Genomic DNA, 144,179 nt, shown 5'->3' with positions numbered 1-144,179 from the left:
ATGAATGTATTCCCAGTCATGTGAAATCCATAGATTAGGGCCTAATTGATTTCCTCATATGAACTGCATGTTGCCTTTATATTTTTGTTCAGTATAATATGAAAAAACGTCCAGAATTCAATTGTGATTTTATATAGAAGTAAAATATCTGAATGAGCTGACAGGTTTGCTGTGAATGCCATCTCAGCGGACACAGCGTGGACTAAATCGTACTAATAAATACCCACAGGTGTAAAGATATACAGGTATGTTACCCATAGACCTGCTGGTTGTCTGTCTGTAGTGTTGTGGTACTAGTTTAGTTCCAGTATTACGTCTGTCTCGTTTAGATGACAGGTAGGATTCCCTTCTTAGATCAAAACCAACACATCTTTCTGAATCTTTAAACTAAATTTAGATATCGTACATTTCAATGTTTATGGCAATAAACACTATTTAACATATCCAACATAGAACACCATGTACATGGAATCATCGTCATTTTATCAGGACGCTCTTACCCAGAGCGCCTTGCTTCAAGGGCACATCGACAGGTGGTTTTACCCAGTTGGCTCGGGGATTCGATCCAACTGACTACGTGGCGCACTACTTTTGACCAGAACTCATTGGGGGTGTTTTTCCTAACTAGTAAATCACTCAAGTGTTTTTCCTAACTAGTAAATCACTCAAGTGTTTTTCCTAACTAGTAAATCACTCAAGTGTTTTTCCTAACTAGTAAATCACTCAAGTGTTTTTCCTAACTAGTAAATCACTCAAGTGTTTTTCCTAACTAGTAAATCACTCAAGTGTTTTTCCTAACTAGTAAATCACTCAAGTGTTTTTCCTAACTAGTAAATCACTCAAGTGTTTTTCCTAACTAGTAAATCACTCAAGTGTTTTTCCTAACTAGTAAATCACTCAAGTGTTTTTCCTAACTAGTAAATCACTCAAGTGTTTTTCCTAACTAGTAAATCACTCAAGTGCACTTTTGTTTAAATAAATGGTACCTGCATGTCACACATCCAGGAGCTCTTCCTCTATTTGGTACTATTAGCGTATTTAACCTTTTAATCTTCACTGTGTTTTGAAAGAAATGATCACTTAAATGCCAGGATTCGATCTGATCCCTCTATGCACATTTTAAAGCCAATGTTCCTGTGTTCGTAGAGACCACGGAAATTACCTTTAAATGGTGCACGATCCATATCGGCGATCGGCTTGAATCTTGTTTTATGTATCGTTACGTCTAAATGATGAATTAGAATACTGAATGTTTGTCTAATGTCCGATATATTACTCTCTAGTACGCTGGTGTACTAGCAACGCCAACGATGAATTATATCAACTCAGACTAAACATGTATAATATGAGGCTACGTCCCAAATTGCACCCTTTAGCCTATATAGTGCACTACCTTAGACCAGAGCCCTATTCCCTATATAATGCACTACTTTAGACCAGAGCCCTATTCCCTATATAGTGCACTACTTTAGACCAGAGCCCTATGCCCTATATAGGGCACTACTTTAGACCAGAGCCCTATTCCCTGTATAGTGCACTACCTTAGACCAGAGCCCTATTCCCTATATAATGCACTACTTTAGACCAGAGCCCTATTCCCTATATAGTGCACTACTTTAGACCAGAGCCATATGCCCTATATAGGGCACTACTTTAGACCAGAGCCCTATTCCCTGTATAGTGCACTACTTAAGACCAGATTCATATGGACCCTATGCCCTATATAGTGCACTACTTTAGACCAGAGCCATATGGACCCTATGCCCTATATAGTGCCCTACTTTAGACCAGAGCCCTATGGACCCTATTCCCTATATAGTGCACTACTTTAGACCAGAGCCCTATGGACAACTATTCCCTATATAGTGCACTACTTTAGACAGGAGCCCTATGGACCCTGGTGAAAAGAGGTGCACTATGAAGGGAAGAGGGTGCCATTTGGGACGTATCCTCCGATTCTATTTTTTATTAAAGATGGTGTTTGATATTTAATTTTGTACTGTCACAAAAAACTAAAGACTCAAGTAATAAATGTGTAACTTGTGTACAACAGAATGTCTTATTATTTCTCCTCAGTCTAACTGCACTGCGAAATAAATATAGGAATCATGAAAATAAAAGATTTTCAATTGGGACGTTGTTGACCTAATATCTACTAAAGTAAAACTGTTTTTGAAGAAGTGAAAACAGAGAAGAGGAGATTGATTCAAATTCAACACAGGACTTTGACAAAGTGAACAGAAAAGAGGAAAGAAGAAGGAACTCACCACTGAGGTATTTGGGCTTCTAGTGGTTCAGTTGGCAAGATCTTGGTGTTCCTTTCCATTTAAAGCCATCAGGATGTTCAGTGACCTTGAACAATGGTTCTGGAATGATACTCCCTAACGTTAGGACAGAGCACAACTCTGTTTTCTCTAGTGAACACTCATGTTACCTTTTAATATCCCACTGTCTTGTCAGGCTAACTGATACCTTTTAATAACCCACTGTCTAGTCAGGCCAACTGATACCTTTTAATAACCCACTGTCTAGTCAGGCTAACTGATACCTTTTAATAACCCACTGTCTAGTCAGGCTAACTGATACCTTTTAATAACCCACTGTCTAGTCCTCTAGTCAGGCTAACTGATACCTTTTAATAACCCACTGTCTAGTCAGGCTAACTGATACCTTTTAATAACCCACTGTCTAGTCAGGCTAACTGATACCTTTTAATAACCCACTGTCTAGTCAGGCTAACTGATACCTTTTAATAACCCACTGTCTAGTCATCTAGTCAGGCCAACTGATACCTTTTAATATCCCACTGTCTAGTCCTCTAGTCAGGCTAACTGATACCTTTTAATAACCCACTGTCTAGTCAGGCCAACTGATACCTTTTAATAACCCACTGTCTAGTCCTCTAGTCAGGCCAACTGATACCTTTTAATAACCCACTGTCTAGTCCTCTAGTCAGGCTAACTGATACCTTTTAATAACCCACTGTCTAGTCCTCTAGTCAGGCCAACTGATACCTTTTAATAACCCACTGTCTAGTCCTCTAGTCAGGCTAACTGATACCTTTTAATAACCCACTGTCTAGTCATCTAGTCAGGCTAACTGATACCTTTTAATAACCCACTGTCTAGTCATCTAGTCAGGCTAACTGATACCTTTTAATAACCCACTGTCTAGTCCTCTAGTCAGGCTAACTGATACCTTTTAATAACCCACTGTCTAGTCAGGCCAACTGATACCTTTTAATAACCCACTGTCTAGTCATCTAGTCAGGCTAACTGATACCTTTTAATAACCCACTGTCTAGTCAGGCCAACTGATACCTTTTAATAACCCACTGTCTAGTCCTCTAGTCAGGCTAACTGATACCTTTTAATAACCCACTGTCTAGTCCTCTAGTCAGGCTAACTGATACCTTTTAATAACCCACTGTCTAGTCCTCTAGTCAGGCCAACTGATACCTTTTAATAACCCACTGTCTAGTCAGGCTAACTGATACCTTTTAATAACCCACTGTCTAGTCCTCTAGTCAGGCTAACTGATACCTTTTAATAACCCACTGTCTAGTCATCTAGTCAGGCTAACTGATACCTTTTAATAACCCACTGTCTAGTCAGGCTAACTGATACCTTTTAATAACCCACTGTCTAGTCCTCTAGTCAGGCCAACTGATACCTTTTAATAACCCACTGTCTAGTCCTCTAGTCAGGCTAACTGATACCTTTTAATAACCCACTGTCTAGTCATCTAGTCAGGCTAACTGATACCTTTTAATAACCCACTGTCTAGTCAGGCCAACTGATACCTTTTAATAACCCACTGTCTAGTCCTCTAGTCAGGCTAACTGATACCTTTTAATAACCCACTGTCTAGTCAGGCCAACTGATACCTTTTAATAACCCACTGTCTAGGGCATTATCAGTTTTATTCAACAGGTTACCAACATATTTAAATAATGATTTACATATTTAATTAAACCTTGATTTTGATTAATTCATAAGATATAGTTCTGACACAAATCTAGGGTTGATACCCAAGCCGTTTGGTTGTTCGTTCTATCAGTTCGATGACCAGTCGTTCAGTCATTTTGTTCTGCATCTATGGATGAGAACCAGTCATTCAGTCATTTTGTTCTGCATCTATGGATGAGGACCAGTCGTTCAGTCATTTTGTTCTGCATCTATGGATGAGAACCAGTCATTCAGTTATTTTGTTCTGCATCTATGGATGAGAACCAGTCGTTCAGTCATTTTGTTCTGCATCTATGGATGAGAACCAGTCGTTCAGTCATTTTGTTCTGCATCTATGGATGAGAACCAGTCGTTCGTTCTAAATGTTCCATACTGGCTGGCAATGTTGTTAACCCTTGTTTGCTAGCCAACTACCGCTAACTTACAGTCACGTCAAACAGCCAGGATAACAACAAAGTAGCTGCCTTTGCGTTTTTTTACGTTGTTTTCTAGTGATTATTTATTAGGACACATCCATAACAATGAGCTACGATTTCGCCTGACAGAAAATGTGCTCCCTCGTCAGGACATTGTTGTTCAGAGGAACTGAAGCTGGACTGTAAACTAGAGGCACTTTGTTTTGTTTGACCTGTTTTGTATTGATAGTTCTTTGTATCCATGAACATTATGCTGATTCATGAGAAAAGCTGCCAGCCTGTGTCTCGTCCCGACAACCGACGCGTTCATTACTATGGGACAGCTGGAGATCGAATTTGAATATTGAAACAATGTCGGAGAGACAGACAGCAAGGTTTAAACAAATCTCAGCTGTTGAAAACTAATTGTTAGTCTAAAAGAAATGTGAGATAATGTCTAGATGCTTTTTATAGTGGAGATGAGGTTTATACATTGCCTGGCTGGGCTGATGAGAAAGTCGATTACAGTCAGATGGAACAGAGTAAATAGGCATTTTAACATCATAGATTTAGCCGGTGGTAACTTGTGGAATAGACACCAGCTGGAATGCGGTTTTAACCAATCAGCATTCAGGATTCTAACCACCCATTGTATAATTAAGAACAAAATAAAACAAAGCACATGGAATGAGTGGAAATGTATTGTATTAATTGAACATCTACAGTATAGTATACGTTGAGAAAATAATCACCAATACAAAAAAACAAAACATATTTCTGTCATTGTACTGTATACTGTACTGGACACACAACACGCCCTGACAATTCCCTACATAGTGCACTACTTTTGACCACAACCCATAGTATAGTGCCCTATAAAGGGAATGGGGTGCCAGTTGGGATGCACACTTTAATAATTCTACCTTTACGCTGGCTGGCTGCAGTTTAACATAAACAGATTCGGTCTGATGGCATAATGTTCAGTTTCCTCTTTTTAAAACTGGTTGAAGGGCACCTTTTACCCTGTAGGAACCTGCAACGTACCACAGGTTAGATCATTTGCACACTAAATTACAATCATTGCCTCCAACCAAATTCAAATGAATTTTACATTTCTAAAACTTCAACTTATTCCAGAAGAAATAGTGAATCATGCAAGAGTGCCAATATATTTGACCCCGACTGTAATACGTCATTAAAACCAGGATGGTTTGATGTCAGTGCCAACCGTATCAATGTGTTTGATAGCACGTCATCAGCTGACTTAGTACCGTGGATGTCATAATAAATTAATGGAGGTTTAAGGTCAAGGAAAGGAAGGAGACGTGGCCATGAAGTTAGGGCCTCTGTACACTACACTACTAAAACTAGGTCCAGGATAGATAGTTGTGATCTGATGTTGATAGATCTCACCAGACATATTTTACTATAAATCCAACAGTTACAAATTCTCCTCTCCTCCCTCTTTCTCTCTCTCTCCTTTCTCTCTGTCTCTCTCTTTCTCCTCTCTCTCTTTCCTTTCTCTCTCTGTCTCACTCTTTCTCCTCCCTCCTTTCTCTCTCTCTTTCTCTCTCTTTGTGTCTCTCGCTCTCTCCTCTCTCTCTCTCCTTTCCCTTTATCTCTCGCTCGCTCTCTCTCCTTTCTCTCTCTCTCTCTCTCTTTCCTTTCTCTCTCTCTTTCCTTTCTCTCTCTCTCCTTTCTCTCTCTCTCTCTTTCCTTTCTCTCTCTCGCTCTCTCTTTTCTCTCTCGCTCTCTCTCTCATTTCCCCTTCTCTCTCGCTCTCTCTCTCCTTTCTCTTTCTCTCTCCTTTCCCTTTCTCACTCACTCTCTCCTTTCCTTCCTCTCTATTTATCCTCTACTCTCTCTTTATCTCCCTCCTCCCTCCCTCTCTCTCATCTCTCTCTTTTTCCTCCCTTTCTCACTCACTCTCTCCTTTCCTCTCTCTCTTTTTCTGTCTCTCTCTCTCTCTCTCCTGTCCCTTTCTCTCTCTCTCTCATTTCCTCACTTTCTCCTTTCCTCCCTCCTCTCTCGCTCCATTCCTCTCTCTCTCTCCTTTCCTCTCTCGCTCTCTCTCTCCCCCCTCTCGCTCTCTTTATCTATCTCCTCCCTCTCTCTCCTTTCCTTCCTCTCTATTTATCCTCTACTCTCTCTTTATCTCTCTCCTCCCTCCCTCTCTCTCATCTCTCTTTTTCCTGCCTTTATCTCTCTCCTCTCTCTCTTTTTCCTCCCTTATTCTCTCTTTCCTCCCACTATCGCTCTCCTCCCTCTCTTTATTTCTCCTCTCCTCTTTCTCTCTTTTTATCTGTCTCTCGCTCTATATGTCTTTATCTTGAGGATCGGGGAGGAGGTTCAGATGGTATTCCCTTATCGCAGAGCAATGGAACATTTATTTTTCCACATTTCTGCGAATAGCAATGGCATTGAAATAACATCATTCCCCTTGTGCTCCCTTTAAAAAAATACAGTAGTTATGTAATTTAATGGTACATGAAATAGAATGGCATTGTGTATTTTGTGTAACTTGCGTAACTTGAGATATATAAATGCCTGCCCAGCCATGAAGCAGGGAGTGTGACATGTACGTCACTGAAAACAAACGCAAAAAGCAAAACTTGGTATAGCAGTTTTAAGGCTGCGTCTCAAACAGCACCCTATTCCCTACATAGTGCACTACTTTCAACCAGAGCCCATGGCACTCTGGTCAAAAGCAGTGCACTGTTGGGCATAGGGTGCAATTTGGGACGTAAACCTAGCTCTCTTACAAGTCTAGCAAAACAGTAATTCTCACAAATTAAAAATACTAACACAACTTCTATATATAAAATTCCACCACCTCAAAAGATAAGAGTGTATTGAAGGGAGGCACCGTTACAGTATCTTTGATGGATTCACCACAGAGGTCTGACTGGAGGACATATCTGGACTATTGGACTTCAGACAGGGCAGACAGACCTTGGAGAAGGAATCACAGTTCTAAGAGGTCTGACTGGAGGACATATCTGCCTGCTGGCAGGACTATTGGACTTCAGACAGGGCAAACAGACCTTGGAGAAGGAATCATTCTGCCACAAATATAAACCCAACTAATTCCTCCCCAAAATCTTCACATTTTGACTTAGTCCAAATATCACCTCCCCAAAACCTTCATGTTTAACTTGGTCCAAATATCACCTCCCCAAAACCTTCATGTTTAACTTGGTCCAAATATCACCTCCCCAAAACCTTCATGTTTAACTTGGTCCAAATATCACCTCCCCAAAACCTTCATGTTTAACTTGGTCCAAATATCACCTCCCCAAAACCTTCATGTTTAACTTGGTCAAAATAAATCCTTCACATATAAGTTGGTCCAAATATCACCTCCCCAAAACCTTAATTAACTTAAATTGTCTTAGTTTCAAAGATATGATACACCCACCGGACAAAGACCTATTTTCAAATCAACATAACATTTTGGTTGATATTTGATTTGATATATGATGACGTTTATAAAATATTTATTCAACTCTTGCTCTTTGGGTATATTCTATTCTTCCATGGTGCTTTGCGCGGTGCAGGTTTGGTTGTCTCCTGTGATTGGTCACTTGGCGTGGAAGAGGAGGGTCTTGACCATGCCGGCCAGGACCTTGGGGAGCTGGGAGGAGATGACCTCTGACATCATTTCAGGGAACTCAACCTTCATGGCGTCAGCCTGGATGTAGGTACTAAGACAGTACAGGTTCACTTTCTTCACAATCTGGTGGAGGGGGGAGAGATGGGGGAGGAGGGAGAGAAAGGGGAGGGGGGATAGATGGGGGAGGAGGGAGAGATGGGGGAGGAGGGAGAGATAGGGGAGGAGGGAAAGATGGGGAGAGATGGGGGAGGAGGGAGAGATGGGGGAGGGGGGATAGATGGGGAGGAGGGAGAGATGGGGGAGGAGGGAGAGATGGGGAGGAGGGAGAGATGGGGAGGAGGGAGAGATGGGGAGGAGGGAAAGATGGGGGAGAGATGGGGGAGGAGGGAGAGATTGGGAGGAGGGAAAGATGGGGGAGAGATGGGGGAGGAGGGAGAGATGGGGAGGAGGGAAAGATGGGGGAGAGATGGGGAGGAGGGAGAGATGGGGGAGGGGGGAGAGATGGGGAGGAGGGAAAGATGGGGGAGAGATGGGGGAGGAGGGAGAGATGGGGAGGAGGGAGAGATGGGGGAGAGATGGTGGTGGGGGGATAGATGGAGGAGGAGGGAGAGATGGGGAGGGGGGATAGATGGGGGAGAGATGGTGGTGGGGGGATAGATGGGGGAGGAGGGAGAGAAGGGAAAGGGATGGTGGAGGGGGGAGAGATGGGGAGGAGGGAGAGATGGGGAAGGGGGATAGATGGGGGAGGAGGGAGAGAAGGGAGAGATGGGGAGGAGGGAGATATAGGGGAGGGGGGATAGATGGGGAGGAGGGAGAGATGGAGGAGGAGGGAGAGATGGGGGAGGAGGGAGAGATGGAGAAGGGAGAGATGGAAGAGGAGGGAGAGATGGGGAGGAGGGAGAGATGGGGAGGAGGGAGGGAGGGAGGGGGGAGAGATGGGGGAGGAGGGAGAGATGGGTGAGAGATGGGGGAGGAGGGAGAGATGGGGGAGGAGGGGGAGATGGGGGAGAGATGGGGAGGAGGGAGAGATGGGTGAGAGGAGGGAGAGATGGGGGAGGAGGGGAGAGATGGAGGAGGAGGGAGAGATGGGGAGGAGGGAGAGATGGGGGAGGAGGGAGAGATGGGGGAGGGGGAGAGATGTGGGAGGGGGAGAGATGTGGGAGGAGGGAGAGATGGGGAGGAGGGAGAGATTGGGGGAGGGAGATGGGGGAGGGGGAGAGATGTGGAAGGAGGGAGAGATGGGGGAGGAGGGAGGGAGGGGGTACAGATGAGGGAGAGATGGGGGAGGAGGGAGAGAGGGGGGAGAGATGGGGGAGGGGGAGAGATGGGGGAGGGGAGAGATGGGGGAGGAGCAAGCATGTCAGCGTTTTGTCCTCATTGTCTGGTCATCGAAAACAAGTTCATGAAACTTTTATCCAATGATTTACGAGTGGATGTAATAGGTTACTAATGATTTACGAGTGGATGTAATAGGTTACTAATGATTTACGAGTGGATGTAATAGGTTACTAATGATTTACGAGTGGATGTAATAGGTTACTAATGATTTACGAGTGGATGTAATAGGTTACTAATGATTTACGAGTGGATGTAATAGGTTACTAATGATTTACGAGTGGGTGTAATAGGTTACTATCCCACTATCGTAACCTCAATTAGAAAGCCTGTAGCAAGACATATGGGCAAATTATGAAAATTGATTAAAGCGTCAATCGATAAAAAGTGATAAGGATGTAAAGCAGATGGCTTTATAAAGGAAAAACACCTGAAAGTAACCTAAAGAGACCTTCATATTGAAGCCTATATCATATTGGTTCATTATACTACATTATACCTTGATCTAAAGGAACAGGGGAATGTTAAACTTCTACATCATACCTTGATCTAAAGGAACAGGGGAATGTTAAACTTCTACATCATACCTTGATCTAAAGGAACAGGTCCCGTGATGTTAGCCAAATTTATACGCTTTGGTTGACCGGATTCGTTTACACTTTAAGGATATCTGTACAAGGTGCGTCTCCGACTACCTCCGGAGACGGTCAGGAAGATGTCATCAAAATCAGATCACAATGTGTCTTTTGGTTTGTCTACACTGCCTTAAAAATGTGGACACAATCACAATGTGGACAAGATCAGGACAATGGACTCATGTTAGACGCAGGTATACACAGGGCTTATGATAGAGAAGTGACTTCCTGTCCTGTCCAGTACCTCATGCATGGCATCCATGAGCTTGGTGAGATGATAGAAACGTTGAGAGGAGGCCACCATGCCTCTCTCCTTCAGATGGATAGCCTTGGTCAGCTCCCGAATGTAGTTCTGTCTCATCTCCTCAAACTGGGCCTGGCTCTTTAAACCCTCCAATGGAACTACGGAGAGAGAGAGAGACAAGGGACAATGGGTCATCAACCCGGAAACAAAATGTCTTCATCCAAATGGCACCCTATTCCCTGTATAGAGCACTACTTTTAATCAGGGTCCATAGGCATCCGGTCCAAAGTAGTGCACTATATAGGGTGCCATTTGGGATGTATCCTATATTTTAGACATGGAAGGTCAGACTGCTCTGAACTCTAATTCACAGAGATGTTACTGTAGGTCCAATGCAGCTGTTTTTATCTGAACATCAAGTCATTTCTGGGTAACAATTAAGTTCCCTACCGTGATTGTTTTCAATCTTAAAATGAACTAATTTACCACACGGCGATGTCAACATGGTGGGCCAATAATTAATCCCATCAAAACAGGCAAGAATTTCAGGCAGTCTTTTCAAACAGCTCCTACCCTACAAGGGCATTATTATCATGTTCACAATTTCACAGTATTATTCCAACATCATAGTGTTAAAATATACATAAAACACAGATAAATCACGTTTGACTGGACTGGGCCTTTAATAGTCTCGCATCATTTCAATATAAATGGACCATTAGACTAAGAATTACATTATATTTCTTGAGGTAATTTTATTTTCCACATGAGTGTGCAAATATGCAGTGTAAATATGCAGTGTAAATATGCAGTGTAATTATGCAGTGTAAATATGCAGTGTAATTATGCAGTGTAAATATGCAGTGTAAATATCCAGTGTAAATATACAGTGTGAAATATCCAGTGTAAATATGCAGTGTAAATATACCGTGTGAAATATCCAGTGTAAATATACAGTGTGAAATATCCAGTGTAAATATGCAGTGTAATTATGCCGTGTAATTATGCAGTGTAAATATACAGTGTGAAATATCCAGTGTAAATATGCAGTGTAAATATGCAGTGTAAATACCCAGTGTAAATATACAGTGTGAAATATCCAGTGTAAATATGCAGTGTAATTATCCAGTGTAAATATGCAGTGTAATTATGCAGTTTAAATATCCAGTGTAAATATACAGTGTGAAATATCCAGTGTAAATATACAGTGTGAAATATCCAGTGTAAATATGCAGTGTAATTATGCAGTGTAAATATACAGTGTGAAATATCCAGTGTAAATATGCAGTGTAAATATGCAGTGTAAATATCCAGTGTAAATATGCAGTGTAAATATGCAGTGTAAATATCCAGTGTAAATATGCAGCCACAAAGACCTACTATGTGTTCTCCTGAAGTACCAGGGAGAAAGTGAGAGAGACAGTGACATACATAGTGACAATTTGTTTTAGTTTTTTTAGGCTTACAACATCACTGTCCGTGTACCATGTGTTTAACTTCATCTTTATCTTAATCTTGATTTTACTTTAATTTAATAACTTTGTGGATATATCAACTACTCTCATAAAATGTGTTTTTACGTTTTATAGAATTAAAGTGGATGTCCCTTTGGATTTCTTGAGGCCTGACCATGAACTTGTTTTCCATGGCTTCAGCCTCTGTTCATGTAAAGGTCAATGTAAAACTGTTACTTAATAACAGCTGCTTAACAAATCCTGCCTTGTCCCAGTTCACCTTTTTCCCAGTTCAACAACACATTATGAAACACTGTATATTTCTACATCTGGTGGCAATACATGTGTCCCAGATGGTACTCTGTTCCCTATATAGTATGTTACTTCTGACCAGAGCCATATGGGCCATGTGGGACAGGGCACCATTTAGGACAGAGACAATAGTGTAACCAAGACATTACCAACTGCTTCAGATGTCTTCTGTTTGTTCTTATTTGATCCTAACAGAAGTCTGTGGGCCAGAAAAGGTAGCGTAGGGTTCATCAGTCAATTTAATGTTTTAAAGAGGAAGTGGTACTGTGTTGTGTTTACCAGTGTTGAGAATCATGATGGCTTTCATACAGAGGAACTCCTCTTTGGTGACTTGGAGGCTGGTAAACTCCTGAGGAATGAACTGCATGGCCAGACACAGATCATATATGGGAGATCTCCTCATACGATCCCTGGGAGACAATTACAATATTAATATTCAGATATATCATAGTGGGATTTTATTGTTTTAACTAAATAGTTGGATACGTGAAAATAAAAATGTTTTATTCAATGCAGATTTTAAATATAGAACATTAACACAACTTACTGGCTAAGGATAAGATCAGGAGCGAAGTATAAGTATTCACTGGTGACATTCTGGAAAGATCTCCAGCCCAGAGAGAACACCATTAGGTTCATCCAGGAGTATTGGATGAGTGTCATCTGGTCGTTGATGTGGAGGCTACGGAACCCTGTCAACAAACCAGAGAAAATAATATGTGAATGTTTTCAAGAAAGCTTGTTTTACTTGCAATGACCGTGATATGTGGTTGTTGTTGACCTGCCTTACTTGTGTTGTTGTTGACCTGCCTTACCTGTGTTGTTTTTGACCTGCCTTACCTGTGTTGTTTTTGACCTGCCTTACTTGTGTTGTTTTTGACCTGCCTTACCTGTGTTGTTTTTGACCTGCCTTACCTGTGTTGTTTTTGACCTGCCTTACTTGTGTTGTTTTTGACCTGCCTTACCTGTGTTGTTTTTGACCTGCCTTACTTGTGTTGTTTTTGACCTGCCTTACTTGTGTTGTTTTTGACCTGCTTACCTGTGTTGTTTTTGACCTGCCTTACTTGTGTTGTTTTTGACCTGCCTTACCTGTGTTGTTTTTGACCTGCCTTACTTGTGTTGTTTTTGACCTGCCTTACCTGTGTTGTTTTTGACCTGCTTTACTTGTGTTGTTTTTGACCTGCCTTACTTGTGTTGTTTTTGACCTGCCTTACCTGTGTTGTTTTTGACCTGCCTTACTTGTGTTGTTTTTGACCTGCCTTACCTGTGTTGTTTTTGACCTGCCTTACTTGTGTTGTTTTTGACCTGCCTTACCTGTGTTGTTGTTGACCTGCCTTACCTGTGTTGTTTTTGACCTGCCTTACCTGTGTTGTTGTTGACCTGCCTTACTTGTGTTGTTTTTGACCTGCCTTACCTGTGTTGTTGTTGACCTGCCTTACCTATGTTGTTTTTGACCTGCCTTACTTGTGTTGTTTTTGACCTGCCTTACCTGTGTTGTTGTTGTTGACCTGCCTTACCTGTGTTGTTTTTGACCTGCCTTACTTGTGTTGTTTTTGACCTGCCTTACCTGTGTTGTTTTTGACCTGCCTTACCTGTGTTGTTTTTGACCTGCCTTACTTGTGTTGTTTTTGACCTGCCTTACCTGTGTTGTTTTTGACCTGCCTTACTTGTGTTGTTTTTGACCTGCCTTACCTGTGTTGTTTTTGACCTGCCTTACTTGTGTTGTTTTTGACCTGCCTTACCTGTGTTGTTGTTGACCTGCCTTACCTGTGTTGTTTTTGACCTGCCTTACCTGTGTTGTTGTTGACCTGCCTTACTTGTGTTGTTTTTGACCTGCCTTACCTGTGTTGTTTTTGACCTGCCTTACCTGTGATGTTTTTGACCTGCCTTACCTGTGTTGTTTTTGACCTGCCTTACCTGTGTTGTTTTTGACCTGCCTTACCTGTGTTGTTTTTGACCTGCCTTACTTGTGATGTTTTTGACCTGCCTTACTTGAATGTAAGTCACTCCGGATAAGAGTGATGACCAAATGACCAAAACATCAATGGAAAAAGTAGGAAGAATAACCTTTATATATCTACTGTCATTTGAGTTTAAATGGTTCATTACCTCTATTCATATATAAAGTATCTACTGTCATTTAAGTTTACATTTTTTATTACATAATCATCAAATCAAACTTTATTTGTCACATGCGCCGAACACAACAAGTGTAGACCTTACCGTGAAATGCTTACTGACAAGCCCTTAACCAACAGTGCAGTTCAAGAAAAGTTAAGAGAGTATTTACCAAATAGACTGAAGTAAAAAATAAGAATAAAAAGTAACAAAATAAGATTAACAATAACGAGGCTCTATACAGGGGGTACCAGTACCGAGTCAATGAGCGGGGGTACAGGTTAGTTGAGGTAATTTGTACATGTAGGTCGGGATGAAGTGACTATGCATAGATAAAAAAACAACGAGTAGCAGAAGTGTACAAAAGGGGTAGAAGCTGTTGAGGAGCCTTTTGGTCCTAGACTTGACGCTTCGGCACCACTTGTGTGCGGTAGCAGAGAAAACAGTCTATAGTCTATATCTTGGGTGACTGGAGTCTCTGACAATTTTAGGGCCTTCCTTTGACACCGCCTGGTATATAGGTCCTGGATGGCAGGAAGCTTGGCCCCAGTGATGTACTGGGCTGTACGCACTACCCTCTGTAGCGCCAAATGGTCAGATGCCGAGCAGTTGCCACACCAGGCAGTGATGCAACCGGTCAGGATGCTCTCGATGGTGCAGCTCTAAAACCTTTTGAGGATCTGGGGACCTATGCCAAACATTTTCAGTCTCCTGAGGGGGAAAAGGCCCTCTTCACGACTGTCTTGGTATGTTTGGACCATGACAGTTTGTTGGTCATGTGGACATTAAAGGAATTTGAAACTCTTGACCCGCTCCACTACAGCCCCTTCGATCTTAATGGTGGCCTGTTCGGCCCGCCTTTTCCTGTAGTCCACGATCGGCTCCTTAGTCTTGCTCATACTGAGAGAGAGGTTGTTGTCCCTGCACCACACTGCCAGTTCTCGGACCTCCTCCCTATATGCCGTCTCATCGTTGTCGGTGACCACTGTTGTGTTGTTGGCAAAATTAACGATGGTGTTGGAGTCGTGTTTGGTCACTGGGGATGGTCTGGTGGTGTAGATATGTAGGTATTACAGACTCGGTCAGGAAGAGGTTGAAAAGGTCAAGACACTTGACAGTTGGTCCGCGCATGCTTTGAGTACACGTCCTGGTAATCCGCCTGGCCCAGCTGCTTTTTGAATGTTGACCTGTTTAAAGGTTTTGTTCACATCGGCTACCAAGAGCGTTATCACACAGTCATCCAGAACAGCTGGTGCTCTCGTGCATGCTTCAGTGTTGCTTGCCTCGAAGCGAGCATGAAAGGCATTTAGCTCATCTGGTAGGCTCGTGTCACTGGGCACGAGCCTATACAGTATGTATACAGTATCTAAAAGTCATTCATACGTATCTGCTGTCATTTGAGTTTAAATGGATCAATATCTTTATTCATACTTACAATATCTACTGTCATATTAGTTTAAATGGTTAATTACCTTAATTCATACTTATCTGCTGTCATTTCAGTTGAGATGGTTTATTATGTAAATAACAACGTTATCATCTTATCACGTTATTAACAAGAACAAGTTGTTCTGCTCCATTTGAAGTACATCAAGTGATGCGTATCAGAGTGTGAATGTAGTAACCTAGTGACTTAGTCACCCTAGTAACAGTCATACACAGTTGTAGACATATCACTACTGATAGACATAATGGTAGATATATCACTACTGGTCAACATAATGGTAGCTATATCACTACTGGTCAACCATAATGGTAGATATATCACTACTGGTCAACATAATGGTAGCTATATCACTACTGGTCAACATAATGGTACATATATCACTACTGGTCAACATAATGGTAGCTATATCACTACTGGTCAACATAATGGTACATATATCACTACTGGTCAACATAATGGTAGCTATATCACTACTGGTCAACATAATGGTAGCTATATCACTACTGGTCAACATAATGGTTCATATATCACTACTGGTCAACCATAATGGTAGAAATATCACTACTGGTCAATATAATGGTAGATATATCAATACTGGTCAACATAATGGTAGATATATCACTGCTGGTCAACCATAATGGTAGATATATCACTACAGGTCAACATAATGGTAGATATATCACTACTGGTCAACCATAGTGGTCAATATATCACTACTGGTCAACCATAATGGTATATATATCACTACTTGTCAACCATAGTGGTCAATATATCTACTGGTCAACCATAGTGGTAGCTATATCTCTGGTCAACCATAATGGTAGATATATCACTACTTGTCAACCATAATGATAGCTATATCTCTGGTCAACATAATGGTAGCTATATCTCTGGTCAACCATAATGGTAGATATATCACTATATCACTACTGGTCAACCATAATGGTAGCTATATCACTGGTCAACATAATGGTACCTATATCTCTGGTCAACCATAATGGTAGATATAGCACTATATCACTACTGGTCAACCATAATGGTAGATATATCATGGGTCAACCATAGTGGTAGCTATATCTCTGGTCAACCATAGTGGTAGATATATCTCTGGTCAACCATAGTGGTAGATATATCTCTGGTCAACCATAGTGGTGGATATATCTCTGGTCAACCATAATTGCTTTGCAGCTTTTGATCTGGCTTGTATTTAATGGTGTGTGTTTCATAATAACAAATGTCAAATTAACTCTCCTTATAAGACTGGCCTTCCCTTACTGTCAAATCATTACCTATCCTTAAAAGAATGGCCTTCCCTTACTGTCAAATCATTACCTCTCCTTATGGGAACTAGCCTTCCCTCCCTGTCAAATCATTACCTCTCCTTATGGGAACTAGCCTTCCCTTACTGTCAAATCATTACCTCTCCTTACAAGACTGGCCTTCCCTTACTGTCAAATCATTACCTCTTCTTATGGGAACTAGCCTTCCCTCCCTGTCAAATCATTACCTCTCCTTATAAGACTGGCCTTCCCTTCCTGTCAAATCATTACCTCTCCTTATGGGAACTAGCCTTCCCTTCCTGTCAAATCATTACCTCTCCTTATGGGAACTAGCCTTCCCTTCCTGTCAAATCGTTACCTCTCCTTATACGACTGGCCTTCCCTTCCTGTCAAATCATTACCTCTCCTTATGGGAACTAGCCTTCCCTTACTGTCAAATCATTACCTCTCCTTATGGGAACTAGCCTTCCCTCCCTGTCAAATCATTACCTCTCCTTATGGGAACTAGCCTTCCCTTACTGTCAAATCATTACCTCTCCTTATGGGAACTAGCCTTCCCTTACTGTCAAATCATTACCTCTCCTTATGGGAACTAGCCTTCCCTTACTGTCAAATCATTACCTCTCCTTATGGGAACTAGCCTTCCCTTCCTGTCAAATCATTACCTCTCCTTATGGGAACTAGCCTTCCCTTCCTGTCAAATCATTACCTCTCCTTATACGACTGGCCTTCCTTTCCTGTCAAATCATTACCTCTCCTTATGGGAACTAGCCTTCCCTTACTGTCAAATCATTACCTCTCCTTATGGGAACTAGCCTTCCCTCCCTGTCAAATCATTACCTCTCCTTATGGGAACTAGCCTTCCCTTACTGTCAAATCATTACCTCTCCTTATGGGAACTAGCCTTCCCTTACTGTCAAATCATTACCTCTCCTTATGGGAACTAGCCTTCCCTTCCTGTCAAATCATTACCTCTCCTTATGGGAACTAGCCTTCTCTTCCTGTCAAATCATTACCTCTCCTTATGGGAACTAGCCTTCCCTTCCTGTCAAATCATTACCTCTCCTTATGGGAACTAGCCTTCCCTTCCTGTCAAATCATTACCTCTCCTTATGGGAACTAGCCTTCTCTTCCTGTCAAATCATTACCTCTCCCTATGGGAACTAGCCTTCCCTTCCTGTCAAATCATTACCTCTCCTTATGGGAACTAGCCTTCCCTTACTGTCAAATCATTACCTCTCCTTATGGGAACTAGCCTTCCCTCCCTGTCAAATCATTACCTCTCCTTATGGGAACTAGCCTTCCCTTACTGTCAAATCATTACCTCTCCTTATGGGAACTAGCCTTCCCTTACTGTCAAATCATTACCTCTCCTTATGGGAACTAGCCTTCCCTTACTGTCAAATCATTACCTCTCCTTATGGGAACTAGCCTTCCCTTCCTGTCAAATCATTACCTCTCCTTATGGGAACTAGCCTTCCCTTCCTGTCAAATCATTACCTCTCCTTATACGACTGGCCTTCCCTTCCTGTCAAATCATTACCTCTCCTTATGGGAACTAGCCTTCCCTTACTGTCAAATCATTACCTCTCCTTATGGGAACTAGCCTTCCCTCCCTGTCAAATCATTACCTCTCCTTATGGGAACTAGCCTTCCCTTCCTGTCAAATCATTACCTCTCCTTATGGGAACTAGCCTTCTCTTCCTGTCAAATCATTACCTCTCCTTATGGGAACTAGCCTTCCCTTCCTGTCAAATCATTACCTCTCCTTATGGGAACTAGCCTTCCCTTCCTGTCAAATCATTACCTCTCCTTATGGGAACTAGCCTTCTCTTCCTGTCAAATCATTACCTCTCCTTATGGGAACTAGCCTTCCCTTCCTGTCAAATCATTACCTCTCCTTATGGGAACTAGCCTTCCCTTACTGTCAAAACATTACCTCTCCTTATGGGAACTAGCCTTCCCTCCCTGTCAAATCATTACCTCTCCTTATGGGAACTAGCCTTCCCTTCCTGTCAAATCATTACCTCTCCTTATGGGAACTAGCCTTCCCTTACTGTCAAAACATTACCTCTCCTTATGGGAACTAGCCTTCCCTTACTGTCAAATCATTACCTCTCCTTATGGGAACTAGCCTTCCCTTACTGTCAAATCATTACCTCTCCTTATGGGAACTAGCCTTCTCTTCCTGTCAAATCATTACCTCTCCTTATGGGAACTAGCCTTCCCTCCCTGTCAAATCATTACCTCTCCTTATGGGAACTAGCCTTCCCTTACTGTCAAAACATTACCTCTCCTTATGGGAACTAGCCTTCCCTTCCTGTCAAATCATTACCTCTCCTTATGGGAACTAGCCTTCCCTCCCTGTCAAATCATTACCTCTCCTTATGGGAACTAGCCTTCCCTTACTGTCAAATCATTACCTCTCCTTATAAGACTGGCCTTCCCTTACTGTCAAATCATTACCTCTCCTTACAAGACTGGCCTTCCCTTACTGTCAAATCATTACCTCTCCTTATGGGAACTAGCCTTCCCTTACTGTCAAATCATTACCTCTCCTTATGGGAACTAGCCTTCCCTTACTGTCAAATCATTACCTCTCCTTATGGGAACTAGCCTTCCCTTACTGTCAAATCATTACCTCTCCTTATGGGAACTAGCCTTCCCTTACTGTCAAATCAATACCTCTCCTTATGGGAACTAGCCTTCCCTTACTGTCAAATCATTACCTCTCCTTATGGGAACTAGCCTTCCCTTACTGTCAAATCATTACCTCTCCTTATGGGAACTAGCCTTCCCTTCCTGTCAAATCATTACCTCTCCTTATGGGAACTAGCCTTCCCTTACTGTCAAATCATTACCTCTCCTTATGGGAACTAGCCTTCCCTCCCTGTCAAAACATTACCTCTCCTTATGGGAACTAGCCTTCCCTTCCTGTCAAATCATTACCTCTCCTTATGGGAACTAGCCTTCCCTTTCTGTCAAATCAATACCTCTCCTTATGGGAACTAGCCTTCCCTTCCTGTCAAATCATTACCTCTCCTTATGGGAACTAGCCTTCCCTTCCTGTCAAATCATTACCTCTCCTTATGGGAACTAGCCTTCCCTTCCTGTCAAATCATTACCTCTCCTTATGGGAACTAGCCTTCCCTTCCTGTCAAATCATTACCTCTCCTTATGGGAACTAGCCTTCCCTTCCTGTCAAATCATTACCTCTCCTTATGGGAACTAGCCTTCCCTTACTGTCAAATCATTACCTCTCCTTATGGGAACTAGCCTTCCCTTCCTGTCAAATCATTACCTCTCCTTATGGGAACTAGCCTTCCCTTCCTGTCAAATCATTACCTCTCCTTATGGGAACTAGCCTTCCCTTCCTGTCAAATCATTACCTCTCCTTATGGGAACTAGCCTTCCCTTCCTGTCAAATCATTACCTCTCCTTATACGACTGGCCTTCCTTTCCTGTCAAATCATTACCTCTCCTTATGGGAACTAGCCTTCCCTTACTGTCAAATCATTACCTCTCCTTATGGGAACTAGCCTTCCCTCCCTGTCAAATCATTACCTCTCCTTATGGGAACTAGCCTTCCCTTACTGTCAAATCATTACCTCTCCTTATGGGAACTAGCCTTCCCTTACTGTCAAATCATTACCTCTCCTTATGGGAACTAGCCTTCCCTTCCTGTCAAATCATTACCTCTCCTTATGGGAACTAGCCTTCTCTTCCTGTCAAATCATTACCTCTCCTTATGGGAACTAGCCTTCCCTTCCTGTCAAATCATTACCTCTCCTTATGGGAACTAGCCTTCCCTTCCTGTCAAATCATTACCTCTCCTTATGGGAACTAGCCTTCTCTTCCTGTCAAATCATTACCTCTCCTTATGGGAACTAGCCTTCCCTTCCTGTCAAATCATTACCTCTCCTTATGGGAACTAGCCTTCCCTTACTGTCAAATCATTACCTCTCCTTATGGGAACTAGCCTTCCCTCCCTGTCAAATCATTACCTCTCCTTATGGGAACTAGCCTTCCCTTACTGTCAAATCATTACCTCTCCTTATGGGAACTAGCCTTCCCTTACTGTCAAATCATTACCTCTCCTTATGGGAACTAGCCTTCCCTTACTGTCAAATCATTACCTCTCCTTATGGGAACTAGCCTTCCCTTCCTGTCAAATCATTACCTCTCCTTATGGGAACTAGCCTTCCCTTCCTGTCAAATCATTACCTCTCCTTATACGACTGGCCTTCCCTTCCTGTCAAATCATTACCTCTCCTTATGGGAACTAGCCTTCCCTTACTGTCAAATCATTACCTCTCCTTATGGGAACTAGCCTTCCCTCCCTGTCAAATCATTACCTCTCCTTATGGGAACTAGCCTTCCCTTCCTGTCAAATCATTACCTCTCCTTATGGGAACTAGCCTTCTCTTCCTGTCAAATCATTACCTCTCCTTATGGGAACTAGCCTTCCCTTCCTGTCAAATCATTACCTCTCCTTATGGGAACTAGCCTTCCCTTCCTGTCAAATCATTACCTCTCCTTATGGGAACTAGCCTTCTCTTCCTGTCAAATCATTACCTCTCCTTATGGGAACTAGCCTTCCCTTCCTGTCAAATCATTACCTCTCCTTATGGGAACTAGCCTTCCCTTACTGTCAAAACATTACCTCTCCTTATGGGAACTAGCCTTCCCTCCCTGTCAAATCATTACCTCTCCTTATGGGAACTAGCCTTCCCTTCCTGTCAAATCATTACCTCTCCTTATGGGAACTAGCCTTCCCTTACTGTCAAAACATTACCTCTCCTTATGGGAACTAGCCTTCCCTTACTGTCAAATCATTACCTCTCCTTATGGGAACTAGCCTTCCCTTACTGTCAAATCATTACCTCTCCTTATGGGAACTAGCCTTCTCTTCCTGTCAAATCATTACCTCTCCTTATGGGAACTAGCCTTCCCTCCCTGTCAAATCATTACCTCTCCTTATGGGAACTAGCCTTCCCTTACTGTCAAAACATTACCTCTCCTTATGGGAACTAGCCTTCCCTTCCTGTCAAATCATTACCTCTCCTTATGGGAACTAGCCTTCCCTCCCTGTCAAATCATTACCTCTCCTTATGGGCCTTCCCTTACTGTCAACATAGCCTTCCCTTACTGTCAAATCATTACCTCTCCTTATAAGACTGGCCTTCCCTTACTGTCAAATCATTACCTCTCCTTACAAGACTGGCCTTCCCTTACTGTCAAATCATTACCTCTCCTTATGGGAACTAGCCTTCCCTTACTGTCAAATCATTACCTCTCCTTATGGGAACTAGCCTTCCCTTACTGTCAAATCATTACCTCTCCTTATGGGAACTAGCCTTCCCTTACTGTCAAATCATTACCTCTCCTTATGGGAACTAGCCTTCCCTCCCTGTCAAATCATTACCTCTCCTTATGGGAACTAGCCTTCCCTTACTGTCAAATCATTACCTCTCCTTATGGGAACTAGCCTTCCCTTACTGTCAAATCATTACCTCTCCTTATGGGAACTAGCCTTCCCTTACTGTCAAATCATTACCTCTCCTTATGGGAACTAGCCTTCCCTTCCTGTCAAATCATTACCTCTCCTTATGGGAACTAGCCTTCCCTTACTGTCAAATCATTACCTCTCCTTATGGGAACTAGCCTTCCCTCCCTGTCAAATCATTACCTCTCCTTATGGGAACTAGCCTTCCCTCACTGTCAAATCATTACCTCTCCTTATGGGAACTAGCCTTCCCTTACTGTCAAATCATTACCTCTCCTTATGGGAACTAGCCTTCCCTTACTGTCAAATCAATACCTCTCCTTATGGGAACTAGCCTTCCCTTACTGTCAAATCATTACCTCTCCTTATGGGAACTAGCCTTCCCTTACTGTCAAATCATTACCTCTCCTTATGGGAACTAGCCTTCCCTTCCTGTCAAATCATTACCTCTCCTTATGGGAACTAGCCTTCCCTTCCTGTCAAATCATTACCTCTCCTTATGGGAACTAGCCTTCCCTTCCTGTCAAATCATTACCTCTCCTTATGGGAACTAGCCTTCCCTTACTGTCAAATCATTACCTCTCCTTATGGGAACTAGCCTTCCCTTCCTGTCAAATCATTACCTCTCCTTATGGGAACTAGCCTTCCCTTCCTGTCAAATCATTACCTCTCCTTATGGGAACTAGCCTTCCCTTCCTGTCAAATCATTACCTCTCCTTATGGGAACTAGCCTTCCCTTACTGTCAAATCATTACCTCTCCTTATGGGAACTAGCCTTCCCTTCCTGTCAAATCATTACCTCTCCTTATGGGAACTAGCCTTCCCTTCCTGTCAAATCATTACCTCTCCTTATAAGACTGGCCTTCCCTTCCTGTCAAATCATTACCTCTCCTTATGGGAACTAGCCTTCCCTTACTGTCAAATCATTACCTCTCCGTATGGGAACTAGCCTTCCCTTCCTGTCAAATCATTACCTCTCCTTATGGGAACTAGCCTTCCCTTCCTGTCAAATCATTACCTCTCCTTATGGGAACTAGCCTTCCCTTCCTGTCAAATCATTACCTCTCCTTATGGGAACTAGCCTTCCCTTCCTGTCAAATCATTACCTCTCCTTATGGGAACTAGCCTTCCCTCCCTGTCAAATCATTACCTCTCCTTATGGGAACTAGCCTTCCCTTACTGTCAAATCATTACCTCTCCTTATGGGAACTAGCCTTCCCTTACTGTCAAATCAATACCTCTCCTTATGGGAACTAGCCTTCCCTTACTGTCAAATCATTACCTCTCCTTATGGGAACTAGCCTTCCCTTACTGTCAAATCATTACCTCTCCTTATGGGAACTAGCCTTCCCTTCCTGTCAAATCATTACCTCTCCTTATGGGAACTAGCCTTCCCTTACTGTCAAATCATTACCTCTCCTTATGGGAACTAGCCTTCCCTCCCTGTCAAAACATTACCTCTCCTTATGGGAACTAGCCTTCCCTTCCTGTCAAATCATTACCTCTCCTTATGGGAACTAGCCTTCCCTTCCTGTCAAATCAATACCTCTCCTTATGGGAACTAGCCTTCCCTTCCTGTCAAATCATTACCTCTCCTTATGGGAACTAGCCTTCCCTTCCTGTCAAATCATTACCTCTCCTTATGGGAACTAGCCTTCCCTTCCTGTCAAATCATTACCTCTCCTTATGGGAACTAGCCTTCCCTTCCTGTCAAATCATTACCTCTCCTTATGGGAACTAGCCTTCCCTTCCTGTCAAATCATTACCTCTCCTTATGGGAACTAGCCTTCCCTTCCTGTCAAATCATTACCTCTCCTTATGGGAACTAGCCTTCCCTTCCTGTCAAATCATTACCTCTCCTTATAAGACTGGCCTTCCCTTCCTGTCAAATCATTACCTCTCCTTATGGGAACTAGCCTTCCCTTCCTGTCAAATCATTACCTCTCCTTATGGGAACTAGCCTTCCCTTCCTGTCAAATCATTACCTCTCCTTATGGGAACTAGCCTTCCCTTCCTGTCAAATCATTACCTCTCCTTATGGGAACTAGCCTTCCCTTACTGTCAAATCATTACCTCTCCTTATGGGAACTAGCCTTCCCTTACTGTCAAATCAATACCTCTCCTTATAAGACTGGCCTTCCCTTCCTGTCAAATCATTACCTCTCCTTATGGGAACTAGCCTTCCCTTACTGTCAAATCATTACCTCTCCTTATGGGAACTAGCCTTCCCTCCCTGTCAAATCATTACCTCTCCTTATGGGAACTAGCCTTCCCTTCCTGTCAAATCATTACCTCTCCTTATGGGAACTAGCCTTCTCTTCCTGTCAAATCATTACCTCTCCTTATGGGAACTAGCCTTCCCTTCCTGTCAAATCATTACCTCTCCTTATGGGAACTAGCCTTCCCTTCCTGTCAAATCATTACCTCTCCTTATGGGAACTAGCCTTCTCTTCCTGTCAAATCAATACCTCTCCTTATGGGAACTAGCCTTCCCTTCCTGTCAAATCATTACCTCTCCTTATGGGAACTAGCCTTCCCTTCCTGTCAAATCATTACCTCTCCTTATGGGAACTAGCCTTCCCTTCCTGTCAAATCATTACCTCTCCTTATGGGAACTAGCCTTCCCTTCCTGTCAAATCATTACCTCTCCTTATGGGAACTAGCCTTCCCTTCCTGTCAAATCATTACCTCTCCTTATGGGAACTAGCCTTCCCTTCCTGTCAAATCATTACCTCTCCTTATGGGAACTAGCCTTCCCTTCCTGTCAAATCATTACCTCTCCTTATAAGACTGGCCTTCCCTTCCTGTCAAATCATTACCTCTCCTTATGGGAACTAGCCTTCCCTTCCTGTCAAATCATTACCTCTCCTTATGGGAACTAGCCTTCCCTTCCTGTCAAATCATTACCTCTCCTTATGGGAACTAGCCTTCCCTTCCTGTCAAATCATTACCTCTCCTTATGGGAACTAGCCTTCCCTTACTGTCAAATCATTACCTCTCCTTATGGGAACTAGCCTTCCCTTACTGTCAAATCAATACCTCTCCTTATAAGACTGGCCTTCCCTTCCTGTCAAATCATTACCTCTCCTTATGGGAACTAGCCTTCCCTTACTGTCAAATCATTACCTCTCCTTATGGGAACTAGCCTTCCCTCCCTGTCAAATCATTACCTCTCCTTATGGGAACTAGCCTTCCCTTCCTGTCAAATCATTACCTCTCCTTATGGGAACTAGCCTTCTCTTCCTGTCAAATCATTACCTCTCCTTATGGGAACTAGCCTTCCCTTCCTGTCAAATCATTACCTCTCCTTATGGGAACTAGCCTTCCCTTCCTGTCAAATCATTACCTCTCCTTATGGGAACTAGCCTTCTCTTCCTGTCAAATCATTACCTCTCCTTATGGGAACTAGCCTTCCCTTCCTGTCAAATCATTACCTCTCCTTATGGGAACTAGCCTTCCCTTACTGTCAAAACATTACCTCTCCTTATGGGAACTAGCCTTCCCTCCCTGTCAAATCATTACCTCTCCTTATGGGAACTAGCCTTCCCTTCCTGTCAAATCATTACCTCTCCTTATGGGAACTAGCCTTCCCTTACTGTCAAAACATTACCTCTCCTTATGGGAACTAGCCTTCCCTTACTGTCAAATCATTACCTCTCCTTATGGGAACTAGCCTTCCCTTACTGTCAAATCATTACCTCTCCTTATGGGAACTAGCCTTCTCTTCCTGTCAAATCATTACCTCTCCTTATGGGAACTAGCCTTCCCTCCCTGTCAAATCATTACCTCTCCTTATGGGAACTAGCCTTCCCTTACTGTCAAAACATTACCTCTCCTTATGGGAACTAGCCTTCCCTTCCTGTCAAATCATTACCTCTCCTTATGGGAACTAGCCTTCCCTTACTGTCAAATCATTACCTCTCCTTATGGGAACTAGCCTTCTCTTCCTGTCAAATCATTACCTCTCCTTATGGGAACTAGCCTTCCCTCCCTGTCAAATCATTACCTCTCCTTATGGGAACTAGCCTTCCCTTACTGTCAAAACATTACCTCTCCTTATGGGAACTAGCCTTCCCTTCCTGTCAAATCATTACCTCTCCTTATGGGAACTAGCCTTCCCTCCCTGTCAAATCATTACCTCTCCTTATGGGAACTAGCCTTCCCTTACTGTCAAATCATTACCTCTCCTTATAAGACTGGCCTTCCCTTACTGTCAAATCATTACCTCTCCTTACAAGACTGGCCTTCCCTTACTGTCAAATCATTACCTCTCCTTACAAGACTGGCCTTCCCTTACTGTCAAATCATTACCTCTCCTTATGGGAACTAGCCTTCCCTTACTGTCAAATCATTACCTCTCCTTATGGGAACTAGCCTTCCCTTACTGTCAAATCATTACCTCTCCTTATGGGAACTAGCCTTCCCTCCCTGTCAAATCATTACCTCTCCTTATGGGAACTAGCCTTCCCTTACTGTCAAATCATTACCTCTCCTTATGGGAACTAGCCTTCCCTTACTGTCAAATCAATACCTCTCCTTATGGGAACTAGCCTTCCCTTACTGTCAAATCATTACCTCTCCTTATGGGAACTAGCCTTCCCTTACTGTCAAATCATTACCTCTCCTTATGGGAACTAGCCTTCCCTTCCTGTCAAATCATTACCTCTCCTTATGGGAACTAGCCTTCCCTTACTGTCAAATCATTACCTCTCCTTATGGGAACTAGCCTTCCCTCCCTGTCAAAACATTACCTCTCCTTATGGGAACTAGCCTTCCCTTCCTGTCAAATCATTACCTCTCCTTATGGGAACTAGCCTTCCCTTTCTGTCAAATCAATACCTCTCCTTATGGGAACTAGCCTTCCCTTCCTGTCAAATCATTACCTCTCCTTATGGGAACTAGCCTTCCCTTCCTGTCAAATCATTACCTCTCCTTATGGGAACTAGCCTTCCCTTCCTGTCAAATCATTACCTCTCCTTATGGGAACTAGCCTTCCCTTCCTGTCAAATCATTACCTCTCCTTATGGGAACTAGCCTTCCCTTCCTGTCAAATCATTACCTCTCCTTATGGGAACTAGCCTTCCCTTCCTGTCAAATCATTACCTCTCCTTATGGGAACTAGCCTTCCCTTCCTGTCAAATCATTACCTCTCCTTATGGGAACTAGCCTTCCCTTACTGTCAAATCATTACCTCTCCTTATGGGAACTAGCCTTCCCTTCCTGTCAAATCATTACCTCTCCTTATGGGAACTAGCCTTCCCTTCCTGTCAAATCATTACCTCTCCTTATAAGACTGGCCTTCCCTTCCTGTCAAATCATTACCTCTCCTTATGGGAACTAGCCTTCCCTTACTGTCAAATCATTACCTCTCCGTATGGGAACTAGCCTTCCCTTCCTGTCAAATCATTACCTCTCCTTATGGGAACTAGCCTTCCCTTCCTGTCAAATCATTACCTCTCCTTATGGGAACTAGCCTTCCCTTCCTGTCAAATCATTACCTCTCCTTATGGGAACTAGCCTTCCCTTCCTGTCAAATCATTACCTCTCCTTATGGGAACTAGCCTTCCCTTCCTGTCAAATCATTACCTCTCCTTATGGGAACTAGCCTTCCCTTACTGTCAAATCATTACCTCTCCTTATGGGAACTAGCCTTCCCTCCCTGTCAAAACATTACCTCTCCTTATGGGAACTAGCCTTCCCTTCCTGTCAAATCATTACCTCTCCTTATGGGAACTAGCCTTCCCTTTCTGTCAAATCAATACCTCTCCTTATGGGAACTAGCCTTCCCTCCCTGTCAAATCATTACCTCTCCTTATGGGAACTAGCCTTCCCTTACTGTCAAATCATTACCTCTCCTTATGGGAACTAGCCTTCCCTTACTGTCAAATCAATACCTCTCCTTATGGGAACTAGCCTTCCCTTACTGTCAAATCATTACCTCTCCTTATGGGAACTAGCCTTCCCTTACTGTCAAATCATTACCTCTCCTTATGGGAACTAGCCTTCCCTTCCTGTCAAATCATTACCTCTCCTTATGGGAACTAGCCTTCCCTTACTGTCAAATCATTACCTCTCCTTATGGGAACTAGCCTTCCCTCCCTGTCAAAACATTACCTCTCCTTATGGGAACTAGCCTTCCCTTCCTGTCAAATCATTACCTCTCCTTATGGGAACTAGCCTTCCCTTCCTGTCAAATCAATACCTCTCCTTATGGGAACTAGCCTTCCCTTCCTGTCAAATCATTACCTCTCCTTATGGGAACTAGCCTTCCCTTCCTGTCAAATCATTACCTCTCCTTATGGGAACTAGCCTTCCCTTCCTGTCAAATCATTACCTCTCCTTATGGGAACTAGCCTTCCCTTCCTGTCAAATCATTACCTCTCCTTATGGGAACTAGCCTTCCCTTCCTGTCAAATCATTACCTCTCCTTATGGGAACTAGCCTTCCCTTCCTGTCAAATCATTACCTCTCCTTATGGGAACTAGCCTTCCCTTCCTGTCAAATCATTACCTCTCCTTATAAGACTGGCCTTCCCTTCCTGTCAAATCATTACCTCTCCTTATGGGAACTAGCCTTCCCTTCCTGTCAAATCATTACCTCTCCTTATGGGAACTAGCCTTCCCTTCCTGTCAAATCATTACCTCTCCTTATGGGAACTAGCCTTCCCTTCCTGTCAAATCATTACCTCTCCTTATGGGAACTAGCCTTCCCTTACTGTCAAATCATTACCTCTCCTTATGGGAACTAGCCTTCCCTTACTGTCAAATCAATACCTCTCCTTATAAGACTGGCCTTCCCTTACTGTCAAATCATTACCTCTCCTTATGGGAACTAGCCTTCCCTTACTGTCAAATCATTACCTCTCCTTATGGGAACTAGCCTTCCCTTCCTGTCAAATCATTACCTCTCCTTATGGGAACTAGCCTTCCCTTACTGTCAAATCATTACCTCTCCTTATGGGAACTAGCCTTCCCTTCCTGTCAAATCATTACCTCTCCTTATGGGAACTGGCCTTCCCTTCCTGTCAAATCATTACCTCTCCTTATAAGACTGGCCTTCCCTTCCTGTCAAATCATTACCTCTCCTTATGGGAACTGGCCTTCCCTTCCTGTCAAATCATTACCTCTCCTTATAAGACTGGCCTTCCCTTCCTGTCAAATCATTACCTCTCCTTATGGGAACTGGCCTTCCCTTCCTGTCAAATCATTACCTCTCCTTATGGGAACTGGCCTTCCCTTCCTGTCAAATCATTACCTCTCCTTATAAGACTGGCCTTCCCTTCCTGTCAAATCATTACCTCTCCTTTTAAGACTGGCCTTCCCTTCCTGTCAAATCATTACCTCTCCTTATGGGAACTGGCCTTCCCTTCCTGTCAAATCATTACCTCTCCTTATGGGAACTGGCCTTCCCTTACTGTCAAATCATTACCTCTCCTTATGGGAACTGGCCTTCCCTTCCTGTCAAATCATTACCTCTCCTTATGGGAACTGGCCTTCCCTTACTGTCAAATCATTACCTCTCCTTATGGGAACTAGCCTTCCCTTCCTGTCAAATCATTACCTCTCCTTATGGGAACTAGCCTTCCCTTCCTGTCAAATCATTACCTCTCCTTATGGGAACTAGCCTTCCCTTCCTGTCAAATCATTACCTCTCCTTATGGGAACTAGCCTCCCCTTACTGTCAAATCATTACCTCTCCTTATGGGAACTAGCCTTCCCTCCCTGTCAAATCATTACCTCTCCTTATGGGAACTAGCCTTCCCTCCCTGTCAAATCATTACCTCTCCTTATGGGAACTAGCCTTCCCTTCCTGTCAAATCATTACCTCTCCTTATGGGAACTAGCCTTCCCTTACTGTCAAATCATTACCTCTCCTTATGGGAACTAGCCTTCCCTTCCTGTCAAATCATTACCTCTCCTTATGGGAACTAGCCTTCCCTTCCTGTCAAATCATTACCTCTCCTTATGGGAACTAGCCTTCCCTTCCTGTCAAATCATTACCTCTCCTTATGGGAACTAGCCTTCCCTTCCTGTCAAATCATTACCTCTCCTTATGGGAACTAGCCTTCCCTTCCTGTCAAATCATTACCTCTCCTTATGGGAACTAGCCTTCCCTTCCTGTCAAATCATTACCTCTCCTTATGGGAACTAGCCTTCCCTTCCTGTCAAATCATTACCTCTCCTTATAAGACTGGCCTTCCCTTCCTGTCAAATCATTACCTCTCCTTATGGGAACTAGCCTTCCCTTTCTTTGTCTTCAATCTTCTACTTATATTGATCACTTCATAGAAAGCAGGTATCCTGAAATCCAGACCTGTTTGGTGCTAACATGCCACTCCTTGTACTTTCAGGCTACAAACAAGGTTTGTGACATGTTACTTGTGTTCTTCTTACATAGGTATTGTGTCCACAAAGATTATTCTACATGACATGACATACAGTATGGATTCCACATGACATGACATACAGTATGGATTCCACATGACATGACATACAGTATGGATTACACATGACATGACATACAGTATGGATTCTACATGACATGACATACAGTATGGATTCTATATGACATGACATACAGTATGGATTCCACATGACATGACATACAGTATGGATTCTACATGACATGACATACAGTATGGATTCTACATGACATGACATACAGTATGGATTCCACGTGACATGACATACAGTATGGATTCCACGTGACATGACATACAGTATGGATTCCACGTGACATGACATACAGTATGGATTCCACATGACATGACATGCAGTATGGATTCTACATGACATACAGTATGGATTCTATATGACATGACATACAGTATGGATTCTATATGACATGACATACAGTATGGATTCTACATGACATGACATACAGTATGGATTCTACATGACATGACATACAGTATGGATTCTATATGACATTACATACAGTATGGATTCCACATGACATGACATACAGTATGGATTCTACATGACATGACATACAGTATGGATTCTATATGACATGACATACAGTATGGATTCCACGTGACATAACATACAGTAAGGATTCCACGTGACATGACATACAGTATCGATTCTACATGACATGACATACAGTATGGATTCTACATGACATGACATACAGTATGGATTCTACATGACATGACATACAGTATGGATTCTACATGACATGACATACAGTATGGATTCCACATTACATGACATACAGTATGGATTCCACGTGACATGACAAACAGTATGGATTCCACATGACATGACATACAGTATGGATTCTACATGACATGACATACAGTATGGATTCCACGTGACATGACATACAGTATGGATTCCACATGACATGACATACAGTATGGATTCTATATGACATGACATACAGTAAGGATTCCACATGACATGACATACAGTATGGATTCTATATGACATGACATACAGTATGGATTCTATATGACATGACATACAGTATGGATTCTATATGACATGACATAGGGTATGGATTCTATATGATATGACATACAGTGTGGATTCTATATGACATGACATAGGGTATGGATTCTATATGACATGACATAGGGTATGGATTCTATATGACATGAAAAACAGTATGGATTCTACATGAAATGACATACAGTATGGATACTATATGACATGACATAGGGTTTGGATTCTATATGACATGACATAGGGTATGGATTATATATGTAATTCTATGATTCTACCTACAAGTTAGTGTTTTGACTGATATTATCCAAAGCTGTGATGATATCACTACCAGTAGTTATAAAGGGTGTTTAGGAGGTTACCAGTAGTGATAAAGGGTGTTTATGAGGTTACCAGTAGATATAAAGGGTGTTTAGGGGGTTACCAGTAGTTATAAAGGGTGTTTAGGAGGTTACCAGTAGTGATGAAGGGTGTTTAGGAGGTCACCAGTAGTGATAAAGGGTGTTTAGTTATAAAGGGTGTTTAGGAGGTTACCAGTAGTGATAAAGGGTGTTTATGAGGTTACCAGTAGATATAAAGGGTGTTTAGGGGGTTACCAGTAGTGATAAAGGGTGTTTAGGAGGTTACCAGTAGTGATAAAGGGTGTTTAGGAGGTCACCAGTAGTGATAAAGGGTGTTTAGTTATAAAGGGTGTTTAGGAGGTTACCAGTAGTGATAAAGGGTGTTTAGGAGGTTACCAGTAGTGATAAAGGGTGTTTAGGAGGTTACCAGTAGTGATACAGGGTGTTTAGGTGGTTACCAGTTGTGATAAAGGGTGTTTAGGAGGTTACCAGTAGTGATAAAGGGTGTTTAGGAGGTTACCAGTAGTGATAAATTATGTTTTGGAGGTAACCAATAATTATAAAGGGTGTTTAGGAGGTTACCAGTAGTGATAAAGGGTGTTTAAGAGATTACCAGCAGTGATAACAGGTGTTTAGGAGGTTACCAGTAGTGATAAAGGGTGTTTAGGAGGTTACCAGTAGTGATAAATTATGTTTTGGAGGTTACCAATAATTATAAAGGGTGTTTAGGAGGTTACCAGTAATTATAAATGGTGTTTAGGAGGGTACCAGTGGTTATAAATGGGTGTTTAGGAGGGTACCAGTAGTTATAAAGGGGTGTTTAGGAGTTTAGCAGTCGTTATAAAGGGTGTTTAGGAGGTTACCAGTAGTTATAAAGGTTGTTTAGGAGGTTAGCAGTAGTGATAAAGGATGTTTAGGAGGTTACCAGTAGATATAAAGGGTGTTTAGGGGATTACCAGTAGTGATAAAGGGTGTTTAGGAGATTACCAGTAGTGATAAAGGAGGTTTAGTGATAAAGGGTGTTTAGGAGGTTACCAGTAGTTATAAAGGGTGTTTAGGAGGTCACCAGAAGCGTTAAAGGGTGTTTAGGAGGTTACCAGTAATTATAAAGGGTGTGAAAAGAGAAGAAAGGATTGGTCGTACTTTCCACATGGTCTCCCTGGCTGTATCTCTGCCTGCCAGTGTTAGGGAGTGAGACCTTCGCTGACCTTCGGTGTGGTGACCATGGAGACCATGGTGAGTGTGTTGGCCCTGAGGAGGCCTAGCCCATAGGGCTCTGGTCAAAAGTAGTGCACTATATAGGGCATAGTGTGCCATAGGGCTCTGGTCTAAACTAGTGCACTATATAGAGAATAGGGTGCCATAGGGCTCCGGTCTAAAGTAGTGCACTATATAGGGCATAATGTGCCATAGGGCTCTGGTCTATAGTAGTGCACTATCTAGAGAATAGGGAGCCATAGGGCTCCGGTCTAAACTAGTGCACTATATAGGGCATAGTGTGTTATTTGGGAAGCAAACATAGACTTATATCATAAGTCAACCCTGAATACAGTTATTCTGTTACCTGGCAGACCTGACCAAGGCGACTGCATGCTACTACTGCTGTCTGTAATGTGGTACAGGTTGACTCCAGTAAAGGAACTCATATGGACCAATCCTAACTTGGATCCGCATCGGGGAAAACCTTCCATTTTACATCAGTTTAATGAAGTGTGAATGGGTTAAACGTGTGCAGACGTCAAGATAGGAAATCAAACCAGTTGACATTCTTCCTGCTGTTACTTGATCACCAGATGAATCACAGTCTGTCTCTCAGGACATTCTCAGACATTGATAAACCACACACACACATCATTACACTGTTTTATTACCTGGCAGAGACTTGGACCACCGGACGATCCACAACAGCTGTCTATCGCACAGTCTGTTGAGACTGTTGAGGAGGAGGTGTGGCATGTCAGGCTGGGAGTTGTCATAGCCAGAGTACACCACCTGGTAGACGGACAGAGGAGTACATGATTGATCCCTGAATGTCAATCCATTGTCAGCAGCAGGACAATACAAAGCAAAAGGTGCCTATGATGAATATGAAACCTAACTTGTCCTTCAGTCATATTTTCCCTTAGTCTCTTATTGACTTCAATGCATGACTAAGTTACAATTAGATTTAGGTGGAGGTTAGGATTCCCCCCCTAAATCAGAAACTCCGACCCCACCTCAGGCTCAATGCTCTCCAGAATGCTGATGATCTGAGGGGAGAGCTGCAGCTCGTTGAGGCCAGGCATGCAGGGTAGAGAGGCCAGGGTCTGACCATCCCCCAGGGCTGACAAGGGCCCCTGGAACATCAAGGCTGGGGCCAGACCATCTCCCAGGGCTGATAAGGGCCCCTGGAACATCAAGGCTGGACCTGCCTTCAGGGCCCCAAAACGCTTCAGCTTCCGCCCTGTGACAATAATTACCACAAGGGTCAGTTAAAACATGTGAAGAGCACAAGGGACACTTGTTATTCACATACTGTATATAGACATTGGCACGGGGCTGAATGAAATGAAGACGGGGTTCAACATCTATGAAATGCTTCGTTATCAGATGTGTCGGCTGACATAAGATATTCTGTCTGAGGCCAAAGTTAAAAGATATAATTATTTTTTTTAAAGAATATTGTTTTCAGGTTTAGTTTGTCTGGATAAAAAAAAAAAGGTTACTAAATAATTACTGTATTTATTTTTCTGTAAGTTGTAATTTTGGATGACTGGTACGGCCTTGAACGGTTGACTGATTAACAACCCGTAATATAACACACTGACTCCTCCTCAATAACCCATGACACATAAAATGTGTCAAATGAAAGGTCAGACAAAGGCTTTTACAAGAGCACTTTAGTTTTTGAATAAACTGTTTTTACCATACAGATGTAGGATCTTAATTTGAGCCAAATTTGCTACAGCAGGAAGATAATCCTGCAGCAACAGGGAATGTGAATTATTATGTAAATTTATAATTAATTTACATTTTTGTAGGAGTTAATACATTTTCCGTTAGGGAAAATCAAGCCTGAAAATTTCAAAGTGGAAATTACAAACTTCAGAAGCCTTTTTAAACTACAAATACACTACAAGTTTAAAATGTCATGCATTGCGGGAAAGTTCTCCTGCAACAGGGTGATCAAATTAAGATCCTACATCTGGAGTTCATTAAACATCCAAAAGGTAATATCCTAAGAGAAAGAACATTTCAGATAGTAATGACAGGGTGTGATGATTTTGTTTGGTCTCTGTGTGTTATCTGAAAGGCCATTTCAACATTCTCCTTGACTGGAAATTATGATTTCAAAGTGTGTGACTCCTGCTTGAGATGAGAGAGTGTTTATTTGTAACCCCTTTAATGTGATGTTCTCTAGATAATTGGTGAGGAGGGCATTCATTTAGTAGAAGAAGAAGACAGAGAGACATGACCACAAAGGTACCTCCGAGCATCATCCCAGCTTGGTAGCACTTCCTCAGGCGACACGCAGGACAATTCTTTCTCCGTATTTTATCCACGATGCAGTCATTTCGACCAGCACAGAGATAGTTATGATGTCCTGTTGAATAGAAGAACAGAATACAGCTAATGTGGTTTAAAGTGTGTTTTTAGAATTACTTTTCAAAGGCAATCATCTCAGAGAGAGGCTCTGTGTAATATTGTCTAATGGAGATGGGTTCTCTAAGGCTCTCAGTAATATTGTCTAATGGAGATGGGTTCTCTAAGGCTCTCAGTATTATTGTCTAATGGAGATGGGTTCTCTAAGGCTCTCAGTAATATTGTCTAATGGAGATGGGTTCTCTAAGGCTCTGTGTAATATTGTCTAATGGAGATGGGTTCTCTAAGGCTCTCAGTAATATTGTCTAATTGAGATGGGTTCTCTAAGGCTCTCAGTATTATTGTCTAATGGAGATGGGTTCTCTAAGGCTCTCAGTAATATTGTCCAATGAAGATGGGTTCTCTAAGGCTCTCAGTAATATTGTCTAATGAAGATGGGTTCTCTAAGGCTCTCAGTAATATTGTCTAATGGGGATGGGTTCTCTAAGGCTCTCAGTAATATTGTCTAATGGAGATGGGTTCTCTAAGGCTCTCAGTATTATTGTCTAATGGAGATGGGTTCTCTAAGGCTCTCAGTAATATTGTCTAATGGGGATGGGTTCTCTAAGGCTCTCAGTAATATTGTCTAATGGAGATGGGTTCTCTAAGGCTCTCAGTAATATTGTCTAATGGAGATGGGTTCTCTAAGGCTCTCAGTAATATTGTCTAATGAAGATGGGTTCTACTCGGCTCTCTGTAATAGTGTTTAATGGAGATGGATTCTACTCGGCTCTCTGAAATAGTGTCTATTGGAGATGGGTATTGTACTCTGAAGATTGAGAAGAGTTTTTGAGAGCGAGAGAGAGGGGGGTGAAAGGCAGGGAGAGAGATAAAGAATGAGAAATGGGGGGAGTGAAAGGCAGAAAGAGAGATAAAGAACGAGAAATGGGAGGGAGTGAAAGGCAGAGAGAGAGATAAAGAACGAGAAATGGGAGGGAGTGAAAGGCAGAGAGAGCAATTTAGTGTCTGAAAGAGATCGAAAAAGAACACAAAAAAAGAGCAGAGAGACATGACCATGGTCAGACTGAATGAAAATGACCATGGTCAGACTGAGAGACATGACCATGGTCAGACTGATATACATGACCGTGGTCAGACTGAATGAAAATGACCATGGTCAGACTGAGAGACATGACCGTGGTCAGACTGAGAGACATGACCATGGTCAGACTGAGAGACATGACCATGGTCAGACTGAATGAAAATGACCATGGTCAGACTGATATACATGACCGTGGTCAGACTGAGAGACATGACCATGGTCAGACTGATATACATGACCATGGTCAGACTGAGAGACATGACCATGGTCAGACTGAGAGACATGACCGTGGTCAGACTGAGAGACATGACCGTGGTCAGACTGATATACATGACCATGGTCAGACTGAGAGACATGACCATGGTCAGACTGAGAGACATGACCATGGTCAGACTGAGAGACATGACCATGGTCAGACTGAGAGACATGACCATGGTCAGACTGAGAGACATGACCGTGGTCAGACTGAGAGACATGACCGTGGTCAGACTGAGAGACATGACCATGGTCAGACTGAGAGACATGACCATGGTCAGACTGAGAGACATGACCGTGGTCAGACTGAGAGACATGACCGTGGTCAGACTGAGAGACATGACCATGGTCAGACTGAGAGACATGACCATGGTCAGACTGAGAGACATGACCGTGGTCAGACTGAATGAAAATGACCATGGTCAGACTGAGAGACATGACCATGGTCAGACTGAGAGACATGACCATGGTCAGACTGAGAGACATGACCGTGGTCAGACTGAATGAAAATGACCATGGTCAGACTGAGAGACATGACCATGGTCAGACTGAGAGACATGACCGTGGTCAGACTGAATGAAAATGACCATGGTCAGACTGAGAGACATGACCATGGTCAGACTGAGAGACATGACCATGGTCAGACTGAGAGACATGACCGTGGTCAGACTGAGAGACATGACCGTGGTCAGACTGAGAGACATGACCGTGGTCAGACTGAGAGACATGACCATGGTCAGACTGAGAGACATGACCGTGGTCAGACTGAATGAAAATGACCATGGTCAGACTGAATGAAAATGACCATGGTCAGACTGAATGAAAATGACCATGGTCAGACTGAGAGACATGACCGTGGTCAGACTGAGAGACATGACCGTGGTCAGACTGAGAGACATGACCATGGTCAGACTGAGAGACATGACCATGGTCAGACTGAATGAAAATGACCATGGTCAGACTGAATGAAAATGACCATGGTCAGACTGAATGAAAATGACCAGGGTCAGATCGAGTGAAATGACTATCGTCAGATTTAGTGACATGACCATGGGCAGAGAGTTCTATTCCCACGATCAAACTGATTGACATAACCATTTTCAGACAGAGTGATATTACCATGGTAAGACTGAGTGACATGACCATTGGCAGAGAGAGAGATCATGACCAGGGTCAGAGTGAGAGATCCATGACCAGGGTCAGAGTGAGAGATCATGACCGGGGTCAGAGTGAGAGATCCATGACCAGGGTCAGAGTGAGAGATCCATGACCAGGGTCAGAGTGAGAGATCATGACCGGGGTCAGAGTGAGAGATCCATGACCAGGGTCAGAGTGAGAGATCCATGACCAGGGTTAGAGTGAGAGATCCATGACCAGGGTTAGAGTGAGAGATCCATGACCATGGTCAGAGTGAGAGATCCATGACCATGGTCAGACTTAAAGTGACATGACCATGGTTAGACTACGTGGCAGGACCATGTTCAGACTGAATGACATGATAATGGTCAGACTGATTGACATGATAATGGTCAGATTGAGTAACATGACCATGAACAGACTGATTGAAATGGCAATGGACAGTCTGAGTAAAATGACTATGGTCAGACTGAGTAATATGACCATGGTCAGAATGAGAGACATGACCATGGTCAGACTGAGAGACATGATCATAGTCAGATAGAGAGACAGACTGAGGGTGAAATGACCATGGTCAGACTGAGAGACATGACCATGGTCAGACTGAGAGACATGACCATGGTCAGACTGAGACTGACATGACCATGTTCAGACTGAGAGTAACATGACCATGGTCAGACTGAGAGACATGACCATGGTCAGACTGAGAGACATGACCATGGTCAGACTGAGAGACATGACCATGGTCAGACTGAGACTGACATGACCATGGTCAGACTGGGACTGACATGACCATGGTCAGACTTAGTGACATGACCTGGTCTGACTGAGGGACATGACCATGGTCAGACAGAGAAGCATGACCTTGTTCAGACAGAGTGACGAGACCATTGTCAGAGTGAGAGTGATATGACCACATTCAGACTGAGTGACATGACCATGATCAGACTGAGAAACATGAACATGTACAGATTGAGTGATAAGACCATGGTCAGACTGAGGGTGACATGACCATGGTCATTTTGAGAGTGACATGCCCATGGTCAGATTTATAGACATCACAATGGCCAGACTGATTATCATGACCATAGTCAGACTGAGTGAAATGACCATGGTCACCTTAAGTAACATGGCCATGGTCAGACTGAGGGTGACATGCCCATGGTCAGATTTATAGACATGACCATGGTTAGACTGACTAACATGAACATGGACATATTGAGTGAGATGACCATGATCAGACTGAGAGACAATGCCATGGTCGGTCTGAGAGACATGACCATGGTCAGACTAAGTGATATGACCATGATCAGACTGAGTGTGACATGACCATGGTCAGACTGAGAGTGACATGACCATGGTCAGACTGAGAGTGACATGACCGTGGTCAGACTGAGAGTAACATGGCCAAGGTCAGACTAAGTGAGATGATCATGGTCAGCCTTAGTGGCATTACCTGGTCTGACTGAGAGACATGACCAAGATCAGACTGACAGTGACATGACCATTCTCAGACCTAGCGTAAAATTACCTTTGTCAGACTGAGTAACATGACCATGGTCAGACTGAGAATGAAATGACCGTGGTCAGACTGAGGGTGACATGACCATGGTCATATTGAGTGGCATAACTATGGTCACATTGAGTGACATGACAATGGTTAGACTGAGAGTGACATGCCCATGGTCAGATTTATAGATATGACAATGGTCAGACTGATAATCACGACCATAGTTAGACTGAATGACAAAACCATGGTCAGACTGAGTGAAATGACCATGGTCAGACTGAGTGACATGTCCAAGGTCAGACTGAGTGACATTACCATGGTCAGACTTAGTGACATGTCCAAGGTCAGACTGAGAGACATGACCATGGTCAGACTGAGTGACATGTCCAAGGTCAGACTGAGAGACATGACCATGGTCAGACTAAGTGACATAACTATGGTCACATTGAGTGACATGACAATGGTTAGACTGAGAGTGACATGCCCATGGTCAGATTTATAGACTTGACAATGGTCAGACTGATAATCACGACCATAGTTAGACTGAATGACAAAACCATGGTCAGACTGAGTGAAATGACCATGGTCAGACTGAGTGACATGTCCAAGGTCAGACTGAGTGACATGACCATGGTCAGACTGAGTGAAATGACAATGGTCAGACTTAGTGAATTGACCATGGTCAGACTGAGTGACATGTCCAAGGTCAGACTGCGAGTGATATGTTCAAGGTCAGACTGAGTGACATTACCATGGTCAGACTTAGTGACATTACCATGGTCAGACTGAGTGACATGTCCAAGGTCAGACTGAGAGACATGACCATGGTCAGACTGAGTGACATGTCCAAGGTCAGACTGAGAGACATGACCATGGTCAGACTAAGTGACATGTCCAAGGTCAGACTGAGAGACATGACCATGGTCAGACTGAGTGACATGACCATGGTCAGACTGAGAGCGACATGACAACAGTCAGACTGAGTGACATGCCCATGGTCAGATTTATAGACATGACCATGGTCAGACTGAGGGTGACATGCCCATGGTCAGATTTATAGACATGACCATGGTCAGACTGAGTGAAATGACCAATGTCAGACTGAGTGAAATGACAATGGTCAGACTTAGTGATTTGACCATGGTCAGACTTAGTGACATGATCTGGTCAGACTGAGGGACATGACTATGGTCAGACGGAGATTCCAAGATGGCATAGCAGTCAGACGTCTTTGTCTTTGTCCTGTCGTGTCCCTTGTATATATTTTTTTATATATTTTTCTTCACATATCTTTTTTCAATATTTTCCTAAACCTCAACTTCTAAATCCTCTCCTGCAACCCGCCTCACCCAATGTGGCGTGGATCTGCTTTTTTCTAATGTATTTCTATTTACTTCGGATCTGGAATCTCTCAATTGAAGCAAGTCAGCTAACTAGCTACCAGCTATCAGTCAGCAAACCACTGCTAGCGGTCATCAGCTAACCTTTAGCTCGGAAAGATCTCATCAGTTCGTACAACATGACTCAAACCAGAGGATAACAGACCTATTTCTCTCCATATCCCCAGATTCCTACCGCAAACTCTGAACCCTTTCACCTGGATCTTCGCAACTAGCTAACCACAATCCCGGGTGACTACTCCTGGCTAGCGTTTCCATCCCGGAGCAAGCACCAATTAGCCTGAAGCTAGCCCGGCTAGGGCTCCTGGGATACCACCGAAGCCCACTCCCAGGCTACAATATCCGGACCCCTTCTACTGCCGGTACGGGACACGGAACTCCATACCGATCCTCTATGACTGGAATACCGACATAATCTGCCCGAGGATTCCAACAGGCGCGACGTCTGCTGAAGGCCCATTCTGCTAAACGCGGCCTGCTAGCTATCTAGAGCTACTTGGAACCCTACGAATCCACGACTGGTCTATCGACGTCACCGCACAAGGTGGAAAAATCAGACTTACCTCCATTGCGACGTCCCCCAAAGGCCCTTTTGCTAACTTGCTAGCCCCGGTCTGCTAACTGCTAGCTTGCTACCCCCGGTCTGCTAACTGCTAGCTTGCTAGCCCGGTCTGCTAATTGCTAGCTTGCTAGCCCCGGTCTGCTAACTGCTTGCTTGCTAGCCCCGGTCTGCTAACTTCTTGCTTGCTAACCCAGGTCAGCTAACTGCTAGCTTGCTAGCCCCGGTCTGTTAAAACGACTTATGGAGGTGGTCCCTGCACAGGGACAGCTCAGCGGAAATTTCAGAGCACCACCTATAGTACTCGAGTATAGTACTCAATAAATCTCAAACTTTCATAAAAATACACATGCAAGGTACTGAATTAAAGCTACACTCAGATTTGTAAAATGCTTTTCGGCGAAAGAATGAGAAGCTATTATCTGATAGCATGCACCCCCCCAAAATACCAGCACGACACGTAAACAACAGATTTTGCGGTAGCCGGCGCTACCCAAAACGCAGAAATAAAATAGAAAACATTCATTACCTTGGACGAGCTTCTTTGTTGGCACTCCTATATGTCCCATAAACATCACAATTGGGTCTTTTTCCCGATTAAATCCGTCATTGTATACCCAAAATGTCATTTGCTGGAGGCCAGTCTGATGCTGCGAAAAGTCCATTTACAAGACGCAACGTCACTTTTTAAAATTACAAAAGTCGCCTATAAACTTTTAGAAATCACTTCAAACGACTTTTCTAAACCAACTTTAGGTATTAATAAACGTTAATGATGTATCAAATTGATCACGGGGCGATCTGTATACGATAGCAGCAAGTCTGGAAATCATCGTCCATTTTTTCAGTTTCACAACATACTGTGGTGCGCCTCAAGAAAGGAGGGGTCTATTCGTGTTGTAACCAAGGATAAATGATTCAGATATTGATAGTAATGGCGACATCGTGTGGAAGCTGTAGGCGTTTACAGGGGATTCGCATATATTTTCTGTCGTCTTAAACAATACATTGAATGGCGGACAAATATTTTTTTTGTGTTTTTGGTAAACAGTTTTACCAGGGATTTTTACTCCTAAACACGTTCTGTTATAGCCACAGACCCGATTTAACCAGTTTTAGAGACTTCAGAGTGTTTTCTATACACACATACTTATCATATGCATATACTATATTCCTGGCATGAGTAGCAGGACTTTGAAATGTTGCGCAATTTTTTACAAAAAGCTGCGAAAATTCGCATCATCCATAACAGGTTTTAACTGATAGCTTGTTAGCCCCAACCTGCTCTCCTCTCTGAATCGCCGTGTCCCTAGCCAGCCCAACCACTCACTGGACCCATATGTTCACTTGGCTACGCATGCCTCTCTCTAATATCAATATGCCTTGTCCATTACCGTCCTGGTTAGTGATAACTGTCTTATTTCACTGTAGAAGCTCTAGCCCTGCTCAATATGCCTTAATCAACCATGTTCCACCTCCTACATATGCGATAACATCACCTGGTTTAAACATCTCTATAGACTATATCTGTCTCATCATTACTCAATGCCTAGGTTTACCTCCAATGTACTCACATCCTACCTTACCTTTGTCTGTACATTATGCCTTGAATCTATACTATTGTGCCCAGAAACCTGCTCCTTTTTCTCTCTGTTCCGAACGTGCTAGACGGCCAGTTCGTATAGGCTTTAGCCGTACCCTTATCCTACTCCTCCTCTGTTCCTCTGGTGATCTAGAGGTTAATCCAGGTCCTGCAGTGCCTAGCTCCACTCCCATTCCCCAGGTGCTCTCATTTGCTGACTTCTGTAACAGTAAAAGCCTTGGTTTCATGTATGTTAACATTAGAAGCCTCCTCCCTAAGTTTGTTTTACTCACTGCTTTAGCACACTCTGCCAAACCGGATGTCTTAGCTGTGTCTGAGTCCTGGCTTAGGAAGGCCACCAAGAACCCTAAAATCTCCATCCCTAACTATAACATTTTCCGCCAAGCTAGAACTCCTAAAGGGGGCGGTGTTGCAATCTACTGCAAAGATAGCCTGCAGAGTTCTGTCTTTACTATCCAGGTCTGTACCCAAACAATTTGAGCTCCTACTAAAAATGCATATTTCCAGAAACAAGTCTCTCACCGTTGCCACTTGCTATACACAGGCAGTTAGGAAAGCTAAGGCTAGCTTTTTCAAACAGAAATTTGCATCCTGTAGTACAAACTCAAAAAAGTTCTGGGATACTCTAAAGTCCATGGAGAATAAGAGCACCTCCTCCCAACTGCTCTAAGGTTAGGAAACACTATTACCACCGTTAAATCCACTACAATTGAACATTTCAATAAGCATTTCTCTACGGCTGGCCATGCTTTCCACCTGGCTACACCTACCCTGGTCAACTGCCTGGCACCCTCCACAGCAACCCGCCCAAGCCCCCACCATTTCCCCTTTACCCAAATCCAGATAGCTGATGTTCTGAAAGAGCTGCAAAATCTGGACCCCTACAAATCAGCCGGGCTAGACAATCTGGGCCCTCTCTTTCTAAAATGATCTGCCGAAATTGTTGCAACCCCTAATACTAGCCTTTTCAACCTCTCTTTCGTATAGTCTGAGATTCCCAAAGATTGGAAAGCTGCCGCGGTCATCCCTCTCTTCAACAAAGGGGGCAAAACTCTAGACCCAAACTGCTACAGACCTATATCTATCCTACACTGTCTTTCTAAGGTCTTTGAAAGCCAAGTTAACAAACAGATTACCGACCATTTCAAATCCCAACGTACCTTCTTCGCTATGCAATCTGGTTTCCGAGCTGGTCATGGGTGCACCTCAGCCACGCTCAAGGTCCTAAACGATATCATAACCGCCATCGATAAGAGACATTACTGTGCAGCCATATTCATGGACCTGTCCAAGGCATTTTACTCTGTCAATCACCACATTCTTATTGGCAGACTCAACAGCCTTGGTTTCTCAAATGATTGCCTCGCCTGGTTTACCAACTACTTCTCTGATAGAGTTCAGTGTGTCAAATCGGAGGGCCTGTTGTCCGGACCTCTGGCAGTCTCTATGGGGATGCCACAGGGTTCAACTCTCGGGCCGACTCTCTTCTCTGTAGACATCAATGATATTGCTCTTGCTGCTGGTGATTCTCTGATCCACATCTACTTTGGACACTGTGTTAACTAACCTCCAGACGAGCTTCAATGCCATACAACTCTCCTTCCGTGGCCTCCAACGGCTCTTAAATGCAAGTAAAACTAAATGCATGCTATTCAATCGATCACTGCCCGCACCTGCTCGTCCGTCCAGCATCACTACTCTGGACGGCTCTGACTTAGAATACGTGGACAACTACAAATACCTAGGTGTCTGTAAACTCTCCTTCTAGACTCACATTAAGCATCTCCAATCCAAAATTAAGTCTAGAATCGGCTTCTATATCGCAACAAAGCATCCTTCACTCATGCTGCCAAACATACCCTCGTAAAACTGACCATCCTACCGATCCTCGACTTTGGCGATGTCATCTATAAAACAGCCTCCAACACTCTACTCAAAAAATTGGATGAAGTCTATCATAGTGCTTTCCCGTTTTATCACCTATACACTACCCACCACTGCAACCTGTACGCTCTCGTTGGCTGGCCCTCGCTTCATACTCGTTACCAAACCCACTGGCTACAGGTCATCTACAAGTCTTTGCTAGGTAAAGCCCTGCCTTATCTCAGCTCACTGGTCACCATAGCAGCACCCACTCGTAGCACGCGCTCTAGCAGGTATATCTCACTGGTCACCCCCAAAGCCAATTCCTAATTTGGTCACTGCACCTGTACATAGCCCATCTGTAAACAGCCCATCTATCTACCTCATCCCCATACTGTTTTTATTTATTTATCTTGCTCCTTTGCACCCCAGTATCTCTACTTGAACATTCATCTTCTGCACATCTACCATTCCAGTGTTTAATTGCTATATTGTAATTACTTCGCCACTATAGCCTATTTATTGCCTTAACTCCCTTATCTTACCTCATTTGCACTCACTACATTTTGACTTTTTGTTTTATTTTCTCTACTGTATTATTGACTGTATGTTTTGTTTATTCCATGTGTAACTCTGTGTTGTTGTATGTGTCAAATTGCTATGCTTTATCTTGGCCAGGTCGCAGTTGCAAATGAGAACTTGTTCTCAACTAGCCTACCTAGTTAAATAAAGGTGAGATACATTTAGTACTTTTTAAATACATGACCTTGTTCAGCCAGAGTGGCATGAGTTAGAATGACATGACCGTGGTCAGACTGAGAGACATGACCATGGTCAGACTGAGAAACATGACCATGGTCAGAGTTAGAATGGCATGACCATGGTCAGAGTTAGAATGACATGACCATGGTCAGAGTTAGAATGACATGACCATGGTCAGAGTTAGAATGACATGACCGTGGTCAGAGTTAGAATGACATGACCGTGGTCAGAGTTAGAATGACATGACCGTGGTCAGACTGAGAGACATGACCGTGGTCAAACTGAGTGACATGACCGTGGTCAGACTGAGAGACATGACCATGGTCAGACTGAGAGAAATGATCATAGTCAGACTGAGAGACATGACCATGGTCAGACTGAGGGACATGACCATGGTCAGACTGAGAGACATGACCATGGTCAGACTGAGAGACATGACCATGGTCAGATTTATAGACATGACCATGGTTAGACTGAGAGATATGAACATGGTCAGATTTATAGACATGACCATGGTCAGACTGAGAAACATGACCATGGTTAGACTGAGAGATATGAACATGGTCAGACTGAATGTCAAAACCATGGCCAGACTGAGAGTGACATGACCATGGCCAGACTGAGAGTGACATGACCATGATCAGACTGAGAGAGACATGACCATGGCCAGACTGAGAGAGACATGACCATGGCCAGACTGAGAGTGACATGACCATGGCCAGACTGAGAGTGACATGACCATGATCAGACTGAGAGAGACATGACCATGGCCAGACTGAGAGTGACATGACCATGATCAGACTGAGAGAGACATGACCATGGCCAGACTGAGAGAGACATGACCATGGCCAGACTGAGAGAGACATGACCATGGCCAGACTGAGAGTGACATGACCATGGCCAGACTGAGAGTGACATGACCATGGTCAGACTGAGAGAGACATGACCATGGTCAGACTGAGAGACATGACCATGGTCAGACTGAGAGAGACATGACCATGGCCAGACTGAGAGAGACATGACCATGGCCAGACTGAGAGTGACATGACCATGGCCAGACTGAGAGTGACATGACCATGATCAGACTGAGAGAGACATGACCATGGTCAGACTGAGAGAGACATGACCATGGTCAGACTGAGAGAGACATGACCATGGTCAGACTGAGAGAGACATGACCATGGTCAGACTGAGAGACATGACCATGGTCAGATTGAGAAATATGTTCATGTTTTTCAGACAGAGAGACATGACCATGGCCAGACTGAGAGAGACATGACCATGGTCAGACAGAGTGACATGACCATAGTTAGACTGATTGAAACGACCATGGTCAGACAGAGTTATATGACCATGATCAGACAGAGAAACATAACCTTGTTCAGACAGAGTCTCAGTCAACTTACCTGGTAAAATAACGGATACATAAGAATAAAAAAATAAAAAATGGTCAATAATATCAAAGGCTGCACTGAAATCTAACAGTACAGCTCCACAATCTTCTTATTATCGATTTCTGTCAACCAATCATCAGTGATTTGTGTCAGTGCAGTACATGTTGAGTCCTCTTCTCTATAAGCATGCTGAAAGTCTGCTGTTCATTTGTTTACAGAGCTTGTCATTATTTTTGCCACCTCTCCCACACTAACCTTACAAAATTTAAACTTTCCATGCTTTTCTTTCATTATTAGTTTTTTTATGCATGAATACAATTGCTCACTGTTCGTTGTTGGCGTTCCCTGCCTAAGTTTGCCCACATTGCCAATTAAATAATCATTAAAATAATTGGCAACATCAAATGGTTTTGTGATGAATAAGCCATCTGATTGGATGAAAGATGGAGTTGAATTTGTCTTTCTGCCCATAATTTCATTTAAAGTACTTTACATCAATGATCTTCCTTTATAATAAAGTTTCTTCTTCTTTGTGTTGAGTTTAGTCACATCATTTCTCAATTTGCAGTAAGTCAGCCAGTCAGATGTGCAGCCAGACTTATTAGCCACTCCTTTTACCCCATCTCTTTCAACCATACAGTTTTTCAATTCATCAACCCATTCCAACAGTCAGTTTCTTAACAGCTGCATGTTTAGCAATAATCGGAAGAAGCATTTTCATAAATTCATCAAGTGCAGCGTGTCACGACTTCCGCCGATGTCGGTCCCTCTCCTTGTTCGGGCGGTGTTCGGCGGTCGACGTCACCGATCTTCTAGCCATCACTGATCCATTTTTCATTTTCCATTGGTTTTGTCTTGTCTTCCTTCACACCTGGTTCCAATCCCATCAATTACATGTTGTGTATTTAACCCTCTGTTTCCCATCGTGTCCTTGTCAGAGATTGTTTCTTTTGTATGTTTGTGTATTATGTGTTGGTGTGCGACGGGTTCTGGAACACACTTTTATTTATTATGTCATTTTGGTTTTGGAGTCATATTAAGTCTGTCCCTGCAACCTACACACACACACATTACATAGCGTCTGGATGCTCCTCATTATAATCACATCAGACCAACTAATATTTTTTAACTTCATCCACATGAGCCACAGCAAAATCTTTTGTATGATCTCTTATACACTATTTTAGTCCCAGCTGTTGAAACTTTGTCTTTCCTGGATAAAGCCACTATATTGTTATCAGTGCATCCAATGGGTTCAGATACAGGTTTAGAACAACGTTCTACAGTATTAGTAAAAAATGTGATCGATACATGTAGATGATCTTGTTCCTGTAGTGTTTGTAAACACCCTGGTAGGTTGATTGATAACCTGAACCAGATTACAGGCACTGGTTACAGTGAGAAGCTTCCTGTTGAGCGGACAGCTTGATGAAAACCAGTCAATATTCAGGTCCCCAAGAAAGTAGACATCTCTGTTTACATCACATACAATATTAAGCATTTCACATATATTATTTAGATACAGACAGTTAGCACTTGGTATATAGCAACACCCCACAATAAAAGGCTTTAGATGTGCCAGGAGAACCTGCAACCACAACACTTCAATAACACTTGACTTAAGATCTTCTCTAAACATTACAGGGATATGGCTCTGAATATATACAGCAACACCTCCCCTATAAACATTACAGGGATATGACTCTGAATATACAGCAACACCTCCCCTATAAACATTACAGGGATATGACTGAATATATACAACACCTCCCCTATAAACATTACAGGGATATGACTCTGAATACAGCAACACCTCCCCTATAAACATTACATGGATATGGCTCTGACTATATACAGCAACACCTCCCCTATAAACATTACAGGGATATGGCTCTGACTATATACAACAACACCTCCCCTATAAACATTACAGGGATATGGCTCTGAATATATATACAACACCTCCCCTATAAACATTACAGGGATATGACTCTGATTATATACAACACCTCCCCTATAAACATTACAGGGATATGGCTCTGACTATATACAACAACACCTCCCCTATAAACATTACAGGGATATGGCTCTGAATATATATACAACACCTCCCCTATAAACATTACAGGGATATGACTCTGAATATATACAACAACACCTCCCCTATAAACATTACAGGGATATGACTCTGAATATATACAACAACACCTCCCCTATAAACATTACAGGGATATGACTCTGAATACATACAACACCTCCCCTATAAACATTACAGGGTCTGAATATATACACAACACCTCCCCTATAAACATTACAGGGATATGGCTCTGAATATATACAACACCTCCCCTATAAACATTACAGGGATATGGCTCTGAATATATACAACACCTCCCCTATAAACATTACAGGGATATGGCTCTGAATATATACAACACCTCCCCTATAAACATTACAGGGATATGGCTCTGAATATACAGCAACACATCCCCTATAAACATTACAGGGATATGGCTCTGACTATATACAACACCTCCCCTATAAACATTACAGGGATATGGCTCTGAATACATACAACACCTCCCCTATAAACATTACAGGGTCTGAATATATACACAACACCTCCCCTATAAACATTACAGGGATATGGCTCTGAATATATACAACACCTCCCCTATAAACATTACAGGGATATGGCTCTGACTATATACAACACCTCCCCTATAAACATTACAGGGATATGGCTCTGAATATATACACAACACCTCCCCTATAAACATTACAGGGATATGGCTCTGAATATATACAGCAACACCTCCCCTATAAACATTACAGGGATATGACTCTGAATATATATACAACACCTCCCCTATAAACATTACAGGGATATGGCTCTGAATATATACAACAACACCTCCCCTATAAACATTACAGGGATATGACTCTGAATATACAGCAACACCTCCCCTATAAACATTACAGGGATATGGCTCTGAATATATACAACAACACCTCCCCTATAAACATTACAGGGATATGACTCTGAATAGATACAACACCTCCCCTATAAACATTACAGGGATATGGCTCTGAATAGATACAACACCTCCCCTATAAACATTACAGGGATATGACTCTGAATATATACAACACCTCCCCTATAAACATTACAGGGTCTGAATATATACACAACACCTCCCCTATAAACATTACAGGGATATGGCTCTCCTGATCCCCAGGATCGTGCTTTTGGTTGGTGTCCTGTGGCTGGAGCCGAACGCACAGGGGAGGGGGTACTGTCACGTATGCTCTCTCCGGTGCTCTAGGTCGCCATGCTCCCCCATCTCAGCAGGACTGACAGGCTTCCCGCGCCTCAGCAGAGGTGACCGGTCCCCTCCTGATCCCCGTGATCGTCTTTTTTGGTCGGCGTCCTGTGGCTGGAGCCGCAGGTCTGAGAGGGGGTACTGTCACGTGTGCTCCCTCTCTGGCCTCTCCCTCTCTCGTTATGGCACACACCTGTCACCATTGTAACGCTCACCTGCGCGTCATCAGACTCACCTGTACTCCATCACCTCCTTGATTACCTTCCTTTACATATGTCACTCCCCTTTGGTTCCTTCCCCAGGCGTTATGGTTTCTGTTCCAGTGTCAGTTCTGTGCGTTGTTTTGTGTTTCTTGTTTTTGTATTATGTTGTGTTTATTTATTAAAACACTCACCCCCTGAACTTGCTTCCCGACTATCAGCGCACATCGTTACAATATTAACATGGGCTAATTCCAGCCCTTTCCTGGGTAGCTTATCAGAGATAGACATAATACTGAAAAGAGCTAAATAAAAAAAATATACATTCAGCAGTCCATTAATCAATTGGTGTGTTGTGCTGTGGGGTTGAAGCTATGAACCCACAGGCTTGGCTCTCTCATCCCTTCCAGGCTTCTGGGAGGGAGGGTGGACAATGAGCCTGTCGTAGCGGATGTAAGCAATGTTCCCACGAGCTCTGGCAGCTTTCATGGCTGGGATCAGTTCTTTCCTCTTCTGGCGCACAGCTTCAGGATAGTCCTCGTTGAGGAAGATATACATTCCTCTCAAGTTCTTGGCTTTTTCCAGAAACGCAACCTTGTCCTTGAATCTCAGGAACTTGACGACCATCGGCCTGGGCCTGTCACCTGGGCCTGTCACCTGGGCCCGGTGGTGGGTTTTCCAGTCCTGTGGGCGTGCTCCACCTCAATCTTCCTGTGGTCCATATTCAATTACTCAGAGATCATTTCCCTAACTTTGTCCTCAGACTTCATACAGGTCTCACGTGGAGATTCTGCAATCCTGTCCACAACCATATTTCACCTTGATTTTCCCTCGAGTCTGATTTATCTGTCATTGTAATCATGGGTTCACACACAGAACTGATGTCCTCTATCAATGGCTTACAGATTGCTGTCAACTTGCCGTTCAACTCTTTAAACTCATTGAGCTGACACTGGGAGAACTGCAAACTGTTATTTTATCAGACTGAGAGACATGACCATGGTTAAACTGAGAGACATGACCATGGTCAGACTGAGTGACATGACCATGGTCAGACTGAGAGACATGACCGTGGTCAGACTGAGAAACATGATCATAGTCAGACTGAGTGACATGACCATGGTTAAACTGAGAGACATGACCATGGTCAGACTGAGAGACATGACCATGGTCAGACTGAGAAACATGACCGTGGTCAGACTGAGAGACATGACCATGGTTAAACTGAGAGACATGACCATAGTCAGACTGAGTGACATGACCATGGTCAGACTGAGAGACATGACCGTGGTCAGACTGAGAGACATGAACATGGTCAGACTGAGAGACATGACCGTGGTTAAACTGAGAGACATGACCGTGGTCAGACTGAGAGACATGACCATGGTCAGACTGAGAGACATGACCATGGTTAAACTGAGAGACATGACCATGGTCAGACTGAGAGACATGACCGTGGTCAGACTGAGAGACATGACCATGGTCAGACTGAGAGACATGACCATGGTCAGACTGAGAGACATGACCATGGTCAGACTGATACACATGACCATGGTCAGACTGAGAGACATGACCGTGGTCAGACTGAGAGACATGACCATGGTCAGACTGAGAGACATGACCGTGGTCAGACTGAGAGACATGACCATGGTCAGACTGAGAGACATGACCGTGGTCAGACTGAGTGACATGACCATGGTTAAACTGAGAGACATGACCATGGTCAGACTGAGAGACATGACCGTGGTCAGACTGAGAGACATGAACATGGTCAGACTGAGAGACATGACCATGGTTAAACTGAGAGACATGACCATGGTCAGACTGAGAGACATGACCATGGTCAGACTGAGAGACATGAACATGGTCAGACTGAGAGACATGACCATGGTTAAACTGAGAGACATGACCATGGTCAGACTGAGAGACATGACCATGGTCAGACTGAGAGACATGACCATGGTCAGACTGAGAGACATGACCATGGTCAGACTGAGAGACATGACCGTGGTCAGACTGAGAGACATGACCGTGGTCAGACTGAGAGACATGACCATGGTCAGACTGAGAGACATGACCGTGGTCAATGGTCAGACTGAGAGACATGACCGTGGTCAGACTGAGAGACATGAACATGGTCAGACTGAGAGACATGACCATGGTCAGACTGAGAGACATGAACATGGTCAGACTGAGAGACATGACCATGGTTAAACTGAGAGACATGACCATGGTCAGACTGAGAGACATGACCGTGGTCAGACTGAGAGACATGACCATGGTTAGACTGAGAAACATGACCATGGTCAGACTGATACACATGACCGTGGTCAGACTGAGAGACATGACCGTGGTCAGACTGAGAGACATGACCATGGTCAGACTGAGAGACATGACCGTGGTCAGACTGAGTGACATGACCATGGTTAAACTGAGAGACATGACCATGGTCAGACTGAGAGACATGACCATGGTCAGACTGAGAGACATGAACATGGTCAGACTGAGAGACATGACCGTGGTCAGACTGAGAGACATGAACATGGTCAGACTGAGAGACATGACCGTGGTTAAACTGAGAGACATGACCGTGGTCAGACTGAGAGACATGACCATGGTCAGACTGAGAGACATGACCATGGTTAAACTGAGAGACATGATCATGGTCAGACTGAGAGACATGACCATGGTCAGACTGATACACATGACCGTGGTCAGACTGAGAGACATGACCGTGGTCAGACTGAGAGACATGACCGTGGTCAGACTGAGAGACATGACCGTGGTCAGACTGAGAGACATGACCGTGGTCAGACTGAGAGACATGACCATGGTCAGACTGAGAGACATGACCGTGGTCAATGGTCAGACTGAGAGACATGACCGTGGTCAGACTGAGAGACATGAACATGGTCAGACTGAGAGACATGACCATGGTCAGACTGAGAGAAATGAACATGGTCAGACTGAGAGACATGACCATGGTTAAACTGAGAGACATGACCATGGTCAGACTGAGAGACATGACCGTGGTCAGACTGAGAGACATGACCATGGTTAGACTGAGAGACATGACCATGGTCAGACTGAGAGACATGACCATAGTCAGACTGATATACATGACCGTGGTCAGACTGAGAGACATGACCATGGTCAGACTGAGAGACATGAACATGGTCAGACTGAGAGACATGACCGTGGTTAAACTGAGAGACATGACCGTGGTCAGACTGAGAGACATGACCGTGGTCAGACTGAGAGACATGAACATGGTCAAACTGAGAGACATGACCGTGGTTAAACTGAGAGACATGACCGTGGTCAGACTGAGAGACATGACCGTGGTCAGACTGAGAGACATGAACATGGTCAGACTGAGAGACATGACCGTGGTTAAACTGAGAGACATGACCGTGGTCAGACTGAGAGACATGACCATGGTCAGACTGAGAGACATGACCATGGTTAAACTGAGAGACATGACCATGGTCAGACTGAGAGACATGACCATAGTCAGACTGAGTGACATGACCATGGTCAGACTGAGAAACATGACCATGGTCAGACTGAGAAACATGACCATGGTCAGACTTAGTGACATGACCATGGTCAGACTGAGTGACATGGCCATAGTCAGACTGAGAGACATGACCGTGGTTAAACTGAGAGACATGACCATGGTCAGACTGAGAGACATGACCATGGTCAGACTGAGAAACAGGACTGTGGTTAAACTGAGAGACATGACCATGGTTAAACTGAGAGACATGACCGTGGTTAAACTGAGAGACATGACCATGGTCAGACGGAGAGACATGACCGTGGTCAGCCTGAGAGACATGACCGTGGTCAGACTGAGAGACATGACCATAGTCAGACTGAGTGACATGACCATGGTCAGACTGAGAGACATGACCGTGGTCAGACTGAGAGACATGACCATAGTCAGACTGATATACATGACCATGGTCAGACTGAGAGACATGACCATGGTCAGACTGAGAAACATGACCGTGGTTAAACTGAGAGACATGACCGTGGTCAGACTGAGAGACATGACCGTGGTCAGACTGAGAGACATGACCGTGGTCAGACTGAGAGACATGACCATGGTCAGACTGAGAGACATGACCATGGTTAAACTGAGAGACATGACCGTGGTCAGACTGAGAGACATGATCGTGGTCAGACTGAGAGACATGATCGTGGTCAGACTGAGAGGCTCCAATAAATCTCTAAGATTACGAGACCAAAACAAGTCAGAAAAGAAGAACATTGTGAACACTGGTTATTGTGATACTGTGTGATACTGTCTGTGCTTTGCTTTAGTTTTGTGCCATTCGTTTATAAAAAGGCACAAATGGTGCTCAATAAAAACTGTAAAGTCCTGTCGTGTCTGGTGTCAATGATTAGGGCTCAAAAGGCCACAATAACCCTCAATATTTATTGTTTTTTTAACCACACACATTTATATTTTCTTCCTGAAACATCATCATTAACCTTTCCTCTCAACCATATGCTACTCCCATGTACCATGGCAGTGTTCAACTGGTGGTCATTCTTTAAACGTCCTTTCCTCTCAACCATATGCTACTCCCATGTACCATGGCAGTGTTCAACCGGTGGTCATTCTTTAAACGTCCAAGTCAAATCTCCATACCATATACTGTTACAATCCTCTGATATGGTGTTGCTTACCTTCGACCGCTCGTTTAAAGAACACTTTGCAGCTTCCACATGTGAGGACCCCATAGTGACACCCTGAGGCCTCATCTCCACAGATCATACATAGTCTCTGGGGTGGAACACTGCAGAACCAGGGAATGAGCCATTGGTTATTTACACTGACAACATTGGCACCCTGATATCACAGCAATTGGCTGATTGAGGAATAATAAAACAAACTCATCAAATCAAATCAGATTAATTTTGGCAACAAACAAACAAAAGTGAATGCATGAATATGAAACCACATTTAAATTATCTGAAAGATGCCAAACTGCTGAGACTTTTACAAAGGTTATGGTCAGCTATACTTTAAATAATGCGTCAATCTTACCCGCCATATCCTGTATAGGTTGGGGACCTCTGGAGCAGGGCTGAGGTGTGAATTCCATCCGGGGAGGAGTAGCCATGGTGTGGGTACTGGTCCTCGGAGACCCCGCTGGACTGGCACCAAAACGAGGAATGAGTAGGAGAGGTCTGAATGGACCATCTGGGCATTTCACTCTTATAAATCATCAAATGCTGCTGTGGACCCTGTCCGTTACTGTTCATTACATCAAAACTCAGCATGCCCTTACCGGGATGAGTAGGAAAGGGAACACCACGTGAGTCTGCACGGACCTGGGGAACCGTCGACATCTGGTCGTTCTGATTCAAGTCGACTAGAAAGTTCGGTGAACAGTCCAATAGTACTTGTTGGTGCTGTTGTCCAGGCGCGGAGGTGGGGAAAGACGCTGCGGAATCATCCAGAAAACCTAACTGTTGTTGTTTCCTCTCGCTGTCATAACAGCTCTCGAGGGTAGGGATGTTGGCCGTTAGGTCAAAATCGGGACACGGTGTTTCCATGATTAGTGACGGCTCCTTCTCATCTTTGATGATCCTACAGACCCCGGTGGCTGTGGTTGAACTGGGTGTCGATATCATGTTCGTAGCCGCTCTCTGCAAACTTTCATGAGTTACTGTTGGGATCGGCTGCGGTAACGTGGAATCTTTCACTCCCTCTATACCACGCACCTCTGTCCAGCGCACAGGGTCAGAGCGGTCATAAAACGCTTTATTGATAAGTGATGCGTTATCTCTGACCGTACAGTCTTTGAACATGGCACTGTTGTTGCTTGAGCCAGGAGGCGCAGCGCACAAAGTGCCAACGTTTCCAAAACTACGCACTACGGAGGACATGCAGACTTGAGACTGTGGCTCCTTAGAGAATTTCCGAAGCTGACCAAATCCTACATCTTTATACTTCTCAATCAAATAACTTACTCTTTTACTGGAGTCTGTGACGTCTGAGCTCAATGTGTTCGCTGTGTCCATCCTGTGTGTTGTGTGTTCATTTTCCATTCTGTTGTCAAAGCTACAGAAATCACGAAGACGACAGTCAGTCAGAGTCCCTGTCGGTCGGCGAGGAGACTAGAGTGGGTGGTGTCTCTTGGTGCAAAGAAAGAACTTCCCAAAATGCTTTTCCGCGTTGTGACAGGCTGTGCCTTTAGTGTTCGATCCTTTCAGATTTGCTGTGTAGCTACCACTGGCTTGCTGTATATATAGAGGAATACAATGGTACAACCCATACGTCTGTGGCTCAATCAATGTTTAAAAGGGGTTTGAAGTCCAAAACACGCCGGTAATGCGGAAGGACTCATTAGGTTAATGACTGGCATGACAATGGTCATAGAAGCTGACAAGACATTACGAACACATTTGAGACCAGACTACACTGGATGGTTAGCAGCTACAGATGATGTGCAATAATGATGAAGTCTCCATTTCCTATTTCAATAAGCAAGTGGTTGGCCAGGGTAAGAGGGTAGCATGAGAGAGAGAGAGAGAGAGAGAGAGCTCAGCCAAGGATAACAGGGTAGCATGAGTTCATTGAATGGCGAAATGATGCCTTGTGGCACTTCACAGAATATCCATGGTTCATAATTAAAACACATAGTTACACATCTCTATTCCTGTGTTAAAACTGACCATGCTTAAGGTCAAATAGGCGCAGCTCTTGCCCTTCAAGTAAAGAAGAATAGGATCAAATTACCTTTTGATGCTGAGTTGTAATAATATCAAACTCGTAACACATTACTTTAATCAACTTTCTTTGGGGAATTTGTATTTGTATAAAACAGCAAACTAGACTTGTGTAAGAACCCATGTTCTTTGTTTAGGTTTAGCTCCTGTAATTTACGAGGGCTGGTGTTTGACTGTATCTAGGAGACAGGCTGAGAGCAAGGGGGGGGGGGGACCCTCCACATGTTCCACTCAGAGACATCACCTAATCTGAGTTTTTAATGTTACCAGGGAGGACAGAGACATCATCTAATCTGAGTTTTTAATATTATCAGGGAGGACAGAGACATCATCTAATCTGAGTTTTTAATATTACCAGGGATAACAGAGACATCATCTAATCTGAGTTTTTAATATTATCAGGGAGGACAGAGACATCATCTAATCTGAGTTTTTAATATTATCAGGGAGGACAGAGACATCTAATCTGAGTTTTTAATATGATCAGGGAGGACAGAGACATCATCTAATCTGAGTGTTTAATATTACCAGGGAGGACAGAGACATCATCTAATCTGAGTTTTTAATATTACCAGGGAGGACAGAGACATCATCTAATCTGAGTGTTTAATATTACCAGGGAGGACAGAGACATCATCTAATCTGAGTGTTTAATATTACCAGGGAGGACAGAGACATCATCTAATCTGAGTTTTTAATATTACCAGGGAGGACAGAGACATCATCTAATCTGAGTTTTTAGTATTACCAGGGAGGACAGAGACATCATCTAATCTGAGTTTTTAATATTACCAGGGATAACAGAGACATCATCTAATCTGAGTTTTTAATGTTACCAGGGAGGACAGAGACATCATCTAATCTGAGTTTTTAATATTATCAGGGAGGACAGAGACATCATCTAATCTGAGTTTTTAATATTACCAGGGATAACAGAGACATCATCTAATCTGAGTTTTTAATATTATCAGGGAGGACAGAGACATCATCTAATCTGAGTTTTTAATATTATCAGGGAGGACAGAGACATCTAATCTGAGTTTTTAATATGATCAGGGAGGACAGAGACATCATCTAATCTGAGTGTTTAATATTACCAGGGAGGACAGAGACATCATCTAATCTGAGTTTTTAATATTACCAGGGAGGACAGAGACATCATCTAATCTGAGTGTTTAATATTACCAGGGAGGACAGAGACATCATCTAATCTGAGTGTTTAATATTACCAGGGAGGACAGAGACATCATCTAATCTGAGTTTTTAATATTACCAGGGAGGACAGAGACATCATCTAATCTGAGTTTTTAGTATTACCAGGGAGGACAGAGACATCTAATCTGAGTTTTTAATATTACCAGGGAGGACAGAGACATCATCTAATCTGAGTGTTTAATATTACCAGGGAGGACAGAGACATCTAATCTGAGTTTTTAATATTATCAGGGAGGACAGAGACATCTAATCTGAGTTTTTAATATTACCAGGGAGGACAGAGACATCATCTAATCTGAGTGTTTAATATTACCAGGGAGGACAGAGACATCATCTAATCTGAGTTTTTAATATTACCAGGGAGGACAGAGACATCATCTAATCTGAGTGTTTAATATTACCAGGGAGGACAGAGACATCATCTAATCTGAGTTTTTAATATTACCAGGGAGGACAGAGACATCATCTAATCTGAGTGTTTAATATTACCAGGGAGGACAGAGACATCATCTAATCTGAGTGTTTAATATTACCAGGGAGGACAGAGACATCATCTAATCTGAGTTTTTAATATTACCAGGGAGGACAGAGACATCATCTAATCTGAGTTTTTAGTATTACCAGGGAGGACAGAGACATCATCTAATCTGAGTGTTTAATATTACCAGGGAGGACAGAGACATCATCTGATCTGACGTTTTAATATTACCAGGGAGGACAGAGACATCTAATCTGAGTTTTTAATATGATCAGGGAGGACAGAGACATCATCTAATCTGACGTTTTAATATTACCAGGGAGGACAGAGACATCTAATCTGAGTTTTTAATATTACCAGGGAGGACAGAGACATCATCTAATCTGAGTTTTTAATATTACCAGGGAGGACAGAGACATCATCTAATCTGAGTTTTTAGTATTACCAGGGAGGACAGAGACATCATCTAATCTGAGTTTTTAATATTATCAGGGAGGACAGAGACATCATCTAATCTGAGTTTTTAATATTACCAGGGAGGACAGAGACATCATCTAATCTGAGTTTTTAATATTACCAGGGAGGACAGAGACATCATCTAATCTGAGTTTTTAATATTACCAGGGATTGGTAATATTACCAGGGAGGACAGAGACATCATCTAATCTGAGTTTTTAATATTACCAGGGAGGACAGAGACATCATCTAATCTGAGGTTTTAATATTATCAGGGAGGACAGAGACATCATCTAATCTGAGTTTTTAATATTACCAGGGAGTACAGAGACATCATCTAATCTGAGTTTTTAATATTATCAGGGAGGACAGAGACATCATCTAATCTGAGGTTTTAATATTACCAGGGAGGACAGGGATTGGTAATATTACCAGGGAGTATTATTCAGGTAAAAAGTGAAGTCATTCGTATTTCAGATCAATTTATATGACTCTCCACTAGCCTACTGTACAAAAAAACAACATCTCAAAAAGGATATCTTGACTTTTTATGATGATATATTATAATATCTCTTTAAGCAACATCTGCTGTTCAGGGTTGGAGAAGATTGCTTTGAAAGATGTATAGCGCTGTTGCCTTTGTATGGCGTGAAACCCCCTGTTGGCTTTGCCATGTCAATGGCTCTACCTGTGTCGCTGTGAGCCGGTGGGTCTGACTCTCTTTGTATCCATGCTGATTGTGGTTCTGATGGCGTCACAGGGTTGCAACTTTCTCTGGTGACAGGAGGGTCATGACCCCCAACATTCTGAAATTGCATTTTCGTCTCCCCCAGTTTTATCATCGCACTGTGATAGAAAAAGAGCTTTAGCACCTTGCGGACACCACATAGCAGGCTGTGTGAAGGCAAAGCTTCTGAAAGGCTAGCTGGACCGGCACGGGAGAGGAACGGAGCAGCTGCTGTCAGTGTGTATGTGTTGCACTCTTTCTCCGAGTTGTAAAAGCAAGCAGAGCAGAAACTGGCTACTCTTTAGTTGACTGATGTAGCTGGCAAGGTAACTGCTGTTTGACCTATTAGAAAAATTAAGTCAAAAGAAAATGGTAAAACGCTTCATTGTGAAGCTAAATACACTTAATGTACTGTGAAATATTTTTGTAAAATCTATTTTAATGTTATTTTATATTATATAAATTACTGCCTTCATTTTTTCTGGACCCCAGGAAGAGTAGCTGCTGCCTTGGCAGGAACTAATGGGGATCCATAATAAATCCCAGGAAGAGTAGCTGCTGCCTTGGCAGGAACTAACTCTTCCTGGGGTTTATTATAGATCCCAATTAGTTCCTGCCAAGGCAGCAGCTACTCTTCCTGGGGTCTATTATGGATCCCATTTGTTCCTGTCAAGGCAGCAGCTACTCTTCCTGGGGTTTATTATGGATCCCCATTTGTTCCTGCCAAGGCAGCAGCTACTCTTCCTGGGGTCTAGCAACATTAAGGCAGCATATTTAAAAATATTACGACATTACATTTCATAACACTTTTCACAACACATTCAATGTGTTCCCTCAGGCCACTACACTACTATCACATATTTTCAGTACAACATCCATGTGTACGTGTGCGTAGAGTGCTTGTCTTATCACGTGTGTATGTGTGTGTGTGTGTGTGTGTGTGTGTGTGTGTGTGTGTGTGTGTGTGTGTGTGTGTGTGTGTGTGTGTGTGAGTGTGTGTGTGTGTGTGTGTGTGTGTGTGTGTGTGTGTGTGTGTGTGTGTGTGTGTGTGTGTGTGTGTGTGTGTGTGTGTCTGTGTGTGTGTGTGTGTGTCTGTGTGTGTGTGTGTGTGTGTGTGTGTGTGTGTGTGTGTGTGTGTGTGTGTGTGTGTGTGTGTGTGTGTGTGTCTGTGTGTGTGTCTCTTCACAGTCCCCGTTGTTCCATAAGGTGTATTTTTTTTAAAATCCGTTTATTACATCTGATTCTGCTGCTTCCATCAGTTACCTGATGTGGAACACAGTTCCATGGAGTCATGGTTCTATGCAGTACTGTGTGTTTCCTTTTACACCTGTAGATGGACTGGAGCTGACTAGGGAAACCTCTGGGCCCTAACCATGACATAATCAAGTCATTACGAAACTCACTCTCTTTGCTTTAATGTGATCTTCCTGAACATTATCATGCTGTTATTATGTCTTTGGTTTTCAAAAAAAATTGTGGTTTTTCAACGACAGCAGATACTGGAAGTGGGCTGTAATGACTCGGAGGAAGGCATATAATTTAAGTTTGAATATTGTTGCTGGCGTTTGTGATGCGCCCACGAGCCTTGAGCCTATCTCCTGCGTCATGTTACACAAATACTATCAGAACGGATAGTCACAGCAACTTACTGTTTATTAAAATGTTCTCGGATCAGAGTTGTTCTCATTATGGGATGTATTATCCCCCCCCCCCCCCCCCCCCCCCCCCACCTTAGTAAAGAATGTTTTTTCTCTCTGATAGGCGAATCCCGAGCTTTCAACGGTCGAGGTGACCAAAGACGTTATTTTCTTCTCGTCTCGTAGCATGTTTTGGCACGATATCTGGTTTCCTTAGCAACCGGACTTCCATTTGATAACCATTCATGTGCTAGGGAGAACGGTGGTCCCAGGTTCACACCCCCACAATAAAGCTCCACATGTCATATCATAGATCAGTCCCAAATGGCACCCTCTTACCTGTGTAGTGCACTACTTTAGACCAGGGCCCATAGCACCCTCTTCCCTGTATAGTGCACTACTTTAGACCAGGGCCCATAGCACCCTCTTCCCTGTATAGTGCACTACTTTAGACCAGGACCCATAGCACCCTCTTCCCTGTATAGTGCACTACTTTAGACCAGGGCCCATAGCACCCTCTTCCCTACATAGTGCACTACTTTAGACCAGGGCCCATAGCACCCTCTTCCCTGTATAGTGTACTACTTTAGATCAGGGCTCATTGGGTGCCATTTGGGACATATCCTATAATATCTTTGCTTTAGATATAAAGTTATTTGGAATTGACAAAAAACACACTGACCGTACGTAAGAACAGTGTAACCCGGAAGTCTATAAATATCACTGGATCTTTCTGTGAGAGTCTGTGGGAGTTTGAATTAACAGGCGTGTGTGTTCTTCCTTTTAAAATAGAAGACAAAGTACCGTAGAGAAATTAGATATGGATCCACTTGTGCTTTATTGTGGTTGATTGAGTAATGATGGTTTATTTATGAATCATCTTTAGAACCAAAAGGCATTCTAAAAGGTCAAACCATGATCACATGATTTCTTGATGACCTCATCCCTTTGTTACAATGCACATTTCCCGATGTGATATAGTATTCTGTTCTACTGTATTCTACTGTATTTTATTCTGTTCTACTGTATTCTACTGTGTTCTAGTCTATCCCATGTCTGTCTGTCCGTTGCATCTGTCACCAGCCAGCCACACCCTCCTCTGTCTGCACTAAACACTACCTAGCGTCCTCTCTGTCTGCACTAAACACTACCTAGCGTCCTCTCTGTCTGCACTAAACACTACCTAGCGTCCTCTCTGTCTGCACTAAACACTACCTAGCGTCCTCTCTGTCTGCACTAAACACTACCTAGCATCCTTTCTGTCTGCACTAAACACTACCTAGCGTCCTCTCTGTCTGCACTAAACACTACCTAGCATCCTTTCTGTCTGCACTAAACACTACCTAGCGTCCTCTCTGTCTGCACTAAACACTACCTAGCGTCCTCTCTGTCTGCACTAAACACTACCTAGCGTCCTCTCTGTCTGCACTAAACACTACCTAGCATCCTTTCTGTCTGCACTAAACACTACCTAGCGTCCTCTCTGTCTGCACTAAACACTACCTAGCATCCTTTCTGTCTGCACTAAACACTACCTAGCGTCCTTTCTGTCTGCACTAAACACTACCTAGCGTCCTTTCTGTCTGCACTAAACACTACCTAGCCCTATGGAATGTTATTGCTCAGACAAGGCAAAGGTCATCCCGGACAGACATAGGTCAAAGTCATCCCATCCATGGGTCAGTCTGTCAGCCACACCTGCCATCCACACTGGTTGCATACTAAATGGCACTCTATCCACAGCACTACTTTAGACCAGGGCTTCACTGTAGGATAACGGTCTCTGCTGCTGCCTGACAGAGCTGAGGAAATAGAGCCTTGTGGGTGACCTCTAGTCTTGATGACCTCATCGCTCGTGGTTGTGTTTCAGGGCTGGGGTCAATTTGAATTGACAGCTGTCAATTCTGGAAGTGACTTTAATTTAATATTGAAAAAAAATGCAAAAACTTTTGAAATAAATAGCTTCTACTTCTTAGTTTATTGAGAAGTATTTGAAAATAGATGCCATTTAAAAAATTATATATTTTGAAAATATTTTTAGTTTCTTCCAGAATTGACTGTCCCATCCCTGCTGTGTGTGTGTGTGTGTGTGTGTGTGTGTGTGTGTGTGTGTGTGTGTGTGTGTGTGGGGGGGGGGGGGGGTATGGAGGGGGAGTATGGGGTGAGCTGTTAACCACCTGAGAGGTCAAGGTGATCTCTGAGGCTTGTGTTACAGCTAAGTATAATGGGCTGTGGGAACAGAACAGTATATCTGGGGCTGAAGATGAATGGAAGACTGTAGATGGACTTGGGAACAGAACAGTATATCTGGGACAGAAGATGAATGGAAGACTGTAGATGGACTTGGGAACAGAACAGAACAGTATATCTGGGACAGAAGATGAATGGAAGACTGTAGATGGACTTGGGAACAGAACAGTATATCTGGGACAGAAGATGAATGGAAGACTGTAGATGGACTTGGGAACAGAACAGTATATCTGGGAAAGAAGATGAATGGAAGACTGTAGATGGACTTGGGAACAGAACAGAACAGAACAGTATATCTGGGACAGAAGATGAATGGAAGACTGTAGATGGACTTGGGAACAGAACAGAACAGTATATATGGGACAGAAGATGAATGGAAGACTGTAGATGGACTTGGGAACATAACAGTATATCTGGGACAGAAGATGAATGGAAGACTGTAGATGGACTTGGGAACAGAACAGAACAGTACATCTGGGACAGAAGATGAATGGAAGACTGTAGATGGACTTGGAAACAGAACAGAACAGTATATATGGGACAGAAGATGAATGGAAGACTGTAGATGGACTTGGGAACATAACAGTATATCTGAGGCAGAAGATGAATGGAAGACTGTAGATGGACTTGGGAACAGAACAGAACAGTATATCTGGGACAGAAGATGAATGGAAGACTGTAGATGGACTTGGGAACAGAACAGTATATCTGGGACAGAAGATGAATGGAAGACTGTAGATGGACTTGGGAACAGAACAGAACAGTATATCTGGGACAGAAGATGAATGGAAGACTGTAGATGGACTCGAGAACAGAACAGTATATCTGGGACAGAAGATGAATGGAAGACTGTAGATGGACTTGGGAACAGAACAGTATATCTGGGACAGAAGATGAATGGAAGACTGTAGATGGACTTGGGAACAGAACAGAACAGTATATCTGGGACAGAAGATGAATGGAAGACTGTAGATGGACTTGGGAACAGAACAGTATATCTGGGACAGAAGATGAATGGAAGACTGTAGATGGACTTGGGAACAGAACAGAACAGTATATATGGGACAGAAGATGAATGGAAGACTGTAGATGGACTTGGGAACAGAACAGAACAGTATATCTGGGACAGAAGATGAACGGAAGACTGTAGATGGACTTGGGAACAGAACAGAACAGTATATCTGGGACAGAAGATGAATGGAAGACTGTAGATGGACTTGGGAACAGAACAGTATATCTGGGACAGAAGATGAATGGAAGACTGTAGATGGACTTGGGAACAGAACAGAACAGTATATCTGGGACAGAAGATGAACGGAAGACTGTAGATGGACTTGGGAACAGAACAGTATATCTGGGGCTGAAGATGAACGGAAGACTGTAGACGAACTTAATACAGTTCTATTAGAATTGTTTTGTCTTCTACCCTGTTTCTGATGATGTACTAACATGTGTTACAGAACAGCAAGTGTGTGAGGTAAAAAGGAGAAGTAGGAAGGAGTAAAATATGCCCTCACTAAGGTAACCATACAGAGACATGCCTCACGGAGATGAACGGCGTTCACATTACGCCATGTCTGACATTTCTTTTCCCTAGAAAGTGAATTAACTTTGAAGAAACTACTATGATTCAGCTTTAGTTTCTTCCCACTGTTCAGGATGAATGGATGAGCTGACAAACTGAGGTTGAGCTCGATAACAGTCACAGCAGTGCCACCGTGTGGCCAACATAGATGGCTTCATTTTGAAGACAATTAACTACATTATAGTAAAGACAGACGTCGAGACAATTCTATTTAATTTAAAAGGTTTATTCTTGTTGGAAATTTAAACAATGATAATAGTGTTTGTTGTTGGTGTTTGTTGGACTCATTTCGCTACGAATGAAGTGTTGGAAATGACAAAGGGCAATGATTATTATCAACAGCTGAATATGTCCTAGTCCTCCTCATCCCAGGTGTTGGCAGACTGAACATGTCCTAGTCCTCCTCATCCCAGGTGTTGGCAGACTGAACATGTCCTAGTCCTCCTCATCCCAGGTGTTGGCAGACTGAACATGTCCTAGTCCTCCTCATCCCAGGTGTTGGCAGACTGAATATGTCCTAGTCCTCCTCATCCCAGGTGTTGGCAGACTGAACATGTCCTAGTCCTCCTCATCCCAGGTGTTGGCAGACTGAATATGTCCTAGTTCTCCTCATCCCAGGTGTTGGCAGACTGAACATGTCCCAGTTCTCCTCATCCCAGGTGTTGGCAGACTGAATATGTCCTAGTCCTCCTCATCCCAGGTGTTGGCAGACTGAACATGTCCTAGTTCTCCTCATCCCAGGTGTTGGCAGACTGAACATGTCCTAGTCCTCCTCATCCCAGGTGTTGGCAGACTGAACATGTCCTAGTCCTCCTCATCCCTGGTGTTGGCAGACTGAATATGTCCTAGTCCTCCTCATCCCAGGTGTTGGCAGACTGAACATGTCCTAGTTCTCCTCATCCCAGGTGTTGGCAGACTGAACATGTCCTAGTCCTCCTCATCCCAGGTGTTGGCAGACTGAACATGTCCTAGTCCTCCTCATCCCAGGTGTTGGCAGACTGAACATGTCCTAGTCCTCCTCATCCCTGGTGTTGGCAGACTGAACATGTCCTAGTCCTCCTCATCCCTGGTGTTGGCAGACTGAACATGTCCTAGTCCTCCTCATCTCAGGTGTTGGCAGACTGAACATGTCCTAGTCCTCCTCATCCCTGGTGTTGGCAGACTGAATATGTCCTAGTCCTCCTCATCCCTGGTGTTGGCAGACTGAACATGTCCTAGTCCTCCTCATCCCTGGTGTTGGCAGACTGAACATGTCCTAGTCCTCCTCATCCCTGGTGTTGGCAGACTGAACATGTCCTAGTCCTTCTCATCCCTGGTGTTGGCAGACTGAACATGTCCTAGTCCTCCTCATCCCTGGTGTTGGAAGGAACCTCTACATAGACGTTATACACTCCCAGTCTGTGTATAACTGCACAACATTAAATAATGGCATTTGTATCTGATGAATTTCAACAATGATTTCAATGTTTGTGATTAGATTCATGCTTCCAGTATCTCTACCCAGCAGATATAATCTCTGACTGGTATCTCTACCCAACATGTTTACTCTCTAACTGGTATCTCTACCCAGCAGGTATCTCTACCCAGCAGATATCATCTCTGACTGGTATCTCTACCCAGCAGATATCATCTCTGACTGGTATCTCTACCCAGCAGATATCATCTCTGACTGGTATCTCTACCCAACAGGTATACTCTCTGACTGGTATCTATACCCAGCAGGTATCCTCTCTGACTGGTATCTCTACCCAAAAGGTATCTCTACCCATCAGGTATACTCTCTGACTGGTATCTCTACCCAGCAGGTATCCTCAGACTATGGTTTGCAACTGCACATGGGGACAAAGATCATACTTTTTGGAGAAATGTCCTCTGGTCTGATGAAACAAAAATTGAACTGTTTGGCCATAATGACCATCGCTATGTTTGGAGGAAAAAGGGGGAGGCTTACAAGCCAAAGAACACCATCCCAACCGTGAAGCACAGGGGGCAACATCTCAAGACATCAGTCAGGAAGTTAAAGCTTGGTCGCAAATGGGTCTTCCAAATGGACAATGACCCCAAGCATACTTCCAAAGTTGTGGCAAAATGTCAAGGTATTGGTCAAGGTATTGGAAAGCGTAGAAAATATGTGGGCAGAACTGAAAAAGCGTGTTCGAGCAAGGAGGCCTACAAACCTGACTCAGTTACACCAGCTCTGTCAGGAGGAATGGGCCAAAATTCACCCAACTTATTGTGGGAAGCTTGTGGAAGTCAACCCGAAACATTTGACCCAAGTTAAACAATTTAAAGGCAATACTACCAAATACTAATTGAGTGTATGTAAACTTCTGACCCACTGGGAATGTGATGAAAGAAATAAAAGCTGAAATTAATCATTCTCTCTACTATTATTCTGACATTTCACCTTCTTAAAATAAAGTGGTGATCCTAACTGACCAAAAACAGGGAATTTTTACTGGGATTAAATGTCAGGAATTGTGAAAAACTGAGTTTAAATGTATTTGGCTAAGGTGTATGTAAACTTCCGACTGTATCTAATCAAGATATTATTTAGTATTTCTATTTTTTTTATACCTATGTTCCATTTTGACATCAGAGTATTTTGTGCTCATGTTTCAACTGTTCTGCCTGCGGCTGGGGAACCCTGCCCTGTTCACCGGACGTGTTACCTGTCCCAGACCTGCTGTTTTCAACTCTCTAGAGATACGCGGCAGGGTAGCCTAGTGGTTAGAGCGGTGGACTAGTAACCGTGAAGGTTGCAAGTTCAAACCCCCAAGCTGACAAGATAAAAATCTGTCGTTCTGCCCCTGAACAGGCAGTTAACCCACTGTTCCTAGGCCGTCATTGAAAATAAGAATTTGTTCTTAACTGACTTGCCTAGTTAAAGAAAAGGTCAATTAAAAAAGCCAGAAGAGGACTGTCCACCTCTCATAGCCTGGTCAGCTGATGTCAGAAGGACTGTATAAATACATTTGATGTGTGTAGATCGTTGCCAAAAAAATGACATTTTATTCCTACTTGGTGAATACTTTCTGAAAAAGTCAGATCAGCCCTCCTTTTTCTGCTCCACTACAACCCTGTCGATGTTAATGGGGACCTGTTTGTCCCCACTTTTCCTGTAGTCCACAATCATCTCCTTTGTCTTGCTCACATTGAGGGAGAGGTTGTTGTCCTGACCTCCTCCCTAAAGACTGTCTCATCGTTGTCGGTGATCAGGCCTACCACTGTTGTGTCGTCAGCAAACGTAATGATGGTGTTGAAGTTGTGCCTGGTCGTGCAGTTGTGGGTGAACAGGGAGTACAGGAGGGGACTAAGCAGCGTGGCAAATGTGTTGTTGCCTATCCTCACCACCTGGGGGCAGCCTGTCAGAAAGTCCAGGATCCAGTTGCAGAGGGAGGTGTTTAGTTCCAGGGTCCTTAGCTTAGTGATGAGCTTTGAGGGCACTGTGGTGTTAAACACTGGGCTGTAGTCAATGAACAGCATTCTCACATAGGTGTTCCTTTTGTCTGGGTGGGAAAGGGCAGTGTGGAGTGCGATTGAGATTGCGTCATCTGTGGATGTGTTGGGACGGTATGCGAATTGGAGTGAGTCTAGGGTTTCCGGCATGATGACGTTGATGTGAGCCATGGCCAGCCTTTCAAAGCACTTCATGGCTACCGATGTGAGTGCTATGGGGCGGTAATAATTTAGGCAGGTTACCTTCGCTCTCTTAGGCACAAGAACTATGGTGGTCTGTTTCAAACATGTAGGTATTACAGACTCGGTCAGGAAGAGGTTAAAGATGTCAGTGAGGACACATGCCAGTTGATCCACGCATGCTTTGAGTACACATCCTGGTAATCCGTCTGGCCCCGCAGCTTAGTGAATGTTGATCTGTTTAAAGGTCTTGCTCACATTGGCTATGGAGAGCGTGATCAAGCAGTCATCCGGAACAGCTGGTTCTCCCATGCATGCTTCAGTGTTGCTTGCCTCAAAGCGGGCATAAAATGCATTTAGCTCACGGCTGGGTTTCCCTTTGTAGTCCGTAATATTTTTTAAGCCTTGCCACGAGCGTCAGAGTTGGTGTAGTAGGATTCAATCTTAGTCATGTATTGATGCTTTTGCTTGTTTGATGGTTCGTCTGAGGGCATAGCGGGATTTCTGATAAGCGGCCGGATTAGTGTCTCGCTCCTTGAAAGCGGCAGCTCTAGCCTTTAACTCTGTGAGGATTTTGCCTGTAATCCATGGCTTCTGGTTGGGAAATGTGCGTACGGTCACTGTGGGGACAACGACGTCGATACACTTATTGATGAAGCCAATGACTGAGGTGGTATATTCCTCAATGCCATTCGATGAATCCCGGAACATATTCCGATCTGTGCTAGCAAAACAGTCGTGTGGCATAGCGTCCGAATCATCTGACCACTATCTGGTACTTCCCACTGTAGTTTTTGCTTGTAAGCAGGAATCAGGATGATAGATTTATGGTCAGATATGCCAAATGGAGGGAGAGCTTTGTATGTGTCTCTGTGTGCGGAGTAAAGGTGGTCTAGAGTTTTACTTCCTCAGGTTGCACATTTAACATGCTGATAGAAATGAAGTAAAACAGAATAAGTTTCCCTGCATTGAAGTCCCCGGCCACTAGGAGCGCCTCTCGTGGAAGGATCAGAATTTGTTGGTAACATTTGTAAGATGTTTAATATTCATAAATGTGTGTAAGTTACTTCTCATCAGAATGGTATTTTTCTGTAATACTGTGGCGAGGTTGCCGTTAGCTGTTCTATGTCAAAACTAAGTTGCATGGGCCACTGAGAGGGGAGAGGTCAAAGTGTCATCATGTGTAAACATATCTTTTACTCCCTACCTTTTTCTTGTGTGGAAAGAAGGGTGGCAGTGTCTGGAATCATTCTATGCTCCCTCTAATGTTGTTTCTATCTTAACCTATAGCCTCATTCTCCTCTCCGTGAGTTTGTCCAGGAGGTTGTATTTTGAGTTGGTTGTATCTAAATGACAATTTGATATATGCCTGTTGATATGGAGGATTTGGTTTATGGTTCTGGGGTTTGGGAAAGGAGACAAAGCTGAACGATGAATTATGTCTATGCTGTCTGACTATGTGTGTCTTTGCTATTAAAGGAACTCAGTTGCATTGTAAGGGGACTCTCAGAGGATTCACTGGGAGCTATTAAAGGAACTCAGTTGCATTGTAAGGGGGCTCTCAGAGGATTCACTGGGAGCTATTAAAGGAACTCAGTTGCATTGTAAGGGGACTCTCAGAGGATTCACTGGGAGCTATTAAAGGAACTCAGTTGCATTGTAAGGGGGCTCTCAGAGAATTCACTGAGAGACACTGAATTTATCTGAGAGTCACAGGATTGTGATAGAGCTCATATAATTAAAGATGGACTTTTATAACTAACTCTGACGTGTGTGCGTGGTTTGCTCCCATGATTTGGTAAATAGAGGAAATTTCCACGACACGCCGCCTCTGGATGAGCATTTTCCTGTTTGCTTATGGCCCTATACAGCTCGTTGAGTGCAGTCTTAGTGCCAGCATCGGTTTGTGTTGGTAAATAGATGGCTACGAATAATATAGTTGTGAACTCTCTTGGTAGATAGTGTGGTCTACAGCTTATCATGAGGTATTCTACCTCAGGCGAGCAATACTCAAGACTTCTTTAATATTAGACATTGCGCACCAGCAGCTATTGAGAAATAGACACACTCCCCATCCCTCATCTTACCAGACTTAGCTGAGCTGTCCTGCCAATGCACTGAGAAGCCAGCCAGCTCTATATTATCTGTGTTGTCATTCAGCCACGTCTCGGGGAAACATAAGATAACATAAGATAATAAAAATGTTAATGTCCCGTTGGTAGGATAGTCCTAATCGTAGATCTTCCAGTTTGTTTTCCAATAATGTGCAGGGAAGTGGTGGTTTACCTAGTCGTCTGTGAAGTCACCGTCCTCCCCCTCCTCCCCATCTTCCTCTGTCTTTTCTTCCCCTCGGATGACAGGGATTTGGGCCTTGTCTCGACAAAGCAGTACATCCTTCGTGCCGGACTCATCCCTGTTCTGATGCCCAGAATCTCTTTACGGTCATAAGAGACGGTAGCAGCAACATTATGTACAAAATAAGTTACAAACAATGTGAACAAACCTACAAAATAGCCCAGTTGGAGCCGTAAAACATCCCCTCCGGTGACATTATATTTATACAGTTGTCTTATGTTTTTTAACCATATGTGTGACCTTTGTTTCAAGGGTAGATTTGTTTCAGACTACCAAGAAACACTGTGTGGTACAAATAGCACACAGTGCAAAGCATCAATACATGACTAAGATTGAATCCTACTAAACCAACTCTGACGCTCGTCCTATAAACAGCACACAGTGCACACCGTAATGAGATACAAGTTTCAAGTTTCAAGTATACATACCATATAATGACTACCAAAATGACTACCATAATGACTACCATAATGACTACCAAAATGACTACCAAAATGACTACCATAATGACTACCATAATGACTACCATAATGACTACCAAAATGACTACCATAATGACTACCACAATGACTACCAAAATGACTACGATAATGACTGCCATAATGACTACCAAAACAACTATGATAATGACTACCCAAATGACTACGATAATGACTACCAAAACGACTATGATAATGACTACCATAATGACTACCAAAATGACTACCATAATGACTACCAAAATGACTACGATAATGACTACCAAAACGACTGTGATAATGACTACCATAATGACTACCAAAATGACTACCATAATGACTACGATAATGACTACCATAATGTACTGTGACGTATGTTTGTAACTGTCTTCCTTGTCCCTCCCTTAAAATGTCCCGCCCAAGAAAGGCCGTATCACATCCCTTCCTGAATCACACCTCTTGCATCTTCATCACCTTTAACCTCTGAGTCCACCGGTCCCTTACGTACTAGGTTTGCACTCCGACGCCCCCCAGCTTAATGGTCATTATAGCTGATTTTACTGGTGTTTCTTCATGTTCTATAGGACTCCCAGGCTTTATCCCAGGCTTTATCCCAGGCTTTATCCCAGGCTTTATCCCTTAAACAGATGTGTTACGGCAGCTCCTTTAACTTTCACTCCACGGTGTTCATTACATACCATTGTGAATTCAGTGAGAAAGTAATCCCTTGTATTTTAGTTAGAATCTTTGCCAGTTTCTGGATATCAAGTCATCGATGAAATAATATATATATATATATATATATATATATATATATATATATATATATATATACATTTGTACATTGTTTTAAATTAATCTATGTGGGTGGTACTTTATCCAATCCCAGGAGATGATGGATCACTGAAACAGGAAGAGCACCTGCATTTAGAGTCCTGTCAGGACGTGTCACCAAGAGACAATCCAGCAAAATCCCATTATGAGTTTCTGGATTACTCACCTAAAATAATTCATTAATTTGACCATTGCATTGAATAAACAGCGGGGATAATATTGTTTCTGGAGTCTACTGGATACCTCTTATACACTGAGTATACCAAACATTAAGAACACCTTCCTAATAATGAGGTGAAACCCCCTCCCCCCCTCCCCCTTCTTTGCCCTCAATTAGTGAGGGTATGGACTCTACAAGGTGTAGAAAGTGTTCCACAGGGATGCTGGCCCATGTTGACTCCAATACTTCTCACAGTTGTGTCAAGTTGGTTGGATGTCCTTTGGGTGGTTGTCCATTCTTTGGGTGGTTGTCCATTCTTTGGGTGGTTGTCCATACACACGGGAAACTGTTGAGTGTGAAAAACCCAGCAGCGTTGCAGTTCTTGACACAAACCGGTGCGCCTGGCACCTACTACCATACCCCCGTTCAAAGGCACTTAAATATTTTTGTCTTGCCCCATTCACCCTCTGAATGGCACACACACACAATCCATGTCTCAATTGTCTCGAGGCTTAAAGATCCTTCTTTAACCTGTCTCCTCCCCTTCATCTACACTGATGGAAGTGGATTTAACAAGTGACATCAATAAGGGATGATAACTTTCATGTTTTATATGTTCAGCGTATGTGGCTGGTGTTCGGCAGGTGTCCTCTCTCCCAGTCTCCTCCTGATCAGCTCACTCATCATTGATCCTAGACGATGTAGAATACATATACCTATATCTGACCCTGATGCCTCTGCTGCTCGGCAGGTATCTTCTCTCCCAGTCTCCGGATCAGCTCAGCTAACTCCTCCGTATTGTGGTTCTTCTGCTCCAGGAGTTCGTAGCGTAAACTAGAGATGTCATTTTTAATCTCCTTCAGCTCTCCTGGGAGACAGAGATGGGGGAAGAGGTAAAAAATGAGGGGTACAGACTGCATTCATACATTTTTTGGGGGGGGATATTGAATTTGTCCCTCATTCAGTCAGCTGACAGATGATCTGCAATGAATTTATAGAATGGATTTATCCCTTGGGAGAACTCAAACTGCAGCCCTTAGGCCCTCTGTTGCTTTATAAAACAGGCCATTTGGATGCTGATGGTCTACATCCAGCATCGTGCCTAAGAACAGCCCTCTGCCGTGCTATATTGGCCACAACCCCTAAGTCCTAATTGCTTAAGCAGCCTAATACACAGTAAAACAACTGAATATGTAATAACACATGTGCATCCACTTCCCTCTCCTCAGCCAATCAGCAGGTGCCCACTCGCCCCACCCTCTGTGCAATGAGCTGATCATGTAACCTCTGATTGGCTAAAAACATCTAGCTGGTTCTGCACTGGCTAGCCAGGCCCAATGCATGCTCTCCCATCACTATGGAACACGAGTCACTTCGATAATCTTTACCCATTTCGTATGTACATTCCTTCGGGAAAGTGTTCAGACCCCTTGACTTTTTCCACATTTTGTTACGTTACAGACTTATTCTAAAATGGATTAAATAAAAATAAATCCTCAGCAATCTACACACAATACACCATAATGGTTAGGGTTTCCTTTGGTAGAAGGAAGAGTGGACCAAAGCACAGCGTAGAAAGTGTTCATGATACTTTATTCAAAAACACGCAAACAAAAATAACAAACGCGAAAACGAAAGCACACAGTTCTGTCAGGTACAGACACTAAACAGAAAACAAGATGCCACAAAACCCAAAAGGAAAATGACACCTTATATGTGATCCCCAATCAGAGACAACGATAGACAGCTGCCTCTGATTGGGAACCACACACACACACACACACACACACACACACACACACACACACACACACACACACGGCCAAAAACAAAGAAATAGATAACATAGACTTTCCCACCCGAGTCACACCCTGACCTAACCAAACATAGAGAATAAAAAGGATCTCTAAGATCAGGGCTTGACAATAATGATGAAGTGACAGCAGGCTTTTAATAATTTTAGCAAATGTATTAAATATAAAACTGAAACAGTATTCAGACCCTTTACTATGAGACTCAACATTGAGCTCAGGTGCATCCTGTTTCCACTGATCATCCTTGAGATGTTTCTACAACATGATTGGAGTCCACCTGTGGTAAATTCAATAGATTGGACATGATTTGGAAAGGATGTCACCTGTCTATATAAGATCCCACAGTTGACAGTGCATGTCAGAGCAAAAACCAACCCATGAGGTCGAAAGAATTGTCTAGACAGCTCCGAGACAGGATTGTGTCAAGGCACAGATCTAGGGAAGGGTACCAAAACATTTCTGCAGCATTGAAGGTCCCCAAGAACACAGAGGCCTCCATCATTCTTAAATAGAAGAAGTTTGGAACCACTGAGACTCTTCCTAGAGCTGGTCAATCAGCCAAACTGAGCAACCAGGGAGAAGGGCCTTCGTCAGATGACCAAGAACCAGATCGTCACTCTGACAGAGCTCTAGAGTTGCTCTGTGGAGATGGGAGAACCTTCCAGAAGGACAATCAGTCCTGCAGCACTCGATAAATCAGGCCTTTGCAGTAGAGTAGCCAGACAGAAGCCACACCTCAGTAAAAGGCACATGACTCAGTAAAAAGCACACAGCCCGCTTGGTTTGCCAAAAGGCACCAAAAGACTTTCAGACCATGAGAAACAAGATTCTCTGGTCTGATGAAATCAAGATTGAACTCTTTAGCCTGAATGCCAAGTGTCCCATCTGGAGGAAACCTGGCACCATCCCTACAGTGAAACATGGTGGTGGCAGCATCATGCTGTGGGGATGTTTTTCAGCAGCAGGGACTGGGAGACTAGTCAGGATCAAGGGAAAGATGAACGGAGCAAAGTACAGAGGGATCCTTGATGAAAACCTGCTCCAGAGCGCTTAGGACCTCAGACTGGGGCAAAGATGTACCCTCCAACAGGACAACGACCCTAAGCACACAGCCAAGATAACGCAGGAGTGGCAAGTCTTTGAATGTCCTTGAGTGGCCCAGCCAGAGCCTGGACTTGAACCTGATCGAACATCTCTGGAGAGACCTGAAAATAGCTGTGCAGCGACGCTCCCCATACAACCTAACAGAGCTTGAGAGGATCTGCAGAGAAGAATGGAAAACTCAGCAAATACAGGTGTGCTAAGCTTGTAGTGTCATACCCAATTAGACTCGAGGCAGTAGTCGCTACCAAAGGTGCTTCAACAAAGTACTGGGTAAAGGGTCTGAATACTTATGTAAATGTGATATTTCTGTTTTTAATTTTTAATAAATTAGCAAACATTTCTACAAACATTTCTATGCTTTGTCATTATGGCGTATTGTATGTAGATTGATTGTAACGTTCTGTATTTATTTTCTTAATCATCCTTGTGTTCTGGAACGTAGCCCTGTTTCTTTGTGTTCTTGAACGTAGCCCTGTTTCTTTGTGTTCTGGAACGTAGCCCTGTTTCTTTGTGTTCTAGAACGTAGCCCTGTTTCTTTGTGTTCTGGAACATAGCCCTGTTTCTTTGTGTTCTAGAACGTAGCCCTGTTTCTTTGTGTTCTGGAATGTTGCCCTGTTTCTTTGTGTTCTTGAACGTAGCCCTGTTTCTTTGTGTTCTGGAACGTAGCCCTGTTTCTTTGTGTTCTTGAACGTAGCCCTGTTTCTTTGTGTTCTTGAACGTAGCCCTGTTTCTTTGTGTTCTGGAACGTAGCCCTGTTTCTTTGTGTTCTAGAACGTAGCCCTGTTTCTTTGTGTTCTGGAATGTTGCCCTGTTTCTTTGTGTTCTGGAATGTAGCCCTGTTTCTTTGTGTTCTTGAACGTAGCCCTGTTCCTTTGTGTTCTGGAACGTAGCCCTGTTTCTTTGTGTTCTGGAACGTAGCCCTGTTTCTTTGTGTTCTGGAACGTAGCCCTGTTTCTTTGTGTTCTGGAACGTAGCCCTGTTTCTTTGTGTTCTTGAACGTAGCCCTGTTTCTTTGTGTTCTGGAACGTAGCCCTGTTTCTTTGTGTTCTGGAACGAAACCCTGTTTCTTTGTGTTCTGGAACGTAGCCCTGTTTCTTTGTGTTCTAGAACGTAGCCCTGTTTCTTTGTGTTCTGGAACGTAGCCCTGTTTCTTTGTGTTCTGGAACGTAGCCCTGTCTCTCAATGATTTCACCTGTGTTAGTTACTCACCTGGTCTCATCAGCTCCTTATTTAGTTCAGTTCATTCTGTTTGTGTCTTGGTATTGGTATTGTTCGTTTTGACTCTACTAAGCCTGTTCCTAGCTTGTTTTTGAGAACCAGTTATAGCCTTCAGTACTAGTTTTGATTCACCTGCCTGTTTGCCTACCTGTGTATGACCATTGCCTGCCTGTGACCACGATTCCTGCCTTCTGCTAAGGTGAAATAAACACCTGCCACGCTCAGCACGTTGATCTACACCTTTTTCTCCCTGAGTATTCATGACATTGATGAGGGGAAAAAACTTTTGAATCCATTTTAGAATAAGGCTTTCATTTAACAAAATGTGGATAAGGGCTCTGAATACTCCTCGAAGGCACTGTGTATATCTTGTATTCTAATCAATGCCGAAATTGCTCGTCCTAATATTTATATATTTCTTAATTCCATTCTTTTACTTTTAGATTTGTGTGTATTGTTGTGAATTGTTAGATACCGGTTCACTATTGGAGCTACGAACACAAGCATTTCACTACACCCGCAATAACATCTGCTAAATATGTGTACATGACCAATACATTTTGATTTGATGAATCGGACCTAGTCCCGTTGCCTGCCAGGGCAGATCAGAGATCAGTCTATTTATCAATCCAATCAAGTGTATCTATCCCTTTTTACATCTGCAGATGTCACAAACTGCTAGAGAGAAACTCAGCCTAAAACCCCCAAACAGCAAGCAATGTCTCCTGCCAGATCAGAGATCAGTCTATTTATCAATCCAATCAAGTGTATCTATCCCTTTTTACATCTGCAGATGTCACAAACTGCTGGAGAGAAACTCAGCCTAAAACCCTAAACAGCAAGCTGAACTCCTGCCAGATCAGAGATCAGTCGATTTATCACCGTCTCGACTTTAGCTATTGTAATTACTCTATTTGCTTCCTGTTGCCTTTATTCATGTTCATTTCCCTGTATTTATTAATATTATTATTAATATTATTATTAATATTTACTCATGACTCCTTTTTCTTAATTACAGACCATTTCCATGATCATGACTCCTTGCAACAACAAATAAGCCCTGTGTGTTTTAACTATTTGTGAGATTGCCTTAAATCTCTCTGACCGGGTGTTCAGTGGGTCACAAAACAGTCAAATAGGAGGGGACACAATACCTTCATTCACTTCCTCACTGTCTTTATTGATCTGTGCTTTCATCACATATCTCTTGATGAGGCGTTTCATTATCTTCTGTGAAATAGGGAAAAAAAGAGGAAAACATGATAGTTGTATAGAAATGAGTAAAGTATGCAATGCCTTGTGGTGATAACCTATGGAACTAAGAAATGTGACATGAAAATACTATCTATCTATATCTATAGGTCTACTTACCTGGTGCCGACCTGGACAAGCCAGACCTCCAACAGTTGAATTATTATGATGATCCAACTGGAGTTTAAGACACAATCAAACAATACTTCATTAAGTGTAAATTCAACAATTTATCAAGAAAATAAAAAGTAAAGCTGCACTTTTACAACAGGACACTAGAGGGCTCAGTACACACAAAAGAGTTTCCAATATTGACAATTATATTTAGTCCAGTACAACTTCTAATACGGGTCTAGGAAACCACAGTATAGAGCCAGGACATACATCTATCATAACATCATCTATAGGCTGGATGATTCTGAAAGTTTATCTATGGAGAGAACTTCGTCCACAGGCGTAATTGCTATGAGAGAGAGAGAGAGAGAGAGAGAGCAAGAGAGAGAGAGAGCAAGCGAGAGCGAGAGAGAGAGAGAGAGAGCAAGCGAGAGCGAGAGAGAGAGAGCAAGAGAAAGGGCTAGGAACAAGGTTATAAAGGATAATCTAAACCATATATCAATAATGGCCAGACTAATTCCCCCCAGTACGGTACTACCTACTTACTGTGTGTGTGTGAGAGAGAGCGCGCATGATTGTGAGGTTCACCTTATTGAGCTCTGTATCCTCATTTTGACAGCTCTTGTGTCTGTTGAGAGCCTTCAGCATGAGGTCTCTTAGCCCCAGGACCAGGGCGATGATTGACTTGGGACTAGGAACCAGGTTAAAGGGGACAGGTAATGTCCCACCTTCCTCAAAGTAGGAGAACCATAGCTTAGCCCGGGCAAATTTCCACTCTACATCAGCGTCATCCTGGGGAGAGGAGAGGGGAGGAGATGGGGGGAGGTGGGGAGGAGAAGGGAGGGGAGAGGAGTTGGGAAGAAGAAAGAAGGGGAGGAGTGGAGGAGGGGAGGAGGGAGGGGAGGAAGGGTAGGCAGGGAGGTAGGGAGGAAGAGGGGTAGGGAGGAGAAGAGAGGGGAGGAGGGATAGGGAGGAAAAAAGGTAGGGGAGACGAGGGGGAGGGGAGGGGAGAGGAGGGGAGGGGAGGGGAGGGGAAGGTAAGGGTTAATGCAGAGAACCTACAGTTATGATTATAGCTACTGTTCCCTGAAGGAGGGAAACGAGGTACAACACAGCAAGGGAGACATATAAATCACACACCAAGCCACAACCTCAGCGGACACAAGATGAAATGGCCCACGGCAGACTACCCAGAGTTCCAACCCGACAGGAAAAACTGCGGTACCCGGTGTTTGCTAGCTGCCTAATGACCCTCTCTTGCCCCAGTCGTAAGCACCCTGCGGGTTACACTGGGAACAGAAACCGGCCTGACACGGCACACACCTTTTAAAAACCGCACCTCCAGGGGATGATCAATTCCCACGACACACTGAAATAGCTCCCATATACACATTCAGAGAATGAACCCCGCTTGAAAAACACCTTTAGGAACATTAAAATGTTCACCAGAGAAAAGGAACAATTCCTTAATTTTGGCACCAAAGCTTGAACACCTGCCTCTTATACAAGCTTCTCGTGGAGGGTGCCCTTGCGGACTGTTTAGAGGTAAACCTCTTGCCATCATATCGGATCTTTTAGGGCCCACTGATTCCAAATCTCCGGCCAAAGTTGCGAGAGTTGCGTTGCCACGGGTCCCTGCCTAAAAAGGCGAATGATCTCCACGAACCAAGGTCGTTTGGGCCAACGGGGAGCCACAAGGATCAATGACAACTCGTCTCTGACGCACCGTCTCCAGCGTGGAATGAATCAAGTCTGAGGCCACAGGTTCACGAGAGCATCCGTTCCCAACAGAGATTACATATGGAGAAAAACAGCCCACAATGCTCATTTTCTCAAGATCTGTCGGACATTTCCTATATCTGGGAAACCCCCCTGGGGTGCAGCCGACTCCTCCCCTGGAGATACGTCACCCGGAGCAAGGAAAAGTGTGTACTGCTCCACAGCAGTAGGGAGTGAGCCAAGGACAAGAGGAGGTGAGACCATACCCCTCCCTGTCTGTTGATATGGAAGCCATCAACCCCAATCGATCTAGTCACTGGCGAAAAACGCAATCCAGACGAAATTGGGCCAAGCAAAGCCGAAAAAAACGAGTCTCCCTCTGTGGAGACAAGAATTCTCGACTGAGTCTAACTTGAGACCCAGAAACAGAATGCGCTGAGATGGAGTCAAACAGCTGCAGACACTGAACATGGGAAACCAACAGAGAGGTGTGCAACGCCACCAGCTCCCTCGACTCCGCTACCACTTGCCAATCGTCCAGGGAGTCCAATATCCGCATAGGTGCCAAACCCGGCTCCACAACTTTGGTGAAAGTACGAGGGAAAGCCTGAAAGGGAGGACCAAAAATTTGTTAGCTATAGCCTCGAACTTCAGCAACTTCTTGTGAGGGGGATATTTGTTCACATTAAAGTATGCATCCTTCAGGTTGATGGAGGTGAACCAATCACCCGGGTGCACTGACTGTAACAACAGGCTGTTCATGAGCATTATGAATTTGTAGATCCTGAGGTGTACAGGGCAGGGCACACAGGTCTAAAAATGGAATCAAAGTCTTGCCCCTTTTGAGAACTTAGAAATATCGGCTGAACCAGCTGTACTTGGCCTCTCACATAGGAACCAATCTGATCACCTGCTTCTGGAGAAGGGCAGAAATCTCCCTCATAACAAGAACAGTCAACCTAATGACGCTGTAAAAACATGGGGGACATACAAGCAATGCCTGTACCCCAACGTCATTGTGTGCAAAATCCAGAGCGACAAAAACAATGTGTCTTAACACCGTGGGGTAGAAACAATGTATCTTAACACCGTGGGGTAGAAACAATGTATCTTAACACCGTGGGGTAGAAACAATGTGTCATAACACCGTGGGGTAGAAACAATGTATCCAACACCGTGGGGTAGAAACAATGTGTCTAACACCGTGGGGTAGAAACAATGTGTCTTAACACCTTGGGGTAGAAACAATGTATCTTAACACTGTGGGGTAGAAACAATGTATCTTACCACCGTGGGGTAGAAACAATGTATCTTAACACCGTGGGGTAGAAACAATGTATCTTAACACCGTGGGGTAGAAACAATGTATCTTAACACCGTGGGGTAGAAACAATGTGTCTAACACCGTGGGGTAGAAACAATGTGTCTTAACACCGTGGGGTAGAAACAATGTATCTTAACACTGTGGGGTAGAAACAATGTATCTTACCACCGTGGGGTAGAAACAACGTATCTTAACACCGTGGGGTAGAAACAATGTGTTTACGTCTACCCTGCCACTTTGGGGTACTGTTGTCACAGCGAATTAATTCAAACATCAGGTTTATCCCCTGTGGGGCTTCCAGTGAGGCACAGGGTTCATTGGCCCTGTCAAGCGTGATTCTAATGTTCTTCAGTAGAGGGCGCTAGCACAAACTCCACACAGCTGTGTTGCAGTGAGTTGACCAACTGAAAGGGAACTGAGTATTTAGAAACAATCAACTCTAAAACAACAACAGTCAGTTTTATAACATAATTCCAAGCTTCTGGCTTTTATAAAAAACTGTTTTCCTTTACATCCATAATAATTGTCCAGAGGTAAATACTAAAAGCATTGAGTGGGAGAGCCATAGCAACCTAATTGATATGGATGGCAGCCAATGTGTCCCAAATGACACATTCTTCCCTATATAGTACACTACATTTGAGCCGGGCCCATATGGCTCTGGTCTAAAGTAGGACAGGGTGCCATTTGGTACATGACCAATACTAGATCCGAACATCCTAATGCGACCCAACGGTGGAGAAGCTGCGGCCTCTAAACTGGATGAGAGAGGATTTCATTTTCTCTTCCAACCCTGTAAGTAGCTGCAATTACCATCGCAACAGACAATAATTCACTGAATTCATTTTTTACTCAGAAGACAGTATGAAACTAAATCATTCTACAATGACCTTATCTATGTAGCTCAAAGCATTTGTAATTACCCAGAAATACTTGGTGTGCATCCCAAATGCTACCCTATTCCCTATGTAGTGCACTACTTTAGACCAGAGCCCAATGAACCCTGGTGAAATGTAGTGCACTATAAAGAGAATAGGGTGCCATTTGGAACGTGGCCTTGTCATGCCTCTTGTTAACCCACAGCCTCCACAGTATCAGACACCTTAAAGTAGATTAGACGGAAGCTGCAGTGCTGCATTGGGGCGCTTACATGTTATCTGATGGGAGAGGAATTAACACAGCCAAGCGTGCAGATGTAGCCTACAACAATACATCTACAAAATGGTGGCTTCACAAGGGAGCCATATTGATTAAAGGAGCATACAGAAGATGTTAAATAACTGTGTCTATTTGTATACCATAGACGTTAGTACACCCCCTAGACAGGACACTAGTCTATCTCCTGTTTCTATAGTGAGGCAGCTTGAAATACCAGGACACCCCCTAGACAGGACACTAGTCTATCTCCTGTTTCTATAGTGAGGCAGCTTGAAGTACCAGGACACTAGTCTATCTCCTGTTTCTATAGTGAGGCAGCATGATCTACAAGTACACCCCCTAGACAGGACACTAGTCTATCTCCTGTTTCTATAGTGAGGCAGCTTGATCTACAAGTACACCCCCTAGACAGGACACTAGTCTATCTCCTGTTTCTATAGTGAGGCAGCTTGAAGTACCAGGACACCCCCTAGACAGGACACTAGTCTATCTCCTGTTTCTATAGTGAGGCAGCATGATCTACAAGTACACCCCCTAGACAGGACACTAGTCTATCTCCTGTTTCTATAGTGAGGCAGCTTGAAGTACCAGGACACCCCCTAGACAGGACACTAGTCTATCTCCTGTTTCTATAGTGAGGCAGCTTGAAGTACCAGGACACCCCCTAGACAGGACACTAGTCTATCTCCTGTTTCTATAGTGAGGCAGCTTGAAGTACCAGGACACCCCCTAGACAGGACACTAGTCTATCTCCTGTTTCTATAGTGAGGCAGCTTGAAGTACCAGGACACCCCCTAGACAGGACACTAGTCTATCTCCTGTTTCTATAGTGAGGCAGCATGATCTACAAGTACACCCCCTAGACAGGACACTAGTCTATCTCCTGTTTCTATAGTGAGGCAGCTTGATCTACAAGTACACCCCCTAGACAGGACACTAGTCTATCTCCTGTTTCTATAGTGAGGCAGCTTGAAGTACCAGGACACCCCCTAGACAGGACACTAGTCTATCTCCTGTTTCTATAGTGAGGCAGCTTGAAGTACCAGGACAACCCCTAGACAGGACACTAGTCTATCTCCTGTTTCTATAGTGAGGCAGCTTGAAGTACCAGGACACCCCCTAGACAGGACACTAGTCTATCTCCTGTTTCTATAGTGAGGCAGCATGATCTACAAGTACACCCCCTAGACAGGACACTAGTCTGTCTCCTGTTTCTATAGTGAGCCAGCTTGATCTACAAGTACACCCCCTAGACAGGACACTAGTCTATCTCCTGTTTCTATAGTGAGGCAGCATGATCTACAAGTACACCCCCTAGACAGGACACTAGTCTGTCTCCTGTTTCTATAGTGAGGCAGCTTGATCTACAAGTACACCCCCTAGACAGGACACTAGTCTATCTCCTGTTTCTATAGTGAGGCAGCTTGAAGTACCAGGACACCCCCTAGACAGGACGTTAGTCTATCGCAGGGCCTTACAGTAAATGGTATACTAACTATATCCTGTAAATTCCTCATACAAGAGCAGTATAACATGTTAACAAGTATCAAGACCAGAGCCTTATTATCTCTAAGGGACAATCAATTAATAATTCATTCATTAGTTACCTCTATTTCCTGGAAGGAGTTATTGATCATGGCAATGAGCATGTTGAGCAGGACGATCACCATGGTGACGTTATAAACCCCATAAAGGATATAGCCAATATTCTCGATAAATTTATGGCCATTGTTGATTTTCACTGACTTGACTTCGGACAGGCCAAATATGGCCCAGAATAACGTCTTGAAACTTTCCTCAATCCTGGAAGGAGCGAAAAGAGAAAGAGATCGGAGATCAATGTATTATACCTGGATCAGAACGTGTTATACCTGGATCAGAATGTATTATAACAGGATCAGAATGGGTTATACCTGGATCAGAATGGGTTATACCTGGATCAGAATGGGTTATACCTGGATCAGAATGTATTATAACAGGATCAGAATGTATTATAACAGGATCAGAATGGGTTATACCTGGATCAGAATGTATTATACCTGGATCAGAATGGGTTATACCTGGATCAGAATGTATTATACCTGGATCAGAATGGTTTATACCTGGATCAGAATGGGTTATACCTGGATCAGAATGGGTTATACCTGGATCAGAATGTATTATACCTGGATCAGAATGTATTATACCTGGATCAGAATGTATTATACCTGGATCATAATGTATTATACCTGGATCAGAATGGGTTATACCTGGATCAGAATGTATTATACCTGGATCAGAATGGGTTATACCTGGATCAGAATGGGTTATACCTGGATCAGAATGTATTATACCTGGATCAGAATGGGTTATACCTGGATCAGAATGTATTATAACAGGATCAGAATGTATTATACCAGGATCAGAATGTATTATACCTGGATCAGAATGTATTATACCTGGATCAGAATGGGTTATGCCTGGATCAGAATGTATTATACCTGGATCAGAACGTATTATACCTGGATCAGAATGGGTTATACCTGGATCAGAATGTATTATACCTGGATCAGAATGGGTTATACCAGGATCAGAATGGGTTATACCTGGATCAGAATGTATTATACCTGGATCAGAATGGGTTATACCTGGATCAGAATGGGTTATACCTGGATCAGAATGTATTATACCTGGATCAGAATGTATTATACCTGGATCAGAATGGGTTATACCTGGATCAGAATGGGTTATACCTGGATCAGAATGTATTATAACAGGATCAGAATGTATTATACCTGGATCAAAATGTATTATACCTGGATCAGAATGTATTATACCTGGATAAGAATGGGTTATACCTGGATCAGAATGTATTATACCTGGATCAGAATGTATTATACCTGGATCAGAATGTATTATACCTGGATCAGAATGGGTTATACCTGGATCAGAATGTATTATACCTGGATCAGAATGTATTATACCTGGATCAGAACGTATTATACCTGGATCAGAATGGGTTATACCTGGATCAGAATGTATTATACCTGGATCAGAATGTATTATACCTGGATCAGAATGTATTATACCTGGATCAGAATGTGTTATACCTGTATCAGAATGGGTTATACCTGGATCAGAATGTATTATACCTGGATCAGAATGTATTATACCTGGATCAGAATGTATTATACCTGGATCAGAATGTGTTATACCTGTATCAGAATGGGTTATACCTGGATCAGAATGTATTATAACCGGATCAGAATGTATTATACCTGGATCATAATGTATTATACCTGGATCAGAATGGGTTATACCTGGATCATAATGGGTTATACCTGGATCAGAATGGGTTATACCTGGATCAGAATGGGTTATACCTGGATCAGAATGTATTATACCTGGATCAGAATGGGTTATACCTGGATCAGAATGTATTATACCTGGATCAGAATGGGTTATACCTGGATCAGAATGGGTTATACCTGGATCAGAATGGATTATACCTGGATCAGAATGTATTATACCTGGATCAGAATGGGTTATACCTGGATCAGAATGTATTATAACAGGATCAGAATGTATTATACCAGGATCAGAATGTATTATACCTGGATCAGAATGTATTACACCTGGATCAGAATGGGTTATACCTGGATCAGAATGTATTATACCTGGATCAGAATGTATTATACCTGGATCAGAATGGGTTATACCAGGATCAGAATGGGTTATACCTGGATCAGAATGTATTATACCTGGATCAGAATGTATTATACCTGGATCAGAATGTATTATACCTGGATCAGATTGTATTATACCTGGATCAGAATGTATTATACCTGGATCAGAATGTATTATACCTGGATCAGAATGGGTTATACCTGGATCAGAATGTATTATACCTGGATCAGAATGTATTACACCTGGATCAGAACGTATTATACCTGGATCAGAATGGGTTATACATGGATCAGAATGTATTATACCTGGATCAGAATGTAGTATACCTGGATCAGAATGTATTATACCTGGATCAGAATGTGTTATACCTGGATAAGAATGGGTTATACCTGGATCAGAATGTATTATACCTGGATCAGAATGTAGTATACCTGGATCAGAATGGGTTATACCTGGATCAGAATGTATTATACCTGGATCAGAGTGGGTTATACCTGGATCAGAATGTATTATACCTGGATCAGAACGTATTATACCTGGATCAGAATGGGTTATACCTGGATCAGAATGTATTATACCTGGATCAGAATGTATTATACCTGGATCAGAATGTATTATACCTGGATCAGAATGTGTTATACCAGGATCAGAATGTATTATACCTGGATCAGAATGGGTTAGACCTGGATCAGAATGGGTTATACCTGGATCAGAATGTATTATACCTGGATCAGAATGTATTATACCTGGATCAGAATGGGTTATACCTGGATCAGAATGTATTATACCTGGATCAGAATGGGTTATACCTGGATCAGAATGTATTATACATGGATCAGAATGGGTTATACCTGGATCAGAATGGGTTATACCTGGATCAGAATGGATTATACCTGGATCAGAATGGGTTATACCTGGATCAGAATGGGTTATACCTGGATCAGAATGTATTATACCTGGATCAGAATGGATTATACCTGGATCAGAATGTATTATACCTGGATCAGAATGTATTACACCTGGATCAGAATGGGTTATACCTGGATCAGAATGTATTATACCTGGATCAGAATGTATTATACCTGGATCAGAATGGGTTATACCAGGATCAGAATGGGTTATACCTGGATCAGAATGTATTATACCTGGATCAGAATGTATTATACCTGGATCAGAATGGGTTATACCTGGATCAGAATGTATTATACCTGGATCAGAATGTATTATACCTGGATCAGATTGTATTATACCTGGATCAGAATGTATTATACCTGGATCAGAATGTATTATACCTGGATCAGAATGGGTTATACCTGGATCAGAATGTATTATACCTGGATCAGAATGTATTACACCTGGATCAGAACGTATTATACCTGGATCAGAATGGGTTATACCTGGATCAGAATGTATTATACCTGGATCAGAATGTAGTATACCTGGATCAGAATGTATTATACCTGGATCAGAATGTGTTATACCAGGATCAGAATGTATTATACCTGGATCAGAATGGGTTATACCTGGATCAGAATGGGTTATACCTGGATCAGAATGTATTATACCTGGATCAGAATGTATTATACCTGGATCAGAATGGGTTATACCTGGATCAGAATGTATTATACCTGGATCAGAATGGGTTATACCTGGATCAGAATGTATTATACCTGGATCAGAATGGGTTATACCTGGATCAGAATGGGTTATACCTGGATCATAATGGGTTATACCTGGATCAGAATGGGTTATACCTGGATCAGAATGGGTTATACCTGGATCAGAATGTATTATACCTGGATCAGAATGGGTTATACCTGGATCAGAATGTATTATACCTGGATCAGAATGTATTATACCTGGATCAGAATGGGTTATACCTGGATCAGAATGTATTATACCTGGATCAGAATGTATTATACCTGGATCAGAATGTATTATACCTGGATCAGAATGGGTTATACCAGGATCAGAATGGGTTATACCTGGATCAGAATGTATTATACCTGGATCAGAATGGGTTATACCAGGATCAGAATGGGTTATACCTGGATCAGAATGTATTATACCTGGATCAGAATGGGTTATACCTGGATCAGAATGGGTTATACCTGGATCAGAATGTATTATACCTGGATCAGAATGTATTATACCTGGATCAGAATGGGTTATACCTGGATCAGAATGGGTTATACCTGGATCAGAATGTATTATAACAGGATCAGAATGTATTATACCTGGATCAAAATGTATTATAACAGGATCAGAATGGGTTATACCTGGATCAGAATGTATTATAACAGGATCAGAATGTATTATAACTGGATCAGAATGGGTTATACCAGGATCAGAATGTATTATACCTGGATCAGAATGGGTTATACCTGGATCAGAATGTATTATACCTGGATCAGAATGTATTATAACAGGATCAGAATGTATTATACCTGTATCAGAATGTATTATACCTGGATCAGAATGTATTATACCTGGATCAGAATGTATTATACCTGGATCAGAATGGGTTATACCTGGATCAGAATGTATTATACCTGGATCAGAATGTATTATACCTGGATCAGAATGGGTTATACCTGGATAAGAATGTATTATACCTGGATCAGAATGTATTATACCTGGATCAGAATGGGTTATACCTGGATCAGAACATATTATACCTGGATTAGAATGGGTTATACCTGGATCAGAATGTATTATACCTGTATCAGAATGTATTATAACTGGATCAGAATGTATTATACCTGGATCAGAATGTATTATACCTGGATGAGAATGTATTATACCTGGATCAGAATGGGTTATACCTGGATCAGAATGGGTTATACCTGGATCAGAATGTATTATACCTGGATCAGAATGTATTATACCTGGATCAGAATGGGTTATACCTGGATCAGAATGGGTTATACCTGGATCAGAATGTATTATACCAGGATCAGAATGTATTATACCAGGATCAGAATGGGTTATACCTGGATCAGAATGTATTATACCTGGATCAGAATGGGTTATACCTGGATCAGAATGGGTTATACCTGGATCAGAATGGGTTATACCTGGATCAGAATGGGTTATACCTGGATCAGAATGTATTATACCTGGATCAGAATGGGTTATACCTGGATCAGAATGGGTTAAACCTGGATCAGAATGTATTATACCTGGATCAGAATGGGTTATACCTGGATCAGAATGGGTTATACCTGGATCAGAATGTATTATACCTGGATCAGAATGTATTATACCTGGATCAGAATGGGTTATACCAGGATCAGAATGGGTTATACCTGGATCAGAATGGGTCATACCTGGATCAGAATGGGTTATACCTGGATCAGAATGGGTTATACCAGGATCAGAATGGGTTATACCTGGATCAGAATGTATTATACCTGGATCAGAATGGGTTATACCTGGATCAGAATGGGTTATACCTGGATCAGAATGTATTATACCTGGATCAGAATGTATTATACCTGGATCAGAATGGGTTATACCTGGATCAGAATGTATTATACCTGGATCAGAATGTATTATACCTGGATCAGAATGGGTTATACCTGGATCAGAATGTATTATACCAGGATCAGAATGTATTATACCAGGATCAGAATGGGTTATACCTGGATCAGAATGTATTATACCTGGATCAGAATGGGTTATACCTGGATCAGAATGGTTTATACCTGGATCAGAATGGGTCATACCTGGATCAGAATGGGTTATACCTGGATCAGAATGGGTCATACCTGGATCAGAATGGGTCATACCTGGATCAGAATGGGTTATACCTGGATCAGAATGTATTATACCTGGATCAGAATGGGTTATACCTGGATCAGAATGGGTTATACCTGGATCAGAATGTATTATACCTGGATCAGAATGTATTATACCTGGATCAGAATGGGTTATACCAGGATCAGAATGGGTTATACCTGGATCAGAATGTATTATACCTGGATCAGAATGGGTTATACCTGGATCAGAATGGGTTATACCTGGATCAGAATGTATTATACCTGGATCAGAATGGGTTATACCTGGATCAGAATGTATTATACCTGGATCAGAATGGGTTATACCTGGATCAGAATGTATTATACCTGGATCAGAATGTATTATACCTGGATCAGAATGGGTTATACCAGGATCAGAATGTATTATACCTGGATCAGAATGGGTTATACCAGGATCAGAATGTATTATGCCTGGATCAGAATGGGTTATACCTGGATCAGAATGTGTTATACCTGGATCAGAATGTGTTATACCTGGATCAGAATGTATTATACCTGGATCAGAATGGGTTATACCTGGATCAGAATGGGTTATACCTGGATCAGAATGTAATATAAGCTGGATGCATAAGTGAACTGTTAACAAAATATATTATTATGTATCAAACAAAGCAGAATACTTCCAGACTTGGAATCCATCTGTACACAAATACACGGTATATATTGATTAGATAAGTATTCAATCCCCTGAATCAAAACAAATTAGAATTGCTTTTAACAGCTGGGAGTTTCTCTGGGTAAGTCTCCAAGAGATTTCCACTCCTGGATTGTGCAACATTTGCCCATTATTCTTTAAAAAAATATTCAAGCTCTGTCAAATTGGTTGTTGATCATTGATAGACAACCATTTTCAGGTCTTGCCATAGATTTTCAAGTAGGTTTAAGTCAAAATTGTAACTAGGCCACTCATGAACATTCACTGTCGACATGGTAGGCAGTGTAGATTTGGCCTTGTGTTTTTGGTTATTGTCCTGCTGAAAGGTGAATTAATCTCAAAGTGTCTAGTGGAAAGCAGACTGAACCAGGTTTTCCTCTAGGATTTTGCCTGTCCTTAGCTCCATTGCATTTCTTTTTTATCCTGAAAAAGTCCCCAGTCCTTAAATATTACAAGCATACCTATAACATGATGCAACCACCACTATGCTTGAAAATATGGAGAGCGTGTGTTGTATTGGATTTGCCCCAAACATAACACTTTGTATTCAGTTAATTCTTTTACCACATTTTGCAGTAATACTTTAGTGCCTTATTGCAAACAGAATGCATGTTTTGGATAACTTTATTCTGTAAAGGTTTCCTTCTTTTCACTCTGTCATTTAGGTTAGTATTGTGAAGTAACTACAATGTTGTTGATCCATCCTCAGTGTTCTCCTCTCACAGCCATTAAACTCTATAACTGTTCTAAAGTCACCATTGGCCTCATGGTGAAATCCCTGAGCGGTTTCCTTCCTCTCCGGCAACTGAGTTAGGAGGTATGCCTGTATTTTTGTTTTGACTGGGTGTATTGATACACCATTCAAAGTGTAATTAATAACTTCACCACGATCAAGGGGATATGTAATATCTGCTTTTTATTTACCCATCCATCTGCCCTTTTTAATTCCACTTTGGCATTACGGGGTACTGTGTGTAGGTTAGACAAAAATATAAATGTAATACATTTTTCAGGCTGTTAACATAACAAAATGTGGAAAAAGTCCAGGAGTGTGAATACTTTCTGAAGGCACTGTACAGTATGTATCCCATTTCAGTGCCGTATATTTATCCCAATTCAGTGCCATATATTTATCCCATTTCAGTGCCGTATATTTATCCCATTTCAGTGCTGTATATTTATCCCATTTCAGTGCCGTATATTTATCCCATTTCAGTGCCGTATATTTATCCCAATTCAGTGCCATATATTTATCCCATTTCAGTGCTGTATATTTATTCCATTTCAGTGCCGTATATGTATCCCATTTCAGTGCCGTATATGTATCCCATTTCAGTGCTGTATATTTATCCCATTTCAGTGCCGTATATGTATCCCATTTCAGTGCCGTATATTTATCCCATTTCAGTGCCGTATATTTATCCCATTTCAGTGCCGTATATGTATCCCATTTCAGTGCTGTATATTTATCCCATTTCAGTGCCGTATATGTATCCCATTTCAGTGCCGTATATTTATCCCATTTCAGTGCCGTATATGTATCCCATTTCAGTGCCGTATATGTATCCCATTTCAGTGCCGTATATTTATCCCATTTCAGTGCTGTATATTTATCCCATTTCAGTGCTGTATATTTATCCCATTTCAGTGCCGTATATTTATCCCATTTCAGTGCCGTATATTTATCCCAATTCAGTGCCGTATATGTATCCCATTTCAGTGCCATATATTTATCCCATTTCAGTGCCGTATATTTATCCCATTTCAGTGCCGTATATGTATCCCATTTCAGTGCCGTATATGTATCCCATTTCAGTGCCGTATATTTATCCCATTTCAGTGCTGTATATTTATCCCATTTCAGTGCTGTATATTTATCCCATTTCAGTGCCGTATATTTATCCCATGTCAGTGCCGTATATTTATCCCAATTCAGTGCCGTATATGTATCCCATTTCAGTGCCATATATTTATCCCATTTCAGTGCTGTATATTTATCCCATTTCAGTGCCGTATATGTATCCCATTTCAGTGCCGTATATGTATCCCATTTCAGTACCGTATATTTATCCCATTTCAGTGCCGTATATGTATCCCATTTCAGTGCCGTATATTTATCCCATTTCAGTGCCGTATATGTATCCCATTTCAGTGCTGTATATGTATCCCATTTCAGTGCCGTATATTTATCCCATTTCAGTGCCGTATATGTATCCCATTTCAGTGCCGTATATTTATCCCATTTCAGTGCCGTATATTTATCCCAATTCAGTGCCGTATATGTATCCCATTTCAGTGCCGTATATGTATCCCATTTCAGTGCCGTATATTTATCCCATTTCAGTGCCGTATATGTATCCGATTTCAGTGCTGTATATGTATCCCATTTCAGTGCCGTATATTTATCCCATTTCAGTGCCGTATATTTATCCCATTTCAGTGCCGTATATGTATCCGATTTCAGTGCTGTATATGTATCCAATTTCAGTGCCGTATATTTATCCCATTTCAGTGCCGTATAGTTATCCCATTTCAGTGCCGTATATTTATCCCATTTCAGTGCCGTATATTTATCCGATTTCAGTGCTGTATATTTATCCCATTTCAGTGCCGTATATTTATCCCATTTCAGTGCCCTATATTTATCCCATTTCAGTGCCGTATATTTATCCCATTTCAGTGCTGTATATTTATCCCATTTCAGTGCCGTATATTTATCCCATTTCAGTGCCGTATATTTATCCCATTTCAGTGCTGTATATTTATCCCATTTCAGTGGCGTATATTTATCCCATTTCAGTGCCGTATAATTATCCCATTTCAGTGCTGTATATTTATCCCATTTCAGTGCTATATATTTATCCCATTTCAGTGCCGTATATGTATCCCATTTCAGTGCTGTATATTTATCCCATTTCAGTGCCGTATATGTATCCCATTTCAGTGCTGTATATTTATCCCATTTCAGTGCCGTATATGTATCCCATTTCAGTGCCATATATTTATCCCATTTCAGTGCCGTATATTTATCCCATTTCAGTGCCGTATATGTATCCCATTTCAGTGCCATATATTTATCCCATTTCAGTGCCGTATATTTATCCCATTTCAGTGCCATATACAGTGCCTTGCGAAAGTATTCGCCCCCCTTGAACTTTGCGACCTTTTGCCACATTTCAGGCTTCAAACATAAAGATATAAAACTGTATTTTTTTGTGAAGAATCAACAACAAGTGGGACACAATCATGAAGTGGAACGACATTTATAGGATATTTCAAACTTTTTTAACAAATGAAAAACTGAAAAATTGGGCGTGCAATCTTATTTAGCCCCCTTAAGTTAATACTTTGTAGCGCCACCTTTTGCTGCGATTACAGCCGTAAGTCGCTTGGGGTATGTCTCTATCAGTTTTGCACATCGAGAGACTGACATTTTTTCCCATTCCTCCTTGCAAAACAGCTTGAGCTCAGTGAGGTTGGATGGAGAGCATTTGTGAACAGCAGTTTTCAGTTCTTTCCACAGATTCTCGATTGGATTCAGGTCTGGACTTTGACTTGGCCATTCTAACACCTGGATATGTTTATTTTTGAACCATTCCATTGTAGATTTTGCTTTATGTTTTGGATCATTGTCTTGTTGGAAGACAAATCTCCGTCCCAGTCTCAGGTCTTTTGCAGACTCCATCAGGTTTTCTTCCAGAATGGTCCTGTATTTGGCTCCATCCATCTTCCCATCAATTTTAACCATCTTCCCTGTCCCGGCTGAAGAAAAGCAGGCCCAAACCATGATGCTGCCACCACCATGTTTGACAGTGGGGATGGTGTGTTCAGCTGTGTTGCTTTTACGCCAAACATAACATTTTGCATTGTTGCCAAAAAGTTCAATTTTGGTTTCATCTGACCAGAGCACCTTCTTCCACATGTTTGGTGTGTCTCCCAGGTGGCTTGTGGCAAACTTTAAACAACACTTTTTATGGATATCTTTAAGAAATGGCTTTCTTCTTGCCACTCTTCCATAAAGGCCAGATTTGTGCAATATACGACTGATTGTTGTCCTATGGACAGAGTCTCCCACCTCAGCTGTAGATCTCTGCAGTTCATCCAGAGTGATCATGGGCCTCTTGGCTGCATCTCTGATCAGTCTTCTCCTTGTATGAGCTGAAAGTTTAGAGGGACGGCCAGGTCTTGGTAGATTTGCAGTGGTCTGATACTCCTTCCATTTCAATATTATCGCTTGCACAATGCTCCTTGGGATGTTTAAAGCTTGGGAAATATTTTTGTATCCAAATCCGGCTTTAAACTTCTTCACAAAAGTATCTCGGACCTGCCTGGTGTGTTCCTTGATCTTCATGATGCTCTCTGCGCTTTTAACGGACCTCTGAGACTATCACAGTGCAGGTGCATTTATACGGAGACTTGATTACACACAGGTGGATTGTATTTATCATCATTAGTCATTTAGGTCAACATTGGATCATTCAGAGATCCTCACTGAACTTCTGGAGAGAGTTTGCTGCACTGAAAGTAAAGGGGCTGAATAATTTTGCACGCCCAATTTTTCAGTTTTTGATTTGTTAAAAGAGTTTGAAATATCCAATAAATGTCGTTCCACTTCATGATTGTGTCCCACTTGTTGTTGATTCTTCACAAAAAAATACAGTTTTATATCTTTATGTTTGAAGCCTGAAATGTGGCAAAAGGTCGCAAAGTTCAAGGGGGCCGAATACTTTCGCAAGGCACTGTATTTATCCCATTTCAGTGCCATATATTTATCCCATTTCAGTGCTGTATATGTATCCCATTTCAGTGCCATATATGTATCCCATTTCAGTGCCGTATATGTATCCCATTTCAGTGCCGTATATGTATCCCATTTCAGTGCCATATATGTATCCCATTTCAGTGCGATATATAGTGCATTCAGAAAGTACTCACACCCATTCATTTTCCACATTTTCTTATTTTAGAGCCTCATTCTAAAATATATAATGTGTTTTTTCATCAATCTACACATAATGACAAAGCAAAAACAGTTTTTTCGAAATGTTTCAAATGTATAATAATGTGCCCCTGGCTATCTGTAAATGATGTCTGAGTGTTGGAGTGGGCCCCTGGCTATCTGTAAATGATGTCTGAGTGTTGGAGTGTTCCCCTGGCTATCTGTAAATTATGCCTGAGTGTTGGAGTGGGCCCCTGGCTATCTGTAAATGATGTCTGAGTGTTGGAGTGTTCCCCTGGCTATCTGTAAATGATGTCTGAGTGTTGGAGTGTTCCCCTGGCTATCTGTAAATGATGTCTGAGTGTTGGAGTGTTCCCCTGGCTATCTGTAAATGATGTCTGAGTGTTGGAGTGTTCCCCTGGCTATCTGTAAATGATGTCTGAGTGTTGGAGTGTTCCCCTGGCTGTCAAAAAAAGTAGTAAAAAAGGAAGTTGTGCTGTCTGGTTTGCTAAATATAAGAAATGTGATATATAGCATTTACTTTTACTTTGTACTTTTACTCAAGAATGACAATTGAGTACTTTTTCCACCACTGTACATAAGTACATGTACAATCTGATACTTTTAGACTTTTACTCAAGAATGACAATTGAGTACTTTTTCCACCACTGTACATAAGTACATGTAAAATCTGATACTTTTAGACTTTTACTCAAGTAATATTTTCCTGGGTGACTTTCCCTTTTACTGGAGTCATTTCATATTAAGGTATCTTTATTTTTTCTCAAGTATGACTATTGTGTATTTTTTCCACCTCTGTGTCATACCCAAGAAGACTTGAGGCTGTAGTCACTGCCAAAGGTGCTTCAACAAAGTACTGAGTAAAGGGTCTGAATACTATAGTAAATGTGATATGAGTTTTAATAAATTAACTAAATGTTCTAAAAACCTGTTTTTGCTTCGTCATTATGGGGTATTGTGACGTTATTATAGAGTATTGTGATGTCATTATGGGGTATTGTGACGTCATTATGGGGTATTGTGATGCCATTATGGGGTATTGTGATGTCATTATGGGGTATTGTGATGTTATTATGGGTTATTGTGATGTCATTATGAGGTATTGTGATGTCATTAAGGGGTATTGTGATGTCATTATGAGGTATTGTGTGTAGATTGATGAGGGGAAACAACTATTTAATCCATTTTAGAATAAGGCTGTAACGTAATAAAATGTGGTAAAAGTCAATGGCTCTGAATACATTCCGACGGCACTGTGTATATCCATTTCCTCCATAATTACATAACTCACGTGGTGAAGGCGTCGTTCTGCTTGGCTCCCAGGTAGTATGAGTAGAGATTGAACATTCCAAACATGAAGGCCACAAAAACCATGATGAAGATCACCATGAACTTGAAGATATCTTTCACCGTGCGTCCCAGAGATATCTGCAGGGGCCCGAAACTCTCATTGGCTGGGAGGATGTAGGCGATGCGAGAGAAGCTCAGTACCACAGCGATGGAATACAGACCCTCTGAGATGATCTGGGGGTCCGAGGGAACCCAGTTATTACGGGCTAGAGAGAGAGAGAGAGAGAGAAAGAGAGATACAGAGATTGCTGTATCATTCAGAACTTTTTCCATGGAGATGAGAAGTATGGCTCAATCGCATGTTCAGGTAGACTGTTCCCACTGTGTCCATCACAGTGAAGGGAGGGAGGTTCCCACACTGTTGTACTAAAATAGCCCTGTAGCAGAGGAGGATCACAGAGGTCAAAGACAGAACACTGACAATCACAGAGGGGCCATAATACTGTAATCACTCTAACATATGTGACACCAGGAAATAGATATTTAACATACAGTTGAAGTTGGAAGTTTACACACACTTAGGTTAGAGTCATTAAAACTCGTTATTTAACCATTCCACAAATTTCTTGTTAACAAAGTATAGTTTCGGCAAGTCGGTTAGGACATCTACTTTGTGCATGACACAAGTCATTTTTCCAACAATTGTTTACAGCCAGATTATTTCACTTATAATTCACTGTATCACAATTCCAGTGGGTTAGACGTTTACATACGCTAAGTTGACTGTGCCTTTAAACAGCTTGCTAAATTCCAGAAAATTGTCATGGCTTTAGAAGCTTCTGATAGGCTAATTAACATAATTGGAGTCAATTGGAGGTGTACCTGTGGATGTATTTCAAGGCCAAACCTTCAAACTTAGTGCCTCATTGCTTGACATCAGCGGAAAATCAAAAGAAATCAGCCAAAACCTCAGTAAAAAAATTGCAGACCTCCACAAGTCTGGATCATCCTTGGGAGCAATTTCCAAAATCCTGAAAATACCACGTTCATTTGTACAAACAATAGTACACAAGTATAAACACCATGGGACCACGCAGCAGTCATACCGATCAGGAAGGAGATGTGTTCTGTCTCCTAGAGATGAACGTACTTTGGTGCGAAAAGTGTAAATCAATCCCAGAACAACAGCAAAGGACCCTGTGAAGATGCTGGAGGAAACAGGTACAAAAGTATACATATCCACAGTAAAACGAGTCCTATATCGACGTAACCTGAAAGGCCACTCAGCAAGGAAGAAGCCACTGCTCCAAAACCGCCATAAAAAAGCCAGACTACGGTTTGCAAATGCACATGGGGACAAAGATCGTATTTTTTGGAGAAATGTCCTCTGGTCTGATGAAACAAAAATAGAACTGTTTGGCCATAATCACCATCGTTATGTTTGGAGGAAAAAGGGGGAGGCTTGCAAGCCGAAGAACACCGACCCAACCATGAAGCACGAGGGTGGCAACATCATGGTGTGGGAGTACTTTGCTGCAGGAGGGACTGGTGCACTTCACAAAATAGATGGCATCATGAGGGAGGAAAATTATGCGGATATACTGAAGCAACATCTCAAGACATCAGTTAAAGCTTGGTCGCAAATGGTTCTTCCAAATGGACAATGACTGTAAGCACACTTTCAAAGTTGTGGCAAAATGTGACGAAAGAAATAAAAGCTGAAATAAATCATTCTCTCTACTATTATTCTGACATTTCACATTGTTAAAATAAAGTGGTGATCCTAACTGACCTAATTGTTACCAGGATTAAATGTCAGGAATTGTGAAAAACTGAGTTTAAATTTATTTGGCTAAGGTGTATGTAAATTTCTCAACTTCAACTGTATACACTATGTCTACTTGGATGGGGTCTCGGCAAACGGAGCATGAGCAGTAGTGTGCAGCATTTTCCTTTTCATTGGTCATGAAGTGACCGATAACTCTGGCACCTGATATGTTCTGCAGCTTTTGTCTGGGCAAAGGTGCCTTTTGAATTTATTCTACTGTTATGAATAACATGCACTGTGATATGTTTAGCTTGGGTGCCGGTTTCTTTCTGTTTGGCTTGACAATGAACAATGGAGTTGGCAAGAGCACAATTTGATCAGGGGCCAGGCTAGCTAACAACCAATGGATCAGGGACCAGGCTAGCTGGCAACAAACGGATCAGGGAACAGGCTAGCTGGCAACAAACGGATCAGAGACCAGGCTAGCTGGCCACAAACGGATCAGGGATCAGACTAGCTGACAACAAATGGATCAGGGACCAGGCTAGCTGGCCACAAACAGATCAGGGACCAGGCAAGCTGGCAAGAAATGGATCAGGGACCAGGCTAGCTGGCCACAAACAGATCAGGGACCAGACTAGCTGGCCACAAACAGATCAGGGACCAGGCTAGCTGGCAACAAACGGATCAGGGATCAGGCTAGCTGGCAACAAACGGATCAGGGACCAGGCCAGCTGGCAACAAACAGATCAGGGACCAGGCCAGCTGGCAACAAACAGATCAGGGAACAGGCTATGAAATATTACTAATATAAAGCAATCTTGACCAGCCCCCCTAGCAGACCCAGACTGTAGTACTCTGTCTCTGGGGCCAGCTGGAGAACTCTGTCTCTGGGGCCAGCTGGAAAACTCTGTCTCCTGGGGCCAGCTGGAAAACTCTGTCTCTGGGGCCAGCTGGAAAACTCTGTCTCTGGGGCCAGCTGGAAAACTCTGTCTCTGGGGTCAGCTGGATAACTGTCTCTGGGGTCAGGGTAATGTTGGACAGGTTTCTGTCTGCACTCACCCAGTCTATAGTACTCTATCTCTGGGACCAGGGTGATGTTGGACAGGTCGGTATAGTGCTTGTTGACGTAGCTCTGTGCTGCATACGCATGCCAGAACGCCATAAATCTAGTGATGAAGGATGTCACGAAAAGGCTCAGCATTCCAAAGTCTAGAAGATTCCATGTCTCCGAAAGATATTCCCGAGCCCCCTGGGACCAAATCTCCTTACACTCAGCCCAGACCATTCCTGGAAGAAGAGAGAGAAAACAACCACATGTCAGAAATTACATATTCTGCCTCACAAATGGCACCCTATGTATAGTGCACTACTTTGGAGCAGGACCCATAGAGCTCTCCCTCTCCCATAGGGATCTGGTCCAAAGTAATGCATTATGTATGGAAGAGGCTACCATGTGGGAGGAAGATATTGACTTAAATTTTTCCTCTAATACGAACAGACTAATGTGGTGCCAGTATATAAGGACAGACTAATGTGGTGCAAGTATATAAGGACAGACTAATGTGGTGCCAGTATATAAGATCAGATTAATGTGGTGCCAGTATATATGAACAGACTAATGTGGTGCCAGTATATAAGAACAGACTAATGTGGTGCCAGTATATAAAATCAGATTAATGTGGTGCCAGTATATATGAACAGACTAATGTGGTGCCAGTATATAAGAACAGACTAATGTGGTGCCAGTATATATGAACAGACTATTGTGGCGCCAGTATATAAGAACAGACTAATGTGGTGCCAGTATATATGAACAGACTAATGTGGTGCCAGTATATAAGAACAGACTAATGTGGTGCCAGTATATATGAACAGACTATTGTGGTGCCAGTATATAAGGACAGACTAATGTGGTGCCAGTATATATGAACAGACTAATGTGGTGCCAGTATATAAGAACAGACTAATGTGGTGCCAGTATATATGAACAGACTATTGTGGCGCCAGTATATAAGAACAGATTATTGTGGTGCCAGTATATAAGAACAGACTAATGTGGTGCCAGTATATAAGAACAGACTAATGTGGTGCCAGTATATTAAATCAGATTAATGTGGTGCCAGTATGTAAGAACAGATTCATGTGGTGCCAGTATATAAGAACAGACTAATGTGGTGCCAGTATATAAGAACAGATTAATGTGGTGCCAGTATATAAGAACAGACTAATGTGGTGCCAGTATATAAGAACAGACTAATGTGGTGCCAGTATATAAGAACAGACTAATGTGGTGCCAGTATATGAAATCAGATTAATGTGGTGCCAGTATATAAGAACAGACTAATGTGGTGCCAGTATATAAGATCAGATTAATGTGGTGCCAGTATATAAGGACAGACTAATGTGGTGCCAGTATATAAGAACAGACTAATGTGGTGCCAGTATAAGAACAGACTAATGTGGTGCCAGTATATAAGAACAGACTAATGTGGTGCCAGTATATAAGAACAGACTAATGTGGTGCCAGTATATAAGAACAGACTAATGTGGTTCCAGTATATAAGAACAGACTAATGTGGTGCCAGTATATAAGAACAGACTAATGTGGTGCCAGTATATAAGAACAGACTAATGTGGTGCCAGTATATAAGAACAGACTAATGAGGTGCCAGTATATAAGAACAGACTAATGTAGTGCCAGTATATAAGAACAGATTAATGTGGTGCCAGTATATAAGAACAGATTAATGTGGTGCCAGTATATAAGAACAGACTAATGTAGTGCCAGTATATAAGAACAGATTAATGTGGTGCCAGTATATAAGAACAGATTAATGTGGTGCCAGTATATAAGAACAGACTAATGTGGTGCCAGTATATAAGAACAGATTAATGTGGTGCCAGTATATAAGAACAGATTAATGTGGTGCCAGTATATAAGAACAGATTAATGTGGTGCCAGTATATAAGAACAGACTAATGTAGTGCCAGTATATAAGAACAGATTAATGTGGTGCCAGTATATAAGAACATATTAATGTAGTGCCAGTATATAAGAACAGATTAATGTGGTGCCAGCATATAAGAACAGATTAATGTGGTGCCAGGATATAAGAACAGACTAATGTGGTGCCAGTATATAAGAAAAGACTAATGTGGTGCCAGTATATAAGAACAGACTAATGTGGTGCCAGTATATAAGAACAGATTAATGTGGTGCCAGTATATAAGAACAGATTAATGTGGTGCCAGTATATAAGAACATATTAATGAGGTGCCAGTATATAAGAACAGACTAATGTGGTGCCAGTATATAAGAACAGATTAATGTGGTGCCAGTATATAAGAACAGACTAATGTGGTGCCAGTATATAAGAACAGACTAATGTAGTGCCAGTATATAAGAACAGATTAATGTGGTGCCAGTATATAAGAACAGACTAATGTAGTGCCAGTATATAAGAACAGATTAATGTGGTGCCAGCATATAAGAACAGATTAATGTGGTGCCAGTATATAAGAACAGACTAATGTGGTGCCAGTATATAAGAAAAGACTAATGTGGTGCCAGTATATAAGAACAGACTAATGTGGTGCCAGTATATAAGAATAGATTAATGTGGTGCCAGTATATAAGAACAGATTAATGTGGTGCCAGTATATAAGAACATATTAATGAGGTGCCAGTATATAAGAACAGACTAATGTGGTGCCAGTATATAAGAACAGACTAATGTGGTGCCAGTATATAAGAACAGACTAATGTGGTGCCAGTATATAAGAACATATTAATGTGGTGCCAGTATATAAGAACAGACTAATGTGGTGCCAGTATATAAGAACAGATCAATGTGGTGCCAGTATATAAGAACAGATTAATGTGGTGACAGTATATAAGAACATATTAATGAGGTGCCAGTATATAAGAACAGATTAATGTGGTGCCAGTATATAAGAACATATTAATGTGGTGCCAGTATATAAGAACAGACTAATGTGGTGCCAGTATATAAGAACAGATTAATGTGGTGCCAGTATTAAAGAACAGATTAATGTGGTGCCAGTATATAAGAACAGACTAATGTGGTGCCAGTATATAAGAACAGATCAATGTGGTGCCAGTATATAAGAACAGATTAATGTGGTGCCAGTATATAAGAACATATTAATGAGGTGCCAGTATATAAGAACAGACTAATGTGGTGCCAGTATATAAGAACAGACTAATGTGGTGCCAGTATATAAGAACAGACTAATGGGTTGCAAGTATATAAGAACAGATTAATGTGGTGCCAGTATATAAGAACAGACTAATGTGGTGCCAGTATATAAGAACAGACTAATGTGGTGCCAGTATATAAGAACATATTAATGTGGTGCCAGTATATAAGAACAGATTAATGTGGTGCCAGTATATATGAACAGACGAATGTGGTGCTAGTATATAAGAACATATTAATGTGGTGCCAGTATATAAGAACAGACTAATGTGGTGCCAGTATATAAGAACAGATTAATGTGGTGCCAGTATATAAGAACAGATTAATGTGGTGCCAGTATATAAGAACATATTAATGTGGTGCCAGTATATAAGAACAGACTAATGTGGTGCCAGTATATAAGAACAGATTAATGTGGTGCCAGTATATAAGAACAGACTAATGTGGTGCCAGTATATAAGAACAGACTAATGTGGTGCCAGTATATAAGAACATATTAATGAGGTGCCAGTATATAAAAACAGATTAATGTGGTGCCAGTATATAAGAACAGACTAATGTGGTGCCAGTATATAAAAACAGATTAATGTGGTGCCAGTATATAAGAACAGACTAATGTGGTGCCAGTATATAAGAACATATTAATGTGGTGCCAGTATATAAGATCAGATTAATGTGGTGCCAGTATATAAGAACATATTAATGTGGTGCCAGTATATAAGAACATATTAATGAGGTGCCAGTATATATGAACAGACTAATGTGGTGCCAGTATATAAGAACATATTGATGTGGTGCCAGTATATAAGAACAGATTAATGTGGTGCCAGTATATAAGAACAGACTAATGTGGTGCCAGTATATAAGAACAGACTAATGAGGTGCCAGTATATAAGAACAGACTAATGTGGTGCCAGTATATAAGAACAGATTAATGTGGTGCCAGTATATAAGAACAGATTAATGTGGTGCCAGTATATAAGAACATATTAATGAGGTGCCAGTATATAAGAACAGACTAATGTGGTGCCAGTATATAAGAACAGACTAATGTGGTGCCAGTATATAAGAACAGACTAATGTGGTGCCAGTATATAAGAACATATTAATGTGGTGCCAGTATATAAGAACAGACTAATGTGGTGCCAGTATATAAGAACAGACTAATGTGGTGCCAGTATATAAGAACATATTAATGTGGTGCCAGTATATAAGAACAGATTAATGTGGTGCCAGTATATATGAACAGACTAATGTGGTGCTAGTATATAAGAACATATTAATGTGGTGCCAGCATATAAGAACAGACTAATGTGGTGCCAGTATATAAGAACAGATTAATGTGGTGCCAGTATATAAGAACAGATTAATGTGGTGCCAGTATATAAGAACATATTAATGTGGTGCCAGTATATAAGAACAGACTAATGTGGTGCCAGTATATAAGAACAGATTAATGTGGTGCCAGTATATAAGAACAGACTAATGTGGTGCCAGTATATAAGAACAGACTAATGTGGTGCCAGTATATAAGAACAGACTAATGTGGTGCCAGTATATAAGAACATATTAATGTGGTGCCAGTATATAAGAACAGACTAATGTGGTGCCAGTATATAAGAACAGACTAATGTGGTGCCAGTATATAAGAACATATTAATGTGGTGCCAGTATATAAGAACAGATTAATGTGGTGCCAGTATATAAGAACAGACTAATGTGGTGCCAGTATATAAGAACAGACTAATGAGGTGCCAGTATATAAGAACAGACTAATGTGGTGCCAGTATATAAGAACAGATTAATGTGGTGCCAGTATATAAGAACAGACTAATGTGGTGCCAGTATATAAGAACAGATTAATGTGGTGCCAGTATATAAGAACAGACTAATGTAGTGCCAGTATATAATAACAGATTAATGTGGTGCCAGTATATAAGAACAGACTAATGTAGTGCCAGTATATAATAACATATTAATGTGGTGCCAGTATATAAGAACAGATTAATGTGGTCCCAGTATATAAGAACAGATGAATGTGGTGCCAGTATATAAGAACAGATGAATGTGGTGCCAGTATATAAGAACAGATTAATGTGGTGCCAGTATATAAGAACAGATTAATGTGGTGCCAGTATATAAGAACAGACTAATGTGGTGCCAGTATATAAGAACAGATTAATGTGGTGCCAGTATATAAGAACATATTAATGTGGTGCCAGTATATAAGAACAGACTAATGTGGTGCCAGTATATAAGAACAGACTAATGTGGTGCCAGTATATAAGAACAGATTAATGTGGTGCCAGTATATAAGAACAGATTAATGTGGTGCCAGTATATAAGAACAGACTAATGTGGTGCCAGTATATAAGAACAGATTAATGTGGTGCCAGTATATAAGAACATATTAATGTGGTGCCAGTATATAAGAACATATTAATGTGGTGCCAGTATATAAGAACAGACTAATGAGGTGCCAGTATATAAGAACAGACTAATGTGGTGCCAGTATATAAGAACAGATTAATGTGGTGCCAGTATATAAGAACAGATTAATGTGGTGCCAGTATATAAAATCAGATTAATGTGGTGCCAGTATATAAGAACAGACTAATGTGGTGCCAGTATATAAGAACAGATTAATGTGGTGCCAGTATATAAGAACATATTGTGGTGCCAGTATATAAGAACAGACTAATGTGGTGCCAGTATATAAGAACAGACTAATGTGGTGCCAGTATATAAGAACAGATTAATGTGGTGCCAGTATATAAGAACAGATTCATGTGGTGCCAGTATATAAGAACAGACTAATGTGGTGCCAGTATATAAGAACAGATTAATGTGGTGCCAGTATATAAGAACATATTAATGTGGTGCCAGTATATAAGAACATATTAATGTGGTGCCAGTATATAAGAACAGATTAATGTGGTGCCAGTATATAAGAACAGACTAATGTGGTGCCAGTATATAAGAACAGATTAATGTGGTGCCAGTATATAAGAACAGACTAATGTGGTGCCAGTATATAAGAACAGATTAATGTGGTGCCAGTATATAAGAACATATTAATGTGGTGCCAGTATATAAGAACATATTAATGTGGTGCCAGTATATAAGAACAGACTAATGAGGTGCCAGTATATAAGAACATACGAATGTGGTGCCAGTATTTAAGAACAGATTAATGTGGTGCCAGTATATAATAACATATTAATGTGGTGCCAGTATATAAGAACAGACTAATGTGGTGCCAGTATATAAGGACAGACTAATGTGGTGCCAGTATATAAGAACATATTAATGTGGTGCCAGTATATAAGAACATATTAATGTGGTGCCAGTATATAAGAACAGACTAATGTGGTGCCAGTATATAAGAACAGATTAATGTGGTGCCAGTATATAAGAACATATTAATGTGGTGCCAGTATATAAGAACATATTAATGTGGTGCCAGTATATAAGAACAGATTAATGTGGTGCCAGTATATAAGAACAGACTAATGTGGTGCCAGTATATAAGAACAGACTAATGTGGTGCCAGTATATAAGAACATATTAATGTGGTGCCAGTATATAAGAACAGACTAATATGGTGCCAGTATATAAGAACATATTAATGTGGTGCCAGTATATAAGAACAGATTAATGTGGTGCCAGTATATAAGGACAGACTAATGTGGTGCCAGTATATAAGAACATATTAATGTGGTGCCAGTATATAAGAACATATTAATGTGGTGCCAGTATATAAGAACAGACTAATGTGGTGCCAGTATATAAGAACAGATTAATGTGGTGCCAGTATATAAGAACAGACTAATGTGGTGCCAGTTTATAAGAACAGATTAATGTGGTGCCAGTATATAAGAACATATTAATGTGGTGCCAGTATATAAGAACAGACTAATGTGGTGCCAGTATATAAGAACAGACTAATGTGGTGCCAGTATATAAGAACAGATTAATGTGGTGCCAGTATATAAGAACAGATTAATGTGGTGCCAGTATATAAGAACAGACTAATGTGGTGCCAGTATATAAGAACAGATTAATGTGGTGCCAGTATATAAGAACATATTAATGTGGTGCCAGTATATAAGAACATATTAATGTGGTGCCAGTATATAAGAACAGACTAATGAGGTGCCAGTATATAAGAACAGACAAATGTGGTGCCAGTATATAAGAACAGATTAATGTGGTGCCAGTATATAAGAACAGATTCATGTGGTGCCAGTATATAAGAACAGACTAATGTGGTGCCAGTATATAAGAACAGATTAATGTGGTGCCAGTATATAAGAACATATTAATGTGGTGCCAGTATATAAGAACATATTAATGTGGTGCCAGTATATAAGAACAGATTAATGTGGTTTCAGTATATAAGAACAGACTAATGTGGTGCCAGTATATAAGAACAGATTAATGTGGTGCCAGTATATAAGAACAGACTAATGTGGTGCCAGTATATAAGAACAGATTAATGTGGTGCCAGTATATAAGAACATATTAATGTGGTGCCAGTATATAAGAACATTTTAATGTGGTGCCCGTATATAATAACAGATTAATGTGGTGCCAGTATATAAGAACATATTAATGTGGTGCCAGTATATAAGAACATATTAATGTGGTGCCAGTATATAAGAACAGATTAATGTGGTGCCAGTATATAAGAACATACTAATGTGGTGCCAGTATATAAGAACATATTAATGTGGTGCCAGTATATAAGAACAGATTAATGTGGTGCCAGTATATAAGAACAGACTAATGTGGTGCCAGTATATAAGAACAGACTAATGAGGTGCCAGTATATAAGAACAGACTAATGTGGTGCCAGTATATAAGAACAGATTAATGTGGTGCCAGTATATAAGAACAGATTAATGTGGTGCCAGTATATAAGAACATATTAATGAGGTGCCAGTATATAAGAACAGACTAATGTGGTGCCAGTATATAAGAACAGACTAATGTGGTGCCAGTATATAAGAACAGACTAATGTGGTGCCAGTATATAAGAACATATTAATGTGGTGCCAGTATATAAGAACAGACTAATGTGGTGCCAGTATATAAGAACAGACTAATGTGGTGCCAGTATATAAGAACATATTAATGTGGTGCCAGTATATAAGAACAGATTAATGTGGTGCCAGTATATAAGAACAGATTAATGTGGTGCCAGTATATAAGAACAGACTAATGTGGTGCCAGTATATAAGAACAGACTAATGAGGTGCCAGTATATAAGAACAGACTAATGTGGTGCCAGTATATAAGAACAGATTAATGTGGTGCCAGTATATAAGAACAGACTAATGTGGTGCCAGTATATAAGAACAGATTAATGTGGTGCCAGTATATAAGAACAGACTAATGTAGTGCCAGTATATAATAACAGATTAATGTGGTGCCAGTATATAAGAACAGACTAATGTGGTGCCAGTATATAAGAACAGATTAATGTGGTGCCAGTATATAAGAACAGACTAATGTGGTGCCAGTATATAAGAACAGATTAATGTGGTGCCAGTATATAAGAACAGACTAATGTGGTGCCAGTATATAAGAACAGATTAATGTGGTGCCAGTATATAAGAACAGACTAATGTAGTGCCAGTATATAATAACAGATTAATGTGGTGCCAGTATATAAGAACAGACTAATGTAGTGCCAGTATATAATAACATATTAATGTGGTGCCAGTATATAAGAACAGATTAATGTGGTCCCAGTATATAAGAACAGATGAATGTGGTGCCAGTATATAAGAACAGATGAATGTGGTGCCAGTATATAAGAACAGATTAATGTGGTGCCAGTATATAAGAACAGATTAATGTGGTGCCAGTATATAAGAACAGACTAATGTGGTGCCAGTATATAAGAACAGATTAATGTGGTGCCAGTATATAAGAACATATTAATGTGGTGCCAGTATATAAGAACAGACTAATGTGGTGCCAGTATATAAGAACAGACTAATGTGGTGCCAGTATATAAGAACAGACTAATGTGGTGCCAGTATATAAGAACATATTAATGTGGTGCCAGTATATAAGAACAGACTAATGTGGTGCCAGTATATAAGAACAGACTAATGTGGTGCCAGTATATAAGAACATATTAATGTGGTGCCAGTATATAAGAACAGATTAATGTGGTGCCAGTATATATGAACAGACTAATGTGGTGCTAGTATATAAGAACATATTAATGTGGTGCCAGCATATAAGAACAGACTAATGTGGTGCCAGTATATAAGAACAGATTAATGTGGTGCCAGTATATAAGAACAGATTAATGTGGTGCCAGTATATAAGAACATATTAATGTGGTGCCAGTATATAAGAACAGACTAATGTGGTGCCAGTATATAAGAACAGATTAATGTGGTGCCAGTATATAAGAACAGACTAATGTGGTGCCAGTATATAAGAACAGACTAATGTGGTGCCAGTATATAAGAACAGACTAATGTGGTGGCAGTATATAAGAACATATTAATGTGGTGCCAGTATATAAGAACAGACTAATGTGGTGCCAGTATATAAGAACAGACTAATGTGGTGCCAGTATATAAGAACATATTAATGTGGTGCCAGTATATAAGAACAGATTAATGTGGTGCCAGTATATAAGAACAGACTAATGTGGTGCCAGTATATAAGAACAGACTAATGAGGTGCCAGTATATAAGAACAGACTAATGTGGTGCCAGTATATAAGAACATATTAATGTGGTGCCAGTATATAAGAACAGACTAATGTGGTGCCAGTATATAAGAACAGATTAATGTGGTGCCAGTATATAAGAACAGACTAATGTAGTGCCAGTATATAATAACAGATTAATGTGGTGCCAGTATATAAGAACAGACTAATGTAGTGCCAGTATATAATAACATATTAATGTGGTGCCAGTATATAAGAACAGATTAATGTGGTCCCAGTATATAAGAACAGATGAATGTGGTGCCAGTATATAAGAACAGATGAATGTGGTGCCAGTATATAAGAACAGATTAATGTGGTGCCAGTATATAAGAACAGATTAATGTGGTGCCAGTATATAAGAACAGACTAATGTGGTGCCAGTATATAAGAACAGATTAATGTGGTGCCAGTATATAAGAACATATTAATGTGGTGCCAGTATATAAGAACAGACTAATGTGGTGCCAGTATATAAGAACAGACTAATGTGGTGCCAGTATATAAGAACAGATTAATGTGGTGCCAGTATATAAGAACAGATTAATGTGGTGCCAGTATATAAGAACAGACTAATGTGGTGCCAGTATATAAGAACAGATTAATGTGGTGCCAGTATATAAGAACATATTAATGTGGTGCCAGTATATAAGAACATATTAATGTGGTGCCAGTATATAAGAACAGACTAATGAGGTGCCAGTATATAAGAACAGACTAATGTGGTGCCAGTATATAAGAACAGATTAATGTGGTGCCAGTATATAAGAACAGATTAATGTGGTGCCAGTATATAAAATCAGATTAATGTGGTGCCAGTATATAAGAACAGACTAATGTGGTGCCAGTATATAAGAACAGATTAATGTGGTGCCAGTATATAAGAACATATTGTGGTGCCAGTATATAAGAACAGACTAATGTGGTGCCAGTATATAAGAACAGACTAATGTGGTGCCAGTATATAAGAACAGATTAATGTGGTGCCAGTATATAAGAACAGATTCATGTGGTGCCAGTATATAAGAACAGACTAATGTGGTGCCAGTATATAAGAACAGATTAATGTGGTGCCAGTATATAAGAACATATTAATGTGGTGCCAGTATATAAGAACATATTAATGTGGTGCCAGTATATAAGAACAGATTAATGTGGTGCCAGTATATAAGAACAGACTAATGTGGTGCCAGTATATAAGAACAGATTAATGTGGTGCCAGTATATAAGAACAGACTAATGTGGTGCCAGTATATAAGAACAGATTAATGTGGTGCCAGTATATAAGAACATATTAATGTGGTGCCAGTATATAAGAACATATTAATGTGGTGCCAGTATATAAGAACAGACTAATGAGGTGCCAGTATATAAGAACATACGAATGTGGTGCCAGTATTTAAGAACAGATTAATGTGGTGCCAGTATATAATAACATATTAATGTGGTGCCAGTATATAAGAACAGACTAATGTGGTGCCAGTATATAAGGACAGACTAATGTGGTGCCAGTATATAAGAACATATTAATGTGGTGCCAGTATATAAGAACATATTAATGTGGTGCCAGTATATAAGAACAGACTAATGTGGTGCCAGTATATAAGAACAGATTAATGTGGTGCCAGTATATAAGAACATATTAATGTGGTGCCAGTATATAAGAACATATTAATGTGGTGCCAGTATATAAGAACAGATTAATGTGGTGCCAGTATATAAGAACAGACTAATGTGGTGCCAGTATATAAGAACAGACTAATGTGGTGCCAGTATATAAGAACATATTAATGTGGTGCCAGTATATAAGAACAGACTAATATGGTGCCAGTATATAAGAACATATTAATGTGGTGCCAGTATATAAGAACAGATTAATGTGGTGCCAGTATATAAGGACAGACTAATGTGGTGCCAGTATATAAGAACATATTAATGTGGTGCCAGTATATAAGAACATATTAATGTGGTGCCAGTATATAAGAACAGACTAATGTGGTGCCAGTATATAAGAACAGATTAATGTGGTGCCAGTATATAAGAACAGACTAATGTGGTGCCAGTTTATAAGAACAGATTAATGTGGTGCCAGTATATAAGAACATATTAATGTGGTGCCAGTATATAAGAACAGACTAATGTGGTGCCAGTATATAAGAACAGACTAATGTGGTGCCAGTATATAAGAACAGATTAATGTGGTGCCAGTATATAAGAACAGATTAATGTGGTGCCAGTATATAAGAACAGACTAATGTGGTGCCAGTATATAAGAACAGATTAATGTGGTGCCAGTATATAAGAACATATTAATGTGGTGCCAGTATATAAGAACATATTAATGTGGTGCCAGTATATAAGAACAGACTAATGAGGTGCCAGTATATAAGAACAGACAAATGTGGTGCCAGTATATAAGAACAGATTAATGTGGTGCCAGTATATAAGAACAGATTCATGTGGTGCCAGTATATAAGAACAGACTAATGTGGTGCCAGTATATAAGAACAGATTAATGTGGTGCCAGTATATAAGAACATATTAATGTGGTGCCAGTATATAAGAACATATTAATGTGGTGCCAGTATATAAGAACAGATTAATGTGGTTTCAGTATATAAGAACAGACTAATGTGGTGCCAGTATATAAGAACAGATTAATGTGGTGCCAGTATATAAGAACAGACTAATGTGGTGCCAGTATATAAGAACAGATTAATGTGGTGCCAGTATATAAGAACATATTAATGTGGTGCCAGTATATAAGAACATTTTAATGTGGTGCCCGTATATAATAACAGATTAATGTGGTGCCAGTATATAAGAACATATTAATGTGGTGCCAGTATATAAGAACATATTAATGTGGTGCCAGTATATAAGAACAGATTAATGTGGTGCCAGTATATAAGAACATACTAATGTGGTGCCAGTATATAAGAACATATTAATGTGGTGCCAGTATATAATAACAGATTAATGTGGTGCCAGTATATAAGAACATGTTAATGTGGTGCCAGTATATAAGAACATATTAATGTGGTGCCAGTATATAAGGACAGACTAATGTAGTGCCAGTATATAAGAACATATTAATGTGGTGCCAGTATATAAGAACAGATTAATGTGGTGCCAGTATATAAGAACAGACTAATGTGGTGCCAGTATATAAGAACAGACTAATGTGGTGCCAGTATATAAGAACAGATTAATGTGGTGCCAGTATATAAGAACAGACTAATGAGATGCCAGTATATAAGAACAGACTAATGTGGTGCCAGTATATAAGAACATATTAATGTGGTGCCAGTATATAAGGACAGACTAATGTGGTGCCAGTATATAAGAACAGACTAATGTGGTGCCAGTATATAAGAACATATTAATGTGGTGACAGTATATAAGAACAGACTAATGTGGTGCCAGTATATAAGAACATATTAATGTGGTGCCAGTATATAAGAACAGACTAATGTGGTGCCAGTATATAAGAACAGACTAATGTGGTGCCAGTATATAAGAACAGACTAATGTGGTGCCAGTATATAAGAACAGACTAATGTGGTGCCAGTATATAAGAACAGACTAATGTGGTGCCAGTATATAAGAACAGACTAATGTGGTGCCAGTATGTAAGAACAGATTAATGTGGTGCCAGTATATAAGAACAGACTAATGTGGTGCCAGTATATAAGAACATATTAATGTGGTGCCAGTATATAAGAACAGACTAATGTGGTGCCAGTATATAAGAACAGACTAATGTGGTGCCAGTATATAAGAACAGACTAATGTGGTGCCAGTATATAAGAACAGACTAATGTGGTGCCAGTATATAAGAAGAGACTAATGTGGTGCCAGTATATAAGAACAGACTAATGTGGTGCCAGTATATAAGAACAGACTAATGTGGTGCCAGTATATAAGAACAGACTAATGTGGTGCCAGTATATAAGAACAGACTAATGTGGTGCCAGTATATAAGAACAGACTAATGTGGTGCCAGTATATAAGAACAGATTAATGTGGTGCCAGTATATAAGAACAGACTAATGTGGTGCCAGTATATAAGAACAGACTAATGTGGTGCCAGTATATACGAACAGACTAATGTAGTGCCAGTATATAAGAACAGACTAATGGGGTGCCAGTATATAAGAACAGATTAATGTGGTGCCAGTATATAAGAACAGACTAATGTGGTGCCAGTATATAAGAACAGACTAATGTAGTGCCAGTATATAAGAACAGACTAATGGGGTGCCAGTATATAAGAACAGATTAATGTGGTGCCAGTATATAAGAACAGACTAATGTGGTGCCAGTATATAAGAACAGACTAATGTAGTGCCAGTATGTATATCCCACATTTGGTATATTATATCCACTCTGCCCACAAATGAAATGTAATAGCTGTCATAAAACACTCAAGATTAGCAGCATGGGTTGGAATGAGCTGGAGAGAAGAAAGAACAGCAGCATGGGTTGGAATGAGCAGGAGAGAAGAGAGAACAGCAGCATGGGTTGGAATGAGCTGGAGAGAAGAAAGAACAGCAGCATGGGTTGGAATGAGCAGGAGAGAAGAAAGAACAGCAGCATGGGTTGGAATGAGCAGGAGAGAAGAGAGAACAGCAGCATGGATTGGAATGAGCAGGAGAGAAGAAGAGAGAACAGCAGCATGGGTTGGAATGAGCAGGAGAGAAGAAGAGAGAACAGCAGCACGGGTTGGAATGAGCAGGAGAGAGAACAGCAGCATGGGTTGGAATGAGCTGGAGAGAAGAAGAGAGAACAGCAGCATGGGTTGGAAGGAGCTGGAGAGAAGAAGAGAGAACAGCAGCATGGATTGGAATGGGCTTTAGAGAAGAAGAGAGAACAGCAGCATGGGTTGGAATGAGCAGGAGAGAAGAAGAGAGAACAGCAGCACGGGTTGGAATGAGCAGGAGAGAGAACAGCAGCATGGGTTGGAATGAGCTGGAGAGAAGAAGAGAGAACAGCAGCATGGGTTGGAAGGAGCTGGAGAGAAGAAGAGAGAACAGCAGCATGGGTTGGAATGAGCAGGAGAGAAGGAGAGAGAACAGCAGCATGGGTTGGAATGAGCAGGAGAGAAGAAGAGAGAACAGCAGCATGGATTGGAATGAGCAGGAGAGAAGAAGAGAACAGCAGCAAGGGTTGGAATGAGCAGGAGAGAAGAAGAGAGAACAGAAGCATGGGTTGGAATGAACAGGAGAGAAGAAGAGAGAACAGCAGCATGGATTGGAATGAGCAGGAGAGAAGAAGAGAGAACAGCAGCACGGGTTGGAATGAGCAGGAGAGAGAACAGCAGCATGGGTTGGAATGAGCTGGAGAGAAGAAGAGAGAACAGCAGCATGGGTTGGAAGGAGCTGGAGAGAAGAAGAGAGAACAGCAGCATGGGTTGGAATGAGCAGGAGAGAAGGAGAGAGAACAGCAGCATGGGTTGGAATGAGCAGGAGAGAAGAAGAGAGAACAGCAGCATGGGTTGGAATGAGCAGGAGAGAAGAAGAGAGAACAGAGACGTGGGTTGGAATGAGCAGGAGAGAAGAAGAGAGAACAGCAGCAAGGGTTGGAATGAGCAGGAGAGAAGAAGAGAGAACAGCCGCATGGATTGGAATGAGCAGGAGAGAAGAAGAGAGAACAGCAGCATGGGTTGGAATGAGCAGGAGAGAAGAAGAGAGAACAGCAGCATGGATTGGAATGAGCAGGAGAGAAGAAGAGAGAACAGCAGCATGCGTTGGAATGAGCTAGAGAGAAGAAGAGAGAACAGCAGCATGGGTTGGAATGAGCAGGAGAGAAGAAGAGAGAACAGCAGCATGGATTGGAATGAGCTGGAGAGAAGAAGAGAGAACAGCAGCATGGATTGGAATGAGCTGGAGAGAAGAAGAGAGAACAGCAGCATGGATTGGAATGAGCTAGAGAGAAGAAGAGAGAACAGAGACGTGGGTTGGAATGAGCAGGAGAGAAGAAGAGAGAACAGCAGCAAGGGTTGGAATGAGCAGGAGAGAAGAAGAGAGAACAGCCGCATGGATTGGAATGAGCAGGAGAGAAGAAGAGAGAACAGAAGCATGGGTTGGAATGAACAGGAGAGAAGAAGAGAGAACAGCAGCATGGATTGGAATGAGCAGGAGAGAAGAAGAGAGAACAGCAGCATGCGTTGGAATGAGCTAGAGAGAAGAAGAGAGAACAGCAGCATGGGTTGGAATGAGCAGGAGAGAAGAAGAGAGAACAGCAGCATGGATTGGAATGAGCTGGAGAGAAGAAGAGAGAACAGCAGCATGGATTGGAATGAGCTGGAGAGAAGAAGAGAGAACAGCAGCATGGATTGGAATGAGCTAGAGAGAAGAAGAGAGAACAGCAGCCTGGATTGGAATGAGCTAGAGAGAAGAAGAGAGAACAGCAGCATGGATTGGAATGAGCTGGAGAGAAGAAGAGAGAACAGCAGCATGGATTGGAATGAGCTAGAGAGAAGAAGAGAGAACAGCAGCATGGGTTAGAATGAGCAGGAGAGAAGAAGAGAAGACTTCCCTGAACTATGATGGAAAGGACTCATAACTGGTCTGCAGCAGATGTTCTTCTCATGTGCATTTCTTCAGTAAGCAGTTTACAGTAAGTAGCCCTGTGGATAGGCCAAGTCTACCCAGGGGTAGATATACCCCCAGGTTGTGAAGTACTGGCCTACAGAACAGCTACCTGAGGTGTGGTTGGCGTAACTAAGCAATCATATATTAGAGAGACTTGACTATCACATCAATGCTTTACATTCAATTAAACGTGTCCCGTTTCCCAGATCCCATCGACACAGACAGACATAGTTTATTTCTTCCAGTATGTGTAGCATACATTTGGTATCAATCCACATTCTATTCTATTGGTGCGGCAGGGTAGCCTAGTGGTTAGAGCGTTGGACTAGAAAGGTTGCAAGTTCATATCCCCGAGCTGACAATTTACAAATCTGTCGTTCTGCCCCTGAACAGGCAGTTAACCCACTGTTCCTAGGCCGTCATTGAAAATAAGAATTTGTTCTTAACTGACTTACCTAGTTAAATAAAGGTAATTTTAAAAATTCTAACCCCACATCAAATGTAAATGTCAGTGCTTGTCTGCCATATAATGTAACAGAGATATGGCTTTAAGTTCAATGCTTTGTCAAATTTAAAGTCAAATCTTTGCCAAGAACCCATCCAAGTAGACAAAGCGTATATGTTAAATATCTATTTCCTGGTGTCACATATGTTAGAGTGATTACAGTATTATGGCCCCTCTGTGATTGTCAGTGTTCAGTCGTTGACCTCTGTGATCCTCCTCTGCTACAGGGCTATTTTAGTACAACAGTGTGGGAACCTCCTTCCCTTCACATAATGGGATGTAGACAAGACACATCAAACTGCTGACGGGAAACAGGTAGGTTATTATAGACTGGTGACAGGCTACAGGCCGGTTATTATAGACTGATGACAGGCTGGTTATTATAGACTGGTGACAGGCTACAGGCAGGTTATTATAGACTGATGACAGGCTACAGGCCGGTTATTATAGACTGATGACAGGCTACAGGCTGGTAATTATAGACTGATGACAGGCCAGTTATTATAGACTGGTGACAGGCTACAGGCCGGTTATTATAGACTGGTGACAGGCTACAGGCCGGTTATTATAGACTGATGACAGGCTACAGGCCGGTTATTATAGACTGATGACAGGCCAGTTATTATAGACTGGTGACAGGCTACAGGCCAGTTATTATAGACTGATGACAGGCTACAGGCCGGTTATTTTAGACTGATGACAGGCCAGTTATTATAGACTGATGACAGGCTACAGGCCAGTTATTATAGACTGATGACAGGCCAGTTATTATAGACTGATGACAGGCAAGTTAGTTTTGTCTGATGGCAGGCAGGTTAGTATAGACTGATGGTAAGCAGGTTAGTATAGACTGATGGCAGGGAGGTTAGTATAGACTGATGGCAGGCAGGTTAGTATAGACTGATGGCAGGGAGGTTAGTATAGACTGATGGCAGGCAGGTTAGTATAGACTGATGGCAGGCAGGTTAGTATAGACTGATGGCAGGCAGGTTAGTATAGACTGATGGCAGGCAGGTTAGTATAGACTGATGGCAGGCAGGTTAGTATAGACTGATGGCAGGCAGGTTAGTATAGACTGATGGCAGGCAGGTTAGTATAGACTGATGGCAGGCAGGTTAGTATAGACTTATGGCAGGCAGGTTAGTATAGACTTATGGCAGGGAACAGCCAATGTGGAGTAAAATTCCATAGAGTCCCTGGTTCCTGTTTTATTAATCCCCTCTAATCATGGACTGATTCAGACCTCGGACAAAAGGTGAGTGCAATTAATGATCAGGTAAAAGAGAAAACCAGCAGTACTCCAGACCTGGTAGGATAGGAGTTTAACAGAAAACCATCAGTACTCTGAACCTGGTAGGATAAGAGTTTAACAGAAAACCATCAGTACTCTGAACCTGGTAGGATAAGAGTTTACCAGAAAACCATCAGTACTTTGAACCTGGTAGGATAAGAGTTTAACAGGAAACCATCAGTACTCTGAACCTGGTAGGGTAAGAGTTTAACAGGAAACCAGCAGTACTCCAGACCTGGTAGGGTAAGAGTTTAGCAGGAAACCAGCAGTACTCTGAACCTGGTAGGGTAAGAGTTTAGCAGGAAACCAGCAGTACTTTGAACCTGGTAGGGTAAGAGTTTAACAGGAAACCAGCAGTACTCTGAACCTGGTAGGATAAGAGTTTAACAGGAAACCAGCAGTACTCCAGACCTGGTAGGGTAAGAGTTTAGCAGGAAACCAGCAGTACTCTAAACCTGGAGCAGTAAGAGTTTAACAGGAAACCAGCAGTACTCTGAACCTGGTAGGATAAGAGTTTAACAGGAAACCAGCAGTACTCTGAACCTGGTAGGGTAAGAGTTTAACAGGAAACCAGCAGCACTCTGAACCTGGTAGGGTAAGAGTTTAACAGGAAACCAGCAGCACTCTGAACCTGGTAGGGTAAGAGTTTAACAGGAAACCATCAGTACTCCAGACCTGGTAGGGTAAGAGTTTAACAGGAAACCAGCAGTACTCTGAACCTGGTAGGGTAGGAGTTTAACAGGAAACCAGCAGCACTCTGAACCTGTTAGGGTAAGAGTTTAACAGGAAACCAGCAGCACTCTGAACCTGGTAGGGTAAGAGTTTAACAGGAAACCATCAGTACTCCAGACCTGGTAGGGTAAGAGTTTAACAGGAAACCAGCAGCACTCTGAACCTGGTAGGGTAAGAGTTTAACAGGAAACCAGCAGTACTCCAGACCTGGTAGGGTAAGAGTTTAACAGGAAACCAGCAGTACTCTGAACCTGGTAGGGTAAGAGTTTAACAGGAAACCAGCAGTACTCCAGACCTGGGAGGGTAAGAGTTTAACACCCCTGCTATAGATGCTACAGTAAGGGTATTGGGAATAGTGATACTACTTTTATATGGGGGAAATAAGATAAGTTCTTTAGAATGGTCCACCTAATTATTTTTATAAAACGGGTTGCTTTCATCCTAGATGCTGATTTGTTGATATGCAGGAGTTGTGTCTCCTAATTCCACTGCCCAGCAACAAAGGCAGGAATTTCATAAACTTCATCTCCCTCGGAAAAAAGCATCTACACATTATTTTTCCATGCTACTATTTAATTTGCAACAGTTGGGGGTTGTACAGACCTACTTGTCGGCCTCTACGACCTAGGTACATGCCAATGATTTGATTAGCATTTAGTAACGTCGAATGAATAGAATGATTAGAATTAACGACTGGGTCACAACATGCGGGCCTGGAGGCCAGGTCATCTGATGCAGCACTCCATCACTCTCCTTCTTGGCAGCACTCCATCACTCTCCTTCTTGGTCAAATAGCCCTTACACAGCCTGGAGGTGTTTTGGGTTATTGTCCTCTTGAAAAACAATAGTTCAACTAAGTGTAAAACAGATGGGATGGTGTATCACTGCAGAATGCTGTTGTAGCCATGTTGGTTAAGTGTGCCTTGAATTCTCAATAAATCACTCTCTTCTTCTTATTGGTGTCCTTTAATAGTGACGCAGCAATTCAACTATGAAGGCCTGATTCACATAGTCTCCGCTCTGATGGACTGTTGTTTCTCTTTGCTTATTTGAGCTGTTCTTTCCATAATATGGACTTGGTCTTTTACCAAATAGGGCTATCTTCTGTATACCCCCCTACCTTGTCACAACACAACTGATTGGCTGAAACGCATTAAAAAAGGAAAGAAATTCCACAAATTAACTTTTAACAAGGCACACCTGTTAGTTGAAATGCATTCCAGGTGACTACCTCATGAAGCTGGTTGAGAGAACAGGGACAAAGTGGAGTCGCAATTCAATGGCTCAGACACAAGACGTATGTGGCAGGGTCTACAGGAAATCACGGACTACAAAAAGAATACCAGCCACGTCATGGACACCGACGTCACGCTCCCGGACAAACTAAATACCTTCTTTGTCCGCTTTGAGGACAATACAGGACCACCGACGCAGTCCGCTACCAAGGACTGCGCCCCCCCCCCCCCCCTCTCCTTCTCCATGGCAGACGTGAGTAAAACATTTAAATGTGTTAACCCTCGCAAGGCTGCTGGCCCAGACGGCATACCTAGCCACATTCTCAGAGCATGCACAGACCAGCTGGCTGGGGTGTTTACGGACATATTCAATCTCTCCCTATCCCAGTCTGCTGTCCCCACATGCTTCAAGATGGCCACCATTGTTCCTGTTCCCAAGAAAGCTAAGGTAACTGAACTAAACGACTACCGCCTCGTAGCACTCACTTCTGTCATCATGAAGTGCTTTGAGAGACTAGTCAAGGATCATATCACCTCCACCTTACTGGCCACCCTAGACCCACTTCAGTTTGCATACCGCCCCAATATCTCCACAGACAATGCAACAACCATCACACTGCACACTGCCCTACCCCATCTGGACAATAGGAATACCTACAGTGGGGAGAACAAGTATTTGATACACTGTCGATTTTGCATGGAGCCCCAGACCGAGGGTGATTGACCGTCATCTTGAACTTCTTCCATTTTCTAATAATTACGCCAACAGTTGTTGCCTTCTCACCAAGCTGCTTGCCTATTGTCCTGTAGCCCATCCCAGCCTTGTGCACGCCTTCATCTCAATCATCAATTTTGCAGACAACACAACAGTAGTGGTCATGATTACCAACAACGACGAGACACTCGGAGTGTGGTGTCAGGAAAACAACCTCTCACTCAATGTCAACAAAACAAAGGAGATGATCGTGGACTTCAGGAAACAGCAGAGGGAGCAGCCCCCTTTCCACATAGACGGGACAGTAGTGGAGAAGGTGGAAAGTTTTAAATTCCTCGGCGTACACATCAACAACAAACTGAAATGGTCCATCCACACAGACAGTGTGGTGAAGAAGGCGCAACAGTGCCTCTACAAACTCAGGAGGCTGAAGAAATGTGGCTTGTCACCTAAAACCCTCACTAACTTTTACAGGTGCACAATTGAGAGCATCCTGTCGGGCTGTATCACCATCTGGTACGGCAACTGCAACGCCACAACCGTAAGGCTCTCCAGAGGGTGATGCGGTCTGCACAAAGTATCACCGATGGCAAACTACCTGCCCTCCATGACACCTACACTACCCGATGTCACAGGAAGGCAAAAAAGATCATCAAGGACAACAACCACCCGAGCCACTGCCTGTTCACCCCGCTATCATCATCCAGAAGGCGAGGTCAGTACAGGTGCATCAAAGCGGGGACCGAGAGACTGAGAAACAGTTTCTATCTCAAGGCCATCAGACTGCTAAGCAGCAATGACTGACTCAGAGAGGCTGTTGCCTACATGGAGACCCAATCACTGGACACTTTAATAAATGTATCACTAGTCACTTTAAATAACGCCACTTTAATCATGTTTACATATCCTACATTACTCATCTCATATGTATATACTGTATTTTATACCATCTATTGCATCTTGCCTATACCGCTCGGCCATCGCTCATGCATACATTTATATGTACATATTTTAATTCACCCCTTTTAGATTTGTGTCTATTAGGTAGTTGTTGGGGAATTGTTCAATTCCTTGTTAGATATTATTGCATTATTGTCGGAAACCAGAAACACAAGCATTTCGCTACACTTGCATTAACATCTGCTAACCATTAACAGCTAACCAGCTGCTAACCATTAACATGCTAACCAGCTGCTAACCATTAACAGCTAACCAGCTGCTAACCATGTGTATGTGACAAAAAAATAAATAAATTGAGAATGCCAAGTGTGCAAAGCTGTCATCAAGGCAAAGGGTGGATACTTTGAATAATCTAAAATGTAAAATATATTTAGATTTGTTTAACAATTTTTTGGTGTTAGAAAGACAATCACAGAGAAAGGGATGGTGCAACAAATCTTACAATTCCAAATTTGACCTATGACCCAATTGTAAGATGTATTGAAGTTGTTGTCTCTCATCATCATTGAATCTCTGCTAACTAGGTCCATGGCAATCAATTGTGAACCATTTGCTTCCTGTTATCGAGGTGAACCATTTGCTTCCTGTTATCGAGGTGAACCATTTGCTTCCTGTTATCGAGGTGAACCATTTGCTTCCTGTTATCGAGGTGAACCATTTGCTTCCTGTTATCGAGGTGAACCATTTGCTTCCTGTTATCGAGGTCAGCCATTTGCTTCCTGTTATCGAGGTCAACCATTTGCTTCCTGTTATCGAGGTCAACCATTTGCTTCCTGTTATCGAGGTGAACCATTTGCTTCCTGTTATCGAGGTGAACCATTTGCTTCCTGTTAAATTCAATGTTATTTAAGGGTTAGTGCTAGCACCGCAATCTGATTGGCTACATTTTTGCCCTCAGCACAGCCTCAATTCGTCGGGTCATGGACTCTACAAGGTCTTTAAAGTGTTCCACAGGGATGCTGGCCCATGTTGACTCCAATGCTTCCCACAGTTGTGTCAATCTGGCTGGATGTCCTTTGGGTGGTGGACCGTTCTTGATACGCAAGGGAAACTGTTGAGCGTGAAAAACCCAGCAGCATTGCAGTTTTTGACACACACTGGTGCGCCTGGTACCTACTACCGTACCCCGTTCAAAGGCACTTAAATATTTGGTCTTGCCCATTCACCCTCTGAATGCCCACATACACAATCCATGTCTCAATGTTCTCAAAGATAAAAAATCCTTCTTTAACATGACTCCTCCCCTTCATCTACACTGATTGAAGTGGATTTAACAGGTGACATCAATAAGGGATCATAGCTTTCACCTGGATTCACCTGGTCAGTAATGGAAAGAGTAGGTGTTCCTAATGTTTTGTACACTCAGTGTACGTGCGAGCATGCGTGTGTCCGTGTTTGTGTGTGTGCGCGCTCACTCACATGCGTATGTTATGTATGTACTACAAAAAATACACAATCATATTTATTATAATACATATTTTGAACATAGTATATACAGTTTGCATATGACCTATGACCCAGGATATGATGAGTATCTCCATCCAGGTGAAGGGGGTGGTCGTCATCCTGAACAGCTGAGAGGGGTGGTCCTGTACGGTCATGTTAGGGAGCAGTTTGGTACCCTGGAAGCGATCCGCTGCATTCATCACCAGCAGGCCCAGGAAGATGGTGAAGGAAGCTGCATGGGCCACGAACTTCAGGAAGGGACCACGCATTATCTTCCCCAGCTGAGAAGAAGAAAGAAGATGAATAGTACCCCTATGGAACCCCAGAGACCAGGAGGACAGCCTTAAGGTAGATGAATAGTACCCCTATGGAACCCCAGAGACCAGGAGGACAGCCTTAAGGTAGATGAATAGTACCCCTATGGAACCCCAGAGACCAGGAGGACAGCCTTAAGGTAGATGAATAGTACCCCTATGGAACCCCAGAGACCAGGAGGACAGCCTTAAGGTAGATGAATAGTACCCCTATGGAACCCCAGAGACCAGGAGGACAGCCTTAAGGTAGATGAATAGTACCCCTATGGAACCCCAGAGACCAGGAGAACAGCCTTAAGGTAGATGAATATTACCCCTATGGAACCCCAGAGACCAGAAAGACAGCCTTAAGGTAGATGAATATTACCCCTATGGAACCCCAGAGACCAGAAAGACAGCCTTAAGGTAGATGAATATTACCCCTATGGAACCCCAGAGACCAGAAAGACAGCCTTAAGGTAGATGAATATTTCCCCTATGGAACCCCAGAGACCAGGAGAACAGCCTTAAGGTAGATTAAAAGTAACCCTATGGAACCCCAGAGACCAGAAGGCCAGCCTTAAGGTAGATGAATAGTAACCCTATGGAACCCCAGAGACCAGAAGGACAGCCTTAAGGTAGATGAATAGTACCCCTATGGAACCCCAGAGACCAGGAGGACAGCCTTAAGGTAGATGAATAGTACCCCTATGGAACCACTGGGAACCCCAGAGACCAGGAGGACAGCCTTAAGGTAGATGAATAGTACCCCTATGGAACCCCAGAGACCAGGAGGACAGCCTTAAGGTAGATGAATAGTACCCCTATGGAACCACTGGGAACCCCAGAGACCAGGAGGACAGCCTTAAGGTAGATGAATATTACCCCTATGGAACCCCAGAGACCAGGAGGACAGCCTTAAGGTAGATGAATAGTACCCCTATGGAACCCCAGAGACCAGGAGGACAGCCTTAAGGTAGATGAATAGTACCACTATGGAACCACTGGGAACCCCAGAGACCAGGAGGACAGCCTTAAGGTAGATGAATAGTACCCCTATGGAACCCCAGAGACCAGGAGGACAGCCTTAAGGTAGATGAATAGTACCCCTATGGAATCCCAGAGACCAGAAGGACAGCCTTACGGTTTAGAGGGCAACATTGGGGCATACAGGTCTCTAGGGTTTCAGCTCATCACAAAAGCATGATTCCAAATCACTTCCACTACAGGTATAAGCAGTGTAAGCTGACCTTGCAAGTCGGTGCCACCCAGTAGAGCAGAGCCAGGACAGGTAGTCCAACAGCTACACCCAGAACTACCAGAAACTTGACAACGTTGGTCTGCTGTCTCAGTCCAGACAGGTTCTCGTACCAGATAGACATGAGCTGCTGCTGACAGTTTGGATGGGCTATGAACTACGATGGAGGGATGAGAAGAGAAAGATAAGTAGAGATTGTGGAGGGATGAAAGTGTGTGTCTCTCAATAACATATTAAAAAGTAAAACCTCATATGACCCTCCCCCCTCTTAACTTGGCAATCATTGCTTTTCTGTGTCCTATTGTGGCAGTGAAAAGCATAATTGCTCATCCAGACATTTGTTGAGCCACAACAGCACCAACCGTATGTTGCTGCTACCCTCACCTTCTTCAGTTCATATTTTATTGCGAGCTTTAGTCTTATAAAACTTGGTCTTTCATGTGGCTCATTGTTTTCACTGGCATCAATGTCCCCATTCAAGATGGCCTCCACCTCCTCCGTGTTACGGCACAGGTCCAGCAGTCCGACCACAAAGTCTTCACATTGCACGGACAGTTCCTTGTAATCTTTCTGTAACGGAAGAAAGAAACATGTAATGAAAGAAAGTGGTTAAAGGAGAGAACCTTTTCAACAAATGTCTACTTAAAAGTGTACCGAGCTCCAAGTGCAACCACAACTTATGGATTAGTCTGTACCATACTGTTAGTTCTCAAATGGTCTGAGGGAAATACAATGACCATACATGAAATGTACCCTATAGGCTATAGCCCTTCCAATCAGAGAACCATAATCATCAGCAAACACATGAGAATAGAAAAGCTTAAAATCCCACCCTCTTCAGGAGTGATTGGCAGAAAATTCCACATAAACAACTAAAACTAACACGATGGTTAAGAATGCTGTCTTAAAGCATTGTGACATGACCAACAGAACTGTCCTTTCAACCACCATCTGTTGAAGTATGACAGAAATCAGCTAGTTGATGCTTGTAATGAATGTACATTCGGAAAATATTCAGACCCCTTGATCCCCCCCAACTAGGCAAGTCAGTTAAGAACAGATTCTTATTTACTATGGACGGCCTACCACGGCCAAACCCGGGCCAAATGTGCACCACCCTATGGGACTACCAATCACGGCCGGATGTGATACAGCCTGGATTTGAACCAGGGACTGTAGTGACGCTTCTTGAACTGATATGCAGAGCCTTAGACCACTGCACCACTCAGGAGTCCAGCCTTATTCTAAAATTGATTGAATAAATACAAATCCTCACCAATCAACACACAATACCCCATAATGACAAAGTGAAAACAGGTTTGTAGAAATTGTTTCAGATTTATATAAAATAAAATAAAAATACCTTATTTTTTAAGTATTCAGACCCTTTGTTATGAGACTCAAAATTGATCTCAGGTGCATCATGTTTCCATTGATCATCCTTGAGATATTTCTACAACTTAATTAGAGTCCATCTGTGTAAATTCAATTGATTTGACATGATTTGGAAAGGCACACCTGTGCCTAGAGTTGACAGCGCACGTCAGAGAAAAACGAAGCCATGATGTTGAAGGAATTGTCAGAAGAGGTCCAAGACAGGATTGTGTCGAGGCACAGAACTGGGGAAGGGTACCAAAACATTTCTGCAGCATTGAAGGTCCCCAAGAACACAGTGGCCTCCATCATTCTTAAATGGAAGAAGTTTGGAACCACCAAGAGCTGGCCGCCTGGCAAAACAGAGTAATCTGGGAGAAGGACATTGTTCAGAGAGGTGGCCAAGAACCTGATGGTCACTCTGACATAGCTCCAGAGTTCCTCTGTGGAGATGACATAATCTTCCAGAAAGACAACCATTCCTGCAGAACACCAATCAGGCCTTTGCAGTAAAGTGGTAGATGGAAGCCACTGCTCAGTAAAAGACACATGACAGCCCGTTTGGAGTTTGCTTGGAGTTTGCCATAAGGCACCTAAAGGACTCTCAGATGATGAGAAACAAGATTCTCTGGTCTGATGAAATGACGATTGAACTCTTTGGCCTGAATGCCAAGTGTCACGTCTGGAGGAAACCTGGCACCATCCCTACGGTGAAGCATGGTGGTGGCAGCATCATGCTGTGAGGATGTTTTCAGCGGGAGGGACTGGGAGACTAGTCAGGATCGAGAAAAAGATAAACGGAGAAAAGTACAGAGAGATCCAGAACGCTCAGGACCTCAGACTGGGGCGAAGGTTCAACTTCCCACAGGACAATGACCCTAGGCACACAGGCAAGACAACGCAGGAGTGGCTTCGGGACATGTCTCTGTAGAGAAGAATGTGAGGAACACCCCAAATTCAGGTGTGCCAAGCTTGTAGCGTCATGCCCAAGAAGACTTGAGGCTGTAATCGCTGCCAAAGGTGCTTCAACAAAATCCTGGGTCTGAATACTTAATGTGATATTTTTGTTTTTATGTATTTGCAAACATGTCTTAAAACCGGGTTTTGCTTTGTCATTATGGGGTATTGTGTGTAGATTGATGAGATTTTAGAATAAGGCTGTAACGTAACAAAAATGTGGAAACAGTCAAAGGGGTCTGAATACTTTCCGAATGCTCTGTATCTGGAACAAGTACTGTACACCTACGTGTAGTCAGAGGCCACTGACATGCTAAACACAGGTCACGCCAGGTACACCCACATCCTCACAAATATTCATTATGTACAAACACAGCTTAGTTTCAGATAAAAGTATTATAATTCATACAGTACTCCAGGCATGTATCCCAAATGACACCCTATTCCCTATATACTGTAGTACACTAATTCCTGGTCAAAAGTAGTGCACTATACAGGAAATAGGGTGCCATTTGGGATGTACTCCAGGTTTCTATAGTAACAGCTTAATTACAGTACATTTTCCTGACCACCTTTCTGACATGTTCAACAATCCGGTCACCTTTATTCTGCCCACCTGCCCCATCCATTGCTTTTTCCCTGTGGAATATCATGCACGTCAAAATAAACAACACCCTACAGCAAAGACACTGTGTAAAGGGATCCTCGATGATAACAGGTGAATGCATTCACTATCCCATTCTATTCCATGTATTTATTATGGATCCCCATTAGTTCCTGTCAAGGCAGAAGCTACTCTTCCTGGGGTTAATTATGGATCCCCATTAGTTCCTGTCAATGCAGCAGCTACTCTTCCTGGGGTTAATTATGGATCCTCATTATTTCCTGCCAAGGCATCAGCTACTCTTCCTGGGGTTAATTATGGATCCCCATTAGTTCCTGTCAATGCAGCAGCTACTCTTCCTGGGGTTAATTATGGATCCTCATTATTTCCTGCCAAGGCATCAGCTACTCTTCCTGGGGTTAATTATGGATCCCCATTTGTTCCTGCCAAGGCAGCAGCTACTCTTCCTGGAGTTTATTATGGATCCCCATTGGATCCCCATTAGTACTCTGTTGATATCACATACATTATCAAGCATTTCACATATTATCCAGACACTGATTGTTAGCAATGCAGGTATAGGAAGGCATTACTGAAGAGCTCAGTGACTTTTAACGTGGCACCGTCATAGGATGCCACCTTTCCAACAAGTCAGTTCGTCAAATATCTACCCTGCTAGAGCTGCTCCAGTCAACTGTAAGTGCTGTTATTGTGAAGTGGAAACATCTAGGAGCAACAACGGCTCAGCTAAGTGGTAGACCACACAAGCTCACAGAATGGGACCTCGGTTGATTCTGTGCTACCAACTTTGTGGCAACAGTTTGGAGAAGGCCCTTTCCTGTTTCAGCATGACAATGTCATCGTGCACAAAGTGAGGTCCATACAGAAACGTATGGTTGAGATCTGTGTGGAAGAATCTTGACTGGCCTGCACAAAGCCCTGACCTCAACCCCATCAAACACCTTTGGGATGAATTGGAACGCCGACTGTTAGCCAGGCCTATTCGCCCAACATCAGTACCCAAGCTCACTAATGCTCGTGTGGCTGAATGGAAGCAAGTCCCCGCAGCAACGTTCCAACATCTAGTAGAAAGCCTTCCCAGAAGAGAGGAGGCTGTTATAAGCAGTGTTAAGCAGTGTTCCTACATCTAGTGTTCCCATGGAGATCTTACTCTAAACATATAGGAAAGTTTTAGAAGGTTGCATGAGATAGCTGTGAAATTATTTTGGAATATAATGTCAAATATATATACTGTATATATAATAAATGATTCATGATGATCACTCCTCTCTCTCTCTCTCTCTCTCTCTCTCTCTCAGGGGAACGTGGGGGTGGTTTAAAAGGGGATGCAACCACAGCAAATAGAATAGAAGAACAACAGCCTTATGGGACAGTTTTCCCAACAGAGATTGTGGAGCCCTAGACATTAAAAAACACTTGCAATAGTGTCGTTTTTAGGATTAGGTTTAACCTGGGTCCGGAAAACCAGTTGTGTATCTTTTGCCCACCTCTCATGACCAGACTATGCAGTCATTTTAATAAAGGTCTGTTAATAAACAACTTCTAATTTCATTAGCAAGGACACAACTTTGACATATACAGTGGGGCAAAAAAGTATTTAGTCAGCCACCAATTGTGCAAGTTCTCCCACTTAAAAAGATGAGAGAGGCCTGTAATTTTCATAATGTCATACACTTCAACTATGACAGACAAAATGAAAAAAGAATTCCAGAAAATCACATTGTAGGATTTTTAATTAATTAATTAATTTACAAATTATGGTGGAAAATAAGTACTTGGTCAATAACAAATGTTTATCTCAATACTTTGTTATATACCCTTTGTTGGCAATGACAGAGGTCAAACGTTTTCTGTAAGTCTTCACAAGGTTTTCGCACACTGTTGCTGGTATTTTCGCCCATTCCTCCATTCCTCCAGATCTCCTCTAGAGCAGTGATGTTTTGGGGCTGTTGCTGGGCAACACAGACTTTCAACTCCCTCCAAAGATTTTCTATGGGGTTGAGATCTGGAGACTGGCTACCCCACTCCAGGACCTTGAAATGCTTCTTACGAAGCCACTCCTTCGTTGCCTGGGCGGTGTGTTTGGAATCATTGTCATGCTGAAAGACCCAGCCACGTTTCATCTTCAATGCCCTTGCTGATGGAAGGAGGTTTTCACTCAAAATCTCACGATACATGGCCCCAATCATTCTTTCCTTTACATGGATCAGTCGTCCTGGTCCCTTTGCAGAAAAACAGCCCCAAAGCATGATGTTTCCACCCACATGCTTCACAGTAGGTATGGTGTTCTTTGGATGCAACTCAGCATTTTTTGTCCTCCAAACACGACGAGTTGAGTTTTTACCAAAAAGTTATATTTTGGTTTCATCTGACCATATGACATTCTCCCAATCTTCTTCTGGATCATCCAAATGCTCTCTAGCAAACTTCAGACGGGCCTGGACATGTACTGGCTTAAGCAGGGGGACACGTCTGGCACTGCAGGATTTGAGTCCCTGTCCCTGTTTGAGGTTGTGGACAGGTGTCTTTTATACTGATAACAAGTTCAAACAGGTGCCATTAATACAGGTAACGAGTGGAGGACAGAGGAGCCTCTTAAAGAAGAAGTTACAGGTCTGTGAGAGCCAGAAATCTTGCTTGTTTGTAGGTGACCAAATACTTATTTTCCAACATAATTTGCAAATAAATTCATTAAAAATCCTACAATGTGATTTTCTGGATTTTCTTTTCTCATTTTGTCCGTCATAGTTGAAGTGTACCTATGATGTAAATTACAGGCCTCTCTCATCTTTTTAAGTGGAGGAACTTGCACAATTGGTGGCTGACTAAATACTTTTTTGCCCCACTGTAACTGAATTACTTGATGGGGCGAGTCATGCTCCCATTGCAGTACCTTAAACTCCTTCTCGATGTTAGCCAGGACACCTAGCTCGTTGCTCAGCTCCAGGGCAGCCATCACAGGGTCTTTGCTAGAGAGAGACATGTAGGCTGGGCTGGCCAGCCCTTTATAGGCGTTGATACGGGACCGAGAGTGGCTGAACGAGTCATGCTTCTGGTGGTAGCTGCAGGTGCCACACTTACAGAGGTAGTCGTGTGGTCGCTCGATACGGGCATCCTTCCTCAGGAGGATGTGTACTACCTCGTACTCATGGCAGTGAGAGGCCAGGATGATGGGGGTGATGTCATGAGAAAACCGTGTACCATCCTCGTCATAGGAGAAGAAGTCGTCTTGTGTCTCTGCTCGGCCAGGACTGTTGACGAGCCTCCGTGTGTCTGCGAAGGCCCTGTGACTCAATATTGCCTCCACTATCCTAATGTATCCTTTACTGATTGCCAACAGTAGAGCATCCCCTATCCTGGCCAGATTATCCTTCTTCAGTAACAGCTCCGTAACCTCTAGATGCTCGTTGGCCACCGCCAGCTGTAATGCATTCTGGCCCATGTAGTCCACACAGTTGACGTTGAGTTCAGGAAGTTCCTCCAGCATCTTGCGGACCCCGGGGATGTTGCCGTACTCCGCCGCGTCCAGGAAGCGCTCCTCGGTCAGGGATAGGCTGGCTGAGCGGGCGCTGAACATGTAGGCCGGCCCCCGCATGCCCAGTCTCCGTGTCTTGGCCAGGGTCTGTCGTAGCATGGTGTGACGGTCCTCATTGATCCATCTGAACATCCAAAACATACAGAGACAGTTAGAGGCTGGTTAATGGTAGCCTGGACTCTCAAGTCAGAGAGAGTTAGAGAGGCTGGTTAATGGTAGCCTGGACTCTCAGGTCAGAGAGAGTTAGAGAGTCTGGTTAGTAGTAGCCTGGACTCTCAAGTCAGAGAGAGTTAGAGAGGCTGGTTAATGGTAGCCTGGACACTCAGGTCAGAGAGAGTTAGAGAGGCTGGTTAATGGTAGCCTGGACTCTCGGGTCAGAGAGAGTTAGAGAGGCTGGTTAATGGTAGCCTGGACACTCAGGTCAGCGAGAGTTAGAGAGGCTGGTTAATGGTAGCCTGGACTCTCAGGTCAGAGAGAGTTAGAGAGGCTAGTTTATGGTAGCCTGGAATCTCAGGTCAGAGAGAGTTAGAGAGGCTGGTTAATGGTAGCCTGGAATCTCAGGTCAGAGAGAGTTAGAGAGGCTGGTTTATGGTAGCTTGAAATCTCAGGTCAGAGAGAGTTTGAGAGGCTGGTTAATGGTAGCCTGGAATCTCAGGTCAGAGAGAGTTAGAGAGGCTGGTTTATGGTAGCCTGGAATCTCAGGTCAGAGAGAGTTAGAGAGGCTGGTTTATGGTAGCTTGAAATCTCAGGTCAGAGAGAGTTTGAGAGGCTGGTTAATCGTAGCCTGGACTCTCAAGTCAGAGAGAGATAGAGAGGCTGGTTAATGGTAGCCTGGACTCTCAGGTCAGAGAGGCTGGTTTATGGTAGCCTGGACTCTCAGGTCAGAGAGTTAGAGAGGCTGGTTTATGGTAGCCTGGACTCTCAGGTCAGAGAGAGTTAGAGAGGCTGGTTTACGGTATTCTGAACTCGCAGGTCAGAGAGGCTGGTTTATGGTAGCCTGGAATCTCAGGTCAGAGAGAGTTTGAGAGTCTGGTTTATGGTAGCCTGGACTCTCAGGTCAGAGAGTTGGAGAGGCTGGTTTATGGTAGCCTGGACTCTCAGGTCAGATGGAGTTTGAGAGTCTGGTTTATGTTAGCCTGGAATCTCAAGTCAGAGAGGCTGGTTAATGGTAGCCTGGAATCTCAGGTCAGAGAGAGTTAGAGAGGCTGGTTTATGGTAGCTTGAAATCTCAGGTCAGAGAGAGTTTGAGAGGCTGGTTATTGGTAGCCTGGACTCTCAAGTCAGAGAGAGTTAGAGAGGCTGGTTTATGGTAGCCTGGAATCTCGGGTCAGAGAGTTAGAGAGGCTGGTTTATGGTAGCCTGGACTCTCAGGTCAGAGAGAGTTAGAGAGGCTGGTTTACGGTATTCTGGACTCTCAGGTCAGAGAGGCTGGTTAATGGTAGCCTGGACTCTCAGGTCAGAGAGTTGGAGAGGCTGGTTTATGGTAGCCTGGACTCTCAGGTCAGAGAGAGTTTGAGAGTCTGGTTTATGGTAGCCTGGAAATTCAGGTCAGAGAGGCTGGTTAATGGTAGCCTGGACTCTCAGGTCAGAGAGAGTTTGAGAGGCTGGTTAATGGTAGCCTGGAATCTCAGGTCAGAGAGAGTTAGAGAGGCTGGTTTATGGTAGCCTGGAATCTCAGGTCAGAGAGAGTTAGAGAGGCTGGTTTATGGTAGCTTGAAATCTCAGGTCAGAGAGAGTTTGAGAGGCTGGTTAATCGTAGCCTGGACTCTCAAGTCAGAGAGAGATAGAGAGGCTGGTTAATGGTAGCCTGGACTCTCAGGTCAGAGAGGCTGGTTTATGGTAGCCTGGACTCTCAGGTCAGAGAGTTAGAGAGGCTGGTTTATGGTAGCCTGGACTCTCAGGTCAGAGAGAGTTAGAGAGGCTGGTTTACGGTATTCTGAACTCGCAGGTCAGAGAGGCTGGTTTATGGTAGCCTGGAATCTCAGGTCAGAGAGAGTTTGAGAGTCTGGTTTATGGTAGCCTGGACTCTCAGGTCAGAGAGTTGGAGAGGCTGGTTTATGGTAGCCTGGACTCTCAGGTCAGATGGAGTTTGAGAGTCTGGTTTATGTTAGCCTGGAATCTCAAGTCAGAGAGGCTGGTTAATGGTAGCCTGGAATCTCAGGTCAGAGAGAGTTAGAGAGGCTGGTTTATGGTAGCTTGAAATCTCAGGTCAGAGAGAGTTTGAGAGGCTGGTTATTGGTAGCCTGGACTCTCAAGTCAGAGAGAGTTAGAGAGGCTGGTTTATGGTAGCCTGGAATCTCGGGTCAGAGAGTTAGAGAGGCTGGTTTATGGTAGCCTGGACTCTCAGGTCAGAGAGAGTTAGAGAGGCTGGTTTACGGTATTCTGGACTCTCAGGTCAGAGAGGCTGGTTAATGGTAGCCTGGACTCTCAGGTCAGAGAGTTGGAGAGGCTGGTTTATGGTAGCCTGGACTCTCAGGTCAGAGAGAGTTTGAGAGTCTGGTTTATGGTAGCCTGGAAATTCAGGTCAGAGAGGCTGGTTAATGGTAGCCTGGACTCTCAGGTCAGAGAGGCTGGTTTATGGTAGCCTGGACTCTCAGGTCAGAGAGTTAGAGAGGCTGGTTTATGGTAGCCTGGACTCTCAGGTCAGAGAGAGTTAGAGAGGCTGGTTTACGGTATTCTGGACTCTCAGGTCAGAGAGGCTGGTTAATGGTAGCCTGGACTCTCAGGTCAGAGAGTTGGAGAGGCTGGTTTATGGTAGCCTGGACTCTCAGGTCAGAGAGAGTTTGAGAGTCTGGTTTATGGTAGCCTGGAAGATCAGGTCAGAGAGGCTGGTTAATGGTAGCCTCTCTCATACTGCAGCCTTCTAACTAACTATGTTCATACTGCAGCCTTCTAACTAACTATGTTCATACTTCAGCCTTCTAACAGTGACTATGTTCATACTGCAGCCTTTAACAGTAACTATGTTCATACTGCAGGCTGCAGTAACTATGTTCATATTGCAGCCTTCTAACAGTAACTATGTTCATACTGCAGCCTTCTAACTAACTGTATGTTCATACTGCAGCCTTCTAACAGTAACTATGTTCATACTGCAGCCTTCTAACTTACTATGTTCATACTGCAGCCTTCTAACTAACTATGTTCATACTGCAGCCTTCTAACTAACTATGTTCATACTGCAGCCTTATAACTAACGATGTTCATACTGCAGCCTTTTAACAGTAACTATGTTCATACTGCAGCCTTCTAACTAACCATGTTCATACTGCAGCCTTCTAACTAACCATGTTCATACTGCAGCCATCTAACAGTAACTATTCATACTGCAGCCTTCTAACTAACTATGTTCATATTGCAGCCTTCTGACTAACCATGTTCATACTGCAGCCATCTAACAGTAACTATGATCATACTGCAGCCTTCTAACTAACTATGTTCATACTGCAGCCTTCTAACAGTAACTATGTTCATACTGCAGCCTTCTAACAGTAACTATGTTCATACTGCAGCCATCTAACAGTAACTATGTTCATACTGCAGCCTTCTAACAGTAACTATGTTCATACTGCAGCCATCTAACAGTAACCATGTTCATACTGCAGCCTTATAACTAACTATGTTCATACTGCAGCCATCTAACAGTAACTTTGTTCATACTGCAGCCATCTAACAGTAACTTTGTTCATACTGCAGCCATCTAACAGTAACTATGCTCATACTGCAGCCTTCTAACAGTAACTATGTTCATACTACAGCCTTCTAACAGTAACTATGTTCATACTGCAGCCATCTAACAGTAACTATGTTCATACTGCAGCCTTTTAACAGTAACTATGTTCATACTGCAGCCTTCTAACTAACTATGTTCATACTGCAGCCATCTAACAGTAACTATGCTCATACTGCAGCCTTCTAACTAACTATGCTCATACTGCAGCCTTCTAACTAACTATGTTCATACTGCAGCCATCTAACAGTAACTATGCTCATACTGCAGCCTTCTAACAGTAACTATGTTCATACTACAGCCTTCTAACAGTAACTATGTTCATACTACAGCCTTGTAACAGTAACTATGTTCATACTGCAGCCATCTAACAGTAACCATGTTCATACTGCAGCCTTATAACTAACTATGTTCATACTGCAGCCATCTAACAGTAACTTTGTTCATACTGCAGCCATCTAACAGTAACTTTGTTCATACTGCAGCCATCTAACAGTAACTATGCTCATACTGCAGCCTTCTAACAGTAACTATGTTCATACTACAGCCTTCTAACAGTAACTATGTTCATACTACAGCCTTGTAACAGTAACTATGTTCATACTACAGCCTTCTAACAGTAACTATGTTCATACTGCAGCCATCTAACAGTAACTATGCTCATACTGCAGCCTTCTAACTAACTATGTTCATACTGCAGCCATCTAACAGTAACTATGTTCATACTGCAGCCTTCTAACTGTAACTATGTTCATACTGCAGCCTTCTAACTAACTATGTTCATACTGCAGCCTTCTAACTAACTATGTTAATACTGCAGCCTTCTAACTAACTATGTTAATAATGCAGCCTTCTAACTAACTATGTTCATACTGCAGCCTTCTAACTAACTATGTTCATACTGCAGCCATCTAAATACACTGGTACAGACAGACAGGAAACACAGGGATAAATACACTGGTACAGACAGACAGGAAACACAGGGATAAATACACTGGTACAGATAGACAGGAAACACAGGGATAAATACACTGGTACAGATAGACAGGAAACACAGGGATGAATACACTGGTACAGAGAGACAGGAAATACAGGGATAAATACACTGGTACAGAGAGACAGGAAACACATGGATAAATACACTGGTACAGAGAGACAGGAAACACAGGGATAAATACACTGGTACAGAGAGACAGGAAATACAGGGATAAATACACTGGCACAGAGAGACAGGAAACACAGGGATAAATACACTGGTACAGAGAGACAGGAAACACAGGGATAAATACACTGGTACAGAGAGACAGGAAACACAGGGATAAATACACTGGTACAGAGAGACAGGAAACACAGGGATAAATACACTGGTACAGAGAGACAGGAAACACAGGGATAAATACACTGGTACAGAGAGACAGGAAACACAGGGATAAATACACTGGGGGAAATCAGCAACACCTGGACGGGGTGGAGACAATAACGAGGACAGGTGAGATAGATCAGGGCGTGACAACCTATTCCCTATAGTGAACTACTTTTGACAAATAGGGTGCCATTTGGGACACAGCCTAAGTCTGCAAGTCCAGACCAGAGGACTTTGTTCTGCAGATGGACAGAGCTGGTGATCAGAAACTGAATCAGGACTACCCACCCACAGTATTGGAAGGTTATGGATTCACATTCACTACTATCACTATGTGTATGAGCGATATTGTCTCTTGTCCTTTCCCCTCCCCTCCTCCTTTCTCCTCTCCCCTCTACCCCTTTCCCTCCTCTCCCCTCCTCCCCTCCTCTCTATTCTCTCCTCTCCTTCTTTCCCCTCCCCTCCTCCTTTCTCCTCTCCCCTCTACTCCTCTCCACTCCCCCCCTCCTCTCTATTCTCTCCTCTCCTCCTTTTTCCTCTCCCCTCTCCTATTATTTACTCTTCTCTTCTCCCTTTTGTTCTCACACCAAGAGTTCTGGACCCAGGATACTGGAAAGCTGTGGTCAAATACATGTAATTACTGCAAGGAACTCCACAATGAGTATATCAATCATCAACCCCCATTATATAGGGTACGTACGTCACAATGAGTATATCAATCATCAACCCCCATTATATAGGGTACGTACGCCACAATGAGTATATCAAACATCAACCCCCATTATATAGGGTACGTACGCCACAATGAGTATATCAAACATCAACCCCCATTATATAGGGTACGTACGCCACAATGAGTATATCAAACATCAACCCCCATTATATAGGGTACGTACGCCACAATGAGTATATCAATCATCAACCCCCATTATATAGGGTACGTACGTCACAATGAGTATATCAAACATCAATCCCCATTATATAGGGTACGTACGTCACAACAAAAGTAGTAGGAACATACGTTGAATTATTTACTGCACTTTGGGAAGGGTACTTAAAGACAGACCAACTAGACGTACCATCTCTCTGAGATAATTGCATTTAGAAATTACATAATTGACATAATTGTGTTTGAGGTCGCGAGGTAAGACTACTGCTTCCGTATGGAGGAAGACAGCTGGACGGATGGTGGTTAGGCCAGGATGGATGGTTCTACCTCCCACTCAGAATACATTGGAGTTCAACACCCAGGACTTCACTGGTCTGATCCAGTCTGTTTGTGCAACTGCTCTGTTTGTTCATTGTCATGCGGAACAGGTTGGAGAGCTCCGTTCGAGAACTGTAATATCCTATGTTTGTTTTTTTAATCTGGGTCTTATCTCATTTCTACCGGTAGGAAATGCATACAAAGCTCTCCCTCACTCTCCATTTGACAAATCTGACCATAACTCTATCCTCCTGATTCCTGCTCACAAGCAAAACCTCAAACAAGAAGTACCAATGACACGCTCAATACAGAAGTGGTCCAACGAAGCGGATGCTAAGCCACAGGACTGTTTCGCTAGCACAGACTGGAATATGTTCCAGGATTCATCCGATGGCATTGTAGAGTATACCACCTCAGTCAACGGCTTCATTAATAAGTGCATCACCGACGTTGACTCCACAGTGACAGTATGTACATATCCCTACCAGAAGCCATGGATTACAGGAAACATCCGCACCGAGCTAAAGGGTAGAGTGTCCGCTTTCGAGGAGTGGGACACTACTCCAGACACTTAAAATAAATCTCACTACGACCAACAACAAGCCATCAAACAGTCAGAATGTCAATACAGGACTAAGATTGACAAGCAACAGTAAACCATGCATGAGAGCACCAGTTGTTCCGGCCAACTGTGTGATCTCGCTCTCTGTAGCAGATGGGAGTAAGACATATAAACTGCTTAAAATTCACAAGGCCGCAGGGCGAAACGGATTACCAGGACACGTGTTCAGAAGGTGCGCTGACCAGCTGGCAAGTGTCTTCACTAACATTTTCAACCTCTCCCTGACAGAGTCTGTAATACCTACATGTTTCAAGCAGATGCCCAAGAATGCCAAAGTAACTTGTCTAAATGACTATCGCCCCATAGCACTCACATCTGTATACTTTGACTGTCTGGTCATGGCTCACATCAGCACCATCATCCCAGACACTCTGGACACCCACTTCTGTTCTCATACCGCACCAACAGATCCACAGATGAAGCCATCCTATTGCTCTCCACAATGCCCTCTCCCACCTGGACAAGAGGAACACCTATGTGAGAATGCTGTTAATTTGACAGCATCAGCGTTCAACACCATAGTGCCCTCCAAGCTCATCACTCATCAGGACCCTGGTACTGAACACCTCCCTCTGCAACTGGATCCTTGACTTCCTGATGGGCCACCCCAGGTGGTAAGGGTAGATAACAACACATCTACATCTGCCACGCTGATCCTCAACCCAGGAGCCCCTCAGGGGTGTGTTCTTAGTCCCCTCATGTACTTTCTGTGACCGTACATGACTCCAACAGCATTATTAAGTTTGCTGACGACACAACAGTGGTTAGCCTGATCACTGACGACAATGAGACAGCCTATAGGGAGGAGATCAGTGACCTGGGAGTGTGGTGTGAGGACAACAATCTCTCCCTTAAGATCAGCAACACAAAAAGAGCAGATCATGGACTTCGGGAAACAGAGGGCCGAATACGCCATCATCCACACTGACAGAGCTGTAGGGGAGTGGGTCTTCAGCTCCAAGTTCCTCCACATCACTAAGGAATTATCATGTTTCCGACACACCAACACAGTCGTGAAGAAGGCATGACAACACCTCTTCCGCCTCAGGAGGCTGAAAAGATTTGGCATGGGTCCTCATACCCTCAAAGTTCTACAGCTGAACCATTAAGAGCATCTTGACAGGCTGCATCACCGCCTGGTACGGCCACTGCTTGGCATCCGACCTTCAAGGAGCTACAGAGGGTAGTGCGAACAACGCAGTACATCACTTGGGCCGAGCTTCCTGCCATCCAGGACCTCTATACCAGGCGGTGTCAGAGGAAGGCCCTAAAAAATGTTCAAATATTCCAGCCACCCAAGTCATAGACTGTTCTCTCTGCTACCACACGGAAAGCGGTACCGATGCATCAAGTCTGGAACCAACAGGACCCTGAACAGCTTCTATCCCCCAAGCACTGGTACCCATCGACTCGGCACTGGTACCTACTGGTACCCATCGACTTGGTACTGGTACCCATCGACTCGGTACTGGTACCTACTGGTACCCATCGACTCGGTACTGGTACCCATCGACTCGGTACTGGTATCTACTGGTACCCATCGACTCGGTACTGGTACCTACTGGTACCCATCGACTCGGGACGGGTACCCATCGACTCGGTACTGGTACCTACTGGTACCCATTGACTCGGGACTGGTACCTACTGGTACCCATCGACTCGGTACTGGTACCTACTGGTACCCATCGACTCGGGACAGGTACCCATCGACTCGGTACTGGTACCTACTGGTACCCATCGACTCGGTACTGGTACCTACTGGTACCCATCGACTCGGTACTGGTACCTACTGGTACCCATCGACTCGGGAAGGGGTACCCATCGACTCGGTACTGGTACCTACTGGTACCCATCGACTCGGGACTGGTACCTACTGGTACCCATCGACTCTGTGCTGGTACCTACTGGTACCCATCGACTCGGGACTGGTACCTACTGGTACCCATCGACTCGGTACTGGTACCTACTGGTACCCATCGACTCGGTACTGGTACCTACTGGTACCCATCGACTCGGGACGGGTACCCATCGACTTGGTACTGGTACCTACTGGTACCCATCGACTCGGGACTGGTACCTACTGGTACCCATCGACTCGGTACTGGTACCTACTGGTACCCATCGACTCGGTACTGGTACCTACTGGTACCCATCGACTCGGGACGGGTACCCATCGACTCGGTACTGGTACCTACTGGTACCCATTGACTCGGGACTGGTACCTACTGGTACCCATCGACTCGGTACTGGTACCTACTGGTACCCATCGACTCGGTACTGGTACCTACTGGTACCCATCGACTCGGTACTGGTACCTACTGGTACCCATCGACTCGGGACGGGTACCCATCGACTCGGGACGGGTACCTACTGGTACCCATCGACTCGGTACTGGTACCTACTGGTACCCATCGACTCGGGATGGGTACCCATCGACTCGGGACAGGTACCCATCGACTCGGTACTGGTACCTACTGGTACCCATCGACTCGGGATGGGTACCCTGTGTATATTAGCATTGTGAACGTATTCCTTATGTTGTTACTGTGGTTATTTCTATATGTTTCTCTCTGCATTGTTTGGAAGAGCCCATAAGTAAGCATTTCACTGTTAGTCTACACCTGATGTTTACGAAGCATTCGACAAATACTACTTGTAGATTATTTAATTTTTTAAAGTTGGCGTTTCAGCGGTATTGGGGAATGGGATAGGACTTGAAATGTGTAGGCAACAACAATACCACACTGCTAACGATGTATAGGACAAGGCTAAAATACAAGGTTGATATCTGATATTGTAACTGAATATATAGATCTCTCTCTCTCACACACACACACACACACACACACACACACACACACACACACACACACACACACACACACACACACACACGCACACGCACACACACACACGCACACACACACACACACACAAATCAGTGATTTCACAATGACAGACACAGTCTGGTGGTTGAGAGAGGGGACCCTATTCCCTACATTGCGCACTAAGTTTGATCAGAGCCCTATGAAACCTATTTCCTACATAGCACACTGCCAGAGCCCATGGATCCTGTTCAAAAGTAGTGCACTATATAGAAAAGAGGCTGTAATTTGGGACGTAACCATAGTCTGGGGGCGGAGCAGAGAGGGGGCCCTAATTGTGCAGGTCAGATACCAGACCAGACATGATTTTAAAAAGCCAGAGAGAAGAGAGAGACTACCTATATCAGAATGATCAAAGTGCAGCAGATGGTGGAAGTACCAATCTCAATTTAAAGCAGCTCACATATATAGCCTGGCCCTGTACGGTCTAGTCCCTGTATCACATATATAGTCTGGCCCTGTACGGTCTAGTCCCTGTATCACATATATAGCCTGGCCCTGTACGGTCTAGTCCCTGTATCACATATATAGCCTGGCCCTGTACGGTCTAGTCCCTGTATCACATATATAGTCTGGCCCTGTACGGTCTAGTCCCTGTATCACATATATAGTCTGGCCCTGTACGGTCTAGTCCCTGTATCACATATATAGTCTGGCCATGTACGGTCTAGTCCCTGTATCACATATATAGCTTGGCCCTGTACGGTCTAGTCCCTGTATTACTGATATAGTCTGGCCCTGTACGGTCTAGTCCCTGTATCACATATATAGCCTGGCCCTGTACGGTCTAGTCCCTGTATTAGTGATATAGCCTGGCCCTGTACGGTCTAGTCCCTGTATTACTGATATAGTCTGGCCCTGTACGGTCTAGTCCCTGTATCACATATATAGTCTGGCCCTGTACGGTCTAGTCCCTGTATCACATATATAGTCTGGCCCTGTACGGTCTAGTCCCTGTATCACATATATAGTCTGGCCCTGTACGGTCTAGTCCCTGTATCACATATATAGCCTGGCCCTGTACGGTCTAGTCTCTGTATCACATATATAGCCTGGCCCTGTACGGTCTAGTCCCTGTATCACATATATAGTCTTGCCCTGTACGGTCTAGTCCCTGTGTCACTGATATAGCCTGGCCCTGTACGGTCTAGTCCCTGTATCACATATATAGTCTGGCCCTGTACGGTCTAGTCCCTGTATCACATATATAGTCTGGCCCTGTACGGTCTAGTCCCTGTATCACATATATAGTCTGGCCCTGTACGGTCTAGTCCCTGTATCACATATATAGTCTGGCCCTGTACGGTCTAGTCCCTGTATCACATATATAGTCTGGCCCTGTACGGTCTAGTCCCTGCATTAGTGATATAGTCTGGCCCTGTACGGTCTAGTCCCTGTATCACATATATAGCTTGGCCCTGTACGGTCTAGACCCTGTATCACATATATAGTCTGGCCCTGTACGGTCTAGTCCCTGTGTCACTGATATAGCCTGGCCCTGTACGGTCTAGTCCCTGTATCACATATATAGCCTGGCCCTGTACGGTCTAGTCCCTGTATCACATATATAGCCTGGCCCTGTACGGTCTAGTCCCTGTATTACTGATATAGTCTGGCCCTGTACGGTCTAGTCCCTGTGTCACTGATATAGTCTGGCCCTGTACGGTCTAGTCCCTGTATCACATATATAGCCTGGCCCTGTACGGTCTAGTCCCTGTATTACTGATATAGTCTGGCCCAGTAAGGTCTAGTCCCTGTATTACTGATATAGCCTGGCCCTGTACGGTCTAGTCCCTGTATTACTGATATAGTCTGGCCCTGTACGGTCTAGTCCCTGTATCACTGATATAGCCTGGCCCTGTACGGTCTAGTCCCTGTATCACATATATAGCCTGGCCCTGTACGGTCTAGTCCCTGTATCACATATATAGTCTGGCCCTGTACGGTCTAGTCCCTGTATCACATATATAGTCTGGCCCTGTACGGTCTAGTCCCTGTATTAGTGATATAGTCTGGCCCTGTACGGTCTAGTCCCTGTGTCACTGATATAGCCTGGCCCTGTACGGTCTAGTCCCTGTATCACATATATAGCCTGGCCCTGTACGGTCTAGTCCCTGTATTACTGATATAGTCTGGCCCTGTACGGTCTAGTCCCTGTATCACATATATAGTCTGGCCCTGTACGGTCTAGTCCCTGTATTACTGATATAGCCTGGCCCTGTACGGTCTAGTCCCTGTATCACATATATAGTCTGGCCCTGTACGGTCTAGTCCCTGTATTACTGATATAGCCTGGCCCTGTACGGTCTAGTCCCTGTATTACTGATATAGTCTGGCCCTGTACGGTCTAGTCCCTGTATTAGTGATATAGCCTGGCCCTGTACGGTCTAGTCCCTGTATCACATATATAGTCTGGCCCTGTACGGTCTAGTCCCTGTATCACATATATAGTCTGGCCCTGTACGGTCTAGTCCCTGTGTCACTGATATAGTCTGGCCCTGTACGGTCTAGTCCCTGTATCACATATATAGTCTGGCCCTGTACGGTCTAGTCCCTGTATTAGTGATATAGTCTGGCCCTGTACGGTCTAGTCCCTGTATCACTGATATAGCCTGGCCCTGTACTGTCTACTCCCTGTATCACTGATATAGCCTGGCCCTGTACGGTCTAGTCCCTGTATTAGTGATATAGTCTGGCCCTGTACGGTCTAGTCCCTGTATCA

At 42.8% G+C, this 144,179-nt stretch overlaps 3 protein-coding genes across 4 annotated transcripts in view; 1 reads left to right on the top strand and 2 right to left on the bottom strand.

The window, feature by feature from the left end:
• LOC139385663 (rho GTPase-activating protein 42) overlaps positions 1 to 2,050 on the top strand; it is a 225,947-nt gene extending 223,897 nt beyond the window's left edge. For both annotated transcript variants that reach the window (XM_071130909.1, XM_071130910.1), the window contains one exon: positions 1 to 2,050. This exon is cut by the window's left edge and continues 1,469 nt beyond it. The gene's annotated coding sequence lies outside the window, so the exon portion shown is untranslated.
• Positions 2,051 to 7,943: 5,893 nt separating this feature from the next.
• Positions 7,944 to 56,805, bottom strand: LOC139385525 (progesterone receptor). The gene is made up of 9 exons (XM_071130648.1): positions 55,826 to 56,805; positions 55,465 to 55,574; positions 35,564 to 35,680; positions 34,314 to 34,540; positions 33,969 to 34,089; positions 12,504 to 12,648; positions 12,236 to 12,366; positions 10,191 to 10,348; positions 7,944 to 8,099 (listed from the first exon to the last, which is right to left on the bottom strand). The coding sequence occupies exons 1-9, from the start codon at positions 56,803 to 56,805 to the stop codon at positions 7,944 to 7,946; spliced, it is 2,145 nt and encodes a 714-aa protein (XP_070986749.1).
• A 14,981-nt stretch (positions 56,806 to 71,786) lies between these two features.
• Positions 71,787 to 131,782, bottom strand: LOC139385805 (short transient receptor potential channel 6-like). Its single transcript, XM_071131049.1, has 12 exons — positions 131,009 to 131,782; positions 125,544 to 125,729; positions 125,152 to 125,316; positions 123,673 to 123,889; positions 100,232 to 100,459; positions 97,403 to 97,667; positions 84,617 to 84,812; positions 79,397 to 79,600; positions 78,598 to 78,673; positions 74,035 to 74,175; positions 72,214 to 72,220; positions 71,787 to 71,934 (listed from the first exon to the last, which is right to left on the bottom strand). The coding sequence occupies exons 1-12, from the start codon at positions 131,780 to 131,782 to the stop codon at positions 71,787 to 71,789; spliced, it is 2,607 nt and encodes an 868-aa protein (XP_070987150.1).
• Positions 131,783 to 144,179: the final 12,397 nt, after the last annotated feature.

Source organism: Oncorhynchus clarkii, chromosome 27 (assembly GCF_045791955.1).
Source record: "Oncorhynchus clarkii lewisi isolate Uvic-CL-2024 chromosome 27, UVic_Ocla_1.0, whole genome shotgun sequence".
NCBI lineage: Eukaryota > Metazoa > Chordata > Actinopteri > Salmoniformes > Salmonidae > Oncorhynchus > Oncorhynchus clarkii.
Note: the sequence above shows the minus strand (reverse complement) of the source record. Positions and strands in the feature narration are given on the sequence as shown.

Bases quoted from the DNA above. Each gene is read 5' to 3' on its own strand.
- LOC139385525 (XM_071130648.1), bottom strand. From the start codon at position 56,805: ATGGACACAGCGAACACATTGAGCTCAGACGTCACAGACTCCAGTAAA. The intron at 10,349-12,235 runs GTAAACACAACA...CTCTCTCCGTAG, and splicing joins CATCATGATTCTCAACACTG to TTCCATTGGAGGGTTTAAAG. The intron at 8,100-10,190 runs GTACTGGACAGG...CCCCTCCACCAG, and splicing joins TCATGGATGCCATGCATGAG to ATTGTGAAGAAAGTGAACCT.
- LOC139385805 (XM_071131049.1), bottom strand. From the start codon at position 131,782: ATGTTCAGATGGATCAATGAGGACCGTCACACCATGCTACGACAGACC. The intron at 125,317-125,543 runs GTGAGGGTAGCA...CCTCCATCGTAG, and splicing joins TAAAATATGAACTGAAGAAG to TTCATAGCCCATCCAAACTG. The intron at 100,460-123,672 runs GTCATATGCAAA...CTCTTCTTCCAG, and splicing joins CATCATATCCTGGGTCATAG to GAATGGTCTGGGCTGAGTGT.